The following is a 144179-nucleotide window of genomic DNA, read 5'->3' on the forward strand; positions in this document are numbered from 1 at the left end:
TGCACCTTTCATATTCATCGAGCCAATCTTCAACATCCTTCTTGTCTTCGCCGTTAAAAATAGGCGGATTTTGGTTAAAACCATGGGGGCAGCTGGAGTTTCCGTAGCGGGTGATACGTCCTGGGATGCCATGCTTACTGAGGTAGTCGGTGGGGTGAGCTCGGGGAGATGGCGTCCACTGCGCAAATCCAGGTTTCTGGTGTGGAAATAGGAGGAGCTGTGGCAAGGGGGATCGAAAGTACCTCCACCAAGGTGTTACGGGGTAGTTCAGCTTGGAGCAGAGGGTGGACACGGAAGACAAGGCTTGGAAACGACAGACGTTTTCTGCAGGCACCAGCCGACTCTTCTCGAACGTCGTCTTCCCTCCAACTCACGAGAGTCTTCTTTCCTTATGCGCATACTAGTGCATGCACCGCCTAATGGAACAATATTTTATATCGACATCCTGCATATGTGTACACTCGGTGTATGCATATGCACCAAAGTGCACGCCATGTGTTGCATTTTAAAACACTACTTATGGCCTCTTGCACAATGTGACAGCCGCAAAGGTCTAGCATTTGAGGAAATTTCATATACTTTGCTGGTATGGCTTGATAAATGGCAATAAGCAGGTTCCTGCTAAGGGTTGGAACTAAGACGCGCAGATATTTAGTCATCTAGATACATTCTGTGTACAGTTGTTGCTCATTGATATGGATGACTCGAATAATGGACAATTTTTCTGGAGAGTTGGGACCAAACTTTTCCATTATATTTATGCCTCGTTAGTATTGAAACCCGCTGTCCGAATGATGGACAAGGGGGAAATGCACAGAGCCTATCGGCTTCCGTGCATTTTGATCACGTTAATAAGGACAGTAATGAGAGCAAAATCTCCACCGTCACACTCGGGTGTTTCATTCCTGCACTTTGAGTGCTGGCTAGTTAAACAGTTTTTAAAAAAATTATGGATACGCTCAAGCTTTACCTTGAGTAGACGTGATAGCGCATTAACATCAGTTCATTCCGTGAATTTCCTTTCTAATGACACAGCTGTTCATTAGCATACAGTTGTAGCACAGTATGATTGCAGGCTTTCCTCTAGGTGTCAATTTTCACATCACAACAACAGAGAACAATGCCGACAACAGCTTTTCTGTGACATAGAGCCCTTACACTGTCTTATAAAAGTGTAAACGACTTAATTGGTGAAATTTTGTAGTTATGTGCTTTACAATGCAAAGTTTCTGAGCTGGTGGACCTGTTTTGCATAATGCTTGAATGGTTGTGAAGAAAACTTCCTGCTGCTTGTGCATACTAGAAAGCTAAATTCAGTTGCTTTGACTCAATTAAGTGCTGATGTCATGTATATGACAGTTGTTTTAACAGCTAACTCAACTATCTATAATATGCCATTAAGCTATAAGACCACTAGCTATGAGCTATAACAGCACTAGATGCATCAAGTTGCACCACATTATTTTAATCGTAATATTGTCCGGGGTAATAGACTTGCAGATCCAAAAATTGCCTAATTTCAACTCCACTGACCACCCTTATGTAAGGAAAGCAGACCTTAATCGCAGTGCTTCTTTTTAAATTTTTTCTTTGCGATTTATCATTACAGAAAAATCTCTTTATAGACAGTTTTGCTCGGGAATCAAAGTATCCATTTTAACGAGACATGGCTACTTCCTTAAGTTGGCCAATCTCACTTTTTCACATTTTTTTTTTTTTAAGGGAGGGGGGGGGGGGGGGGGGGTGATCAGTTCCTAGCCATCTTGCACCAACACCAACATTCATCGTTGTTTCGTAAGCTTGTTGGCGTTGAGGTCTGCATTGCTCTTTTAGCAGCCTGACCTGCTTTTTCTGCCTACCACTTACGTGAGCTGAACCCGAGATCTAGAGATTTGTGTACCATGCCGTCAGTTAACACATTCAACTTGGAAGCCTGCGAAAAATTTGCCTTGCAATAGCTCACAGTGTTTCTTCAATGACTAGTCTGTCCAAATTTTGTTTTACAGCATGAATACTGCAATGCGTCCAAACAGTGCATTCATTTTAAAATGCTTTATGCTGGTGCACTGTCTGTTTGCATTTTTCTGCTCTTGCAGAAATTAGCCATTACACAGTCAACCTCGCTTTCATATTAAAGGTCAGGTCAAGAAACTACATATTCTGCTTTACATAAAGAAAAGGTCATCGGCACTAAAGTCATACAATTCCCAAGTGGTTCAAGTGTGCACGTCAGTCTAAATTAGAAAAGTGGATCGACATTTGCTCATCTTGTGACACATGGTCTCACCAAATGTGGCCAGTCAAAGCGGCTAAGGGCCCCTGCAGAGCACAAGATGTTGTGTGATGACAGTTATACAAACTCTTATATCCCCTTCAGTTGCCAATTAAATTTTCTGAAAGGAGAAAATTTTTGTTGCACCATGCACGATCAGTAGGCCAGGCAGAATTCAAATATAAAAGATTATGCGAAAATGTTTATATTTTATTCTGAATTTTGTTTTAAAGGATGTTAAGTGTCCACATATGTGGATATGGCGCCTCAAAGCTGCTACATGAATGAAAACATTGCAACATTTTCTGCATTTTCTAACTAATCATTAAGCATAATAAATGTTTTTCTCTGAGAATACCTTCAAGATCGGGACACCTGCACACAATCAGCGTATTACGTACTGCTCTTGCACAAAATAACGAAGCGCCGCGGACAAAATGTGCCACTATAACAGTTTTGACATTAAGACGCCGTGTCCACATTTGTAGACGGGCAACTCTGAAAGTCCGCTGAAGCACGTTTTCTATGTCTAAGATGATGAAATCTAGCATGCAACATCATTCCCTTATTGATACATTCATTACAATGAATACTATTATTAGGCATCGGTTTAGAAAGAGGCATGCAAAAATAAGAGCTACTGATTCGTCCCGCCGTAAAACGCTACTTCCACCTTTACTTGCTTTTTACAAACACATTTCGCTGTAGAAACAAGAGATGGCACCATATACTCGACAGGGCAGGCCCAAATGTTATGGGTGCCAAATTCAAAGGCGGAAACTTCACTTCGTGCAAAGATATAAAGAAATTTGGGTTGTAGACGTGGACGCAGTGCCTGAAGGAGATATTGATAGCATATATGTATTACAGTATAGTATTGGTACGGAAAGCCAACTAATCACTATTGCAGCATTGCATAGAAACTCCTCTGGAGGCCAGCTTTTCCACAGTGTGTTCGTGCCTTGCATGGTCTCGTCAAATGTGGCCAGTCAATGCACAATTCTGGTCCCAGGATCTCAACTGTGTGCTTGGACTCTTGTGCAAGCGGTGATAAACGGGAGAGCAAAGTCGTAGCGACTGCTGCAGGAAGCCTTCTCACTTAGTGGATCACAGAATGACTGCTAGGATGTCTGTTGGCCACGGTTTTGCATGGGCTTGCACAATACAAATTCCTGTAAATGCACATGGTACACATTGCTGCAAACATGAAACACCAATTATGTGCAAGTAATCGGGTACACCACATCCCATGTGCGAGTTGTAGAAACATTGGCACTGCCAAGCAGTCTTCACTTCGAATTCATAATACAGTCAAGCCCGTTAAATGACCCCCGTTAATATGGACGACCCCAATTATGGACAGTTTTTCTGGGGACGAAACCTTTTCAATGTATTTATGCCTCGTTAATATGGAAACTCGCTGTCCGGACAATGGACAGGAGAAGAATACACGCGCCCCCTTGGGTCCATGTATTTTTGTCTCGTTAATATAGACAGTGCTTGAAAAAAAGCAGAGGAGTATGAACGCAAGTTAAAGAAGGGCGCGCCGCCCGCGAACCTACGTGACAGCCGATACGGCGGTATGCCTAAATGAGTCCTGTGGGGTTGGAAAGAACTAAAGTGGGGGTCGCCATTTCTTTTTTTTTTGGGGGGGGGGGGGGGTAGTGCAAGAGTGGAGAGGAAATAACACAGCAAACCGAGGGTCAGCGTAAGAAGACCCCGAAAGGGGGGAACCAGGAGATTCCTGGGTGCAGCGGAAGTGCCGCCGCAGTCAGGAAAAGAGCAACGTGGTAGCAATAAACTCTGCTGAACGTGAACAGAGCGGCCGGTAAAAGCGCAAGAAAGAAATGTCAGGAAGAAAGACAAGTGCCGACAGTGGCAGTGGGAACTGAAGTTTTCTTTCCCAGAGCGCAATGTGTGTTCCATGAAGCCGTTAACGCTTTTCGGTGAGAGTTAAGATACACTCACAAAGTAGAGCGATAAAAGAAAGGCGACGTACGAACACTCAACCGGGACCGGGCGTCCCGTCCTGGACGCGCTTCCCTCTCATGCTCCTGGTTTTCGTCCCTGTTGCACTTCCGAACTGCCAAACTTTGCACAGTAGGCAGTCCGCATGTCGGCTTCGCTTTGAGTCAACGATGCGGCTTTGACATGGTCTGAGCTCTTCGTAGTCGGCTAGCCGTCATTCTAAACTGTACTTCAGCTTGCAGTGTTTGTTTTATAGGAACACATAAAAACGGCGCCAAGATGATGGGATGTTCGATAGCCCTTTGCATAGCAACTTGCCAACTTGACTTCCTTGCTTCCTTACGGAAACAGTACAATGCAAAAAAAGAAAGAATCAGAAGAACGGAAAGGCAGAAAGGTTAACTAGGCAAAACAGTGCAAAGCATCAGGAGCCTGTAACCCTCAACTTGAGTCTGGCTTTTGGCATGGTGGGAGTTAAACGCAAAAGAGCAGAGCTTAACGTAGGCGCGAAGAAATCTGTGAATACAAGCGGCAAAAGCCATCTCAGTCAATCCAAGCTGCGAGGGACTAGTAATGACAGCTCAGCTGTTTCCTCGCCTCAGGAGAATCTCAAGCAGCTACTTAGCGGCTACTTTGCTCAGTGAAGAGGCTATTTTGGAAGTGGCGGTGAGTAGAGAATCAGACGCTGATTCATCGGCCAGTGAGGAGTTCGTGCTCGAAATTTCGACCTACACAAAGCCCAACATCACGGGTGTCATGGTAAGCGAGCCGCTTCAGACTGCACTACAATTTTTTGAAGACAACAATGACAAGGATAATGCACTCAAAATTGCCGGTGTTCTGTGAAATGTTGAGTCCAGTGCACACCGTTATGTACAAAAGCAGTCGTTAACTACAATTCTTTTTTCTCAATAAAATCCTTTTTGTTTTTATTCATGACTCGTTATTATGGATGACTCGCTTTGCAGACAGTTTTGGTCGGAAACCAAAATGTCCATATTAACGAGGCACGACTGTATACTCTGGCTGTCCTTCAAAATGCACTAAATTTGCAGGCCACGCACAAAGATGCATGGATCGGGTGGGGCTGGCGCAGAACTGCCCTTTTCATATAAATTTTGTTCAGAGATGTTATAATGTAGTCTCAACATTGCTTTGCCACCTTAAAGGGACAGAAAGGATGTTAACTGTCCATTTGTTTTTCCGGCACAATAGAAAACTTTATGTCTGAAGTGGTAGACTCCACAATGGTTTTGTTAGAAACGCTAGAGAAAAACTTTTACATACAATCTTTCGATCCATCCATGGACTCGTTTTTATGCAGGCCGATGCTGGAAACCACGAGCAGCAACTGCCGTAATGATATGACGTTGGCAAAATTGATGTACCAAAAATGTAAATCTGCACCCATTTCTGTTTCTGCACTCAAGGATGCCACGGGACAGAAATATAATGCCCCGTCGATGAAAGTTTCAGTGGGCCGTGGTCACTGCTTCAAGAAATTCAAAGCATTGTGTGCCATCTAGTGAAAAGTGCTAAAAGCACATCACAGGCGGTGCAGAAGGAGTTTGTTTTTTTGCTGAAGGACGCATTGATGAGAGGGTGTAAAATATAACATGACGAGCACTCATAAACAAGAAAATCGGTAATATCTTCTCGACATGTGGTCACATGGACTACTACACTGATAATGACATAGTTTCTCCCCAAGATGTTACTTGTTTTTTTTTTATGCAGTTTTCACTGCCGAATTGAAATTTAAATTGTTGGTTCCTGAGTATTGGAGTGCTTGCTCTATAGTCTAAAAGGCAAAACCTTTCATTACCATCATAAGCAAATGACAAATGGTCAGTGTTCTATCCCTTCAAAACAATTAACACACAGTGCAATGCAATCTTAAATATTTATAAGTTTCATGCATACTCTAAATCGATATACACACGAACATTTTCATTTTTATCAATGAATAAAATTGGCTACTGGTATTTTTGAAGCAGAATTGTAATAGGTGTTAGTGCCAGCAGAACAAATGCCTTAAATCAACTTGAAGCTATCAAGTTCTTACAACAAACTCAGACTAAGAGGCCATTTTATTAATTGTCAACTGTCAATGTATGCATCAAAATGTGTATATATTGTTATGGTACGCAATATCGAGATGACGACGACGCTCAGGCTAAGCTGGGTTCGTTCTGGTGGTGTGTGCTTCGGACAGTTAACTGGCGTTTACCGCTGTGTACCTTTCCCTTAACATTTGGTGGAGGTGCTGGGTGCGGGCCTTGATCTTCTTGAGCCTTTTCCGACGTCGATTTCTGGAAAAAAATGGATTGCTGTGGCGACTGATTATACTACCCGTTACGCTGTAACCAGGGCCATCCCTACCAGCTGCGCCTCCAATGTTGCCAACTTTCTTTTGCATGACGTAATCTTGATTCATAGCGCTCCCGACAGCTGCTCACAGACAGTGGCCGTTGTTTCCTTTCTAAAGTGGTGCATGACTTTCTCCGCTCATGCGCTACTCATGATCAATTCACCACGGCCTACCATCCGCAAACAGACGGTCTTACTGAGAGCCTTAATCGCACACTGACCGACATGCTATCTATGTATTTGTCCGATCACCATCGTGACTGGGACATTTCCTTACCTTTCGTCACGTTCGCCTATAACTCCTCATGCCATTATACCGCCGGATACTCTCCCTTTTATCTACTTTTCGGCAGCGACCCTTTACTACCCTTCAACACCTTGCTGCCTCTTGACGACTCTTCCTGTAGTTACGCTTCGGATGCCATCGCCCGCGCTGATGCCGCCCGCCGAGACCGGCTTGGCGCGTCTCAGTGCTCACAAAAGCGTCGTTATGATCTTCATCACCGAGACGTCCACTACCCTCCTGGTTCCCTCGTGCTTCTTTAATTTCCGGCCCGCCGTGTGGGGATGTGCGAGAAACTTCTGCCTCGTTATGTGGGTCCTTACCGCGTCCTGCGGCAAGTCACCGATGTGACCTATGAGATCGCTCCTCTACAGCCCAAGTATCCTTCCACAACCACTCATCCAGAAATCGTGCACGTCGCCCGTCTGAAACCATACCATCCAAGTTCTCCTGTGTAGGCAGCACCGGGACGGTGCTTCTCCCGCGCGGGGAATACTGTTACTGTGTGCAATATCGAGATGACGACAACGCGCTGGTGTAGTGTTGTGAAGAAGAGACGACGCTCAGGCTAAGCTGAATTCGTTATGGTGATATGTGCTTCGAACAGTTAACTGGCATTTACTGCTGTGTACGTTTCCCTTAACAATATATTTTTGATGGTGACATTGGCATCAGTATGCTGATCCACTGATGAGGTGCACACTCAGTCTTTCACCTGGTGCCATCTCTACAGGCATGCAGAAAATGGGAAGGAGACGTGTTTATTACATCAGACAAACCACACAACAAAGACGTGTAGGGTCACCGTAACCTGCATCAAAAGTTATTGCTGCAACAATGTGGCAGTGCACTAAGCTCTGGTCAAGAAAGGTGCTATATCCTTCCCAGTTTCAGACCATACCACCAGCTTTACAGAGACCCACATTAGCACCACAGCAACCACCACAGAGGCATTGGTCAAGATAACTGACAACAAGACACTACACCTTGCCACATATTCTTCTGCGACATCTGTGTGATTATGTTTAAGTACACGCTAGCTCTTCAAGATCACATCACATCCTTCTGAACGCTAACCATGCCACTATGCATGTGATTGACACAACAAGTGTAAAGAAAAAAAGTAAACCTAAGCCTTTGCTCCACAGAGCCCTGGTCAACTTTTAGCACAAGTCAAGCGAAATCTCCCAGGATAGAAAAAAAAAAAATGCATGGATCACATGGCAATACAAGGGCTACATAAAACAATAAATAAAATGAGTATGCTACACAACAGTGAATGGACTTCGTTCCATATCTCATCCCCATGCAAGTCCACAAACAATACTTCACAAGGTGCTGAAAGCCAGAAAGGTGGTGTCCATGACAAAAGCAAACTTCAAATGATAACAGCATGAGATGCTACTGAAAGCTGCACTAGGACTGCACTAAGATAAAATGTTTTTAAAGTCATCCGGATCAGGCTAAAAATGAGCTTTGTGCTTGCAATAAAGTTTCAGTCAAAAAACAAGCTCCAAAATGCCAAAGAGCATATACAGGGTGTGCCAGTTATAAGTAATCAAAGTTATAAAAAAATACAGTGAGCCCCAGGGAATCCAGCTAAGAGCTGTTCAGGGTTGCTTGGCCCAGTTTAAAGTATTTTTCTTTTTTCATTTTAAAAAGTTAAATAGTAAAAACTTACTCAGCTAACTTTTTAAAATCAGACTTGTGGAAAAAGTGTCGATGTAAAAATTGTACACTGTCTCTAAAAACGGCTAGCTACGTCGTTTCTATCAAGCTAGCGCTTGCGTAAAGCATTTCTTTAAATATCCGAAAATATCCTGTGCATTAAAACGGCTTGCTCATGACAGGGCGCCACTTCAATGTCCTAAAACACATCCCACATAACAAAATATGCATTTCTCTGTATTTGCACGGATACTGTGCTTCTCAAGCCAATAAATAAAAAGCTAGCGAAGCAAACCAAAAAGATACTGCAAGATTAGGATAGGCGACTCTGAACAGCTCTCAGTTGATTTTACCGAATTAGGGCAGAGCATAATATTTAAAACCACAGTTACATTTAGCTACCTCTACGACCAAAAGTTTATGGAACATGAATTTGGTAAACACACGATAACTTTGCTGGAAATCTGCACCAAGGTTTAATGACGCATCTTATAATTCATACATTCAGAAATGGGCTGCAATCACCTCTTCCAGGCCATATAAAGATGATATAACAACTGTCTTTAATAATCTTGTGTTACATAAATATTTTAAATATCTTATTGTGGTTGTAAAGGTGTGCCGTTAAATGCAAATGAAAGGTGGCTTTTGAAAAAATTTAGTTTCTTTGAATAATGCGTAATGGTTGAGATTAGTTTGTGCACTGTGTACTTTGCACAATCATACCATAAAAATTAGGTGGCATATCTGTTTTCAAGTATGAATAAAACAAGGGAGTTAAAAATAAAACTTTTCTTAACTATTACTTTCCGTTTACTTTTGATAGCACCTTGCACAACAATTGATTCCGTTACACCAGCAAAGAACAGAACACATATGTAGGATTGAAAACTCAGCACCATTACTTGAACCTGATTGCCGTAACCTTCAAGTAATTATCAAATCTCGTTCTATCTGCTTACCGTTCCCTTCTAATCACACCCGCATATTTTCTCTACATCACCAAACTGAATTTTTTAGCCTCAGGGGTTTCTGAAATTTGACAACAGTTGTGTGCGTTAGACTGGATCTGTCCACACAAAAAAAGGCAGAGGGGATACAACAGAATAATCTGAAGGCTATCGGTTTATAAAAGTTTATGGTGTAATTGTCACTCCGTCTAAAAGTAAAAATGACAGTGCAATTAGAGGAACAAAGTAACTAGCAAAACATGCATTTTGTTATGGCAAAGATAAATAGGATTAAAGCACTTGGTCCGAATAGGGGACAACAACTAGGGATGTCCAAGTAATTCCTCAAAACTAATTGAATATGAAGATCTTTGGTCTAGTGCTGAATTGAATATGAATAGCTTTACTACGAATCAGATAGAACAATCAAATCGAATACGAATATAAAACAAGTGGATAACTATCCATTAACTGTGCTCAAACTAAATGAATATTGTTGCTAAACAGTGAACAGCTAGTGGCAATGCTGCAATTCACGGGATTAAAGCTGTAACTGTTGAAAATCATGAGTGATCTAGAGGACAGAGCATGAAATTAGCGTACCAACTCCTGTGACTGTCGTTTCATACATCTCGGCTACTGGCAATAACAGAGAACAAAAAGGCAATGAGAGGGTCAAAAGTTATGATCCATAGCCTGTGATACGAGGCATGAAGTCAGGCTTTACTAAATCTGGTCGAACCTAGCTGCACTGCCCAGTACTTAAGGCCACACATTTGAACACCATGGACGCTGCCACTTAAACGGATTGCGTGACGGCAGAGTACTCAGCAACAATGGAATGGGTCCTCTTTTTGAAAGAGCCACTGAGGGAAGGAATAACGGGCACAATTCCAATTTTGTGCCTGTTATTCGAAAATTATCTAAACAATTGAGTCATTTTCAATTCAGTTGGAACATTTTTCAAATGCACTGTTTGATTCAATTAGCGAATTGGTTCGATAGGTTTGATTTGTAAGGTTCAACGTCCCAAAGCGTCTCTGGCTACGAGAGACACTGTAGTGAAGGGTTCCAGAAATTTGACCACCTGGGGTTCTTTAACGTAAAGCGACGTTGCACAGTACATGGGTGCCTTGCTTTTCACGTCCACCGAAAAGCAGCCGCCGTGGCCGGAATCAATCAGCAAATCGAATAGGAAGTTATTCGATATTCCAAATTTTCAAACGTCCGCATAGTCAAAGTGACCACCTTCAAGCTGCATCATCCATGCATGTGACTTAAAGGACACAGTGCAAAGAACTCCAAAATGAAAGGCAGGGGTGTACACGGTCGTATTCCGAGTTTGCGTTGTTATCTAAAGTGTCCCGATCCCCCCACCTCAAGTCATCTGACTGGTTGAAGCACCAGAAGTGGATATGTCACTACCACTTCTGGTCTTTCCACCAATCAGATGATCCTAGGTCGGGAAGACAGCGACACTTTGGATGATGCAAACTCGGAATACGGACTCTGGTTCCCACTTGTGCCAGATCTCAGCTTTGCTGCATAGAACCGCTAAGCAGCATATGCAGAAAGTGTTGTGCGGAATTTCCATGTCATCAAGTTGATTGCAGTTTTGGGAGTAGAAGCTTTCAGAGAAACTTAAGCAAATGCCAAGTTCCCTAATCTTGCTACATACGGGTGTCAAGCACAAGAGTATAGATGAATAATCTTTGGTTCTGATATTCATCATTGGCACCACTGAAAACACCCCGCTTACTGGAATCCTTATTGGGTCAGAAGGCCTCTCCGCCACAAATCCATACCCTAGGAAGTTCCACAGCTGTTGCCAAAGGAACAATGTATATAGGTGCGCTTTGCAACAAGCTTTCTCAGAATGCCCTGAGGCCGTTTTAGTTGCGTCTCGAGCACATATTATGAAAGTGAAAAGCCACTGGTTCGCAGGGCTCTTTAAATGCATGTTTAGAAACTGCCCTAACCTAAGGATCATTTTGTGTGAATAAGATCACTTAAATAACTATGAGCTCTGCATAGATGCCTTCAAATTTGCATCGGCAACAAATGCAACTATACAATAATGGTAGACAGCACATGACATAACCAACCATGTTTTGACAACACAATGTTCGATCTTAAAAGCATCGGTCACTAGACTAGGTTTACCAATAGTTGCTTCGGAATATCCACAATATTAGACGTTCACTTACAACGCCTTCTAATCTTTAAGCTCAATTGTGCATAGAAGATGTACCGCTGCTGCACGATTCAGCCCATTTCAACAATTCACAGCAAAAGTCGCCCGTTTTGCATACAAAGCAAAACCGTCGTTGCTCTGTACTCAAACAAGTGCAATGTTGACAAAACGCATCACTGCGCCTTTCCTGCTCTCAACATCGAAACTGTTCTTTGGCCACCCTTTTCAGGCCCTACCCTCTCCACGTGCCCCACTGAATGCATGCCTCAAAGTACAGATCACTTCTGCTGACTTCGTCCCTTGTTTCCCTTTTGCCATCCCTCAATCTTGCTCATGCATGTGTCCCTGCCATCACTTGCCTGCGAGGAGTTTTTTGAGCCAACTATAAATAAAGCCTTGGTCACCAGACAAGATTGAGCAGATACCGCTTTGAATATGATGCAATAAAGGGTGCAAAGTGCTCACGGTGTTGAAGCACCTGCTTATGCAATGCTCTGCTTGTAGCAGCAAATAGATAAGAGCAAGTTTACCTGGAGTGCCAGAAAACTGTGTCATGGAGTAAATTAAATCACAGAACAGCTGCTCTTGTTGGGGGCACGGCAACCATGCCTTTGTCGCTTGTTTGTTGCAGAGCCCTGCTCGAGCAATCGAACAAGCCAGCCCCATTTCTGATTTCTGAAAACGGCCTTTCCTTTTAACTCATTTAAGCCGATATTCGTTACAGCAGGGCAGCACGCCACTTTGAAGCTGACTCAATCCAACCGTAACTGTCAAGAGTCTGTGCCTAAATCCCTAAGTCTCTTGTTTAAAGTCGATTCATTTGATAGCACTCCATGATTACGAAGAGGGACAGTCTGCAAAGCTATCTGTCTACATACATGCAATGTCTTCAAAGCAAGGCTTGGCCCAGGTCTCAAAGACAAAGGCATGCTAACCTTTCACCAGTGGCAAAAAGAGGAACAGGTGATTCAGCCAAGCACACATTAATTAAAAACACTCAGCGCCGTTTCTCATGCTCAGCGTCCTTCATAAAGAGAAGACACTGGTCAATACCCCCGTCAGCCTCAGAGCTGCTTCCGCCATCAGAGTCATCGCTGTCAGAGTCACTGCTCGAGGTGGCAGACGCGTTCTCACCATCAGCAACCGCGCCGCTCCGCCGCTTTCCAACGCTAGCAGCGGCTCCGGGAGCGTCATCGTCATCAGAGTCCAGAGCTGAGTCGGAACTGGAGTCGTCACTCGTCGAGTCCACAGATGAGTCCGAAGCACTTTCATCGCCGCTCCACGAAGAGCTATCATCACTGCTTGTGCTGTCTTCATCACTAAGTGCATTAAGTGCATCTTCTGGCTTGACAACAGTGTTGCAAGGACTTGGTACATCGTCACCTTCATGGCTGGTGGCCGATGCCAACGGATTTGATATGCAAAGTGCCTGTAGAGCCACACTGACATTGTCGGACGTTGATGCCTCTTCTGCCGCAGCTTCCGCGATGGCAAGTTTGGCTCCCCGTTCAAGTTCGGGAATGTCCAGGTCTAGGTCTGCCTTTCGAACTTTCACCTGCAAGTACATTCAGCAAACCAAGCCATTTTTCTCATCAACACATGCAAGAGTTTCACACATCACTTACTCTTTACTTTTCTCATACTTCACTCACTATCATTCACTTACTTACTAGTTAGTTTAATATATGCTAAGGGCCTTTCCAAGCATTAAATAAGTGAGGGGGATTCATTAAATGAAAAACAAAGTGCACACTGGAAATAACAAAGAAATGTTACATTGAGATAGACAAGAAGGAATAAAAAATAAAGTGCTCCAGCCTGTGCCTGGCTGTACCGCAGACTTAAACTGAACGTAACCGCAAGGAAGGCAGGAAACATAACCGATAAGAAAATGGTATTTGTGCAAAACAGAAAATAAGCAGTCTAAATACACTGTATAATTTTAATGTCTACACCCATCATTCTCGCTTTAATTCTATCAAGGATGACTATGTAACACGTGCACAGTCAAAAGGCAGTTTCCCAATGAAGCCCACATCAGCTAACATGACCAAGAAAAGGAGAGCAGCCATTTCTAAAAAAAAAAGAAATGTTCGCGTCTCTTGGATAAGTTGCAATGAGCATTTATTTTTGTAACTACTACTAGGGGTGGCGCAGCGGTTATGGCTTTCGACTACTGTGCCCAAGGAAGCGAGATCAAATTCCGGCCTTGGCGGCTGAGTTTCGATAGAGGTGAAACGGAGTAGCGTCCGTGTGCTGTGTGATTTCAGTGCACAATAAAGAACCCCAGGTGGTCAAAATTTCTGGAGTCCTCCACTACGGCGTCTCTCATAGCCTGAGTCGCTTTGGGACGTTAAACCCTACAAACCAAACCAAACCATATGTTAGAATTTCACCTTTCACCACTCCATATTACTTAGGCAATAGTACCAAGGTATGGTACCAAAACTAAAAGTTCAATCACACAAAACTAAAAAGAAACACTTAAAGGAGTAAGGGTGCACCTGTGGAGTGATGCCATAATGCTCCACCTGTATTTAACTAGTAATGCTTAAGCAAAACAGAAGAGCTCATCAGTAAGTATACCTGTTTCAGAGCATCTGCCAGACGGTGTAGAGACTTTGGCCTGGAATATGGAAAGAACAAATACAGAAAACTACTCAATACATTTTTCGTACAGTGCAACTTATTCACTGCACTATTCACATCATCAGTTCTAAAGCAGTCTACTGCTACTGATAGTAATAGCCGCTTAATTGGAGCCAGACCTGCCGCTCCCATGTGTATGCAAAAGAAAAAGTTGAGGAAAAAAAAAAAAAGTCTATCCATATATATATATATATATATTACACATATGTACACCGTGGCAACTGCATCTGCCAAAACAATGACAAGAGGTGCTTCAGCAAAAGATACCTCAATTTACCCCAAGCCCCCCCTCCCTCCATGCGATCAAAACCTGAAAGACAAACCAAGGTTCATTATATGAAACAGAAATGTTTGCAAAGGGACCAGCTTCGAATATTAAAAAGCAAGCAACAGAGGTTTCCTGCTTGCAAAAAAAGAAAAAAAAAAACTATTAAAAAAATGGAGGAGAGACAAGGAGCCTAACTTTAACTCACTTGTAAACCTCTCTTAAAAATCATTTTTTTTTCCGCCAATAATCGTCCGAAAATACATAGAATGCGTCGCCTGTCACTAGTTCTTATGTGACCCTGCAAACGGCTTCAAGAAGAAGCTTGAAACAAGCGCATCAACCATTTTTTCTCAGCGTCTTCTCACGGTGTACAATTTATATCAATTCTGATGAAATTTCATAGCCAAAAGAGCCTTCTGGCCCAGAAAAGTGAGCAAAGTAAGCAGTGGCACGCATGCACACACGTATACAGAGAGAGAGAGACAGATAGACCAAATTTTTTGTTACCCTCGCACGCAGGCTGCTAGCACGCTCTTACTCTCTACACCAGGCACCATTTGTCAGGCGCGCACGGCCCGGGGACTGCAGGTCGCGCGAGCGCCTCGCGTATAACACACCTTGGTGAGCAAGCATTCTTAAATTCTGTCTTTAACGTGCTCTGCCATCTGTGCATGCAGATGCGTGCTGTACACCATTTCTCCTGTTTTGAGAGTATTGCAGCAATTTGAAACGCACTGCTCCTTTGTTGACGCGATATCTGTAGGTAGTCTACCATGCAGGTTACGCACTGGAAATCACCGTTTATATGCAGTAATGCGTTGGCATTTGTGTGTGTGTGTGTGTGCCTACCCTTCACATGAGATAAATGCACATTTTTTTTTTTTTTATATTTTCATTTTATGCATGAGACTGCATATTTTTTATCTTTCTTATTGTAACTGGATCGGCGAGCTTCGCGCTGAAGGTTGCTTAGGCAAAATGCATACTTGTTCGGTCACCAATGGTTCGTCTTTGGCTTTTTTTTATCATCCTTTTACGGGAATGTAAGCACGACCACCACCAATCCAAATTGGTATTTCCGTATTTCAGAGCGTATTATGTTTTTGCTGTTAGTCTCTGCCTGAGACGTGACAACTAAACACGATTTCATTACAGGCTATGACGCTGGACCAAACGGCTGTGCAGCGCTTTCATGTACACCAATAGCTTCAAAATAAAATATTCTCGTCTTCTGGCTGCAGAAGTCGCGAAATCTGGCTACTCTGCTAATATTTATTCAAGACTCAATACGAATAGCAAGACTGTGTTGTGCCCCACTGCAGTGGCTCAGTGGTTAAGACTCTTGATTGCTGAGCCCGAAGGTGTGGGTTCGACCGCGTTTTTATGATGGCGAAGCGGAAGACTCCCGGGTAGTGTGCGATATCACTGCAAGTTAAAGAAATCCAGGTGGTTGAAATTTACGGAGCACTCCCCTACAGCATGCATCGTAACCGACGCCATTTTGGGATGCTAAACTCCATATACCGTATGAAGATCTGCCAACCCCACAGTGCTAAATCTACTATAGAGGATGCCAAAAAATACCAAGTTTCGGTGAAAAATACTAAATTGTTTTATTACTCAAAATCTCTTTTGAATGATGGAAAACAGAGCAGTCTAAACTAGAGTTCCGAAAAGCCACGTAAACACAACTTCAGAAAGACGTATTTGAAGTGAAAGGTTAGGAAAGTACTGAGGAGGTTACTGCTTTTGCCTTCAGCAGGAAGTCCTTGAAGAACACCTGACTGTGACAAAATCCAGACTCCTTGCATTTGACAATTAACAGTTGTTCTAGGTCCTTTCTTGATTTGGAGGAGCAAAACCTGGTGCACGTCTTCTTGACTTTGCTAAACACTCTTTCACACTCTGCGTTACTTTGTTGGAGAGTCAGAATGCCTAAGATAACTTCCGAGAGCTTATGATACTTGAAACTATGCTCAATGTCCTGAAGACTGGCAACAGCGTGCCCTGCTCATCTATGCACTCCTGAATGGTTACTTCTACTCGATCAAAAAAGCCGTGAAGAGACACTCGGCTTGAATAGTGGCTTGGTCCACTTCAGAATTAAAATACCCACTGATCTTCTCATTGGCGTCAATGATACTCGCTGAATCCTTATTCTTCTTTGCACCGAGATGGAGCAGAATTTCCAGATGACTGGCATGTGCAATATTCACATCAAGCGGTAGTAGGCGCAGAAAGCGTACATTTCGCCTTTGCTATATTTTTGTATGCACAAAAAATCCATTGAATATATGGGCAAGAACACTTGAAAGTACTTCTTGTAAACACCTCACAATCGCACCCACAGCAACTGCACTGCCAACACAATAAGCCTAACAGCTTGACAGCCTCGGCTAGCTGAAAAGCCAACAATTGCGATGACGATGTAGCCCTACTTTACTGAACAGGCATGATCTGATTGGAGTAGAGGCGCCGAGAAGTGATGTGGCAAACAAATATGATGCGCCGCGAAGTACACAGCTCGCCATGAGACGGCGCACATGGCACAAAACCAGCCGGGTTCACGTTTTCGCATGTCTACTTGATCTAACCCTGCTACCTTTTTTTTAATCTACACACAAATCAAGAAATATCGTAAAATGAAAGTGGGCACTATGATACTCATAAGAAAGCACTGAAAATCGGGCTCGTAAATCTTGGCAGGTATGCGTATGCTACCTGGAGTTATGCTCCAGGTAGCATTTCTTTGCTGCTGTTTCTTCATTTTGCATGTACTACAATGTAGGTGCAGGATTCAAAAAGGCGTATCATGCGTGGTATTGAAGACGAAACAGTTTGATGGGTGCTATACAAGATTTTCCAGGCAAAAAAATGATCGTAATGCGGCGGTGCTTATAAATAATGTGAAACAAAACTTGTCTGCTGTTAGCTTGGCAACTCAGATGAGCACACAGAAATTGCTGATGTGACTGGCGTCCCACCTGCTGGCGACAACACAGCCAAATTGATGAGGTTCGCTATGGCTGGCAGAAAGCATGAAGAACACTTTGAAAGTGGCCAGAATTATACATGAACAGTACACGTACAAGTAATGCTTGCAATTATTCAAAAATGTTTTTGCGGCTGTAGGGGCAGCATTAGCACGGCTGTGTGATGAGTACGAACACAATAAACATGAGTGTGAAACTTAATCTCTTGAATAATGCGTCGATTTTAACTCTACGACAATGCAAATAAATTCTTCCTACACAACCAGGCAGTGAAAATATATTTGGCAATATTCTCTAATGCCCGAAGGGGAACTAATCCTGGCTACCATGCAGGTGCAGCCACAGAGATCTCCCGCCCCGCAGTCCCCAAAGAAACGCCCGCACGGTGGGCCGCGCCCAAAAATGGCTAAAAAATCTGGTCTATATATATATATATATAATATGTATAATGTATAAATTGCATTTTCTTCCTCCATAGATTTCTGGCAATACTTATATAATATATATACGGCAAAAAAAATATTGCAACACCTTTTGCGGTTGCAGTAACTATGTTTCAAGAAAAAATCCTCAGGCAAAACAGCAGAAAATTTGTGTAAGAGTGTTTTAGCACAGATAAAAATCCCTGACAGCGCAGGGCAAATTATTTCACATCAGCCCAAACTAACACATGTGCACGACACCACCAAGGGAGGGGGGCAAAGAAGATGTGATGCAAAATTGAAGCTGAATGTCATATAAGTGCTGGATAACGGGAATCGAGTAGTAGAATGGTCACTGTGAGTAAAAAAGACGTTATCTGTAACTGGCAAAAACAAGCAGTAGCATTCTGGTCAATGAAGAGAAAAAAGAAAATGAGTAGGCTGTGGCAAGAAGATACACTTGTCCAAGTGTCAAACTGTGTATTTTCGTTACTTTTCAAAGAAGAGATCCTCAGTGCATTTTTATAGTACTTAACAAATGAACAGGTGCATATACTATACACTGAGTTGACAAATTTTTGCTTCTTTTTCCCTAGAAAAATTGCCGTTTGCAGAAGGGTGTGACTTATAGGCCAGAAAATACAGCCCACATGCAAACACATAGACTGAGGAAAGCATATGAGCGCGCTTCTTTTGCCATATCACTGACCACTTGGATACAAACAGTTTATTATTTTTCATTGTGAAAGATAATTAAGAGGAAGTAGGAGAAACTACAACCACATGTCGGCAGAAAGATCTCAATCTGTTAGCATGTAACGTGCTCTACCTACTGACACTAACTGACATGTTCCACTACCACCATTCCATTCAAACTGGTCGCAAGCCACCCTTTGCAGTAAGAATGCAGCTAGCTTGAATCGACCGGCAAGAAGGGTTTAAAACCCAACTCTCCCGGTGATAACTGCATCTTCCATGGCCAGACGAATGTCAATACTATAGCCAGAAACAGTCACAGAATTAATTTTCACCGCAAACGATAATTGCATGGAGCTGTCCCTTTTAAGCTGGCTTTTCCACACTCTAGAATGCATGCCCCACACGACTCAACTGCTTTTTTTTTTCTTATAGTGCAATGAGTAAACCCTAAACCCGATGCTCACCGTGATTTCTACAGCAACGCGCCGTTTCCCCATTTTGCCTAAACAAGAATGTGCAAGTTGATACTGGCACCGTTGTAAATGTTTGTGCCACGTGCATTTCTGGTGTGCCCTCCACACCGTGGTATTGTTAGTCTAAATCCCTGCATGCTGCAGGTCTGTCTGGCTTCTCTGTTGTCATTATGCGCGCTGACAACGGGCCAGGACGACAGGCACCTACTTACCCATATGTTATTAAGAGCTGACAAAAGTATTAAATAAAGTTAATATTTTTTGCCAGTGCCACCCAGCTTAGTTGTAGAATTACATGTGGCAACTCCTAATTTTATCTTCAAGGAAATATAGGGACTTTTGGCTTAGGCTTGCTGCAGATTACTCGTATCGATGTAGACGCACATAGCAGACTTTACCTTTTGGTGCAGTTTTGCACAATTGGCACTATGGAGCCGACCCAAGAGCACATGTCGCATGCATACACCACCCAGGTGACAGTAGCAAGAAGACACCAGTAGCCGTGATGATATTTACTTCACACTTTTTGACAGCTGGCTAGAAAAATATACACAAGCCCAAAAGGCTCACCTGACTGACTGTATCCAGACTGCATAGTCAGTGATGTACAGGTCGTTGAGAATGTACCTGGAATCATGGCGGCTGAAAGTGTCATGGATTTCGAGGAGACACCGGAGGACGTACCGAGGACCTAAGTAGACAACAGCACAATGATCAAGAATGAGTCAGAGAAAATGGTCCCCGAAGAACAGAGACAACTCCTTTTCTACCAGAATGAATGAAGGTAAGACCAGTAAGAACCAATAGATGCGACAAGCCTTCATGTCCCCGCTACTGATCAAGCCACATCCCAAAAGCAACGCCTTACTAAAAATTATCAGCTGTTCAGCAGCGAGTGCTCTCAAATGAGAGGGAGTATAAATATAGAAAATACTCCCACCCGCAATGCTCCACTCTTACGAATGTGCTATGGAACCATTTGCAACATGACACGATTATTGGCGAGCTTTTGATGAAGGACCACCCCATGGCTCATGGTTAGAAATTGCGGTGTGGAAGTAGTGCCTGGAAAGGAGTGGAGTGTAAGGAAAACAGAAGAAACAAAGACAGAAAGGGTGAGAGAGAGCAAGGGTGCACATGTTCAGGAAGCACCAATGAGAGGGCACATGTCAAAGAGCCACAGAGTGGAGAAATAGGAGACGTGAGAGAAAGCAGCAACAGAAAGAGAAGCTATGATTGGTTTTGAGCATGTGTCATTGGGAGGGAGGGTGGGAGAAGCTATGATTGGTTTTGAGCATGTGTCATGGGGAGGGAGGGTGGGAGAGAGAGAGAACCAAAGAGCAGGGAAATAGCAAATGATCCATGCTCTCGCATTGCTTTTTGCACTGCTCTATTGATTAAAATTTTGCCTACCCACATCCAATCATGAAAGAAAAAAGGCATCAGTGACGGTAACTAATAGACATCGGTGATAACTATATATATATGAAAGGGAAATAACTAGGAGAGTAAGATTGGGATGGAGTGCATTTGGCAAGTACTTGCTGATTATGACTAGCAGCTTACCGGTAACGCTCAAGAGGAAAGTATACAACAGTAGCATCTTACCTGTACTCACCTATGGGTCTGAAACATGGAGGCTAATGAAAAGGGTTCTACTTAAGTTGAGGACAACACAAAGGGCTATGAAACGAAAAATGGTAGGTGTAACGTTAAGAGATAGGAAGCGTGCAGAGTAGGTCAGAGAAATAACTAGAGTTAATGACATTCTAGTGGAAATCAAGAAGAAATGGTCATGGGCAGAGCATGCAGTGAGATGAGAGGAGAACCTATGGTTGCTTAGGGTAACAAACTGGATTCCAAGGGAAGGAACAACCTACAGTGGGTGTAGTCTGGCTGATGATGCTGATGCAGATGATCATGATATACATGAATGAATGAATTATGTTATGCCAACTGCACACAAGCAATGAGAAAAATGCTGGTCCTCAAATATCAGCTGTCTGCCTAACAAACGTGGAGCCTTCTTACCCAGATGCAAGATCTGCATGACGTCCCGAAGCACCGCATAGCACAGGCCCCAGTGCCGGTGCAGCGGGAAGACGAGGCACCGGCGGAAGCAGCAGCGCACTGTCTGCTCCAGGGACCAGAACTCCTGGGTGGTGCAAACAGGACAAAGAATTATGGCTTCGTATAAAAGGGAAGGGATGAGGTGGTCTCATCAGCTGCTGTAAACAATCAACGTGATAAGTTCCATTTCTTTGCTTAACGTTCATGACAGCTTGGCTCAAAACCATCTTTCTAACTGAAATAACACAAAGTGATGCCAAAAACACCTAGTAACTATAATTAGTTGTTGCACAAGGAATGATGCCACAACTATAGTGCCTAGATTATACTGGCTAGTGTGGAGGGGTTTTTCAATGGGAGGAGGTGGCCGCGCCGGTGATGCCTTCTAACTCTGGCCACCAGGGTCGCAGTTCATCGTAAGGGTACCGTCGGCCACCGCCACGTCCTTGATTTGCTACAGTTGAGCTGGCCGTGCCTTTAGTGGTTCGAAGCGCTTTGGTCGCATCTACGCTATTCTTTCGTTTTAGTCGTGCTGTTCATTGCATTTATGTGAGGAAATTAAATTTGCAACGACTAATAATGCTAAAAATGAAGCATCAGGGCAGGGAAAACACGCTGTGTGCCACTCTGCCGGAGTGGCTACCGCTTGAATCCAGACAAGGTTGCTATCTTCGGTATCGAACCCTGTGCGGCTCATGGAGTGGGAGCAGCTGCAAGTTGACTCCAGCGCGTGTTGTCTGCGAAAACTGTTTTGAGCAGAGCTGCTCTATCCCAATTTCATTTTGTTCGATAACAAAGTTGTGGAGCAGTCAGATCTCTAGCAAACAACTACACATATTTTCTTTGTCACTTAAAGCATGCAGTACAGACACCTAGTTTTTATGTTTGTGTTTCATCATTTGTAATGATGCGTAAGACATTACTTTACACGGACTACCTCATGATATCTGCCTACGACCATTGAATAATTTATAATCTAATTTTTTTTTTCTTGCTTGTCTCGGTTTCATTTTCAACAGCCGAGCAATGGCTGTGACGTCAGTCAAGTCTAGGTGAAGGGAGGAATGAGAAAAATAGTGATATATTTGTTCTTCTGTCGTCTCAATTCGCTACAATGCTAAAGCCAGCCTGCTTCAAGAACAGGAATCACAATAAGTGATGAGTGAAAGGGATCACAGAGCTGTTTTTTTTTTAACCCCACACAGGACCTGATTGTGACGGCACAATAACCACTCGGCTGTTGAAACCGAAACCGAAACTGGTGAAGAAAGTAAAATCAATTGTATACTACATAGCGGTCATAGGCGAAAACCACATGGAGATCCTTATACAGGAATGTCTTGCGCATCATTAACAAGAAAAAAAATGCCACAAAAAATTTAGTTTCTATACTACTACTCTAAAATTATTTCTGTCTCATGTGCAGCCTTTGTTTAAAACATTTAGCAGCACATTTCTACATTTTTATTATTGCTGTGCCTTTCTGCTCAATTTTCACTGTAATGTGAACTTTGTAAAAAAGAATCGATAATGATACAATCACCACTCTTGTTTCTTGCCTTTCCTTCTGTTACAAAAGGAAGCACACCCCATATTAACTATTTATAAATGAAGCAACGAGTGACTTCCTAATAAAACAAATGAATAAAGAGTGCGAACACAAAAATGAAGTGTTTGATTCAGACTGCCTGTGTTTATCGTCGCATACGATCTTTGAAGACATGCGCATGCCGTGGTAGGTAAAAGCAAGATTGCCCTGCTTTTCTTTACCATATTATATCACCTTTGCAATAAGCATGACTGAACTGCAGCAACGTCGATGTAACCTATCCAGAAGTATGACTGATGTCCGTAGCGCTTGACTGCAGCATCTATATAGCTTGGACCATAAGAAAAGACCGAAGAGTAAATCAAATTTAAGGCTGGATTATTGAACAGTGTAAAAATATTACGGGTATTTCCTGATACCTGTGTCACCGGGCAACAACAGTCGTCGTCGGTCCGTTCCAGGTTAGATTGCAAATGAGAATGGTTACCACAACTCGGTCCAATTACCTGGAAAGAGCTGGCTGAGCACTCACTCAGAAAGAAGATGCATACGAAACCCCACATCCGCAATCGCAATGCGTGTATCGCAATCGACTGGCTCCAGATCAAACAAAATCGCCATCGGAAGTTTTCATAGCAGCAATAAGGAACCCGGCCCAGACTCAATCGTTTAATCAGAACAACATATTGCGACCAACATGTCAATTTTAGGTGGTTGTTTCAGATTTCGTGTTTCGCTGGATATTAGGCAGTCAACATGTGTTTTGCTCAAGACCGTCCGCAATTCAGCAGAATGAATAAAACAGTATAAAATAGCAGACTGGACCCGACAGCATTTGTTAAATGCCTCCTCGAGTGCTATTTCAGTGTGGGATTTTCTCCTCATGCTACTGGGCCGGTACGGTTGTTTTTCACCAAGAGTATTTTTAGACAAAAAGCATGCTCAAAGTGTCAAGAGACAGGTTTTGCAGTTAAAAGCACAGTGCCCGACTGCCCGGACCTATGCCGCCTAAGCTGACAAGGCCACGAACGCAGAGCGATGGCAACTTAGCTATTGGCAGCTATTGGAGAAGGCATCATTGCGGTGGCTACGCGAGCGCATGCCCTCGGCACACTAGCCAGTATATTCTAGGCACTATATCACAACTAACGCAGCACAACACAATGACAAGTTTCAAAATGCACTGCACTTTCTTTTTGTGCTTTGCAGTTTCTCCAATCAAGCCGCTGCAACATCAACCTTCTGAAGCCTTGCACACAGTACAGTGGTCAAAAAAACACCATTGTCATCCCTAGTGTTTTTCTAGACAGTCTCGCAAAAAGAATGATGCATTCTCTCACTGCACATGCCTGACTGCCCCCGCCAGTCTCGCATCGTTTACCCTTTCGTGCATCCAGATTGCCATGGTGACTAATCTCATGCACCTCACTGAATTTTGGCCCCTGTCTTCTAGCTTCGTTTTGGTTTGGTTTTATCAAGTTCAACGTCCCAAAGAGGCTCAGGCTATAACGGACGCTGTAGTGGAAGACTCTGGATAACTTCAACCACTTAGGGTTCTTTACCATGCACTGGCATTGCACAATACACAGGCACCTTTGCCTTTCGCCTCTGCCGAAAAGCGGCTACCACGGCCGGTACTGCACCCAGGCCACCCGGCTCAGTAATCAAGCGCTCTGTAACCGCTGAGCCACCATGGTGAGACTTCTATCTTACAGTACTGCACTGATGCAAACTACACCACGTTTGACAGGTTAAAAAATAACATAAAATTGCTAAGAGTTCTTCAATAAAATAAACTATAACACACTGGCCGATCCCACAGAGCGATATGTAATGCACTAGGCCAAGCCAGAAGCCACAAGCAAAAGTTTAGTGCATGTACGGTGCTTTCATTACTTGGGCCTCTTAATACCAAAACAAACAACATTACATACAATTGCACTGAGAAACTCTTGAGGCCAGACTGTTTCTGGAAATGCCAGTAACATGCACAAAGCGGCACATATCTCAAGCCAGGTTAGGGGAGCTTCTAAAGGGCCTTCAAACAAAGGAAATCAAATGAACTGCAACATTTTTACGCACATCTCAATTCTGCTCCTTTTGAGCAGCCAGAAAGAATTCAGTGAAGACTGCATGATAGTGCACACTGTAAGATGCACAATCGCTACACAGTCACGTTTGTTCCTTGGCTAGATGAAAATGTAAAGAATAAACAGGTAGCATAGCTTGCATACAACTAAGACAAGCCGTTTTCTGAAATGAGTCTCAAGCTTTTGCAGTACTTTCCAGCCTATTATTTCATTGCACAGACATTGAAATAATCAGACTGAAAAAAGACAAAGAAAGGTCACATCATCAAGCATTTAAAAAAAAAAGGTTCTCTTTGATAACTGTGTGGTCTTAGGGACAGTTTCTTAAAGCTGTATGAGTAATCGAGATGTCCAAACTTTTTGTCGCATGAAGAACAGATTGGCAACAATTGCCTGCACCTTCTTTCTGTTGGCCGACTTTGCCCCAAAAGCCGAAAGTACCCGTCACTAGTAGAAGTGATCAAAAGTTCAGCAGTGTGAAACGTGGGCACAAAAGCTTAACAATCCAAACGAAATCCTTTCTTCTACGAGAAATACTAAAAAAAGCAAAAGTTATAGTATGCTTACCTCAAACCACGACAGGGTGGCACTTAGCTTGCTGATATTCCAGCCAGATTCAACCTGACAGAGGAATATCAAGAAAAAATGCATTTTTCAGTTATGACAAAAAAAAAAAAAAATCAATGAGTCACATGCTTCATTCAGATGACTTTGAAGGCCTAACGGCATAGGCCTAATGACAATATGCTAGCATAGCCAGCTCATCAATGACACCCTTAGTATGGTCCACTGCCATAGACACCCCTGTACGCGTTTGGCTGACAGTTGGCATGTGTTGGCCGACAGTATATTATGAAACTTCACCAACTTCTTACTTGCACCAACGACTGGTGCAAGTTTCAACTACTACTAAATTAAAGGGCCAATAGTCTTTAGCCTATGAACAGCCGCCTCACTAAGCGTGACAGTGACGCAATGGCACCAGAACGTATCAGCCAGCTCCTCATGCTGTCGCATTGAAGGTAACGCATCTGACTCTCAAACAACAGCTCCGCAGCACTCCAGTCAGCAGACACAATATCCTTTAAATGCCAACACCTCTCTACAGAGACTATACTAGACACCCAACGAAGAGCCATAAAAAGTACGCAAAACAATTCCCTGCAAATGCCCAATGCTGTGTCAGACTTGCCTCTAACCGTTCTTCACTTTGCGCATCAATGCTCTTTGCCATTAACAGCTATCACTGCAAAGGCAAAGTGAGAAGAAGCCTGCCTCTTACCGTGTCCTCGCCTTCCGTGACCCGCTTGTTGTAGGCATAGGCAAACAGGATGTCCACCATTCCCAGGAGCAGAGACCGCTCCAGCTGCTTGTCCAGCAGATGTGCATGGCAGTGGGTTAAGGGGCCTTCCCACCACAGCCACAGATGGCACAACAAAGCGTCAACACAAACGGGAGGCACAAACAGAGACCAGTGATCCCAATGTAACAGAGAGAGAAAGCTCCTTTATGAGAAATCAAAGATTAATGCCTGTGTTTAAAACTGCCAACATGCTGTCTGAATAGCTTACAAGCAGTGTCAACTTTGGCTTAGTCCGTCACGTAAATTTGTCACTTTTTTATTCTTCCCAAATTAACTCCATGGCCTCATAACATCACACTTTGCAGGAAACTCATGCATGCAAATTTTCTGAACACGTGTTTTAATTTGACTGTATTTCAATTTCATTTGCACCTAGGTGTTATTCAAATGCAGCGCATTGTATCCAAAGCTGCTCCATAGTGCGATATGATTATAGAGGTTTAGTCAGGTAGCACCTGATGCTTGCTTTAGCCATGCTGTCATTACATTCAGGCAGTGCCAAGAAAACAAATGAAAAAGGTATGCAAAGCGCAAAAAATACAGAGGACATCTCAATATTTAGACATTCAAACTTCCATGCTTTAAGTAACTATGCTCTTTGCAAACAGTAACAAGCCAAATTTGAGTAAAAAATGATGTAATGTAGGAAGTACATCACAATCGCAGTGATCAAGCTCGATACAAATTTGTAAAATTCCCTGCCCAGGTGTGAGTGCATGTAATGGGCAGAAGTTTTAATGTACCAAATGCTCTCCCATGCCACTGTGGATTATACAAACATGTAAGCCGCGATCGCGCCCTCAAACATTAAGCTCTGCCTGCACATCACTGACAGCACAATTGCCAGTCATGCGGTACACCCACAAGCAGGATGCGGTACACGCCGTGAGTGGTGCTACGCAGCTACATATAAATACATTTTGTTAGAGATGAAAAGCTTGCATGCAATTTCCGCGCTTTTGAATAAAATTTTGTTGGCTTTTCAATGATATGAATTTCGGATAATACTATTACAGGACCTTGAAACACAAAAATCACAATGCACTGAGTTCACCAGCTACCTTAAAATGAACATATCCAGTCGATCCCGGATATACTCAACTCGAAGTGGATAGCAAAATAGTTTGATACATCGATAAATTGATACATGAAATATGGAAGCAGATGCGGTTAATTGCTACATAGAGGCATAGATACTGCGCACTTATTCTAGTGGCATGCTTTTTAGTAGAGCAGATTTCTGTGTTGTCCTCAGCAGCAGAGCAGTCCTTGAGAGAACCACAGGAAGCTTTCAGTCAGCTATGCTGGTATTCACTGCATGACAACCGGTGCACCAAATACCCACTTCCCCGCATGACAGCTGCCAGCATCGAGTTGAAAACAATACAACAAACTAAAAGCAACTTTCACGCAGACTCGAGATTCACTTCGTCATGCGTCTTTACAGCATTAGCATCGCTGCAGGTGACACTCAATCAATCTGGCTCCATGTGCACAAAGTGATCGTGGAAGCCCCATTAGGAGAAGATGTGTCGAATATTTTGCTGAACGGGAATTCGATAAACTCAAACAACACTGCTGTAGTTTTGCATGGGATTTTCAAGAGGATACTACCTTGACAGTTTAAAATCAGCAATAGATCAATATATCCGAGCTCTATATATCCAGGACCAACTGCACCTTAAATGCTAAGCGATTAAGATTGTGACAACGTGCAATAACTCAAGAATATCAATCTGGTTTGGTTTGATGTGATTTGTAGGGTTTAATGTCCCAAACCTACTCAGGCTATGCAAGGCACCACAGCAGAGCACGCTGGAAATTTTGACCACCTGGGGTTCTTTAACATGCACTGACATCGCACAGTACACGGAAGCCACTTCGTTTAGCCTCCATCAAAATGCAGCCACTGGGAGTCGGGTCTAAAATTAATAGCACTCTGACCGCAAACATTCATAGTATTACCATTACGAGTTATTAAAGTTGAGCTCACAGAGGACTTACAAGGAGTCTCAGTATCAAGCTGTCTGCTTAAATACTGACTTGTGTGCAGTACTGTAAGAGCTGCTAACAACAGCTGTTTGTCACATTCTTTTACTTTCTTTTTTCTTGAAGCTAAAAATTCAGCACAGCAGGATGACAGTAGCACGACAAAGACGTGCAACAATAACAGAGTATACAATGAAAAGGCATAAAAAAAATAACGATAATTGCTGTAACACAATCGAGACAATGATTTGCATCTAAATGCATAGTATATGTACTACGCATTTAAATGCAAATCGAGAATGAACAATGTGCAGGTCTCCTATATTTTGGAATTTATCCAGCATTGTTATTTGACTTCTGACACACAACACACCCTACATTCCACCTTGTGGCACAAAAAGCACCCGACTTTTAATAACCAAAGGATATATTCCCTGCGGGGAAGTTTACGCATCTTGGTCTTTTCTTCCTCTGTGAATCGAACTGGAAGGGAAAAAATTAACACACTTAGTTTTACGTCAATAAAGAGCCACGCCCAAGCAATCAAATGCACAACACTGAAAACAAGCAAAACTTTAAGAACAAACCTTTAGTTCCAGTCAATTCACACGTGAGCAATGAATGTTTGAAACAACCACATTCAGGCTACATTATCTGTTGGCTAAACTTAATTAGTGTAATAACACATATCACTCAATAAACCCAAGTTTTTATGAGTCTGACAGAGGCGGCAGCTTTTTTATGTTATTGAGCATCCCTGAAGCAATCATAAGATAAGAAATAGGCCGACAAATCTATGCATCTATACTGCAGTAGTCATGTATTCTACTTAATCGACTTCAACGTGAACAGTGTACTGCAGGGCATATTTTTAGCTGTTTACTAACCTATACTTTAAGCACTATTAGAGGTACTTTAGTGCAGTCTGTGCAGGTGGGTATTACAGCAAGGAGCACATAATTTATGTAGTAAAGCTTGATGATTAAATGACTGACTAAAATTGACTAATAAACTTTTTAATTTTTTATTTTAAAGGGTAGAGAAAATTCATGGCCGTCAACGGCAAAGGTGAGCCCCATTTCTTTTCTTCAACTTCCCCAATTAACAATGTGGTTTGGATTATCTGACATCAAAAATATACTTTTGAAAGCTGGTTGCGTTGGCTTTTTGGCATTGTACATTCATAAAACAGTCTATCCATTTCGTACACATCAAATGCTACTAATGCCACTTGTGTATCTGATAATGTTGAAGAAAAAATTGTTCTGGTAACATTACCAAATTTAATGTGGGGTGAGACTTTCTTTTGTCAAACAAATTGACAGGAACATTTTGCAACCTTCTGACAGAGCGTTTCTTTAGCTTCTAGGAAATATATTACACTTAGGCACTCGCAATCTCAAGAATGCATTTTAATTGTTCTTTTTTGGTGACATCTAGTGGAGACTACACAGAAGTGTTGCTCGATTTTTTAAAAATCAATTTTCAGATTTTGGATTTTGCTAATCGCGTCCAGTGCTGTGTTTTGATGGAGGCGAAACGAAGTGGCATCGTGTGCTGTGCGATGTCAGCGCACATTAAAGATCCCCAGCTAGTTGGAATACTCAGTAGCCCTCCACTGTGGCTCCCCTTTCTCTGTTTTCACTTTCACTCCCACCTCCCTCCCTCCCCTTACTGAGCGGTTCAGGTGTCCACAGAGCAAGTGTGACAGATACTGCGCCTTTCCCTTCCTGTGAACCAATAATTATTATTATCCTGCTAATACACCATTTCTTTGGCTGTCAGAAATTATATTGGATTTGGACCTCAGCAACCTAAAGGTACTTTTTCATCGTTTCTCGGGATCATGTAGAGTGGAAATATGAGTGCTCTCAGAGGCTTTAGCTCCACTTTTCTCAAAACAGCATTCTTAGAGGTTTCTATACCTTTTTTTTTTCTCAGAGCCCATAAAGGTGTAAGCAAACAAAATTTTCCACAGAGATCAATCATTGCCTTTCACTTAACTGGTACAAGAATCAATAGCATAAGTGTATTTGTACTTTTATTCCAGTAATATGCGTTGTGGGGCTAGTTGGTTCATACTCAGATAGGTTTTTATGCGCACAAAACGACGACACAAAAAGTCCTGTCTCCCTTGTCTTTTTGTGTCGTCGTTTTGTGCGCATAAAAACCTATCTTGTACTTTTATAATTAACGAAACCCAATTATGGGTGAAAGTTCTATCGCATCGAGATAAACAAAAAATATACTTATTTTCTATTCAATGTGGATAATTTCGTTAGCAGTTGTACAGCACAACAGTTGTTACTCTTATAAGAAATTTGAAGTCTGCATTCAGTAGATTTAAAGAGAAGGGTACATTCATAAAATAAATGAAAACAAAATTTATTCCATTGTTTAGCTCCAACACAAGCTGCATCCATTTAGTAGGTTGCTAACAAGTTTTATACCGCAGATTTTATTACAATCACTCTACAGCCAACTTTTGAAAACCATCTTCAAGGTCTCACCCTAACTTAACGACATCATTATATAATTATGCAATGCTGGAAAGCAAACTCAATGAGCTTTTAAGCGTGCACTTTTGACGTTCTATATATATAACAAACCACACAACCAATAAAGAAATTTAAAGAAACAGTGCCCACCGCTGGTGATGACGGTCTTCTATTTCACAATATTCTTTGCTTTCTGGGGAATACTGCGCTACTTGATAGACAGAGACAAGTGAAAAACGACACACGAATGAGGCGAATCAGTATGATCAACCAACTGGCCCCCGTGTTTGCATGGTTGGTTCTTTACTTTACCTTAAAACAGGAATTAAAAGTTGATCAGTGAATTCTAGTTGTATAATTATCAAGCTCTTTACACACATGATGTCCACCTTGATGTAAAGCCTATCTGCACAGAAGTGCCTGTCACAGTTTTGAAAACAAAAGACTGCAAACGGTAAAGAAATAAAATAAAAACAGTATAGGTTCATGATGCACCAAATCTATGTTTTCAGTAAGAAAATTTCAAACTGCCCCTAATATTAGCCCCCATACGCTTTATAGTAAAAGAATAAACAAAATACAGCTGAATTAATCTATGTTTTCAGTAAGAAAATTTCAAACTGCCCCTAATATTAGCCCCCATACGCTTTATAGTAAAAGAATAAACAAACAAGATACAGCTGAAATTCCTTTCGATTTGTGCAGTGTTAATTTCATTCAATGATTACGAAAAAGCATTTGACTCAGTTGAAACCTCGGCGGTGATGCAGGCACTGCGAAATCATGGGGTAGACGAGCCGTACGTGAAAGTGCAGGAAGATATATATACTGGCTGCACAGCAACCATAGTTCTGCATAAAGAAAGTAACAAAATTCCCATAAAGAAAGGTGTTAGGCAAGGAGACACGATCTCCCCAGTACTATTCACAGCTTGCTTAGAGGAAGTATTCAGAGACTTGGAATGGGAGCAGCTAGGGATAAGGGTAGATGGAGAATACCTCAGTAATCTGCGATTTGCTGATGACATTGCCTTGCTAAGTAACTCGGGGGATGAACTGCAAATAATGATTGATGACCTAGACAGGAAAAGTAGAAAGGTAGGCTTGAAAATCAATATGCAGAAGACTAAGGTAATGTTCAACAGCCTCGGGAAGAAACAGCAGTTTACGTTAGGTAGCGAAGCACTGGAAGTAGTAGGCGAATATGTCTACTTAGGACAGGTAGCAACCGCAGATCCCGACCATGAAAAGGAAATAACAAGAAGAATAAGATTGGAATGGAGCGCATTTGGCAAGCACTCGCAGATTATGACTAGCAGCTTACCGGTATCGCTCAAGAGGAAAGTATACAACAGTTGCATCTTACCTGTACTCACCTATGGGGCTGAAACATGGAGGCTAACCAAGAGAGTTCTACTTAAGTTGAGGACAACCCAGAGGGTTATGGAACGAAAAATGGTAGGGGTAACATTAAGAGATAGGAAGCGTGCAAAGTGGGTCAGAGAAATAACTTAAGTTACTGACATTCTAGTGGAAATCAAGAAGAAGAAATGGGCATGGGCAGGACATGTAGCACGAAGAGAGGATAACCGATGGTCGCTTAGGGTAACAAACTAGATTCCAAAGGAAGGAAAGCGTAGCAGGGGGTGGCAGAAAGTTAGGTGGGTGGATGAGGTTAAGAAGTTTGCAGGGGTCAAGTGGATGCAGCTAGCACAGAACCGGGTTAATTTGAGAGATATGGGAGAGGCCTTTGCCCTGCAGTGGGTATAGTCAGGCTGATGATGATGATGATGATGATGATGAATTTCAGATGGCTACCAAAACCAATATTTGCTGCAGACTAACGTAGGATGCCGTATCTGAGGTTTAAGTGTCACTGGTACATTATGCGTCATTTCTCTCCTACTTGCTACTGCCAACCACTTATTGCATACGACCAGGATACCAACTGTGGGTGTGACTTGGCGCTCCTCCTGCTGTCTGGTTCTTTGCTGATGGGTGGGACACGCGGACTTTGGACGCTGCCAAATGCCTTTCAAGGAATCTATTTTTGGTCGTTACTTGAGGATCTGTGCATTCTTAAGGTTTGGAATATTGTTTTTGGACAGCATACTTTCTATAAGTCTCTGCTTTCGTCCTTGTGCTTCACTGCACATAAATTACGCACCAAATTTTAGCAATGTTGACGTTAACATTGCACTGACTACTACTAACCACAGCATGAGCAAGTGTCCTTTGTGTAAGCTTCTATACACTTAATTTAATAGCAACTGCTTTATTGTCACGGAAGCTACGACACACCTATCCTTTCCCTTTTTTTAACTTGGAGTATTTAGGGCAATCGGTTGCTGCAGCAGTCACTTGGGTGGACGTGATTCCTGCGACACACCTGTTTCATTCAATCTTTTCTTTTGCATCTACAGTCGAACCCGGATATATCGAACTCGAAGGAGATCGCGAAATAGTCTGATATATCGATAATTCGATATATAAAAATCGGCTTGAGACGGCCCTTATAATGCGAAAAAACGATACTGTATTTGTTGCCTAATCAGCCCACTCCCATAATGAACCCACCTTCTACTTTTGCACCCGAGAATTTGAAAGAAAAAAAAAATGCGTTAAGGCCAGCTCGCTCACATGCAAGCGATTGAGCGATCTCAGCGACAGAGCGAAAAATTTTCAACTTGTTGTCCCTCTCGCCGTTCGAGCTACTGCGGCAGCTCAAAACAAGGTTTCTGTGTCGCTGCGGCAGAAATCGCGAGCGTTTTCGCTTGCGTGTTGATGGCGCGCGCCACTCGGTTTCGGTCGTCTCATCCACAGCTCATATCTTGGCAGCGTGCCAAGATGCTGCACAGCGATAACGTCATGGCATGTTTATCTTTTGATAGCTCCTGCGGTGGCGGGGAGCGAACTTGGCAGAGTGCCCGTGATGGCTTGATTGCACAAGTCTGGTTCGATTTATCATGCCACGCCTGGGGCGGGCCCACTGCTACAAAATCATTGGAAAGTGTGATAGCTAAATGCTGTTTGAAGCGAAAAATGCTAAAAGCCAGTCTTGATCGCAGCTGACCGCGTGCTTTCGTTGATTCATACATGCAAGAATAGACCTTATGCAAAATTGCTGCCATCTATCGGCCGCCGCGCACGTTTCCGCCATGTTCAAGGGTAGCTGCATTGAGGAGCAGCAAGTGGCATAGAGGGTTGCGCAGCCGGCTGCATTAATGTTTGTTGTTGCCGATAATATCGACATACTGTTGTGCCTCTTGTACGCAAAATTAAAATAAGGGTGTAGAAGAAGCAGCAAGTTACATCCCTTGAGGTTGTTTTTTTTTCTTGAGGCTTGTGTTAACCTCTCGCGTGGTTGTCGTGCTAGGCGCATTTTCGATCAACGGCACGCCTGAGTTGTAAAATATCTTATTTAGCGTGCATTGGAAGATTGCAAATCAGTACCCGGTGCTAAGGCAGATGAAATATATCGCCCACGGTGTGTTAAATTTGCCTGTAGACGGACTGCGCATTGCCTTTTCACATAAAAGATGTTCAAGAGTGTTGTTCCTGATTTCCTTGTTGCGCCAATTCATCTCAGCTTTTAACGTTTCATGCATATAAGCTGTCAACAAATTTCGCTCGTATGTATACGTCCAGGTATCCAGTTAGAAAAGGTTTCGGCACTTCAAAGGCGCCAGACTGCTCTCTTAAATTCCAGCGCGATATTGTAACGTCTTTACGCATTCGATTCATCGATGAATTGAATATAGTCGACTACGTCCAGGCTTCAGTTGCTGAGATGCGTCTCCAGAACACGACTTGCAAAAGAAATGACTCAGAGTGTATACGTGGCAGCAACTGCCCCTACTGTTTAGCTGCTCTCGTCTACCGCGAGTTCGCATGATTGTTGTTGCTATAGTGATGGCGATCACCGCGCGGTTTGGTTTTTTTTATTAGTGCAGATTTTTTTTCTGTGAGTTGTGTGAGGTGCATCGAAAAAGAGTTTGGACCATGCCAGTTTTCATTTCTCCCATCCACATCACTGAATAATGCCGTTTCTTCGTTTCACCTTCATGGCGCGCCATGAAAACAGTGTAATGAGGTAGGGATTGAAACAGTCAACCATTTGACACTATCCACAGAGCAATATCGTTTGTAGCGAGCCTTACCGCGCTTAGCAGTGACGTTTGCTACTGCGGCTATCGCAGTAGAAGCAAGAATGCGCGCACACATGTCTTCCAACTTTATTTTGTTTAAAAGTACCCAGCCCTATACATGTATGCATTACATTTTTTGTATGCCCATTGCTTGATACATTCTACTACTTCCCTGAATTGCTGCTGGAAAATAATGTTTGTTGTTTTGCAATATGGCAAAAAAAAAATCCCATGCATCACAGCTCCACACTGAAAACATTTGTGCTCTTTCAGGTGTAAACTGACTTGACGCCCCATAAATTCAGACTTTGCAAAATATGTTCGGCAGCTATAGACAGAAAACCATCATTTAACATTAGACAGCCAGTATACGTTCGCTACTTTTTCGCAAAACGATTTCGTGAAGAATGTCGCTAGTGTCGAATATTGTATGAGAATGCAGTGCGATTAGTTTTTTCATTCAATATCTTCACAAGCAAAGAAAGCCATTAAACCTCGTTCGCCCCCCCCCCCCCCCTTCCCCCCCTGTCTCACTACTGAGCTCATCCCCGACATGGACAACGAAAAACAATTGAAATATTTCTATTCCGTCAAGAACTATGGAAAAAAAAAAGAAAAAATGCGGTATTGGAGAGGAGAAAGACTTTGCTGCAAAAACTGCGCATTGCACAAAGCATCGCTTGAATACGCGTTAACGAAGAAGGTTGACATTGCGTCTGGGTATAAGGCAGACCTCTGCTATGTGACTTCGCAGGCAGCAGTATCTGCTATATATTGATTTTCACGAAATAGAACCCCGATGTGACGGCAACAGGAGCTACATATCTGAGGAGGATCAGCACGCACATAATCACGTCGTTGACCTGTCGCGTTTCGCCAGCAAATTCACGTGGTTGGGGGTTTTAGCCAGTAACATATAGAATATGGGATCTGCTCAATGGTTGATTACACTCTAACGAGATACATCAGCTGCTAAACGTTCAGACAGAGGATAGGAACAGTAGTGCGCGCGCTTCACTGGGAACTGTGAAGGTCCATCAGAGCACAGTGTTTATTAGGCATCAGTCCTATATTAAAAAAAAAAAGAAACAAACAACATTAAGCTCCTTCGTGTACGCGTAATGACATCGCACATGTTTTATACCCGGAAACAACATCAATATGTTTTGCACTTTCATGGACGCGTATTTGAGTAGCGTATCAAGGAATGCCCCGGAGCATTAACGAAGGTTTTGCCATTTGTAGCTACGCTGTTACCACCATTTTCAAGAAGTTATGGCAGTGCAGTATCGCTTCCCAAAGTAAAATTAGAATGTAGGCAGCGTGGACAAGTCAATCGTTTATTATTCCGTCATTTTTTGCTTTGAATGCGAACAAATACACAGAAATACAGCCCAAAGCAGACGCAGCTGACGCGACGGCAGCAGCCGTAAGCGCAGCCAAAGCACATAACCCTTGAACATGGCGTCGCGAAGCGCGGTTTGCTGAAGGTCCAACAGATGGCAGCAATTTTGCATAAGGTCTATAGACCGTTTACAGCGAGTAGTTCAACTCTTCCCTAAAAGGTGGCGCCACAAGGACGGCCGTCATTGCTGGCCTTCGGAACGCATCGGCGCGCAGTGCTAAACTGCTGCTGTGTATCTTGTGTAAGAATACCAGCTGACTTTTAAACAGCGCTGCTTTGATGCAGGTGTCATCTGTATTATCGAAGTATTCTGCGAGGAAGTAGAGCTAATGACCCTATTGTTTATTGGCGGAATAACAGAAGACGATAAGGTGCACATTATGGCCTAGGCAACCGTTTTTCTGGGAGATGTATCACGAGTTCATGTTCCTTTCTGGGACAAGAAAGCGCCTGTGAATTGAAGAGAATGGCTATACCTCACGCCCCAGCTCGTTCTAGCATCGGCAGTAGCCATGGCAATGCGAGAACGACCCTGACGTACGTTTTCTCAGGAATTGGATATTGAGTCTTTGCACTGCTGCCGAGTTTTTTTCGCAGGGCGAGGTACCTTGACGTTGCTTTTAATGTATATGCAGTTATACGAATTGATTGCGCAGAGAAGGAAAGTTAGTGTGGGCATGTAAGTGAATCTGTTTACTTTAATTAGGTACTATTCCCTAGGATATGCGGGATCGAATCTCGGCCTCGGCGGCTGCTTTTCGCTGGAGCCAAAAACCCAGGCGCCCGTGTTTTGTGCGATATCAGTGCACATTAAAGAACCCCAAGGGGATGGGAATTTCCGCAGTCCTCCACTCATAGCATGAGTCGCTTTGGGACGGAACACCGCACAAACAAAACCAAACTTTAATTAGACAAGTACTGCTGAAATACATGTAATAACTGCTGCTTTTATGAAACTAATGCACGGGCCAATGATGAAATTTACCATAAGATTTTTTTATATCCCCGCTTGCTTGGGCTGCGTACCGTGCGTTCTGAATTCCGGTGCAGTTTCCAGTCGCCTTCGCCCGAGCGCAGGTAAACGCCGCTGAGCGCCTGATGCGGCCTTCAAGCAGCGTAATAGTTTTTTGAAGCCAGGACGTTTACAGGAGATAAAATTATATCTTATCAATTGTCGGGGATTACACGCGCGTCCATATTGAGCAGTAAGTATTGTGCACAATGTTAAATGAACATTCATAATGCGTCTCAGCCAGCACAGTCTGAGCATGCGTTCGCCCTTTGCGCAAGAAAATTAAAAAAAAAATAAGTTTGAGGGAATAATCAGTTTGTAATCTATTCAGTTTTACAGAAAGTCACGTTTTCCACAAAGGGCACTAGAGAGGGAATTGATAAAAAAAGCAAAAAAAAAAAAAAAAAAAAAGTCGACGGCTGATGGGTTTGTCGAAACGTTCTAGCCAATGCAGACATTTAGGAGGACGCAATAAATGAACTACGTGGTTAAATTAAACATTTTTTAGCACCTACACATACTATAGCCATTCACATGAAGTTTATTGCCTGTCTACCAGCTCGTTGTCCCCAGCGATAGCGGGTACGCCGTACCGTGCAGCCGAGTACTAGCGCGCCGAAAGCCGTCAAACCAGAAGGCCCGAAGGCCAGCGATGGCGGAAGGGTCACATGATCAAATATGGCAGCGCCCATGCGCTCGCGCTGTAAAGGGTCTATAAACGACTCCCACAAAAAAAAGGAAAAAAAAAAAAAAAAACAACCCCACTGCCGTTTTTTAACGTTTGCAGCCGCCATATCTTACACTACGCCGCGCGTACAGCACAACGATAAGAATGGACAACTCTCGGAGCTGCCGCTTCTTAACGTCTGCAGGCACCATAGCCACGTCAACCGCCGCGCGCAGAGGGTTCGCAACACACGCTGAATAAAGCGTCCGACGTTCTGTCTGAAAATGGGCTGAGCTGGCTTGGCGCATGCGTAGCGCGTGCTACTACGAACGAAGGCCGGGAGAGAGGAAGGAGAGAGATAGCTCAGCAAAAGAATGGGCACACCCTTGTGCTTCGCTCTATCGCGTGTTTCCCCTCTCGTCCCCACCGGTTCTCTCTGGTTCATTCATGCACATGGCTTGCAAACGTCACGTGTTCGCGCGCGGGAAACGATAACCGCAGATGCGCACGCTTTTGGGGAATGGGCGTGGCGCTTCCCTATACCAGCCGTAGCCGAACTGTCCCCTCTCATTCCTTCCGCACGTGGCTTGAAAACGTCACGCGGCAAACGGTCAAGGGTGATGCGATCGTCTTTACGGAAGGCACACTTTCCAGTGCGTGGTGCGGAGTTCGATATATCGAACGACCGGTGAAATTGAGTTTGATATATGACGCGGCTTTCCTATACTTTTACATAGAATTATTAAGGGGATATTCCGTGAGTTTGATATAACCAAAATTCGATATATCCCGGTTCGACTGTATTTCAACTCACTTCTGGCCACACATGGCTGTGCATAGTGCTACTCTTTAAATGTGCCAAAATGCTTCAACACAAGCACCCTTCATTTTTCAAGCCATTGTCGCATTCCTTCCAGGCTACATGTGGCTCCTCTGTGCCACATGAAAAGTACTTGTGGTATCTATCAGTCACTCTGGCGAGCCCTTACAATGGCAACGTTGGCCTAAGTAACGATTTGTCTTCCTGCTGAAAAATTTCCAATTTACTCCAGTAAACGTCAAGCTCGTTTAGAGAACATGTACTAGCTGAAACCTTGAGGAGACAAGTGACTTGGGCATGCATTGCAGAAAAGCGGTTCCTATTGGACTGTCAGCCCAACAGAGTAAATTCCTAGAGGATGAAAGCATAGCAGCAGATGGCAGAGAATTTGATGGGGACACAAGAGCGGGAGGTTCGTAGGAACAGGGCTGCCACAGCTGGTGTCATGCAGGACTGATAGGAGAGCGTCGTGAGGAACCTTTGCCCTGGAATGGACACAGTTGTGCAGGTGACACTATTCTATTCCTGAAGGCACTTCACAGTCTGCTCTTTCTACTATGTAAAGTCCCCAATTGTGGTCTCGTTTCATGTTCTACCTTGGCAACTGGGCACGCCATTGTATGCCTGACCGAAATGTCCATGTATTTCTGAACAGGTAAAACTCTGCAGAGCATTTGAAAGAGCCCCAGAACACCCTCGAATCCACGAGGCACTCACAGAGGTCCTCGTTGGTTGCAGGGTCGCCACTGCCGTCGAGGTGGACAGCTAGGTCCCACCAATGCGCCTGGTAGCTCAAGACCTGCTCCACACCAGCTGGTTCATAGCGGTCAGCCCTGGGACAAGAGAGAGTTTTAGTACAGCGGGCTTTGCATGATTGCCTGCTTAGCGGAATAACGTAACGGAAGGACATTAACGAAGAAATAGCATTAACATATGAACACAATTTTCGGAAGTTAGTGCTACAAATTTTGCGTACTTACCACAGCGTGAAAACACGGTGATGTTCTTCCAAGTAAGAGCCAATCTCTTCAGCTGAATAAACCTTCACTGCGGTGCTGTTTTGCACGTTTATCGGTACCCACTGGTGTTGCTGCCCTTCGCTTTGACAAACCTTGAACTTGTTCAACAAAAGTTTGCTATATAAAATTTTGCAACTCAGCATTAGTAGCACTGATAAAGGACATTTCGCCTCCATGCAAAGTATACAGCATTTAATGGTTTCGGAATGCTGTACGAAAACTGTAATTGGGCATAAGTTGTCAGCGCCATGCTAACGTAACTTCCCTTATTTCTGCTATCATGCTAATGCTATACTAAAACTTTCTAATAGCTGCTTCCATAAGTATTGCAATTCATTCGAGTTCAAACAAAGCATGGCACTCACAGTGCACATAAATTAACAAGCCTTGTTGACAACAAGGTCACAGAAGATGCCACAGATCAATTTCATCTCCTTTTCCTAATGCAGCACGCCTGTACACTGTTATAGTACTGCACTCTGACACTGTGCAGTCACATCCTGGCGCCATGAGAGGTGGCTTACTTACATACACCCACTCACAATCACGTCCCCTCACGATCACAGCCACACACGTGCATTCACACCTATGACCACTAGAATTCACAACCACTCACTCACACCACACATTTCCACTTGCACTTACAGCCACTCAGTGTATTTGTGACCAGTCGCTCACATTCATGTACTCACACTAACATCCACTCAGCCACATTTATTCATGCAAGTGTTTGAGTTTCGTTTTTATGAGCTTCGCATCGTCTGCGCTAGCATGCGGCAACGGCGGCCATATGCCACGCGTCAGTCGGCTACCCGATCGCAGTTGCGCACCGTTTTGGACGGCGGTAGTGGGTTTTCTATGCGCTTTCATCACGGTCGGTTCTTTCGCTGCCCCCTCCCTTCCACCGCTATCCACCGTTACAAACGTCAAAAGATACATGCATCGCCATGTTAACACTGCATGGCATTTTGGAGTGCTGCCAAGAAATGTGCTGTGGGCTGCAACAGCATGAAATGCAGGGACACGATAACAACTAGCTCTCTCCCCCCCCCCCCCCCCTATCTTCAGCAGCAAAAGTGGTGGTTGGGCTCATTACAAGAAAATACGGCAAATGTACCATAATGCAAATGGTTCTTGTCAGTTTTCTGTAGGTTATTCGATAATTCAAACATCAGATAATTCGAAACTTTCCTTTCTGGTCTCGTGAAGTTCGAATTAACAAGGCTTTTACTGATACACCCATTTTTGTTCCATAAATAGAAGCCCTAATATATAGAGAATGTTCAAGAAAGTTCAAACTATTCTAGTTATTTTCAACGGTGATAATCATGATGCACATCTAAGTATGCATTGCTGTAAAACAATTTATGAAAGCATTAAATTATAGTCCCGTTTGTAGGCTGCTGCAAGGCCATTTTGTGCTCAAGAGTACTGTGGAAACAATTCTTTCACAAATACAGCACAAGACTGAAAGACATGGACAATGCATGTGAAAGCACAGCAAATCTGAAAGCAAGGTGTTTGCTCAGCATCATTGTTTCCTCAAGAGGTTAAAACAAAAAAAAACAAGGCACTTACAGGTAGTGCTCAGCACTAAAGCGGTCTTCCTCAGCTCTGAGCCTCTCTTGCCGGGCCTCCTGGACAGTCTTGTGCTCAGGGTCAACAATGTCGACCAGATCAGGAATTTCCTCCTGTACGGAAGAAAGGGGTTTTCAACAAATGTGCGAGTCACTTGCCACCACCATTACACCGTACATGTCCGGTAATCATGAAGTGATGTAAACTTTCACTCAAATATGATATCACATCGCTTGCCAAGCTTGGGCTTCAAGGTAGGCCACAGACCACAGAGTGAGTGGGCGGGAAAGTGACTAGTGCCTTGCATTACTGCAGTACCCTAAGCACAATTCCCTAAATTTTTAGATATTTTACCGTAGCCTTTAGCATGGGCTCTCTTCAGTCCTTTGATCCACTGCACTAAGTTTCACACCTAGGCGCATTTGTTCCAGTGCAAACTAATTTTACATTTCCCATTTAGTTGTCCCTACCAGGCCAATTCCTATCGACAGCTTTGGATATGAGATGTCATAAGTAAGGCCCCTAACTTTCTCCAGTGAAAAATTTTAGATTCCGAGGACTCAGACCAAAAAAATCCACAAAATTCCCAAGGTGACATCTAATGGTGCTTCAGAATGTCCCTTGCACTACATTCGGAATGAGTAGCGAAATTTCCTTCTTTTTTTATTCGAGCTTTTCGAGATTTGCCTCTGGGCTCAAGAGCCACTAGGAGAAGCCAGGGCCTGTATTCCGAATTTGTGGAGTTTCCGGAAGAGTCGTTTTCACCCTCACTTCGAATCACATGATTGGTGAACACACCTAAACCGGATGTCATTTCAATTACGACCACTTCCAGTTCCGGTACTTTTACCATTCAGATGAAGGCGAAAACGACACTTCTGATCTGAACAATGACGCAAACTAGGAATAAGAGCCCAGCTTTTCAGCCCAGCAATGTGGAAGTGCAAATGAGATGACTATGGGCATGGAAAAGAGAAAGGAAAAGCAAAGGAGGGCACAGCACTGGGCAGCTCGAAACATTGAGTAGCTTTCATACAACAGAGATGGTTGCTGTTGCGTGCATGGCTGGATGAATTAAACTGAGGTTTGGCTTCACTCGATTGTAGCGCGTGCACAGGAAACATTGCCTTTTAATCTTGGATAAAGTCCATATATCCGCTGTGTCAGTATATTAGTATGCCTTATGTGCATTCTTGGTGGGCCTGGTTAGCCTGAACAGTTTTGTTATCTAGATTTCTGACGAGTTCTTAATCTCCTCCTCGTGTATTTGTGCAAATAAGTTGAAGTATTTATTTTTTCATCACACTGTTGTTCCTACTGACCTCCGTAAGCAAAAAGAAGGATGCATCTGCCAACAAATAATTCTGCGCTAAATGCTTAAATCCATGATTTTTCATGAAATCACAGGAAAATAGCTGCCTTAGCCATGAGCTACCTGCTTAGTAACTATGGGCCAAAGTACCCAACTCTTAAAGGATTTAAGAGGTCAAGTTTAAGTTGTATGCCTTTTCTTTACAGTGATTTGCAAAACGTAAGTAAATAATAAACGCTATGTGAAAATTGGCTACACAGTATACCTAGTAAATAATTTATACAGTCATGCCTTGCTAATATAGACACTTTGGTTCCCAAGCAAAACTGTCTATAAAGTGAGTTGCCCATGATAGTGAATAGCAAAGAAAATATCAATAATAATAATAAAAAAAAAAACATGCTATTATGTAAGCCTGCTTCTTTGCATAGTGGTGACCAGGGAAATATAACAGTAGACACTTTCGAATCTGTAAGCAAAAAATTCCAGACACCATTATGATGAAAATAATGTGGTGTAACTTGATGCATCTAGCGGTCTATGATAGGTTAATGACATATATCTTAGATAAATGAGTTAACTTCTGCAGCTGTTCACACAGATGACATCAAAACACAGTCGGCTGAAATTAAGTGACTGAATTCTGCGTTTCCATTCATGCGATGCAAAAAATGATAAGGTGCACCAGCTCAAAAACTTCTCTGTAAATCATGAAATCAAAAAAGAAAAGGGTCACTGCTTAAGTCATTTACATTTTTTAAATGCATTCTTCAACTTACCTGCATCTAAGTGAAAAATGGAACATCTTCATTGGGCAGTACAGATTTTGCTGTCATCTCTGACCATATTAACAATACAAAAATGCACGGGCACCAATAGGTTCTGTGCCTTGTCCATTGTCCGGACAGAGTTTTCATATTAACAAGGCGTAAATACATTGAAAAACTTTGTTCCCTAGAAAAACTATCCACAGTTCAAGTCGTCCATATTAATGAGGGTCGCATTAATGAGGCACGACTATAATCTGGTTTTGCTTTCAACAGCAATGTAAACAGTGGTAGGTCATGCGAGTTATTGAAGAAAATGCAACACTTTAGCGGCTTCTTCACTCTTGGGGTGAGCTGGCTGGAGCAAATTAAAATGATGTTTGTGTAAAAGCCTCGCTTTAGCTGAAAGGTTCCCTTAAATGGCATAGCCACCATTTGGATGCTCAAGTTGAAACTAAAACATGAGAAGAAATTCAGCTATAAATCATTTATTAGATGCAGTCATATTCTATGCGGTTACCCATGTACATTAATTATTTGAAACCAATCCAGAGAAAAATAAATTGGCTATACTAGGCAACAACCTATTCAAACAGTTGGCATGAGCCAGTGGCCGAGCAGTGAGTGTTTGCTTCGCACTGATGCTAATTATGCCCTCACTCCAGCACGGCCCTTCCAGCACAGACTTCGTCAAAGACGGCAGTTCCGAAAGTTGAAGTCCTTCCCTCAACTCAATGCGTGATCACCACACCAACTACGTCACTGCTGCACTTCAGTCTTGCTATGTCGCCATTCAACTTTTCGCACGGCTATGAAAAACAACTCCATCTTGTCAACTCCAACATTGAGCCAAGCCTGATGCTTCGGATTCCTCCACATCATCCATAGCCCTGCAAGGCAGCAGCTGCTGCAGAAGCCATATGCACTGGTTTTATTGGTGTTACTTTGTTTCTCTGACCATTAAAATATTTAATGAGCTCTCTCTCGTAGAGCCTGGGTGATGAACCGATTAAGACCGCAAGCTAGGAGCAGGCTAGCAAGGCCCGAGAGCCACAAACGTCTCCCAGCCTTTGTGTTAACGATACCGCTTCTTGTGAGCAAGACACAGTGCTGAGAGCAATGGGTGACAGTGGTAGCGGAAAGCCGCTGTGGTCAGGATATTTTTTCCCCTTTTTTTTCTTCTCTGTGTCGGCGATAGCGTCCTTCCACTTGCTCCTTCTAATTCTTTTTTTTCTCCTATCAGCACCCATCTCCATTCTCGTGTCTTTAATTCTTGGCCACCTAGCTGGCTTTGGACGGACTTCATCCACACAACAAATAAAGTGTGCTTCGTATAACAGCTAAACCCATAAAGCATGCTACCAAAAATATGGTGCCCCTGCATTCCCCAATAGCTCAGCTGCACCTGAACAAGAGCCCAACATATGACGAAATGCAATGCCATAATAAGAAAAACACAGGCACAACCTTGATACGTGCAATGACGCCCGTCCTCTGGCGGTCGAAGCCGTACTTGCGCACGCTTGCTTCCAACAGGGAGGCCTCATCTTGGGGTGTCCAGGGTGTCTGCTCCACGAGCCAGTCCACATCATCCTCCACTTCGGGCAGCTCATCATCCCTCGCCGAGTGGTTTTCTGGGAGGGGAAGGAGGAATCACTCAACCAACAGTGGCCTAACAGCACAGTACCATAAATCTTTGTTTTTCATTTTGAAGCTGTGGCTTAAAGAGAACAATTTTACTGGGGACACAACAAAAAACCAACATTTCAATGGCAATAATGGCCCAAAGATGATGTGTTATAGAGTAGAGTTGCCCTCGCTGCACAGAAGTTGGAGGCCCATGAAGCATCTTCAATGACAGTTTTTTAGACAAGGGCCACTCATCCAAACATCAGCTGTGACTAATGAAAGGTAATATAATTATATGAATTTGCTATTATACAAACTGGCCTGAATTTCTAGTTGCCCAATGACAGTGAGATACTGCTTGCATAGGTTTGTAGAATGTGCATGTTTACTTTTCCCTAATGTTTCTGTCAAGAACAGAGCAAATTTGTGGCCCCTCTGATTGCACAAGGGAAAATGTGCCTAAGGACCCCCATTCTAAATCTAGGTTTGAAACACACTCCAAAAGCAAGCCACAGCATACTCATACTAGTATACAGCTTCAATTTTTAATTTCCACAAACATACAAAGTACCGCTATCTGAACGGTAATGTCCAATGTTCTTGCCACAGTGGCCCAATGGTTGTGGTTTCTGGTTGCCAAGCCCAAGGTCATGGAAATGAATACTGGCCGCAGAGGGCGCACCACAATGGAGGTAGAATGCAAAAACACCCTTGTGATATCGATGCACGAGAAAGAACCCAAGGCGGCAGAAATAAATCTGGAACCTTTCCCTATACCGCCCCTTATAACCCAAATGCCACTTTACATTAAACCTTAGGTACCATAACAAACCAAGCCAAGCATTCAATGCAAAAAGAGTACCCACGAAAGAAGGCCCAAGAGAACAGAAATTTACCGCATTTGCTTGATTCTAAGTACCCCTTTCTTTTTTCACGATGCCGATGCCCAAAGCGAAAGGAGGGGGGGGTGCTTATATTTAAAAAATCTGAAAAGAACACCCTTCCCCTTTTTTTTCGTGGAAACACCCTGAGAGACAGGTGCAAGAAATAATTTATTTGGCAAACATCAGTGGCAAATGCAATTAGAGTTTGATTAAACTTCAAACGGCAGGCAGCGCTCTACAAACTTGTTCAACTTTCGTTATGGCTTTCAAACAACCGACAACAAACCAAGCAATGAGCACCCGAGATGCCCATGAAACCTGCCGAGCGCCGCCAATACCAGGTCCACATGATGACATGGTGATCGAGTAAATGCGGCCACTTTCGACCGGTTTTTGACGTTCTGCACCACCATCTGTGATGTAGTGTCAGAACACAGCAACACACGAAGCCGGTGATCGTGCCACGGATGCCGTGCCACCTTGGGACTCCCTCTGACAGCTCCGGCTATATGACTGCGCTTGGTAGCATTATTACACACTCTTCCTTGGCAAAAAAAGGGGGGTACTTAGACTCGCATGCAAACCTTTTCTCAGAAAAGTTTTTTCCCAAAATAGAGGTTTGCAGAAATACAGTAATTACAAGCTTGCATTACCAGTCACTGGTTCCTTTGTTTTCTAATATCACATTTCCTTCCGATGAAAGCCAGCTGCATGCCATGGACATGACAGGTTACTAGACAAGGCAACAAGCTATGTGGCTTGTAAGCTGCGTCTTCGACGTTTTCATTGAATGTATGTTATGAGAGGTTACACGGTGATATGCACAGACCGAGAAAGGTTGTACTTGTTGAAGGTTAAAAAGAAGCTCCTCCCCTCAAACCTCGGCAAGGGTAGTTTCTTTGCTGAAACCCGAGAAACTTGGTAGAATCGTTTTTGCCCCAAAAGTGACAAGAACAGATAGAAAAGCAAGGAAAATGGTGCGAAACCATAGTTGTCTATTTCTGTATTTATCATCATCATCTACGCTGTTCCGTTTCTGCCTTGACATCAGCTAGTACATGCACTGACTGCAAATGTCAACCATTGTAGCAGTGAGTCTAAATACATTAAAGTTGCTGTAATGCTAGATTTTTTTTTCTACAAAGTGAGAACAGTGCTACATGCTCATACGCACCGAGAACTTCAATCAAGGGCCGTGCAGGTGCTGCCTTTGGGCTTGGAGCCAGCAGCTTGGTAAGGAGGTCTAGACCGGTGAATACCTCTCCTGGCGTTTGCTTGGGCATGTGGACAATGTATGTGCCTGAAAAACCAGGGCCTTAAAGGTCAGACGCTTGAGAATGAAAACACAGATGCTGCTACAATATGCCTATGTAGAACATTGTTTTTTTTTTTTCTCTTTTATCTTTAACAGGAGTGCACTAACAAGAAAAAAAATTCCGCGTCAGGCAATGAACAAGCCAAACCTTTTTTCTTTTCTTACTTACCATTATCAGACTCGTATTTCGCTGACTCAAGCCCATTCTCCACTACTTTTCCAGGCAAATTAAGTCTGTAAGAAAAAAAAAAGCACAGAAAAGAGAATAAATGTTGTAAAGTGATGGTAACAAATTCCCTGAAGCAAAAAAATTAAAAGATAACGGCAACATATACAACAAAGACAGATATTCTCTGAAGAGTATCTGCATGACACGTTTACATATTGCGCATACCAGTTCACAGACTCAACAAGCCAGTAAGAATACACAGACATTAATAATTAATGTAAGGTGGAGTAACATGGCAGCTTAGGCGTGCTGGTAATTGACGACATCAGAGTGTAAGCGCACATCAAGGCGAGCAAGGACACGCATAAGCGCTGTGTCCTGTCCTTCCTCGTCCTCGCCTTAATGTACGCTTATACTTTGATGTCAAGTAAGGTAGAGTCAGCACATATTACATGCCCATACTTGACATGCCAACACACTTTGAATGGAATGAACTTGCATTCCACATTCGGGCTGCATGCGGCTCACCAAGAAGAGGGTGCTGCAGTTAAACTGACTTGCGCTTGGCTACGGTGCATAACAAGACTCCTTCAGAAAGACAGTTTTATAGCATGCAGCACATGTTCCGTAGGATGTACAGTCCTTGCCAGAAGTAGCTGAACAACGTTTTAGCCACGTAGCAGAGCACTTATGGCATTAATTAAGATGTTAATCTGTGTAAGGTATAAAGGACCGGTGTCCTCCCTTTTTGAGAGATTTTGATTTTTAAGGGCACTACTATATGGATGCGAATCAAACCCCCTTGCCCATGGTTACTTTCGACGAAGACAACACATAAAAGATAAAGAAATGCGTAAAAATGGTTAAACTACTTTTTGTTGTGCCACACGCAGAAACCGACCTGTTAAATGAAGATTGTCGATCACGTGAAGCGTTTTTAGTTTTGACAATTTTTTTACACGCCACCTCTCCCTTATTCTTTTTTTTTCTTAGCCACCACCCCATATTTGCGGTCAAAATAACCTCGACGAATTCTCCCAAGCGAAAAGCCTGCACCAGTTTTCAAACGCAAAATATATGGATAATCACGAAACCCCACTTCGTATTCCCTCAAAACCAACAGTTGTTACTGTGGTTTAAATCAGCTCATTAGTATGTTTACCGTCACGGTGTTGACATATCCACTTTAATTCGGAAACCAATGTCACCTCAAGTAGTATGGCTTGGAATAAAACTTGAACTCCTCTTCGTGGAAGTAGATCTCCGCATCCGAAATCTTCAGAACAGGGACAAGGTACATGCGGAAAAGCATAAACACCATAGTTATAACTGATCGGAATCATCGACATTACCATGAGAAAAATGAGGTGAAGCATTCCACCAAGAATGACCACGGGAGAATACGACATTATCCACCTTTGAGTAAGGCGCCTTGATCTCAATCACCAAGAAGTCATCGTCTTGTCTTAGTTCGAACGCTGGTGTCAACATTGTTTGCCTTGTCCGTGGATTGCCTCTTCGCAGAACTCATTCAATCCCAAACCAGCTGAGGAGACGGCGAAGCTTCGTCAGGTTTCGGGACAGCGTCAAACGTGAAAATCAAAATTTGAAGAAATCGCCAAGAGCTCAAGCCGAATGCGCCCCTGAACCTTAACAATAGAAATAGCTTCTTCACGCTTCGAGTCGTGCCTCGGGACCACGCGAAAAGCTGCTTGAAACCACGAGAAAAGCAACCGCAACTTTCACGTTTGTTTTTTATTATTTTGTTGTCGTGCAAGTTTTTTTTCTTTTTTTTTTCCCCATGGTTGTTGCTTATTCCTTTGTTCTGTGCCTGGTTCTGCTAAACATAAATAACCTTAGCTACAAAAATCTACTACCCGCAAAACATTGTGGTTTAAAATAATAATGAATGATCAATTTTTAATGTTTTATCTGCTACTATTGTTTGTGTTGCAGGCATTGAAGGTGTTTTAGGGTTGATCGTAATTTCGCATTGGCATTTCGCCTTTCGCCGCCAGGTGTGCTAACTTCGCTCCTTTTCGTGTGTGAATCTCGCGAGCGGCAGCTAAAGGTATGGTGCCTTCCGTCATAATCCGAATTAATCTTTCTTTTCCTGAAGATTTTAGTCCATCATATGGTTACTGCCCGTTTGTGATGTTTGTAACGTTTGGACAGCGCACTATTGTTGAAATTTGATGTGTCCTTTAAATGATTTGTAGATGCAACCGTGGTCTGAGCTGACCCTTCATGCAAAACAAGTGGCTTTGCGCGTGCACAAATGTTATAATGTGTTATTTTTCAGTTAAAGGAACTAGCACTAAACGTTGTTGATATATTTCTCAGCGCCTTGTGTTTTTTTTTTTTTTTTTTTTCTTGAGTATTCTAAGCTCATCGCAAATGTGGTTCAGCGACGTGAAAAATGCACATTAAATCCTACTTATGCTTGCTTGCATGGCAAGTGTATTTATGCTTCCCGGGTGATAGCATTTAATAAATGGAGTCTCCGTGCAATCCTGTGAGTGCTTAGCCAAAACTGTCTTGATGCGTGTCTGTGATGCTGCACCTTAAAAGTGTCCTCGATCAGTCCAATATATCAAGGGCTGAGCGAATGAACTGGGTGCTAAAATGACGGTGGCGTGTTCAAAGGCGTTTCCAGCAGACGTCTTGTATGACGTTGCAGGGGTCATGACGTGCCTACACGCCTTCTGAGAGGATACTGGCTTATTGACTGCATTTGTATCGCGCAAGAACGTCAGCCAGTGCGGCACAGTCGCGCCATTAGATTAGGTTTTTAGACCCAATTTGTGATCAAACACCTGCCGTGCTACGCACAGACGTCTGAAACATCCCGTGTTCTTGTTTTCTTTGCAGCTGCCGGGCTAAGGGATACCACAATGGCAAAGACAAAGAACCACACCAATCACAACCAGAGTGAGTGACGCCCACTTGATAGAAACTGAGAAAAGCATAACAGATGTCTTGTTTATGTGCAACGAAGCTTATTGGCCTTGTTAGATGTTTTGTGTACTAAACTACCTCGTCATGGAGCCAATATTACTTGAGCTACAGACTCTTCTTTTTCAGGACATAGTTCCTGGGACTTTTGATGGGCCATTTAGTCTGCATCAAGAGCATGATCAGATTTTAACACTTGGGCTGGTGTGCTATACACAGGCATGAGCAAAAGAGGACAGACCATGGGATCAGTGGCAGAACTACATGTCAGCACTGTCTGACTGCACGCACAGTTGTCTGGTCAACGGCATATTTTAGAGCTGTCTAGTCAGTCTCTCGGCACATCCTTACACATAGGTGCTGCTCATTGTCTAAAGCAACACATGGCTTTCACATGCCATGATATTGCTTATTCCCGTGTGAACACATTAAAGAACGAAAGCTGTGCTGTTGTGCCATGCTGTCTACTGCGAAACCCACTCACTATGCCATTCAACAACACTGGCTGGTTTGCTCAACTTGCAACATGTTTGTGGGCGTTGCTGAATGGTTTGCACTAGAACAAGCCTATGAGCGTAGTAATTTTTTGCCGCGCACCCTGTGCCTTTGCTGCGAAGGAAGGAGAGCACACTTAATTTGTTTATTACGCAGTCAACTGCACTACAAAACACTGCACTAATCCCCAGACCTTATTGCTGCGGCACCACGTGCGCAGGGCAAAAGCTACACGTTTGCAGCGGAGCTAAGGTAGCTTGCAGACTGCACAGCCAACCATGGGGTTGAAGCGTGCGCGACACAGTGCGAAGGAGAGTGAGTGATGCACGGAGCACATCTTGATGACAAGATGCCCGTCGGTGGCTCATCATCACGCTTCGCCACTGGCACTGGCCAGTGATGCCGAAGAACCGTGCAAAATCACAACTCGAGTGTTGGCACCACACAGGTGGCTGCATGACTCCTTTTGGGCCTGGGCTCAAGCACACATACGAGGAGTGTGCATCAACAACCCGCGTTCGCAGACCCCTGGCAAGAGAGAACCCGGAGAGAAAGTTATACGCACCCTGCTGCTACTTGTATCAGTGGTGATTTCCCTGTTTGCTTCCCATGTGCAGCCTAGATCGAAACGACGTCCTAACGCATTGCCTTATGGGGACGTGAGACCTACACGAAAAAAATTGGAGGGGGTGACTGGCCGCAGTTTGCAGAGGAGCTCCCTTTAGAAGGTTCTGGCAGCAGGATTGCTGACCCCTCCCTCTCGCAGTGACCTCACAAGGTCTAACGAGCAAAGCAGCAGCAGTGGCCGTGTGCTCATGTCACTAAGGGAGCACAATCCTTATATGCTTTACAGCTTGAAATCGTTCTATGCACAAAATTTTGCCACAATATTGACCTGGGACAAAGGGGAGTGGTAAAAAAAAACCACACGCATGCTAACACGATTAGCCCTGGTTTTTCATATGTTATCTTGACTTTCCATGGTTTTGCTCGACTTGAACTGGTTTACCTCAGTCGACATGTCACATAATGTATGCTGCCCAATTTGACAGGAATGACACTGACACGCAAAAATCGATTTAACTAAGCTGTATGAATGTGCCTGACTTGGGGTCCCAAGGGTCCCCATGTGTTTCATGCTAGTCTCAAAGCAGCTGCCCAATCAGTGCAGGAATAGCATGTCTGACTTAGGGTTCCATGGGTTTTATTCCCATCTTAGAAGAGCTCCTGCCAATTCGACCATGGTTTCGGAGCTAAGACGAGAAATAACCAGCTTCGACGTTTTATTAGAGCAAGAGCCGCACAGAGCAGTGGCGAGCATGCGTAGTGGAAGTCATAAAAATGTCCCAAGACGAGGCCATGGCCGGGGATCCTGTGGTGTGGCTGTGAAGGGTTGGTATTCTGGCGGCCCGCCAAGGCCGAAGTGCAGTGGCCGACGTGGAGGCACCTGGTAGTACGGAGCAGAAGCCAGAAAACAGGTGCTCAAGCAGCCATAAAAGGAATGGTTGTAACAGTGAGGAAATGCTCCTCTTAGGACATTAGACTGAAGGTAGCAGGTTGATGTCAAAAGGATGTAGAGCGCAAGGTTCGGGGCATGTTGGGGCGTGTGATCATACGTGGATCTTGACACATGTGCTGTGGATGGTGATGTAGCGGTAGGCGCCAGTGGAGACATGCCAACTTGATGAAGCCGATATGAAGTTGAAAATGCTGCATGGCATTGAGCGTCTGAAGTGGAATCCGAGAATGGAACAAAGCACAGCTGCTGCTTGTCCCTGGTTTGGGAGCGCTATTATGTCAGCCACTGTTTTGTTGAGAAGGTTGCAAAGATTGAGGCCTGCATGTCTACAATAGGAAGGAGCAATACAGGTTTGTCAGCTCGTGTCTCCTGTGTCAAGAAAGCTTGTCTGTTAGCATGCCCAGCAGACTCAAAACGCCAGGAGCCTTAGGTGGTGAAGGGAGGTTGCAGGCTGGCATGGTTGGGGTGAAAACATGCTGAGACGGCGAGGTAGGCGACCCAGTGTAAACTTGCGGCGCAGGCACGGCTTGACAACTGGATGGCAGCAGTATCGCAGCCGCTTGCTGTTGTGATGACATGGCTAGATGAGACGATGTAGAGCACCGTGGGTTGAGTTTGAAAGGTTCAAGAAGCAGCAAGAAATGGGGTGCTTTCGATGGCCTGTCTTGATGCAGAGGTCACAAGGACGGAAGTTGGCTAGCCTAGAAAGAGTCGCTAGGAGCCTCGCTTGAAGTATGGAGGACCGTATATTAAGGTTCCAGTGCAAGTGGAGGTAAGCTTGTGTGTTCGGGCGACTGTGAGGAAGGGTGTGGAGAACTGGGAACGTTGGCGCAGATCGGCCTCGGTTGTAGAAAGTGGGTGATACCTGACTCTATAGTAGTCCAAGACAGCTGCCCGCAGGTCATGGTACGATGTCGAACTTGATGGGAGTATGGTGAGTTCTTGAAGTAACTCGAAGGGAAGGGCGCGAAATAGCATGTTGCTGTTGACAGTTTGCCTGGTTATACTGTGCAGAAACAAAGATATCTCGAACTGCCGCAACCAAGTACCAACACTGCTGCCATAGAAGGGGGGTAGCGGTGGTCAGAGGAGGCTCTGGTCATGTCATCGCTTCGTAGAGATGGGAGATAATAGGATGCTCACGGGCTGCAGCGTGGTCGTCAGCGTAGTATCGCTATCGGAGCTAAGATGGGGAAACCAGCTTCGTCAGTGTTAAGATTTGAACACGTTATATTTGCGCCGCTCGTGCTGCCACACCTCCTGCCAACTTCTTCCTTGTCTGGCGCCATGCGAGCGAGGGACACCACACTGGCATGGTCTTGCAATGTTACACAAGCAACCTACCAATCAAAGCCAGCTGTGTCACCTGCCAACTACTGCCTAAAGGCATGCTCGTGGAGAGGACTGGATGGGTCGACACAGACACGCAGGCAGTGGCTTTTTAACGGAGTGAAGGCCCTAGTACTAGTGCACTAAAAAGCTATATCAACAGATATGTGTATGCAAACAGGCCACCTATCAAGGAGTATGAACTATGCATATCTCAACAAAAGTGGCTTGCTTCCATAGTACTGGCAGGCCTTCCGTCGGCCTTGCAATCACCCCGCTAATGCTTATGTGTGTATATTTAGGGCCGTTGTGTTAGTGAAAAGGAGAGGACAGAAAGCAAATAAATAAAATAACAAACTGGCGTGCTACGTCTCAAGCAACTAGGTATGTTGCTTACCTGTGATGCTGCACCTTAAAAGTGTCCTCGATCAGTCCAATATCTTTAGGGCTGAGCGAATGAACTGGGTGCTAAATAGATGGTGGCATGCTCAAAGGCGTTCCCAGCAGATGTCTTGTATGACGTTGCTGGGGTCACGACGTGCCTACATGCGTTGTGTGCATTGAGACCACGCCTAATTATTGCAAGTGTGCAACTGTTAGCCAATTTATTGGCGCGAGAACTTGCATGGGAGTGTCGGCCAACATTGTGCCATTAGTTCCTGGGGCTAAATTTTTCACACCTTCCACGCAATGAGTGCCTGAAATATCCAGTGCTCTTGGTCATCACTCACAAGAGTATCCCTCTGTGTATGATGTTGACACAGTGAGTCGCTGACATGGTTGGACTAGTAGCGCTCACTGACACTAGGTTGCTTTCCATATCGTTGTGCACTCTCCTCTGGTGGAGTCGTTGGCAGTGTAACAATTTCACGCTGCTTACAAACTTCCCACTGATGCTTGTGTGTCTTGTTCCAGACCGCAAGGACCACAGGAATGGCATCAAGCGGCCAAAGAAGGGTAACAAGCCTTCCATGCGAGGGGTGAGTGAGAGTGACGCACTTTTGCACACATCTAAGGACAACTGTGGCTAGAAATTTCTCCTACTGTGAATGGCCGTAACCTGCATTGGTGACCACAGGGGCTACTTGCAGTTATCTCCACTTTGGGAATAGGTAACTCCCAGATAAGATCAGCTCGCTGTCGATTTCCTGTTCACACAGGACAAAATTGATGTTTTAGGTTCAGGGTCAGTGTAGTTGACAGCTCAGCACAGAGTTTTCATCTATTCAGTTTGGATGGATACCAGGTGTTCGCTTGCCGGACAGCGTGTTCAGGTAGTCTGTTTAGTCTGGCAACCATTCTCAACCGGTAAAGCATGTGCTCACAGCAGAGCAAACATCTGCTCAGCAGAAGGTCTTGCAGTTCAGTCCGCACAAGTCAGCGGCCCTGTGTTTCTTACCGGATGCCCCAGAACATTCCCTTCTGCCCCATGCATCTCTCGCTTCAGGGCCATGCGGATCACTGCTCCTACTTGGAAGTAGAGATAGCAACAGGGCCAAACTATAATAGGCTATGAAGAGAAGCTGCGAAAAAAAGCCGTTGCACATTGCGCATTCCTTTATGGTCATTCAGCCGGTTTGAGGTTGTATGAATGCTGTGGAAGGCAGTGGCGGTGCCGTGCTTGACGTTCGGGTATGTAGTGGTATGCATTTCGTCAGCAACCTAGCAAGTTCTGGAAACGGGACAGCGTGTGGCGGAGTGTTCCAAATGAGATTGTCCAGGACAACCTCGGCTGGTCTTCCTTTGAGGCAAGAGAGACAGTCTCAAAACTGACATATGGCTGACGTTTGAGTAGCATGCCAGACAGCTGGTGGGCATGGGAGACATTCAGGTACCTGTACCTTTGATGCCTGAACACCAAATGGGTAGCCCACACAAAACGCCTTACTGAGATGTACAGCATTGACGAAGTGTGTCTAACATCCGTACAATACCTTCACCAGCGACAGAAGCTTCAGGATATGGTCCAACTAGTTGACCCCACAAGAAGAGCACCCACAAGCCTGACATCGATAGAGAGCCCATTCACGATAACTCCAGGGGAAGCGGTATGCTGTGTGAGGCCGGCTACACAAACACGATGTCAGCGGTTCGGAACCACCGAGGAAACCGTCAAACATGTGCTGCAATGTCCGTCTCTCAGAGCGGCGATACAACACGATGTCACCGGTTCGGAACCGCCGAGGAAACTGTAGAACATGCTTTGCTGCAATGCCCATCTCTCCGAGGGGCAACACAAACACGATGTCACCGGTTCGGAACCACCGAGGAAACCGTCAAACATGTGCTGCAATGCCCGTCTCTCCAAGCGGCGATAAAACACGATGTCACCGGTTCGGAACTGCCGAGGAAACCGTAGAACATGCTTTGCTACAATGCCCATCTCTCCGAGCGGCGACACAAACACGATGTCAGCGGTTCGGAACCACCGAGGAAACCGTCAAACGTACTGCAATGCCCATCTCTCCGAGCGGCGACACAGCACGATGGCACCCACTCGGCGGGACTCCGACTGTCTCTGGAGAATGTCGCGGCCACAAGTGCGGCGCGATCAACAGCTGCTAACCCAGTATGCCCGAAAGACGCAACGGGCGGGCTAGCAAAGGCGCTGGGCTTTAAGGCAAATGGGCAGCCGTGCTGGGATGCTGTGGAAGCGACAAAGAGATGTTTGAAGCGCTGGTAGAGCACACTCAAGGGGGTGTTTTTTTCCCCCTTCTTTTTTGGTCAGATCCAGGAAACCCCATTGATCACCCGTTACAAACTGTATGGCCCATAACAATCATCATCACAATGGGCCAGAGAGGGGTTCAGGTGTGCACGTGTATCTTCACTGCCTGCACACAAGTGGATGAAACTTAGTCGACGGCTTGAAGAGATATTCGATATGCCTGGCACCGAAAGTTACATGACAAGGTCATAGAAGTTGTTGCGGCCGTGTGCAGATGGGAAGCAGCATAAAGTTTTCTCTAGCACTCTACAGCACCAACTAAACGGGTCAAAAAGAAGACCATCTATGATAGCACCACATGAAGCAGTCTTCTTTTCAAGGCTACGGCTGACATGCTGCAGACTAAAGGACTGAGTCAAGTTCCCGCCTGGGCTGGCCAGTGCATGCTCCCGGTGCCAAACTGCTGAGGAGACGATCCAGCATCTTGTGCAAAAGTGCCCACGCCTATCACCACCACCACCACATAGGCTGTAACGGGAACAGAAGCTGACGTGTTGGTGGCCGCACTTGGACTGCGCTGCAAAGTGTGTGACGCAAGCAACAAAAAAGGCAGTGATGCAGTTTAATGACGCCTTGAGCACTGGTGGCAGGTATGGCTCACATGAGCTTGTGTGAGCAACATACTGATGTTGTGTGGAACGCTTTTGTACTCCTGATGATCACCTGTTGAGCAGGGCCTGGGCCATACCATCATTATCAGATACTACAGAGCACTCACTCTCTCTGGTGTAAGCAGTGTGACGTCAAAGAGGTGTTGGCCGCTTTCACTTCTCATCCGGTTCTTCTAGTGGCAGGCGCACCCCAACGCTTTTGTTTATTTTTGCGAATATATGCGCCACACTTTGTATTTCACCTTTTGCCCATCCGTCCAAAAGCGCATGATCTGATGACGCAGGCCAGGAGATGTCTATTGCTAACAAGTGCTCACTGTTTGACAGCATTTGCCAAGGCTGGTTTTAGGAATAACTTACTTTGGCTGATCATGCCATGAGGAAGCAGTTTTGCGCTTGCGGTGGTCACTAATGGAACCAGGCCATTTTGAACTTTGCACCTTAAGGGGGGACACGGCTCTTTGGCACCGAAAATCGGCCTGAAAATCGGATTTTCAATTTTTTCATTTTCGTATTCCTCGCACTATTCCGCATCTGCACGCAAATTTTCATCCTTATACCCCGCGTATTTATGAAGTTATAGCGATTAAAAAATGCAGTACCACACCCACTGCCCTTTAAATTGTGGACAAACGACACCCAATTTCGATCGCCCGGCGCATGAGAACTACGCGCTCCACCGCGACGATTTTGGTCTCGTTCGAAAGCGCGCGTTTTCGGCTTATTTTTTCTTTCGGAAAGCAACCCTGTGCGCTCCGCCTTCCCCATAAAAAACAAACAAAAAGATAGCATGCAGCGCGCGCTACTATTGGCCGGTTAAGGCACGTGATCAAAATGGCGTCGTTTGGTTGGTTCCGGCAAGCTAGCCCTGAAATGCGGACTCCCAGTGACGCCATTTTGTCTTTCTGCCGACCACGCTAGTGCAACGCGAGAGTCATGCCAGGCGCGAAGAAGTACCGCTCTTTGCACAAGTTCGGGCGAAAGCAACCAAAGAAACGCGTTAAGAATGCGACTTCGTTGCATACTGTGCAAGAAGCAAGTGCCAGTGCTGCGGGATTGTGTGACGATCACGTTGCGGGCGGCGACGCTTCTCCGATTCCGCTGGACAACGGCGCCGTTCTTCGTGCCGACTGCAGTCGTGTACGTATTGATACCGCGCCTGTCACTAACAGTGACATAACTCAAGTGAGTGCCCGTGAGCAGGCTACGCTTGATAGACTGGTATCGACGCCGGCGACGGCACGAAAGACCGCGCTGTTCGCCGATGCAAGTGGTGCGTCCGCAGAGTCAGATGCGGACAGAACAGCCTCCTATGCGGTAATTGACCTCAGCATTGTGAATATCCTTCTGGATGCCGTGCGGTGCAAAACGTGTCGTGGATGCGTGCGTTTAATTACCAGCGACCGGAGCTATGGCCTCGCCGTAAAACTGATCGTGCTGTGCGACAACTGCGGTGAGATTGCGGCCGAGTGGAACTCGCGGAGGGTTGACGGCGAGAAAAGGTGCAATCCTTTTGAGCTGAATATTCTGGCTAGTCGAGCAATGCTGTCGACCGGTAACGGCCAGACAGCAATGAACGATATCTTTTCGGCGATGGGGTTGTCGCGGCGCGGGATGCACAACAAGACGTTTCAACGGCATCTGAAGAACACACTGCAACCCGCTGCTACCCGAGCCGCCACGACCGCTATGGCACAAGCCGCGCAGGCAGTGGCGAAGGTCTACGATGACTTGTGTTTTGGGCATAGGGGGAACATTGCCGTGTGCTACGACGGCACATGGATGACGCGCGGACACTCATCACATATAGGCGTCGGTGCCGTGGTGGAACTCTTCACTGGTTACGTGCTTGATTATGTGGTGTTGTCAAACTTTTGTCTGGGCTGCGAAATTGGTCCCAAGCCAAACACTGACGGCTACGAACTTTGGAAATCACGCCACCAGTGCCAAAAAAACACCAACTCCAAGGCTGGTCAAATGGAAGTAGAGGCTGGCAAAATTCTGTTTGAAAGATCTCTGCAGCGCCACAACATGCGCTACACAACCATGCTATGCGATGGGGACAGTCGCACGTTCAGTGCTCTTAAGGGGAGACACGGCTCTTTGGGACCGAAAATCGGTCAAAAAACCCGATTTTGTATCTTTTCATTTTTGGATTCCTGACATAATTCTTCACCTTCGAGCAAATTTTCATTTAAATCTGATGCGTAATTGCGCAGTAATGTCGATTTAAAAATGTGTAGTTTCCAAAAGCGCCCTTTAAATTGAGGACAGACAGCGCTAGTTTCGACAGCGTGCCGCGCAAAAACGAAAAGCCGCACCTATGCCATCTTGGTCTTGTTTGAAAGCTCGCGCGTCCGGCTTCCCATCCTCTCTCAGCCAGCCACCATGTGCCAGCAGCAATGAAATAAAACAAGCGCAAAATTTTCTTCAACGCGCGTTCTTATTGGTCGGTAAAAGCACGTGACCTGAATGGCATCATCTGATAGGCTTAGGCCCATTGACCTGGCATGAGAGCTGCACATGTCGCCATTTTGAGCGAGTCCTCGCTACGGTACGGAACGCAGCTATGCCCGGGGGTCCGAGGAAGCACCATTCGGTGTATGTTTTCGGCCGGAGACGAAGGAAAACGAAGAGGAAAGTACGGGAATTGTCTTCTTTTCCGTCTGAAGTCAGCGATCGACGAGGAGCAAGTGCGGACGAACAGCCGCCCGATAGCCGCGGAGAAGCAAACAATGCTTCGCTGGACGACGCATCACTGAACAGTGCACCCATCACTTCTGCGGATCGTCAGCTGCACGATAGCCGCGGAGAAACAGAAAATGCTTCGCTAGACAGTGCACCCAACGCCAACGCGCTTGCGGACGCCAGGCTCTCCGACCAATGCACGGACGGGCAGCGCACGGACGGGCAACCGCCCGGCTGCCGCGGAGAACCAGACAACGCCCCGCTGGAAGTTGCATCGCCGGACAGCGCACCCAACGCGTCTGCAGTCTCCGGCCGAGTGAGAGTTGACTCAAAAAATGTCACCGACAGCGACGTGAGGGAGGCAAGCGCACGTGAAAAGGCTTCGCTCGAGCGGCTTGGGACAATGGCAGCAACGACGCGTAAGATGGAGCCATTCACGGAACTGAGCGGCGCGACAGCATCGGTCACAGACGAACGTAAGGCAGCGTTTACCGCCGTCGACATGCGTTCGGTAAACTCCCTCCTTGGAGCTTTGCGCTGCCAGACTTGTCAAGGACGCGTGGAGATGGTGAGAGGAGATCGCGAATACGGCCTCGCGGTGAAACTGATGCTGATCTGCGAGCGGTGCGGCGAGATAGCGACTGAGTGGAGTTCGCAACGGGTACGAGGTGAAAAGAAATGCAACCCGTTTGAAATTAATATCCTTGCCGGGCGTGCGATGCTCGCAACAGGTAATGGCCAGACAGCCATGAACGACATTTTCTCAGCGATGGGCCTGTCTAGCCGAGGTCTCCACAACAAGACGTTTCAGCGGCATTTAAAAAGAACTTTGAACCCCGGTGCGACGCGTGCAGCTGAGACTGTTATGATGCGGTGCGCAGAAAAAGCGGTTGCAGTCTATGAGAACTTGTGCTTTGGACACAAAGGAAACATTGCTGTTTGCTTTGATGGCACCTGGATGACGCGGGGCCATTCTTCGCATATAGGAGTAGGTGCAGTGGCGGAGCTATTTACCGGCTACATCCTGGACTACGTCGTGCTGTAAAACTTTTGTTTGGGCTGTGAAGTTGGACCCAAACCTGACTCTGATGAGTATGCTGGGTGGAGGGACTCCCATCAGTGCCAGAAGAACACTGATTGTAAATCTGGCCAAATGGAAGTTGAGGCTGGATTGATCTTGTTCCAGCGGTCTTTAGAACGCAACAAAGTAAAATACACAACCATGCTGTGTGACGGTGACAGCCGCACATTTAATGCTATAAAGGATGCAAAGGTGTATGGCTTCGTGGATGTAGAGAAAGAAGACTGCATCAATCATGTGCAAAAACGTATGGGTGCAGCGCTTCGAAACCTGGTCCAGAAGCACAAAGGTGAAGGCGTGCGGGGCCTTGGCGGGAAGGGGAGGCTCACAGCAGACCTCATCAACAAGCTGAGTGCCTATTATGGTCGAGCACTCAAGTCTCACTGTGGTGATGTTGACGCCATGCAGAGAGCGGTAATGGCAACTTACCACCATGTCACGTCAACTGACAGCTGCTCTGACCACAGCCTGTGCCCAAGTGGCAAGGATTCTTGGTGCCGTCATAATGCGGCAACAGCAAAAGGTGAGCCACAACCAAGGCACAAGTATAACTTGCCAGCGGATGTGGCAAAGGCACTTTTGCCTGTGTACGAGCGCCTAGCAGATGGAAAGCTGCTGGAGAGGTGCAAGCGAGGAAGAACACAAAACTCCAATGAATCGTTTCACTCTGTCATCTGGAGTATGATTTCAAAAGAGCAGCATTTCTCCCTTTTTGCTGTGGAGGCAGCCGTTGCAGAAGCAGTGCTACGCTTCAACACTGGAACTGAATATGCAGCAATAGCCGTTCTTCAAGAAATGAATGTTAATATAACCGACTCTGGCTCAAAGAGAGCCAAAGAAAAAGACTTGCGTCGCACCACTGCTTCCAGGAAGAAACGGGAGTTATCACTGGGCCTCCAGATGATGGCAAAAAAGAAGCACCAGTCTGGGATGCACCCAGATTATTCTCCAGGTGCATTCTAGTGATTTGAGGAGGTTTTGCTTTCATAAAGGTGCTTGAAACCGTTTTTCTTCGTTTTCTCAAAACTACAATTTTGACACACTAGCAGTTTTGGAGTGAATATATTTTTGCTTGTAGTTGTGCTAGCGTAGTAATTTTTTTTTCCCTGAAGACAGGAACTCTTACTCTCCGTAGTAAGACTAATTTCACTGCACATATTGGTCAGTAACATTTTTAAAAAAGATACTTTGTATAAGGCAGGTGCGGGAACTTTTGTCGCAATGGGTTTGGCAGCCCCTAGCTTTAGACCTAATTGGCCTAGGAGGCTCATTCTTGTTTTACTGCATTCCTTAGATGTTAAGCTTTACTTTGGTATGCCAAATTTTATCATGGCATCAATTGTTTAGAAAATTATCCCACTCCCAATGAGAAACATAAAATTGCAAATAATTTGAAAACTATTGGTTATATTGAAATAATAAGTGTAGATTTAGAATCAGCGCATAAAACTTCATAAAACAGCAAAGTTCCATAGCAATCGATCCGCAAATAAAAAAAAATTGTCCAAAGAGGGGTGTCCCCCCTTAAAGGTGTCCTCGTTCAGTCCCGTGTTTCTTGGACTGAGCGAGTTTATTGAGTGCTAAATGGAATCAGGCATGCTCAAAGGCGTTCCCAGCAATAGTCTTGCATGACTTTAGTAGGGTCACAAGGTGCCATAATGCAATGTGTTCAAATAGAAAAGTTATAGCAAGAGGTTGTGCTCTTGAAAGTGCACAAGGGCGAACCAGAAAATGTCTGCAATTAGATTTCTAGCTGGCAGCCTATTTCACGGAAGTGGGTCCACTTAAACAGGTGGGCCATACACTGATAACTACAGCACATTTTTAATACACATCTGGATCCAGCAGAACATGTTAACTGGGTGCGATTTCTGTAGTGCCAGTTCTGGAGCATTCCATTACGAGCTGCCTTCGGACAGGGGAACACAGGTGTGATGCATGGGCCAGAAAATTAATGCTTTGCTGAATGCTGAAGCCACTGTTCTGTTCAGCATTATCGTATGGTAATTTTGTGCCAGTCACTTAGTTGTGCAGGAAAACATTTAAAACCAGAAGTGCCATGTTTAAGATGACACATTTCGTGGAATGCATAGGAACATGGTGCATATATAAGATTAGCAATGTAATTATGCAAAGACAAATTATCCACTGGTAAAAGCTTGGAACTTATATGCACCCCTTCATTATGAACACAGCAGTGCTAAAGCTTGTTTTGCTACTCTGATTAGAATGGCTAGTAGTTTCTTAGCGAGAGCAGCAAATTTACTCTGTAAGAGGTTGATTCTAGGGCCTAGTACTCAGTGAGCTTGTCTTGCTCGCTGTGTGTTTTTCATGACGCTGAGGCACCGTCGCTTAATTGTCTGGACCAAGAACCAAGCCAATTCAAGCTCTGTAGATTGTTTGAAGACACTGTCCTGCTTCCATCTAAGTGCACAGACACTCAATGGAAACACACCAGGTGGTCTAAGCTAGGAGTGAGCCACAACAGAGAAGCATGGGAAGTGACAGTGTGGCGTGAATCTTGGAATCGATGCCTAAACATCTGCACTATCAAAGTGGGAAACACAAAAGTGAAAACTCAATAACGCACAAGTGGCCCGTTTAGTTTGACGGCATGTAAAGGAGAGAACACTAACATTTGAAGTAAGCTCGGACGCTCTCGCTTGGGGAGGATGCAGGAAAGCAATGCCGCTGTGCACTGGAAGAGCCTATCACGCAATACCCGTATTCATGCTTTCACAAGAGTTCTGTGTACTCTGCAAGTAATGTGGATATGGCTGCTTCTAACTGGCACATCTGTGCAGTTAGCTCCACTATAAAATGGAACAGTCAATTTACACTTCAGGCAATCTGTTGTGCACTTGTGTTGATCTTTAGCTTTCTGAATTATGTAGTTGGTATGTATAGAGTAATCATTGGCTGAATCTGGATGGTGCGTTCCCTTCTGTTGGGGTCATCTGTACATTGAGAAATGGTGGAGTGAGCCACTCTCTCGCACTGAAGCACAATTATGGTGTGATGCTAAACTGCAAGTTTGTGAGCATTACGTTCAGTTTTTCTCGTTAAACAGGTGTGGCACTGGCACTTATTGTGCATGCACCTTGTTTTTCGTTCCTCAGGTGGATGCCAAGTTTGTGAAGAACATGCGCTTTGCCAAGCGGCATAACAAGAAGGGACTGAAGAAGATGCGCGCCAATGAGGCCCTGCAGAAGGAGGCTGCATTGGCTGCAAAGAAGGCAGCGGGACTGAGCGTGTAGTGAATAAAGAGCGGAGAAACACCTGTACAGAATTACACCATACTTTCTTTCTTCGCTCAAGCCTCAGTCACACTTTCTGCGTTTTTGGTGGAGGTGCAAAGCGAGGCACCCATATGCTGTGCGATGTCGGTACACTCCACTGTGGCGTCCCTCATAGCCTTAGTTGCTTTGAGGCGCTAAACCCTACAAACCAAATCAAATACTTACTGCATGCCTAGAGTGAACATCCAGAATATGAGCACACCTCCAAGCTTTGCTGCCATCTCAAAAATAGTTTGGTCTACAAATGTGCTTTTCACTGTTACACTGGTTTCTAGACTTTATCATTTCACCATGATGGACACCACCATAGCACATGGTAGCCAGAGTAAAATGCAGCAGGCCCTTTTTAATGAGTGTGCACTCTTTATGCCCACCTGAACCGCATTAGTGTCAACCATGCGAAGGTGGACATTATAGATATTGATTTTCAGTGCTGTCTACACTAGAGTGTGTCTTGTTTGAATCTCATCCAAAGCTGTAGACAGGTTGGCAAATAAAGGCTGTGCACGAAATAGTGATTCGGTCCTCAAGTACGCTGCACGTTAGCAGGCAGGAAATATGGCACATACATAACTGAAATAGGGAGTGCGATGCACTGAGAGACCATTTTCCAGAACATTTGTGCAACCATGTTGACTCGTATGAGACGACCTGATATTTCGCTTTGTGCACTGCTTTGAACTTAAATGAACTCGGCCAGCAATTTCCCAAACTGTGGCTGGGCAAACCACACTGCATTTGCAGGGTCAGTTCCAGCTGGAAATTTATTGCTATATCTTTGTCCTGTGTTGTGTACGCAATGTCATGAACCCTTGTTTCTAAGGTCGGTAAAATTTGGGAATTATGCGGTTTATCTCAAAATAAATGGTGACTTGGAGCTTTTGTCGGAGGGAACCAGTTAGAAGGTAGAGGAATGGCAAAACCTAAAGGAGCATAGACGCCTAATTTTTGGTCTCTTGCTTTATTCCTCATAATGATGTGCAAGATATTGCTGCCCATACTATTTGCCTCACTATTTGACTAGATAGATTCAAAGGTGGAGTCTACCACTTTGGTGAACTCCACATCAATGAGTCGGACATCAGTGGTCTCCACCTTTTGCATATGCTTTGCGACCCTACGCCTGCGGTAATAAATTTCTGGATACTGGTCTAGTGCGTTCAGGGGTGATGGACGGCGCTGAAGAGTGTCCTTTTCCTCGTTCAGATTCTGTACTTTCCAGGCCTTCTGCCAGTGGCTGCTTTCATTATCGCTTGATACACGATGGGGCTTCCTTAATTTCAACACACTGGCAATAGGCCCTGTATAGCTTTCCAACACTTGGTGCATTTAGCATTTGGCACCCAAGTGGTGTCACCAACGTAACAGTACAGGTACGCTTTCGTCTTTTAGGCCATAACAGCCTCGATTCATTGAAGCAATTCATGTTCTTTGCTGCCGTACAAGTTTTTTAACTGTTCGTGGTTAGTTTGTGATGTCAACTTTTCTCGCTGCTCTCACTTTATTGGCCACGATTCAAAAAGCTGGGTGAAAGTGCTATGTTACGTACACAAGATTTTTTTTTTGCAATGAATTTCCCCTCAAATGCTCGCGACTCCATTTAAATTTACTTGTGAACAAACGTTCATTATACACCATGCATTCTTGGTTTATGAAAGTTTTGTATTAGGCTCAGCGCGAGATGTGATGTAGACTTTTGCAACGAGAGCTCCCTGGGCGTCGCCGCATTGCTCACTGTGCTGTTTTGCGCACACGTTTCGCTACCACAGTTGAAACGGCAATGGAACCTGTTTGCAAGAGCCCAGAGAGGAGGTCTTTCCACATCCTGCTCACCCGATGCAAAGGTCTACCTCTGCCGCCAGTGTGCTGCAGTCATATTTTTTTCTTCTACAGCTGGCACACTGTGCCAAGTTGACAGCTTGAAAACCTAGCGCAGTGTAAGTGCAGCTTCATCTTCAGATCTCTCATGATTGCTTGCAGGAGGCGACGAAGCACATTCATCATTATCCGACTCTCGGAGGTCCACGTCCCTCTCTTATAGCATGGCTGCGATCTTCGTCGGGAATCTGTTGAGAACAAGCCAGAGGAAGCAGCGCCCGCATTCACAAATATGACACTTGTAAACACATGCGCTTGAAACTGCTGTTGTGTTTTTAGCCCAAGGAATAATTCAGTACACCTCCGGGAGTTATCAACTTCATTGGCAATTTGATAATTTCACATGAAGTAAGAAAAAGATGCAGTAATAAGTCGAAACTTCTCAGTCGCTGCCCGACTGCAGCTGGGTGCAGCCATTTCGACTTGACTGTGCTTTGACCGGACAGATGGCAGGGGCATAGCCGGGGGGGGGGGTGGGGTGGAGTGGGGCTTCAGCCCCGCCCCGCTTGAAATGTTTTCGTGCTGTCATGCACCGCCGTCCAAAACAACCACCGACGTTGGAAAGCATACTGGATTTTGTCTACGATATCATTTTCCGGTTTGAGAAGACATTTCGGCGCTAACATTAGAACTTTAGCTACATTTCGTAGCAACACTCATGCAGCTGGAGTCGCATAAAGCAAGGAGTACTTCCGAGCACAGTTTCAAAGGCGTTTGGATGGCGAGTGGACTCGTCACGTCAATTACGGTGGCCGCGGAGGGGGGGTGGATGAAACAAGACAGTGTCGAAGCCAGGTTTTCATCCCCATTCAGTGTTTCAAAGGTGGTATTTCCCTCGCCTTCGACGCCCCGCTTGCTCAAAATCCCCGTCTTTCTCCCACTGCCCTCAGCCCCCGTTGATTGCTGCACATTTCCTTTGGTGCTTTTTTTTTTTTCTCGTGCCTCCTGCGGACCCTCACCGTGCTGTAGCAACTCTTTATGGTACTCCCTCGCCCTTCTCCCCTTACACTACGTTCTCTTCGTGGTTGCGCTTTTTGTTTGTTTTTGTTTTTTCGTTTTCGCGCTTGTTCCTACGCGCAGAAAAGGAGCCCAACGCTAACCCAGGGGCGTTTTGGTTTTTTTATTGCATCGTTTTTTTTTCCTACTCCGCTGCGTAGGCAAGACGGGGTTATCTACGCGCAGCTCTGTTTCGGTTCCAGCCGAGGTTCGTGCAGATTCTCCAGCAGTTGAAAACAGAAATGGACCTAGCGGACGCCAGTGGGCGACCGCGACCAAAAGCATCGCAGCGGTGGAGGGACCCTTTGTCTCTTGCTGCGGCGCCCAAGCCTTTCAGGATGGAGATGAGCTTCTCTTTCAGACCTTAATCCCCCTTGGCGACAACGGGAACTTGACCTTTTGTTGAAAGGTTTGGAGACACGTGTCGCCAATCAGCACTGACCCTGCTCGCCGACTTCTTGAGGCAGGCGGTCGACCTTCTGAGAAGTAACGCCGGGGAAATGACCTCTGCCAGCGGATGACTTCTCCGGCTGCTTTGCCTTGGAGAAGGATTTCCACCGAAAGATGTGCGAGGAGCTCAAGCACCACCCTCAGCAGTGGGCGGCATCTCAAGTCCTTGCTTGTGCTCCGCTCACTGAACTGTACAAATTGTACTTTGTTTCCCAGCTAGGGAAGTGGGGATAACCGACCATATTTGAACGGCGGAAATTTTCTCCGCCGAGAGCTCCTTTTCGTCTTTCAACTTTTACATATTTCGTCATGTAAAGAGTTGTATAAAGCATTTCTTCGCCTCTACTCCCTGGCTGCACCTACTCCTTCGTCTCGGCTCCTCATGGTTCTACTGCGGTGAAGTCTAGGCCCCCGATCACATCATCTACTCCATCTCAAAGCCCATCTCTTCTCATTGTCACTTCGCAGCAGCAGCCTTCTGAGCCGGGAACCTCGGCCCGTCTAGAGACATCCCAGGCGAACCAACGGCGCCCCCCTTCAACAGCACGCTGCGAGATCGAATGAGACGAAGCGCCGTGGTCATTCACTTCTGTCATGTCACAGAAAAAAATATCAACATTATTTTCACCTGCACCAAAGCGTCCAAGTCACGACACTGAAGCCAGCAAAGGTATCTGCATTCTTATTTATTTTTTCTACTTGACTTGTATGCGAGAGGACACATTGTACCCGGGGGCTAGCAAGGCCAGCAAGAGCGCGTGCGTTTTTCATGTGTTGCCTGACCACCACGCGGCGCATTTTGGTGTGCGTTCGTTTTCTCTGGCCAAGTGGATTCTAGCCCTTTGAATGCTTTCTGGCTACGGCCGTTCGCGTTGCAGTGAGTGGCAGCACGAAGGTAGCTGCTGCCGAGTCCAATCTTGCTCACCTGTGCATTTCACAGCGACTGTCCGCTGTCGTGGAATGAGATGTGTTTATATTCGTGCGCGCATGCTGCCATGATTGTTGAGTTAGCTCTCCAATGTGTTGCTATCGCGTTCATTGCTTCGCCTTTCCTGTGAAATATTAAGTTTTTTCTAAACATGCCCCACTACTCTTGAAACCGCACCATTTGGCCATTAAGTAATTAATTTTAAAGGTAGGCAAATAATTTCGATTATTTTGGTTATCATAGAAAAAAAAAAAAGACTGACAGCTTCACAACTCGAAATGCCACTCGTGACTGACTGATAATTTGCTGTCTTTGTGTTTGAATAAGCGGTGTTTTTAAAACAACTAGGGGCACGAATGTTGTGAGTACATAAATATTTTGTAAAACTAGTGTTAAGATCCAGTAATAATTTGTCCTACAAATATTTATATACTTCACCATAACTTATCTGTTTAGTATTGTTATAAAATTGTTTTCTGATTATTTTTTTAAATTTGCGCTTATTGCTGAATTTTTTCTGTATAGTCCGAAAATGTTACCCCTTCCTTGCTTACAAACGCTCGTCAAACTGCATAAAGTTTACTATCTGTGATTGCGCAGCATATTTACTTGCCTTGTTTGTCGCATTATATACAGTGACTTTGCTTAGTTGCATAGATTTATTCGAGACTTATACGTATATTTAAATATCGTGTTGCGAGGTTTCGTGCATACATGTGTAGTGAAGTTTGTTTCCAGTGGTAATTTTTTGCCCTTATCAAGCTATATCTTCTCATTTGTAATATTCTATTGTATCTTCGCATTTCTATATATATGTTTCAGAACTGCTGCTTTTTACGTGCGCTCTCTGTTGCGACTAATTTCAGTGCAATTACTCACAATACAAGACCAGTGACAGCTGTTCCTGTGCAATAAATTGAAAGAAAGGACATCTTCATTGGCCGTTGCATATGTATAGAAAAAATAAACAGGAGCCTTGGATGCCAAAAATTCAATAAAGTATTTGCGGTCAGTGTTCATCTCATAGCCTTTACATTTTCATATCAGCGCCATGCACTGCTTTGCTGGTTTTGAAGTGATATATATTTCCAAAGTTCGTTTAATATTTGCTGTACTTATAAAATAGAGAGATTCATGGAAGCATTAATATCAGTTATTCCTGCCACAGGGAGCACCACTGACAGGTGGTGCTCCCTCCTAGGCATGGTGAAAGCTATAATAATTTGAAATCTGCCAAACTTACTCCATTGAAGTACAGCGCATAAATGAGGCTGTCCACGAACATGGACACTGGTAGCAAAAAGGTTGAACCACTGTTATAACAGGCACATGCAACCCTGATTGTTTTGGGGACTGTGAGGGCTTCGTAGAAGAATAGGGATACTCTGTTTTGAAGTAGAATGACAATTCTTTCTTTGTCTTTGTTTAATCAAAGGATCATGTGTCAAGATGTTTCAGGCTGAGGCTTGCGCCCAAAGACGAGTGCCGTCACAGATTTGCCTTGACTGCCGCCAAATGCAAAGGTCGGTGTTGGTATGACATCTAAAAGTGTCAGCTCTGCAAAATGAGAACAAAGCAGGTCAACCAACATTGTGAGCCCAGCTAAGGCTAAGGTTGTTGCAAGCTAGATCCATCCCTTAGCAGATGAGTTATACTGCCTTGCAATAACCAAGGTACCCTTCAAATTTATAGTAATCAATTCTCAACCCCATTGTTTGCCACCCTAGACACTTTGTTATGACCATTCTGTAGAGCTTATTCACGTGACGTCATTACAGCTTGTTGTGCGTCATTACACGCACAACGCAGCATCGGTGAGGGGGAAAGAGAGAGAGAGGGCCTACGGCGAATCATGAAACTGCGTCGGTGAAATCTGAGCTCTGGACAGCGTTCCAGTAGGAAGGACGCCAGTAGACCAGCGCCGACGCTTCGGAGACATTTTTTTGTGTGCTTTTAGCTTCGAACTGCCCAACGTTATGGCGCCTCCACAATACAGGGTTGCCACAACTGCTGAAACCTGATAGTGAATAGGGTCTATATATAGGCGTGCTCAGATGGGGGACAGCAGGTGCGGCCGCCCCTCCTAATCCTTAAAGGGACACTAAAGACACCCAAATATGCTATCAAAATCTAATAAACGGCATTTCGTGACACTGACGCTGCATAACCGGCAGCAAAAAATCGAATTACTGCTGAGATATTGTGATAAGTTGAGGTTTTGTTCCCGCCGGTCGAATTTAGACTGTTTTCTCCTACTACGTAGTGGGGTAAAATGACTCACACTATGACGCAAGAGGAGACTCCGTGATTGCTGGTGCGTGGAAGTTGAGTCGACGACCGGTCAGCATCCCTCAGGGGCCAACATGGCAACAGCGTACTCGCAATCGACCATCGGCTCACAATAAGTGACGGCCACAGCCAAAATAAATAAAATGATGAAGAGAGTAATTTACCGAGCAATGGGCCCATGAAAGAAAAAAAAAACAGCGCTTGTAATGCATAATACTTTATGTGTTTCTCAAGCTTTTGCGCTCCTTCTTGCACTGCGTATAAAAAAAATGAGCCCTCGGTCATTGCAACGCTTCCCGAAATGTTTACATGCAAATAAGATTTAGTTACCAGCAAAATAGTGTCCTCACTGCTGCGCTTGTCAGTTTTGAAGCTTCGCCGCACTTTTTTCCTTGAAGGTTTGTGCTACAGCGCAGTGTTCAGCGAAAATTATGTCCACGATAGCAGAGCATGACCGAAGAGCCGGCGCTCCTAAATTTGCCAGCGCTGTGAAATTCCACGTTAAAATGATTCCAGTGCACAACATAGTGCTCATAGGCATCCAGAACATTAGTTGCAAGTCGTGAGAGCAGACAGCATGCTTCGATGGTCAAAAATTTGTAATTTTTAGACCAGCAGCAATGGCCTGTACACCTCGAAACATGAAGTTTCATTATAAATTTGGCCGTGACATAATATGCAGAAATATTTCCCAGCTTCCTATGTCTCTGCGTGGCCGAGTAGTTAGCGCAGAACGGTACGGAGCAAGTAGTAGTGGGTTCGAATCGTGCTGTCGCTTTTTTTCCTTCTACAAATTGATATTTTTTACCTGGATGCAATAAGGGAACAGTGACATTTGGAATAAGATCGACGCTGTCCTTGGTATGAGAGGCAAGTATGCCCCTTTTGTTTACGATGCCTGCAAATAGTATGTTGAAGCTCTTGTTGCCACAGTATGTGGGTCAGATGTTCCATGATTTAGTGAATTGAATGATAATGCGTTTTTCCTTTGGCACTTGGCTCAGAAGTGTGAACGAGCCAGGCGCATCTGCTGCTCCGAGCTCGTATTTCAGGTGCCGCAGGTCCAAAACGAAACTATCCGAGCACGCACGAAGTGCCTGAGCCGGAGCATGACCGAAACTGAAGTGGCGCCTCCAAGTATATTTTTGTATTTGCCTTGCAACATTTACGTTGTTGTTTCGCCATCGTTTACGTATGATAAAAGCATGTAATCTCATTCAAGACAAAACCTACTACCGCATTCAAACGGGCAACGTAATTCGCATTTGTCAGCCTCCGGGATCCCTTGCGCGTCACGTGATTTGTAGTTGCGAGTCTCGGCCGTTTCGGCTGTGGTGGTGATACCTGTATTTTTTTCTTCTTCTTTACTACCTTATAACAGCTCTGTTTTCAGTAAGAGTGGATTCTATCGATGCAAGCCCACTTGACTTTTCTCTTTAGTGTCCCTTTAAGGGCGGGCGCCAAGTTCGCCAAAATACCTTCACTCTGTCGGACCTGTGTGTCATTTTTAAAACTGGATGGTTACAGCCATAGAGATTTTTTTACTACATTGGTGGCTGAGAACTCATTCTGTAGAGTTCCAAGCCACCTTTTCCTCTGGAAAGCAGGGGACTAAATAAGAAACCGTAGCGAGAAATGCGTAGAGTAAATTTTAATTCTGCAACCATGGCGAAGTTTTTGTTTCTTAAGCGCAGAATATTTTGTATGTGTTGCTATATTCCATCACATAAAAGTAAATGTTTTATGACGATTCCTCATCTTCGCGCTGTGTTTTGGCCGTAGGGCTGCTGTGAAACTTCACTCCCTGCGCACGCCTATGATGCTATAGCTCTGCAAGTCTGCTTTATCTGCGTTAAAAACTGCACGACTTGTTAGCATCTATTTCTTCCTCTTAATTTAACTTCTACTATCAACAATCTGCCATTTATCTCTCAAGATCACTGGCATCATTTTTCTGCTTGCCTGCTGTAACCAAGGTTTTTGGTAGGACCCCTAAATCCTGAGAGATATGTGTTTTGATATATGACCACCCAGGTGGTCGAAATTACTCCGTAGCCCTCCACTATGGCTCCTCTTCCTCTCTTTCCACTTTCACTCCCACCTTCCTCCCTTCCCTTACAGCGTGGTTCAGGTGTCCACAGAGCAAGTATGACAGATACTGCGCCTTTCCGTTCCTGTAAACCAATTATTATTAAAACCAAGTAAATGAAGAGTTGTTTTTTGCTGCACAACTTTCAAAGGTAAACTCTTCAAATGATCACAGATTTAGAACACAATGTCATTACAGAAGCTGTTGCTGTGAAATGGATTTTTCTTTTTTGTATGAAAAGATTGTCAGCAGGTTTTGATACCTTCGAACCACCCAGTGCCATCCTTGCATATTAAATCCGGTTACATGAAATGTTTTGAAAAGTTTTCACTCAAAATCGCATACTCACGTTCATAAGCTTAAGAAGACATAAATATTGTTTAAATCTAGAATTAACATAACTCTACAGGTTATGGCATTGTTTTTGCATGACAAGTCGGAAGGGTGCACATAACTCCACGAGTGCAGTAGTCGGACAGTAAAAATGCCACACTGAAAATGTCATAGACATGGCTCATCTACACATCAGTCATGAATTGCTTAATAATCTATACAAATGCTGTTTAAAACAAAGCATACTGGCACACAAGAAGTTAATGAATGAATCCTGAAATCTTTCACTTGTGAATGGCATTACAGCAAAACTTCATCAACTTAGTACGCAAGGCAGTGGTCATTGTTATCTTATGTGACTTAATATATACAATGGGTCCACGAAACAAACCTGGCTCAAAATGTGCAGTCAATTCCTGCTGTGTCCAGTTACATGACACAATCACAAATCGACCTCCAACTGCAAGGAGTTGAGAGATGGCATGAATGTAGCGCTCGCGTTGAGCCTTTGCATTGTTGGGACACAGGCTGATTGCATCGTATGTTCCTGAAAAAAAAAAAAAAAAAAGCCAACAATGAATAGATAGTTATGTGGTGCAACATCTTCCTTGCAGAAGAAAATGGGTGGAAGATGAGCATATCTGAAAATATGAGCCATTCAGCCATAGTGACACAACAAAGTTCCAACATTCTATTCTCAACCAAAAAAAAGAAGGTTAAGACACTATACTTCTAAATATGCTGCATCTCCTGTAAACTGAAATAAATTTGCAAGATGTGCATTTCTCATTATTTTTCATTTGATACTGGTAATAATGCCTAACTCCACATCAGAGCTTAGTACAATCTAGCTGAATAATTTGCAGTCCCCTTAAAGAAGTACAGACATTACAATTTAATTATTATGATGGCACCAAAAGGTTGTGAAAAGTTGATGCAAGCACACAAACAGCAGGAAAAGCAAACAAATAAAGGACACACGAAAGAACAGCCATACTCAACTGGAGGCCAGGTTCACAAAGATCTTGGTTCATGAGAACCTCTCGTTACCTGCCAGTACCCATATGGCGGCTAGACATGGCAGCCGACAACATGTTAGTTACACATGACTCTTACATGAAAACAGCTGTGACACAACTTGAGAGAGCTCGCAAAAAAACCAGATTGCTTAAAGAGATGAAACACACCTGTTTCACACAAGGGGGCATTTAATGAACTGACAATCTTGTGTCGTCCGTATCGTTTGTACCTTGGTGTTGCTCTGTCTTGCTGCGGTATGAAAGCTCATTTATAATGTGAAAATCTGTTTGGCGCCCAATAACCACAGTTGCTTACACGCCATAAAACTTCATGTCACTAACTAATTGATTGTGAAACCAGCCATAGATTAGTTGAAGCCATCAGCTGCTGGCACATATGTATGCTTTTATAGAGCAGGGGAAAGATGCATGCCTGTGTGCAAAATGTGAAGTTATGGTTAGTGTAAGGAAAGAGAGATAAAACACTAATGCCCAGCACAAAGTCAAGCCATCCAGAGATGATGAACAAGATGAGAATTAAAGGCTCAAAAGTAGTAAAATATAACTTTCAGCCCTATGAAACTGTGGTAACAATGTTGACTCTTGAAATTAGAATTCTAAATGAGCCAGAACTTGTGGTTAGCTCAAAATAAGAATAACCTATTTGATACCTTTGATGTTAATGAACACAAGGCATCAGTTTAGATAAGCTGAAGTTAAAAGTAAGCAACTATGAATAGAGAATCAAATGCCCAGGATGTTGAAGAAAATATTTACAGGCCACTTAAGCTCCGCAACACCGGCGCAACACCGTTAATGGCTTCCATCTATGACTTTCTTTGTTGATCCTTGTTTGCATACATGGACTTTGTAATCACTAGTCCATTGATTGATGCCTCTATCACTTCATGCACACTCATTAGCATACAGTCATAAGCTGTATGAATGTGTTTGCGTGACCTTAGGAGCAGAGTGTCTGGCTGCAGTCTAAGGGCCCCGGAGGGTTCGATTACCATATCACCCTTCCATCTAAATGAAGTCAGCAGCTCCTGCCAACTCGGCCACATCATGTGCTCACATTGTCACACAACCCACCAACCAACCAATCTGAGCCCGCTTATGCGACCAGCTAACTACCATCTGCTATAGGCATGCTCGTGACTTTCCACTAACAATGTCAATGCCAGATCTTCTGCAGAACGAGACCATTAACGCGACAGCATTATAATTTTTGAAGTGGGAGGCTCGCAAGGCATTGCCCTTTCATACCCAAAAGAATACCGATGACAATGCCGTAATGTTGCTTTTTTTTTTCTTCTCGGAAAAATGGAGCCTATGGCTCCTCATGATTATGCCAATGTTTGTTTCGGAATAAGACGCGTATAATAGTGAGAAAATTGGATTTAAACATTTGCCCGCCACTCAACTTGTAATGTCACGGTTGAAAATGACTCCAAGGTTGTTGATTTGAAGTAAACGCCAGCACAGCACAGCCTGTGGGATCCACGCCCAAAACGAGTCTCAGTGCAGCACAGTTTGCTTGTGAAATCAGCCACTGACGGCCACACCTATTTCAATTCTTGTTTTTTTCTAACATATAAAAACTCTAATTTTCAGTGAAACCAGCCTGTATCAACAAAGGCCAACTTCAGTTTGCCATCAATATCCCTCTTAATATAGCAAAGCAGAGCCACTTTATAAAAGAAACGAAAACTTCTCACCTTTATCCAAGACAAAGTCATACTTTTTCACCCGGCAGAATCTCGATGGAGCATCCTCAAGGATGTCGTTATGCTAGAATGATAACAGAGAGAAGCCGTTGAATGCACTTCAGGACCCCTTCCATACAGTGTTACTGATTAAGATGTTCCCAACAATGCCAAATCATGTTCAATATTTTTAGGTCACAGAGTGTAACATGACTTCAGTGGTGTAACTATTTTTTATCTTCATTATTTTGTTTGTGCATGAATGTTTGTGAACATGCATGCAGAGGAACAGCAAATGTACAATGACTACATCACTCAGGGGAGACACTTCAATCTCATTAGTTTGTAATAACTTTAGATACCTTCTCAAATTTCATTTCACTTTTTTCCTTTAATCACGCCTGTGGCTTTTATTATCTGTGTGCATAGTATGGGGGACACTGTGATGCCTGAACACCCAAGGCAATTGCTGTAATCGTAATGTTCAGCATTTTAAGCTCCAACAGAGATGCTTATTTAGAACTTACAGTGTTGGAACGCAGCAGGAATGAGGTGGCTGACATATTGGGCACTGGCTTTTTGGTTGGTTTGTTGGTTTGTTGTTCAATTTTGAACTTAATCCCATTATGAACCTAGAATATGATGTTTCTGGGTGATTTATGCTTTCCACATGGGACAAAAATTAAAAAGCAGTGAAAGCTAATGAGTATAATGCCAAAGGTGACACTTCACCCTTACTACTTTGTGGAGACGCACTGCTATTCAAACTGCACCAAGAAGGCAGCGAAAAATTAAAATGACGGATGGCTGAGCTTAGCCGGCCAAATGCAAAGTGTGCGCGCTAGCATGTGGAGTATCACTTTGCTTCAAGTTCAAGGCTAAGGTTTCAAGATTTCAGGCAAAGATCAGCAAAATAGGTGAATGGGGACCTTAATGACAGTGCACTATAAACTGCTCAGTGCACCTTAACAGGGCAATACGATAGCGATGTGTTCTGCATCCAATGCGCAGGAATGGAAGTTGAAGCCAACGGCATGCAATGCACAGCGTCGGAGAGTGGCAGTTGAACACATAGCCTGCTCAGCTGCGGCGATGGCAGAGCGCTCTCATGCAGTGGCCAGCAAAACTAATCTGTTCATGTTGAGGATTGAAACCCCAGTCGTGGCCTTATTTATTGTATTTCTTTCAAGATCACAGGGGTTGTACAGACAGGCATTGGCTCTTCAACTGAGTAAAAGCATTAGTACTGGGGCACTAAAAGAAAGCCCGGTAAACATGCTGTGGCCAAATGTGCAAACATTGTATGTTGGTCATTGTATGTTGGGAAGGGGGGGACCAGAGGCAGCCTTACGATCTTGCCAACAAAAAATTGTTGAAAAGATTCCCTGTCCTCTCTATGGCATATACATGGAAACACAATGCCATCAAAATGCTTGGCTCTGGGTTGCCCTAGTGGGGAAAAAACTGCATGCAAGTGTCCACTGTGCATGTGCAGAGCATGCACAATGCTCTAAGTGGTAGTGCCAAATCTCGGCACTCGGCGACTAAAATGCAAGTGAAATATTCTTTCATCTGATCTTGCATCGTTTTTAAAATATATGAAGAATTCTTTTAACCACTAACATTAGCAGTAAACAAATGTCAGTGACTCTTCAATGACTCGAAGGCAATATATACTTAAGGGTTGTATTGGGTACATATTGGTTTATGACGGCACACTACATTCAAAATATTGCACCACATTTTGGGGAAACTCTTACCTCAGTTCATCTGTTTGCCGCTAGTAAAAATATGCTGTACTTTTGTAAGACAGAGCTTGGTATGAACAGATCTTAACAAGACTTTTGAAAAATTCTTCAAGGGTGTAAAAATTGAAGAAAAAAAAAGATTTTAACAAAAATAATCGGCGCCGTGTATATGCTGACAGGACCCTATATAATTTTGTATTACTGTTTTTTAGACATAAAGTTGGTTTCCTGTAGGACAGCTCCTAGAGTTATATGCTGATGTCATTAAGAAAGCATAGCTTGTGAATCAACCAAGAAAATAATAGTTCAGTTCATACATACTTGGATGAAAAGAAAATGCATACAATAACTGAGGAACTCACCTCGAATGTTACAGAGACTGCCTCCTTGGCTGCCAGTTCTTTAGCAAGGGTCACAGCGCTCTTGGCATAATCAGTTCCAGTCAAGCCGGTGAAGCCTTCCTTGGCCTGGGGGGGGGAGCACAGATACAATTACAAAGAGCATGGTAGAAGTTCTACAACAATCCAGTTAGCAGCCAGTCAGGTCCATGAGAACAACAGCATGGGGGAAAAAAAAAAGGGAAGGCAGGGATGATTTTGGAGCAGTCCACTTTCCTTTCTTGGTGCCGCGCACTATCATGCACCTTTGTAAAATCAAGAGACATTAGTTATCTGGGTACAACTTCCAATTTGTGCATGACTTTTAAAAAGAGTATTAAGCACTATTACTATAATCGTCATCATCAGCCATATTGCATCCATCTATGACAAATGCCTCCCTCAAGCACCACTATGCATTATGCCAATTCTTAGCAATGCATTTCCTCCATGCAATTTCTTGTAGGTCAAATATTTAGGGGAATCCCCCAAGGTGGGGTAGATTTGTAACAAAGGAGCAATTAATTACTCATTGAAATCCACCCAAGCGTAGCCATATACAGCTACAAAGGAAAGCTATGCAGCTTTCTCAGAAACTACTCCCTCGGAGAGGCAGTGGTCCCGGGTTCGATCCCCAAACCAGGACAAGTTTTTCTTTAACTAAAAAGTTTGGGTGGATTTCAATAAGTAAATACCTCCTTATTGCAATTTCTTGTACTTTGATAACTGAGGCGCAGAACTAGAGGTTGCTCTTTTCGGTTTAAACCAAAATCACAGAAAGAAGTAGGACGAAAACAGTTTTCATAATCAGTTTACAGTAAAAAGGCTATTATTTCTCACATGCATGTGGCAACCACCAGTTATAGTTGGCCACAGCAGTAGTTTTGGAACCATGAGAGCTGTGAAACAATGGTATCATTAGAATTAGGTGAAGCAGTGAGTTCTGAGGTACTGGTCCACCAATCCGGACACACTGGTGCCATCGAGAGACTCCCCTCCACACCAAGCAAAGCCTGCTCAAACTCATTTCCTGCACATGGCTGTCACTTGGTTAAGTGTGACGTAGGCTTCTCCACTTCATGTAAGTGCACTGACAACTTTTTGCAACAGTAACGAGTAATCGTCAACGTGAAACCATAATGCACAGCCCTCTCATATAATACAGAACACAAGCAGAACGTTTTAGAGCTAAACTTCCTCTTTCATTTTTGTTTCATGTAAAGGTCATTTAGCTGAAGTGTTTTTACTTTTACACCACTACTGTCTCCTTCTGTAATGATAGCTCTCAATACAACTATTTATGCGTTTACTGGTATATTAGCTGCTTGTACAAAAAAAAAAAAAAAAAAAAAAAACAAGTAAACTCTACTTTACCTTTTACCTCACAGGGTCATGACATATTTCACCGAGGAAAAGTTAAAAACGCAGGAAGGAAAATTCTGTTCTAAAAATACCGAGGAAAGTCCGCTGAGACAAAACCTAGGGACAGGTGACACTATATTTAAGCTTTAGCATTAAACTACATGTTGTTTGGCAGCTAAAGCAAACAATTGCTTTGCTCAGAGATAAAATTTTACTCTAAATTGTATGTTACACATGGCAACCTACAAGATCAAAGCCAACAGTATTTCCATCACTTCAAAACAGACTTACTTGCACAATCAAAGCAATGCAACTTACCTATCTACACCTCAAAATCAACGCATGCAAGAAATAATAAAAAGGGGCTTTAGCCTTGTCTTCTTAGCACTGGCTGCTTATTAGGTGTCACTGCAACTTGTCCAGAAGATTTCCTGCTCTTATCTACAGGATGCGAGCTTGAGTGTTTGAAGAGCTTAGCTTGTGGAATTACCAATAAACCAGCAATGACAAACCAGTTGAATGAGAAGGTGTCCATTTCCACAACCAATGTCCAAAACATGGCTTGCTTTTTCAGCATTTTGCAGCATCCATTTGACAACACGACACTCATTTTGGCTGCCGAACCTGAAGCAAAAATGGCACACTTTTTGATTAGATAAACGACAATAACAGAATGTGTATGCAACACAGAATATTCCAAAACTTCAATTGGTTTGAACCAGGAAAGCTAAATGTCAGTGTGACCATTCAGAGACCTACAAATTCTAAAATCTATGCGGTTCCTGCATTTCCTGGCAGACTAACAGGAAAACATTACATTCCTGCAATCACCCCTGCTTTATGTACAGCTAACTGTAGAGCCTACGCTGTGAAGCCGAGTGGCAGCACAAGCAAGGCGAATATAATACAGCAAGATCTCCATGTGGCTCCCAGTTTGAGACACCCAAATGACGCTTTAGGAAAATAGTAGAGCTAAACGTAGGAAAAAAAAAAAAAAAAAAGTTTTACAGTTCAGCTTTTGCAGCAAATAAGATATATATATATATATATATATATATATTTTTTTTTTCTGTACGGTGCAAGCAGAAACCAATTGTTTTTCAGGTTCAGTTTAAGGCTGCTAACATGTGGAATTTGTGTGCAAATATCAGAGGCATACTGCCTTTTGTTAATGAGAAAAGGTAAATTTAATTATCTAACTTCACCTAATTTTTGGCACTGAGTACAAAAACAGAAAACACCGCTGCAGCAAACAAATTGCATGCCTTTAAGGTCACAAGAATCACTAATAAACATATTGCTTGAATTAAAATATGTAGCAGTCTTTGACATACAAAGCTGAAACCAACAATTCTAATTTAACCCACCATACCCACTTAAGTTAGATAGCACTTACCACACTTCACCTACATCGCCATGGTCTGTGAAGTTGTTCAGCTCGTTTTGGTAGGCTTCTTCCCAGCTGAAAACAAAGCGAAATCGTTTCTAGTCCTACTACCATATAAAGCTTGTTACTTGCAGAAAGCTTGACAGAAAAATAAGAAAAAGAGGGACGCAGATAACAATTAACGTCTGATAAGATATTTGTATGAATTTTGTCGTTCCCGCCAGACATTCCTTTTATTTATTCACTTTCGGCAAGGCCGATAACACAGCATGATGCAATATCATCAAGGCCTTAATGCGTGGTTCATTAATAGCCATGCAGTGTAAATTATCATGACCAACAAAAGCAGCGGAATGGTCGCAAACACACAGAACACAGTACTAGGTTCATCCTTCAACGTTCAACCACCTCTCGATGCTTCGAAGTGCAAACATGTGCAAATGTCACACCAAGCTTAACAGCATCAAGCTAAGCGAAAGCCATTATAGTAATGGGGTCTGCTACAGTAGAGTAAACGGCGGATAGAAGTCATTACTATGTTTTTGTTCCGAGTTCTGAAGAATTGAGTTCGTCGCATGCTTCCTGTGTGGACGCCGCCATGTTTCAAATGAGACTGCAATGATGATGATGAACCTTTTTTTCTTCAGTTTTACAGTTATACTTTTAATTTGTTTATGTTTCAAACATTCTTAGTAGTAGTAAAAATAAATAAATAACGTATTTTAAAACTTGGCTTAAAGGTTTACAAATACATCACATTTATTTGCTGTTTTAGTCCATCCTGGCACGTTTCTCACCCTTATGTCTGCAACGTTGCGCATTTTATGTTCCCAATTTCGCTGATTTCGTCAGCTCTGTCAGATGTTTTGTTATTTGGGAACAGGTGGTGCGTAAAGCGTAAACGTGCGGTCAACTGAACGCAACGCGGGGAAATCATGACAAAGTGTGTGCGACCAGCGGTGCGACAAACAGCAAAGACTGGGTGAGATGCACAAGCTCGTGTTCGCCGCGCCGAAAGAAAGTGACGCTGTCGGGACGCTCGGATGAACGAGTTTAGAGTAGCAACAAGCTGAGTGGCGAGCTTCCGGGTTATCAAAACGAGGCCGCGTTATCTTTGACCCCTGCTCAGACGACTGCAGCGTAGCGCTGCTGAAGTCAGTAACAACGGCATGGGTTAAAGCTCTCGTTCGCGGTCTAAAGACCGAAGAGTTCTGCGCTGTCGTTGCCTTGCGTGCTGCGACGCGCCTCCTTCAGCCATGGCGTTCGTGCACGAGATCAGGCACATTGTCCTTCGGCTGTCTAGGCGTTACGCATTGTTACGCTTTTACAGGCAAAATCCAGGAGCCTTCCTGGTCGGTCTGTTTCTCGCGGTGCTTTGGTTGAGTGCGCTGCGATGCCCTACGTGGCGAACAGGCGATCAAGTCGTGCTTTCGGAAGCCGACATCGACCGCGCCTCCAGTGAGTGTCCGTGGACACCCCGCGAAGGGTATCAGTTGTCGTGGCAAAACGTTGATTTGCGCATAAGTTGTGCCATGCGATCGTCTATGATGCCTCCCAAAACCCTGCCCGTGATGAGGACCGCCAACCGGACGTTTCTGAAAGAACTGGAGACTAAGTGGGGCCTCCTGCCAGGCGGTCGCTGGGCGCCGCCTTCTTGCAACTCGAAGCACTTTGTGGCAATCGTCATACCGTACCGAGACCGGAAAGAGCACCTCGATCTGTTCCTGCAACACATGCACCCGTTCCTTCAGCGGCAGATGCTTCAGTACGCCGTCTTCGTCGTCGAACAAAGTGACCGGCATGCGTTCAATCGGGCCAAGCTGTTCAACATCGGCTTTACCGAGGCGCTGGCTCGGGACAGCTACTGCTGCTTCGTCTTCCACGACGTCGACCTTCTGCCCATCGACGCGCGGAACCTGTACCGGTGCGAGCGCTTCCCTCGCCACCTTAGCTCGGCAATCGATGTCTTCCGGTTCGTGCTTCCGTATCCGGACCTCTTTGGCGGCGCCGTCGCCGTCAGGGCGGACCAGTTCCGCGAGCTCAATGGTTTCTCGAACGAGTTCTTTGGATGGGGCGGTGAGGACGACGACTTGCAGCGGCGCATCCGAGCGCGGGGGATGTCAATCATGCGATGGCCGTCGTCAGTGTCGCGTTACACAATGCTGGCCCATGCCAAAGCGGAGCCCAGTGCCCAGAGGCAGGAGCTTCTCAGGAATGCCGAGTCGAGGCACGATATGGACGGTCTCAACAACCTCCGGTATCAGGTCCTAGCCCTCGAAGAGCGGCCACTGTACACGAGGATACTGGTGGATGTTGATCCACCGCCAGTACCAAATGGCAAGAATGTTCCAGGGCTTGTGGATGTGCTAAGTATGAAAGGAAGGCACACGGTTAATGACCTGGTTCGGCCTGACGTAGTGCGCTGAGTGATGATGCAGTTTTTCAAGTTATAGTGCGAGCTGAAGGGCTTCGTTCTGTTGAGTTATGAACCAGGAGTTATCAAGTATGTGAGCAGAGTGCCGAGTTGTGTGACAAATAACTGCACATAGCTTACAGTGTAGCCTCTAGTGTGTAGAAATCTTCAGGCAGGGCCACAAGTGCTTTGCTTTCTACAACAACGCCAGCACAGGAAAGCGGAAAAGAGGTAATGGTTTGTTATGTCAAAGGTGTTCATTACAGATGTACAAAGGCCATTGTTGGGTTAGTGCACATGCAGTCATTTTTGGAAAACTTTGTTGGTCAGGGTCAGCAGATCTGAATGCAGTCATAGGTAGTCATTGGCTTTGGCTGGTTGTGTGTGGTTTCACATCCCGTAGCACGTTGTGGTTGTCACTAGGTGTCGAGGCGCATTTCATGTTGGGTGCAGCCTTGTCTTTGGTATAATGTAAACTGCAGCAACAGGAACCTCATTGTCATGGGGGCTGAAGTATGCAGTTTGTTATGTAGATTGCTGTTTTTATTCTAAAGTTAAATGAAACAATCTGGAAAGGAGTAGTGTCAAGAAGCACACACTGAAAAAGACAGGAGCTTGGAAAAAAAAAAAAGCGGGGAAGTGGCATTTCAGCGCCCATGTAAATCCCTGGTTTATACCTTTGTTCAAGCCAGCAAAAGGTGCCTCTATTTATGAGTGAAGTGGATGATGAAGCACTTGCCTGTCTCTTTGTCACTTGGCCATATAGCTGATAGAAGCACATCAGGAAAGCACTGTTTGCATCAACGTAGGTTGTCATTTGGCTATTATCGAAGGCACCGAAAAATTACTAGTCTGCTTGGAGACACCCTCAACATTCAGACACTGTGTTTGTACCCTCTATACCATAACTACAGTATGTTTCGCAAGCTGTCGTCAGCAATATGAAAGGGGGAGGCTGTCTGGGCCAATAAGGATGATGCGCACAACGTGATTGTGCTGCTTTCCCTCCTATGCCAGCAGTGCCATAGGAGGGTAGCTGTGCAGTCATGTGCACATCATACTTATTGGCCTAGACTGCCCCACCTTTCATAGTTCTGCAAACAGCTGTCAAACGAGAGTTATAAGTTGTGCCACCTTATCTTTGCTTTCATTGCTAACAAGGGTCCTGAACATCTTTAAGTGCCTTCGTAGTTATTAGTTTGCTTCCCTAGGCAAATGAGCGTTTACATTTATGAGAACTGTCATTCTATACAGGCATTTTCTTGTGTCATTCATTGTTGCAGATTCTGACGTACCTTTGCCTGAGTGTTAAGGTAAAGATGCTTTGTCTCAGTTGCGATAATGTAGCACCGGAAGATATCAGAGCATGCAACGTAAGCCTCTGTGCTTTGCCCTAGAACATTGCCAAGTTCATCTTATGCATTGTGTAAAATATTTGTAGAGATAACAGAATGATTAGCCTCTAAGCATATTTAATTTCAAGAAATGTGTGCCACCTAGTGCCAGTAATGCAGTGTGCCAAAGTGACAGCCTAAAGAATTAGTACTTCAACTGCAGCTCTCATACATTTAACAAATGTTGACATCAGCTTCAGCATTGGAGAGGTCTGATGTATGTACACACAAGGTTAGCAACAAGACTAATACAGAACCTGGAAGCGCTGTCCTGAATATCTGATAGCTGCGTCCACAGTTCACAGGGTGGCCGAGCAAACAGCAAAAATCAGTGCTTCAACTGAGAGTTGGCCTGAAATGATTGGCTGACTGCTGTGCTCATGCATACCTGCCCATTGTTTATATTGAAGTGAACAGTGGCGCAAACTTCACTGTATTGCTAATCATAGTCACTGGCTTTTTCTGCAGCTGTGGAAACCCATGCCCATATTCTGAAGCCATTACCTGTAAGAACTGATCTCTCGAAAGTGTATTACGCTTGTGCTGGAAAAAGTCTTTTTGTTTAGTTGCGACTCAAACCATTGCTGGGCGTGACTTGAATCAGTTACGTGCATGCCACTACTGTAGCGTGTTTAATTCATCAACATAAGTATGCTGACAAGTTATTTTTGTGTGTATGGACTGTGGTACAGTAGGCTGAGTAAGAGCTGGGCTTGTAGTCCGGGTGTCAAGCCGTTTTTTTAATTGAGTGGTCATTAACCTGAACACGTGAAGGAGTGCTTAGGGCAACAGGGGAGGGCATGTCTCCCAGGTGAGAGGTTTTACATGGGGAAAATCATGCTGAACCTAGTTTTATTGACAAAATAAATCCTAGAAATCTGTAGTTCAAATGGAATCCTCCCCCAACCGCTCCCCTCCAGAAGTGACGCATGAATCCACCCCTGTAGAGTACAAGGACGTAGTTGGAGTGGTATATGAGCTAAGGCCTGAATCAGTGACCACGAAGATATTTGTAGTGAACTAACACTAAAATCCCGAGTCTCAAATTTCGCCGGTATTCGTCCATCCGAAACCTCTCTTCTTGACTTTGATAAGGCTGGCCATGGTGGCTGAGTAGCCACAGTGTTAAACTACCGATCCCAAGGATGCTGGATCAAACCCCGGCCACGGCGGCAGCTTTTTGATGGAGTTAAAAAGCAAAGCACCTGTGTATTGTGCCATATCGGTGCACGTTAAACCCCAAGTGGTCGAAATTTCCTGAGCCTTCCACTATGGCGTCCCTCATAGCTTGCATTGCTTTGAGCTGTTAAACCCTATAAACCAAACCAAACTGTGGTCTTGCAATAAAAAACAGATGTTATATTTGCGACTGGGTTTTGATCCCACGGTGGCATAAACTGATCAACTACGCTAGTCACTCGTCACCCCTGCCGATCATTGTGTGTGTTCAACTGCAAGTCTTTTGCACTATGTTGTTTTCTTCATTTTTCATTCATGCAGAATGCATCCGGAATACACCATTGTCGCATTGCCTGCTTCAGGTGCATTAAGCAGCTCCAAAATTTTGTACGGTGCTACCAATAAGGCCCCAGTCGCTGATTTCGCCAATATATTTCTAAGCCTGCTTGACCCTGAAAGCTGAGCTTCGAACGAAAACCAAATTGGTGCTAGACTAGCTTGCGTGCCTAATTTGCTCTTGATTAGCCACGATGAACTGTCTGCAAGATTTTACTGACAGTCATGAATTTGTATGCTTATGCATTTTATCAGAACATGTCCTTTGGCTAGCAAAAATGTGCGTTCAATTCAGAAAGGCAACTGGGTCGAAGTCCAGGCCAAGGGAAATGAGCGCAGATGATGTGGCTACACGTGTCATTGCAACCAAGAGCTAACGACGAATTCTGCACATTTAGCAGTGCAGTGTGGACTTTTGGGAAATACTTCTCATGGGAATCAGTCAGAGTACAGGCCCTGATTAGGACATGTTGAATACAAGGAAAGGTACTGCAGCCTGCATTCTAGATGTGGAGAGACAGGCTTCTGCTCTCTCTGAGCAGATTGCATTCTTGCCAAGTATGTGCTAATTCTCTAGGACAGAGTCAGCTGAGGACACTACCCACATGCTATAGTTTTGCCATTGCTTTGGGTTGTGTTTGTATGAGTGCTTAATTAAGTCACTAACCTCATTGTAGTGCAAGTATTTCTTGGACATTTTTATTTATGATTTGGCAATGCAAATAGCAAGTTAGTTTCAAGTTTGTGACAGTTTACGAGTGCATGGGTTAATCTGATTTTGGTGCAAATGTAAGAGCTTTGAGTTTGATCACAGCATTTCAAGAATCTCTGTACTATACCGATGTGATCACATAGGAATGGTGTTTTCTGTATATGCTACACATACTGCTCAAACGCATATGTACAGAATTTGTAATCTAGCTTTTGCCGCATGCAAATGAAAATCCAGGAGGTCTCAGAGAAAGCCTGATTTCAAAGATGTTAATGTTTGAAGAACTGACAGAGTTTCTCTTGTGATGTGTGTGGACTAGTTACTAAAGCTCCTGAATTTGGACTCGCATCTCCTGATGCGGTTACTTGCCTTGGCAAGACTACATAGTTGTATAGAGTTTGTATTCAACTTTGACTACTTCCTGTGATGCACTCTGCCAAGAAGTTTTCATGTGCGCAATACATAAAACCACACACTGGCTACCCAAGAGTGCAAAGATGTCTCACATAAAACATTCGTAGCGTGAGCTTCTGTCTGTAGAATGCCAGAGCCTTTGTATAAAATACGCAGGAAATGCCTCTTTAAAGAGGTTGCTGTTTAATTTGTTCTGTGCCATGAAATGTAACCTTCGTTTAGCATTAGTTCTGCATCACCTGTTGGTTTTGAAGAGCAAGATGCCGTATTTGCGGATTGCTTTTGTATAGTGCGAGTTATATACAGCAAATGCATTTCACTGTCCGATACCTCAGGAATGCTTGTTCTCTGCCAGGCTTTGTGTACAGCACTGCAAGACCAATATGAGTTGTGCTCTTAGATTCTAGGTTCATGGGATGACATTCACAACTGGATGTTATTTGAGGTAGATTTCATTAGTTTTGCATCAGGTCATGATATTCACAGCCAGATGTTATTTGAAGTATCACGTAGGTTTTTTTTTTATTTAGTGCCCGATTTTGACAGCATGTGCATAGTCTGTATCATGACAAGTTATTTGTGAAGTAATGAAGTGTCACTCCTGGGTGGCCCAGCATGAGAGTAGCTCAAAACTAGTCAGGGTATTAGTTTTAACATGGAGCCGTGAACAAGTCTAAAACAGAGCTTTCAAACAAAGTAGGATATTATGCTAGCCAGTCAAGTAATCTTAGTGAAAAGCATCATGCCCTTCATGTTTAGCCTATTAATGATGCCTTATCTAGTGCACAATCATCAGTTACCTTTATGGTGCATTTGTGTTAAGACTGTCTGGTAACTAACAGTCATTTGCATAATATTTCAGCTTCTCTCTTTTTCTTGGTTAATGAAAGCATTCTTCATTGTTCTTGTACACCAGGGGAACTAACTCACTAGCTGCAGCGAGTAAAAATGTAAATGTGCTATCACAGCCCTATCTCTGACACCGAATAGTTGTGTTTCCATAGCTTTTTGGCATATGATACCAGTTGTAAGAAGTTTATATGATTTTATTGCTCAGTGATGCAGAAGGGCAGCAGCCATTGGTGAAGACATAAATGTTGTTAAGGAACAGGTGACTCAGTGTGTCAGTCTTGTATCCTGCATTAATAGATAAAAACATGAAACATGTCTCTGTGTTGAACATACAGCTCGTTCTGAGCAATAGCGGCATCAGTTTTAAGAATACAAAAACAAACTAGATTTTTGCTTCAATAAAACGGCGACTTGATTGATTTTTGCTTGGCATTTGCTTTGGAAACCACCGTTTTTTTTACTGGTTTATTGTGAAAACTTACTGTCATTTCGCAGTTTTTAACTTGCAGCATCTTGGGTAGTCTGGTGACTTGCTGTTTTTCTTATGTGAAGTGTGCTTTTTTTTTCTTTGTGTGTTAGCTGACTGGCTTGAATCAATTATTCTGGTTTAATTTTTTAATAGTCCTTTCTATGGAACGATTAGTTAACAGTCATGATTGCAGAAATTATTCATCTAGGTGCCTGCACATGTTGCACTGAGGTGCAGACCTTCAGCACATGGCTCCAGCATATTCGATTTTGTGTATGAGCACTATTCTGCTGCCTTAGACATGCATTTCCTGTGCTTTTATGTGCAGCTGCATTTTTTCTTCCAGGGTCACCAGTTCCCACCACTAGTCACCTGGGTGCACTGGCTTCCTGCTTGCACCTTTCAAAAATAGGAATGTATGTGAGATGCAGATGGCCTATTTTTGGGAATACAGAAACTGAAAAGAAATCCTCAGACTTCTCTGCCTTGTTTTGGTGATAAGCTCACGACATAGCATTCACTCATTGCCTGCATACATTAATAAAGCATGCAAGATTAGCCAAACATTAGGTGGCTACACATGGGTAGCACAAACTTCAGGAGAGAGAGAGAGAGAGCTATTTTAATGGCAACAGGAGATGTCTGAAACTACAGGAGAGTGTTCCAATGCAAACATGCTGATTCAGATTGACATATTTAATTGCAAAATTGCATCATGTGAGGCTTCATATTAGTCCCCCTCCACACCACCACTGCTAGGACAGTGTGAAAAGGCCCCATTCTCCAGAGAATTTGGCATCAGCTTTGTTGCCATTGTGAGCGAAAAGATTAAGGAACACTTAAGCTCTGGCTTTAAGGGTGTGATGCATCAGCATTAATGGCTGCTGTTCATGGCTCCCTTTGCAGATTTTTGTTCACGTACATGTGCCATTTGTGCCTCTGTTACACATACTCCATAGCAATTACTGGACTAGCAGCTTACTGGTATTGCTCAAGACATAGCCTCCTTTATACACTCTGTGCCTGGCAACTCCGCGGCCGTCGCCGCCGCTCCCCCTTACGCCGCTGGCTGCCGAGAGACTGCGACAGTGACGTAGGGTCACCCTCGCCAGGCGAGTGCCGGGTGCGCCGTGTTGAAAAGCGGTCCGGATAGCCACGCGCTGCCGCTTTCTCGCTGTTTTGTGGACTGTTTTGCGGTGTGCAAGGCCATGCTTCTACTTTTCTCTGCCTTCGGGTGCTGCAGGAATACAGCATTGCACCAACTGGTAAGTGCCAGCTTTGCTTTGTCCTTCCGGCGATCGCTGCGCAGTGTTCATCTGTTTTGAGGCTTGTAAAAAAAAGTGATAGCACCAAACACTGTGCTTATTAAGCGTCAATACTGCAATAGTAATGCTAGATGTATACCTGTGCTTTCGGGACTGCAATGCTAATTGCTTCCCTGCCTAGCCCATCCGCGTAGTGTGTTAGATACGCTCCTGCGAAGTTTTTTGTTTTTGGGCATACGCTAATTACGAAATTTTGTGATAAAATAGAAACACAGATTAACCTATTGTGAAGATGACTACTTTAAAGTGAGTTAAACCGAATCATGCAAAGCCTATATTAGTTTTCCTTGTGAACTAAATCGCTGTCCCTCTCTAGCATCGGAAGCCGCAAAACTCGTACTCAACCGCATTAAGGCCTGTGAAAAATAATGACAGCATCAGAAGTGTGTTTATTACGTGTCAGTAAAATAATATTAAATGTGCACGTGTATTTTCTGGACTGCGGGGCTAATTTCCTCCCTGGTTAGCTCTTCTGTGTGGTATGTTACATGTGCTCCAGCGCAGTATTTCTTTGTTTCGCTAACTGCGCAATTCTATGAAAAAAAAAATAAAAAACCCTAACTTTGCCTATTGTGACGACTATTTTGGAGTGATCGAAACAGAAAGGCAACACCTATATTTGTCTTTCCTTGTTTTTCAAGTAAAAAAAATAACGTTTGTACGACGCGCTGCATCATTGAAAGTAACAGCTGATACCAAAATTGTTCTTACAGATCTCAATGGCATACTGCGATGCAGTTGTTCCAGTCATCTGTAAATCAAGCTGGCTTCTGAAGGGCTATCAGTGACAGCAGTCACAGTGAACATTTTCCCCTACTTGGGGCAACTATTCATCACACCACTTATACATGGTACTCTACAGTTGCTGTTGTGGAATGTGTAAATAAATGCTGGCGCCCTTCTTCTTAAACTTTGTTTTATTGCAGCGTAGACTAGCATTGTAATTTTTCTATTACCATTGGCGCTAGCGGAGCAGTCATGCAGTTTTTCGAGTCATGCGCAATTTCTTGAAACTGCCTGGCATAAAATGTTATATAGCGTTGATGTTATTGCCTAACAAGTATCATGATCACTTGTTATGCTTAGTGGATGTCGTTCTTACAAGTAAATTAAAGCCCCTTGATACTTTGAAAGTTACGCCAACGATTGAACTTTGCCGCTGCCGCGCTACCTCCTCGCCTCCTCCTCGCCCCTTGCGCGCCCCTTCGCTGAAGGCCGGCTCTCCGCCCGATTTCCTGAGCGACGATTGGTCTCCCTGCCGTTGCCCTTGGAAACCAACGCGCGTCCGGCGTTTTCCTTGTGTTTTCTTTTTCCTTCGCGCCATTTTTCTCCTAGTCTCGGCGAGCGGATATTGCGCGCTGTGCTTTTATTGCAGCGTGCAAGCTCTATGCCGTGCTGTTGCGCGTACAACTGCAGCAAGCGGCCTGAAGATGGTTATGCGGTACTCATGATACCTCAAGGCAAGCGTGACGGCTTGCGCACGAGTCAATGGATTCACGAGATTAGTCGAAAGAAGTTTATTCCTAGAAAAAACAGGTTTGTTTGCGACGTAATGCGCCTTTCTCACTCCCCGTAATAATGCGTCACCTGACGCTGCGTTTTCTATTCTTGCTTGCTCCTCAATATTTTTGCGGCGGCAACATGTTCATTGTATAAAAATAGGGTTGTCCTCTGCAGCATGCTGAATATTCTGCGAGGCTCCATCATTTCACACGCTGTCGACTTCTGTAGTCAGAAATACGGCACTATAATCTGCTTTTTGCTGTCAGTGATAACTGGAAAAGTACAGTCTCTCGATTGCATTTGTCGCGATTATGCTAGGATCCCTGGCCTCCTTCACTAAAAATCAAAGAGGCTTGTAGAGGAGCTAGTCTTTACAGCTTGTACTTGTAGTCTGCGTCGGTTACTCAGGAGTAATGAATGCTGGCCCTGAAAAACTCTTTGGCAAGTAAACCCGAGGTATTGCGGGTAATCTGCACTAGTTAGGTCGTACGGCATTTTTTTTTCAATTCTTGAATGTGTCTTGCCGTGCTTCGACGCACGCGTGGGTTAAAAAGTATGCGTTCGTTTTATCAGGGATACGGCCAATGTGCGCAGGGGGTGTTCACATGATCACACACGCTTCACTTTGACCATGATTACTAGGCGTTGGCAGGTTACCTTCGCTTTGAAAGCCGGAGCTCTGAAACCGCGATTCCGCGTATTCATTTACTGCGAGAAACGTTTTCCCATTGAAGTCAAATCAGCCGTAATCATTGCATCAATTTTCTGTATTTACGAAACTTAATCAATAATGAATATAGTTATGTAAAAATAGGGGAACATTTTGCGAGCAACAATTCTTAGCACTAACATATTACTCATTTCAATTGTATGCAAGAAATTTTTTTTTCACCTAGCCTGAGTGATTAACTCATCGCTCTATGTTCTAGCTACATTTTACTGAAGACCGGTTTGAGCCGCCAATATTACACGAACTCGAAAAAAAAAAACAGGCCCAACGCAGTTCCATCAATTTTCTCTCACCGACCTGTCCTGAAGCAAAGGAAGCCTCCTCGACAGAGACATGAACCTCACGCTGATAGTAGTCAGTTATTTCTGTGGCTTGCTCTTTTCCCACCTCCATTTATGAGAAAATAAGAAAGTATAAGAATTAAAAGTCAATGTATAGTTGTCTCGTCAGATATTATGAGGTAATAGAGATATGACTGACAATGTAAGTATATCGATGGGTCATGGGACGGCATCAGATTAAATAGTGATGGTTATGAATAGTGATAGCTAATGATGGTGACTGTTACGGATATTAATAGTAAATGATAGTAATAGGCCCGGATAGTGAGGTGATAGTGTTCGTTGCGAATAGTGACAGTTATGATAGGTCACTTGACGGCATTAGTAGATATAATGATAGATAGGATAGCGACAGTTAATTAATTGGCAGTTATATGCTTTCTCATTTCCGCACGTTGAAGACTTATGTGCCCCCTGTTTTTTTTTATTTGATTGTTGCGTTCAATGAAATTACGCTCTTTTACATAGCGCATGAGGCCACAGCATGCTTGCCCCAGAACTTCAGTGTGTCGGCAATAGGACCCACCACTTCTCCCAGTGTACCCTGCTGTCTTTTAACCACACGCGAAGTCAGTGAGTGGCCGCGTACTCATAAAATTATTTAATTCCTCCATCAGCATCATATGAAGACAGCCGTGGCAAACCTGTTCCTTGGCTCAAAGTTTGGTTTTATACAAAATTAACTAATTAATGCAGAAATTGTGGATCGCTAACTAGCACAGTGCCATTACACTTGGCCTAAACTTTTCAACGGTATACGGTTCGATGTTGCAGCTAAAATTTAGATTTTAATTGCAATTTACTAAATATCAATTAATTTGGCCCAGTAATTGATCAAAATACATGTACAATCAACCAATAATCCAATCTTATGGTTGATCACGTGACATATACTATGCTTAGACAGATAGCTTGACAGTAGCGAAATAGACTAAGTCCTGCTTTGACCTCTGATCTGGAAGTTCAAAGCACCAGCCTGGATCGTTTTCCGAAGTTTTACCGCGGTGACAGATTTCACACTCTAAAAAGACAAACACAAAGTCAGATGCAGTACTGGATTAGGTGCACAAAGTAAAGCACCTTATCATGTGACTTAAAAAGTGTTTGCAGCACAGAACTCGCCTGAAAGCTTTGTTTATCAGTATTCCCCATTCAAACACTTCTAAGAAGAAACCAATCAATTCATGAACGTTACTTTCGGCATTCTCAATGCTTTTCTCGCAATTTTTCTAAAATTTTGTGCACTCCTGGAGCGCAGACCTGGCCCAAAAGCTCGCGCTTCACTCACTGCTGCGGCCGGCCGGCGGGCGTCAAGGAGAAAAAGAGTGTCGGGCGCAGCGCTCGCCGCCGCCGCGCGAGGAGAATCGAGGAGGAAAGCGCGGCGCGGAGGAGAGTGTCGCTACTTTCAAATTATCAAGGGACTTTAAAGTAAATATGCTGAATATGCACGATTCATGTTTAGGGACAGTTATCCCGCTAGCGAATAACAGCGCTCCAGCCCCGCGCCGACGTTCGTACCCGTGCGCCTCGACCCCTACGTCAGTGGCGCCCTCAGCGAGAGGAGCGGCAGCGCCGCGCAACTTTACTCGATGGCGCCGCTCTATTGCTCGCGCGGCGCGTTGACAGGTACAGAGAGTATAAAGGAGTCTATGCTCAAGACGAACGATAACAGTTGTATCTTACTGGTACTCAAGTATGGGGCTGAAACGTGGAGGCTAACGAAAAGGGTTCTACTTAAGTTGAAGGCAACTCAGAGCTAGGGAACGCAAAATGGTAGGTGCAATGTTAAAAGATGGGAAGCGTGCATAGTGGGTCAGAAAAATAACTCGAATTAATTACATTCTAGTTGAAATTAAGAAGAAATGGGCAGGGCATGTAGTGCGAAGAGAGGATAACCGATGGTCGAAAAAGGTGAATTGGATATCAAGGGAAGGAAAGTGTAGCAGGAGGTGGCAGAAAGTGAGGTGGGCGGATGAGGTTAAGAAGCTTGCACGGTGAAGTGGATGCAGCTAGCACACAGGGCTGGAAGCACTGCTCCAATTGCTCCATTCTGCCCCAAACTGCTTTCCCTGCTCCAAAACACAATATTGCTCAAAACTGGTTGCCGCAGGGTTTTACTATCAAATTTGCTAAACACAGGAACGATAGGAGTGCACCGGTGGCAGAGGTATAAAACTTCTTGCACTGGGCAAACAAAATGTTTGCAAGCTAGGGAAGTGTGAAGAATAATTTAAATTTGTTTTCGCAAGTAGATTCAATATGACCCACAAGCGATTGGAGGTGATTGTGAAAAAATGCACTGTGCTTGAGACATAGTACATCCTTCCAGGCTTTTGAATCACCGGTGGAGAGAGAAGTGAGAGCAGTCAGTGAAGCAGGTAGCGCTGACTACCATGTTAACGTGGTAAGAACCGTTAGGAAACTTGTTCGGCGGTAAAAAGTACACAAGTTCTGTTGTTTTAAAAACAAGGAGGTACTTCACCACGGAGCCTCTTTGCCAGGCCTATGTCAGACAAAAGCATGCTTGGAGCATTGTAGGGTGCCAATCACTAGAAAATAGAAAGCCGTCTCAAGGGTGTTGGAAGGCCACACAGAGCCTACCGCCAACTTGTAAAATTGAAACCCTAGCATAGCTTAAGCAAAAAACTGCCCACGATTACGTTACTTCCTAATGCGAAATTTGAGCGCAGCTCATCAGCTGTTTCACCTTTTCGATAGATTGAGGCAAAGTTTTCGAGCAAGACACGTATGTACAATTACAGACTTTAATTTTTCACACGTATTCCTTCAAGAAACACTCCACTAACAGTTCTTGGCTGTCATGAAAGAAGCTTTGTGGTCGGAGAAATAAAGAGAGCAATTAAGTTATCGGGAGGTTGCGGGAGGCAGCGCGTGGGCACATAGGAACGTTGCGCGACGAACAGATAGCAGCGACTGACTGATGCCACTAGCGAGTGAGAACGGGATGCACGCACCGTGATCCGCTGATAGCGAGCCGGCGTTTCGGCAACCGGAGAGCACCGGCCCTCACCGCCGCGCAGGAAGAGGGGGGACCCCTTCCTCTTCTTTTTGCATGGCGGCGACGGTGTTCTACGCAGTCACGTTGTCTTGACTCGCTAGCGGCGTCAACGGCATCAGTCAGTCGCTGCCTCCGGCGACCGCCCCCCCCTCTTTTTTTTCCTCGTGTTCTCCGGTTGCTGCGCGCGCTCCTGCACCCATCGTTCGCCGCTGAGTGTACCCCCCCCCCCTCTTCCTGCGAGGCTCCGGTTGCCGAAGCGCCGGTTCGAACTGGGGGGATGAAGGGGGGCGGAGCTGGTTACAACGACGCGAAACCCAGGAACGGGCGCCAGAGCTGCGCTCTAAAACATTACGCGCTACGGGCAGGAGGTAATAAGTAAAGAAGCTGAAGGAGAGAAAAGCTACCATTTAGTTCCATCTATCCTCCCTGAAGGCACTACTGCAGCCAGTGGTTTGGTTTGAAGTGTAACCAACATGTAGACTCCCTACTACTCCCTAATAAAGTCCCGTCCTCCCGTCTGAACGCACCGGACCGGTCCCGCGGAAGGGTCGCTGACTCCCCTCGGCAGTGACGACGTACGGTTGGGGCGCACATATTTTCCTTTCTTTTCGTGTACGGGGTGGTGCAGTGGTAAGACGCCCGACTACTGTGCCGGAGTTCCCGGGTTCGAACCCGACCGCGGCGGCTGCGTTTCGATGGAGGCGAAACGAAGAGGCGTCGTGTGCTGTGCGATGTCAGCGCACGTTAAAGATCCCCAGGTGGTCGAAATTACTCCGTAGCCCTCCACTACGGCTCCTCTTTCTCTCTTTCCACTTTCATTCCCACCCTCCTCCCTTCCCTTACGGCGCGGTTCGGGTGTCCACAGAGCAAGTGTGACAGTTACTGCGCCTTTCCCTTCCTGTGAACCAATTTATTATTATTATTTCCCCTCGTTGGCAAGCTGGCGAAGCCGCTGCTCCCCCATCACCTCTTCTCCTTTGTCACGACGTCTCTTGGTCGATGATTCGACATCCATGGCCGTCCGGGCACGAAGACAAGGGCGGTGCCGTCAATAAGCTGGAAAAGGTCCGGTACGTTATCCGGCGTCACTCCTTCCTTAAGGACGATTCGGGCTACGCGAGTCGTCGACTCCGCCATCTCAAATCCTCTCGCGTTTCATTCTTCGAGACGATCGAATGTCCACCACCTTCTCTAAACTCACTCAAAACTTTCCGAAGGGCCTCGTCCGCCACGTAGAAAGGAATCCACTGGATTTTCGCGGTGATTTCTCTACGTTCCGGATCAATTACGGCACAGTAGCGTCCCTTCACCTGCACACCACCAGCTCGGACCAGCGTCTCCTTATATTCACGGGTGCGCGGCTTCAGCAGCCACACGAGTCCCATCTGGTACGGGCCAATTCCTGCCACAGTCTTCAAAATTCCAATTTCTTCAAGCGGTGCTTGAAAATCTTCAATTCTGCATGGCCTTCCTTCTACATCGCAGTGCAGAAAAACACATTTCTTCAGTCTCGTGCGACGGCAGTGAAGGAATAGAACGCCGGTGAACTTTGATGTGTTCAATGGAATGCCGGTTGTGTTCGACAAGGTGCGCGGCGCGATGTACCGTCACGACTGGTCATGAAGTCACCAGGCGATTCATGCTTCTGATCGCGGAGGTCCCGGCTCCCGTCCCTTAGGCCTGCGTGTCGGGGGCGGAGACTAGGGGCCCTCCTTATCTGATGGAATAATAAAGTTGTTATGACATCACATGCATCGCCGAAGCTGACCCCGCCAGGCGTCCGTGCGGCGCCTTTCATTTGGTACTTCCTCGAACGCCGCACCACAGATCAAACAGAAGCAGGCCCATATTGATTGATTGAATGTCCTTTATTGAATGGGAAGGCTCATGGCCATGGATGGGGATAAGGGGGAGTAGACAGAATCTTCATTGTTTAGGTCGTCACTAAAATCACATTGCTCTAACCAGGCCACTAAGCGAGCCATACTTGGCAAATATCATCTGTGTGTTAGCATCTGTTTCTAGAAGTGAACGGTAGTTCAGGCGGTAGGGTTTGATCTCGGAGCGTCTAGTAGAAAAAGCAGGGCAATCCCAGAGTAGATGAGATATGCCGCCAGAGTCGTACAGTGGGGGCACGTAATCATTTTCTCTGTATACTGACGCCAGCGGCCCGGGCCATAATACGTGGCGTGTAAGCCGCATGGACAATGAGCTTATTCAAAAATACTTCGGGTGAGGTGGGTTTTTCTCGTAAAAGGTGGGTCTGGTGTGGCCGCCTGCATGCGATGCTGACTGAGGCTACGAAGACTGGTTCGAGTATAGTGCATAAGGGCAAGAGAAGGGGTGAGTTACCCGCCCAAGGTCGAGTAAGGACGAAGCAAGGGGGGTGGGGAAGTAAATGTGGACATCCCACCTGCCAAGGCAGCCGCGGCGTGTGCCGCCGCATTGCCCCCTGATTCGTCCGAGTGACCTGGGTCCAGTGAATAGCGACAGTTCTGGTCTCGAGTTGGTGGCGTTTAAGGAGGCGACGTATGGCCGTAGCTGTTGCATCTTATGAACCTGGAGTAGCGATTTCCTTCATAGGAATCAGTAAGAATACTTATTGAACCAGTTCCGGTGCAAGGCACTCCTGACAAGGCTCCCCAAATCGCGAGGAGTTCAGCATGAATAGGGGTACGTTGAGGTAGGTGGCAGGCATAAGCGCCTGAAAGGGAAGGGTTGTCATCGCACACCTAGCCCATAGATGCAAATTCGCTTGTAATCGATGCGTCGGTATATATGTCAGTCGTATCAGGGATTCGCTCTTGTCGGTGATGGGCAGCGAGGAGCTCTCGGGGAATGACAAAATCGCGGTTTATAGGTAGAGATGGAGGCGTGTCACTACTGGCATCTCCTGTCGTTACGCTATTCATCCCAGGCCAGCAGGCGACACCCTTGGACAGTGTTCTCTAGACGTATTCGATAACGCGTCTGTGACTCGGTAACGATGGTATACTGAACGGTGGAAGAGCGGCCAAACGCTCAAGTTCTGCTATAGGAGTGTACTTAGGTAGACCGGTAATAGTGCGTAGTATGGCGCGATGAAAGCGTTCGACCTTAGCGAAGTCAATCTTCGACAAAAAAGGACGAAGCGCTAACGACACATTCACATGAAAGAAGACACGGACAAGCGCTTGTCCGTGTCTTCTTTCATGTGAATGTGTCGTTAGCGCTTCGTCCTTTTTTTTTTTTTTTTTTTTGAAAAATGCTGCACCAACTAGCCCAACAAAAAGTCCTTCTTGAATACAGTCTTCGACAGTTGAATGACGGGTGTGTCATAGAGGATTTTTCCGACCGCCGCTGCTCGGGCCATCGCACGGCAGGCATGTTGCCGCGCACCGCCGTGCCGGTTGGACAGGCCACGAATAGTGTGTAGCAATGCTGGCCAAATGCGTTGTAGCTGATGAACCCATTTCTGGGGACTGTTGCAGCTTGAGATGGGCAGGCCGAGAATGCGGATTTGCCCATTTGAGGAAGTGATGGTGTTGCCTCCGATGTGAAGATGGATCTGCATACTGGGGTTGGTTTTATGTTTTCCGTCGATACTAATCAATTCTGTTTTATGTGGTGTGAGTTCGAGGCCAATTTTGGTTAGTGCATCTTCAAGACAAAGAAGGGCCGCCTGAAGTTCAGTCTGCATAGAATATTTGTCTACGTAATCCGCTGCCTCAGTCCAGACGGTAATATCATCGGTCGGCATATATAACGAATCTTGCACTTGTGCTGATTTCCAGATTCTCGGCGACGCGTGTCATGGCCAAGTTGAACAATATGGGTCCGAGAATGGAGCCCTGAGGTACACCGCTATCCAAGTAATAGGTTTTGGGCACCCATCCCGGAGCTTTGCCATGCAGCTGAATGGGTCTAGATATAAAAGCAATTGCGGATCCAGATTTGGGCACGAGTACTAGGAAAGCGTTTGGCGAGTTCCTCCAGGATAACCTCATGGCGAACATTGTCAAAGGCTTTGTGTATATCGACAGCCAGGAGATAGTCAGGTAGCGCTTTACGATGAGCTCAGATGCCTTGGAGGCATTAGTACAGCAGGCACCAGTGGCGTTTCAAATTTGTTTACAGGAAAGAAAAGGCGCGATATCTCTCACAGTCTTGCGCGGATACATGTATCGCGTCGTAAAGGAAGGGAGGAAGATGGGAGTGAAAGAAGAGAGGGAGATAGGTGTGCCGTAGTGGAGGGCTACAGTCCATCGCGCTATAATGGATTTCGCCTCAAATTGCGATGAGGTAAGAACCTAAAGCAGGTAAGGCCGTGAATACGGACAACCTGAGGTCCATATCACTCACCTCGTGTGTGGACAAACTTACGGAGACGCTGGCACGGGATCGCCTCTCTCCATACCTGGAGGCCAAGGGCTTCTTTGCAGCCACCATGTTCGAGTTCCTGCATATGTCCGCGCAAGACGTCCTCCAAGCCAATCGGCCCGGGTGGAAGGCATTCAACATGCGTTATGTGACATTGGTATCTGGGCCACCGAGGGGAGCCCTGGTGAAATGGAGGACCGCCTTCAGTGGGCCGCTTCCACAGTCGATGCGTATGCTATCGACTGTGGGCTGCGATGCGCTCCAGCCGAATCGGAGCCTCTGCATGTCAGAGCGAACCCAAAGGATAACACAGCAATACACATCTCTTTGTCGGGAGGTCCTTCAGGGAGGTGGAAGAGCTCCGGATTCTGAGCCTGTTCATTCACCACTGACGCAGACCGAACTCCACTATTGCAAAACTCGAAAAAGTAAGCGAACAGATAGGTCGCATGATTCATCGCGTTTCCAGAAAGTGGAGCGGTCTGCGGGGCAGGGATGCGCTTCGGTTCGCCCATGCTTTCGTGACTAGCCGGATTATCTACACCGCGCCATACCATTCGCACTACTAAACAACATGACGAGCGAATAGATGCCATCATTCGCAAGGCAACTAAGCGAGCCCTGGATCTCCCGGTGACTACCTTTAACGCTACCTCAAGGCGTTGAGGGTGCTCAACTCCTACCAGGAGCTGCGGGAGGCCCACCTCGTGAACCAGCACACACGGTTCATGCAGACGGCACCCGGGCGCTGCCTACTTAACCGCTTACGCACCCAACGTGATTGCACTCCAGAGGAGGCGAAGCGTATCTCAGACCTGTGGCGCCATATGCTCTGGGTCTCCCCGCTACCTCGCAAACATGGACACGCATGAAAGCAGACAACAAGCGTGGGCTCGGGCGCTTGAGGGGCAGTACGGCTCCCGACCCGGTGTATATTACGTAGATGAAGCGGGGCGTCGCCAACGGGATTTTACACGGCCGCTGTTGTTCACCAGGAAAGGGATGGACTCTTATTCCGAGCACAGAATTCAGCAATAGCACTTGCTGTCGTGGATCCATATTCAAGGATAATCATAACGGACTCCCGAAAGGCGTGTGATAATTATTTGGAGGGGAAATCTCCCCCTTCAGTTCAGTTCAGTCGTGTCCGACTCTTCGTGACCCTATGGACAATATCAGGCCACGCTTTGCGGTCTCTCACTATCTTCCTAACATCACATAACTTCATCTGCAGCGCCTCGAGGATGCCATCTAACCACCGCGTTCGCGGCCTACCCCTTCTCCGGTGACCCTCAACCTTTCCCAATTCATCAAATCTTTCTCCAGCGACTCCTCTCTTCTCATTAGATGACCAAAGTAGCTGAGCTTTAACTTTAGAATTTGACCCTCCAATGAGCAATCAGGGTTTATGGTCGACAATATCGACTGATTTGATCTTCTGGCAGTCCAAGGAACTCTCAACAGTCTCCACCAGCACCACAATTCAAACGCGTAAATTCTTCGGCGGTCAGCCTTCTTCGCAGTCCAACTCTCGCATCCATAGATCACAACTGGAAAGACAATAGCACGAGTTATACGGATCTTGGTTGGCAGTCTAATGTCTCTGCTCTTTACTAGGCGGTCAAGGCTAGCCATGGCTCTCTTTCCCAGAAGCAGGCGTCTCCTAATTTCATGGTTGCAGTCTCCTTCAAATCTTGGAGCCCAAGAAGAGAAAATCTGTCACAGCTCCCACATCTTGTCCCTTGATGCTCCAGGACTTGATAGGGCAAGACGCCATGATCTTTGTCTTTTTAATGTTCAGTTTAAGCCCAAACTTCTTACTCTCTTCTTGTACGCGCATCAGAAGTCTCTTGAGTTTCACTTCACTTTCTGCCATTAAAGTGGTATCATCCGCATATCTAAGGTTGTTGATACGTTTTCTAGCAATCTTCACTCCAGCTGAAGACTCGTCCAGACCGGCCTTCCTCATGAAGCACTCAGCATACAGGTTAAATAGGCAGGGCGACAGTATGCAGCCTTGTCTCACTCATTTCTCAATCGGAAACTAATCAGTAAGACCATGCCCAGTTCTGATTGTGGCTTCTTGCCCTTCATACAGGTTCCTGAGGAGACAGATGAGGTGAATTGGAACTCCCATCTCTTGGAGAGCTTGCCACAATCTGCTGTGATATACGCAGTCAAACGCTTCCGCATAATAATAAAGCAGAAGTAGATGGGTTTCTGGAACTTTCTTGCTTTTTCCATGACCAAGCGAAGGTTGGCAATCTGGTCTCTAGTTCCCCTGCCCTTGCGAAACCCAGCTTGCACATCCGGAAGCTCTCAATCCACATACTGCTGCAGCCTACCTTGGAGGATTTTCAACATCACCTTGCTAGCATGCGAAATAAGCGCGATCGTGCGGTTGTTGGAACAATCTTTGGCGCTGCATTTCTTTGGAATGGGGATGTAAACTGACCTCCTCCAATCCTGTGGCCACTGCAGGGTTGTCCAAATTTGCTGACATAATGTATACAGAACGTTAACAGCGTCATGGTCGAGGTTTTGAAGCAACTCAGCTGGAATGCTATCAATTCCGCTAGCTAGCAAGGCTGGCTAAGGCCCATTCAACTTCACTCTTCAGGATGCCCGGCTCGATATCAGCAATCACAGCCGTCTTATGTTGGGTTTGCACATCCGGGTCCTTCTTGTGCAGTTCTTCTGTGTATTCCTGCCACCTCTTCTTTATCTCTTGTGCTTCAGTGAGGTCGCTGCCTCGTTTGTCCTTTGTCACGCCCAGCTTAGCACAGAAGCTTCCTTTGATATCTTTGATTGTCTTATACAGAGCTCTTGTGTTCCTAAATTGGCTGTTGTCCTCAACTGCTTGGCAATGTATGTTCAGGAAGGCATTCTTATCTCTCCTTGCTATTTTCTGAAAATCCGCATTGAGAACCTTGTATATTTGTCTTTCCCCCATAAATTTTGCCATCCTCCTTTCCTTAGCTATTTTCAAAGCCTCTTCAGATAACCAGTTTGCTTTCTTACATCTCTTTTGCTTTGAAACTACCTTAGTAGCAACTTCTTGTATTATATCACGAACATCGGTCCACATCTCTTCAGGCTCTCTTTCTTCTAGATCTAATTCTTGAAATCGATTCCTCACTTCCACAGCATATTCTGATGGAATTTGATCCAGATCATACCTGAAAGGCCTTCTAGTTTTCTGCGTTTTCTTCAATCGAAGCTTAATTTTGGCAACAAGAAGCTGATGATCGGTGCCACAATCGGCCCCAGCCCTTGTTTTTACTGCTTGTATAGCGCTTCTCCATCTCTGCCGGCAAAGAATATAATCGATCTGATTCGTGTACAGACCATCCGGTGAAGCCCATGTGTACAGGCGCCTCTTGTGCTGTTGAAAATGCGTATTCGCTATGGTCAGGTTGTTTTCTTGACAAAGCCTCTGCCCAGCTTCATTTGGCTCATCAAGACCGAACTTGCCTGTAATTCCGGATATTTCTTCATCCCGACCTAAGCATTCCAGTCTCCTATGAGAAAAACTACGTCTTACGATGGAGTGGGGTCTAAAAGGCATTGCAGGTCCGCATAAAATCTCTCAACGTCAGCTTCTTCAGCAGTAGTGGTTGGTGCATAGACTTGAATTACTGTTATGATGAAAGGGTGACCTTGGATCCGAAGTGAAATCATTCGGTCGTTTTTGGGGTTGTACCCTAGCACTGCTTTGCCCATTCTTCTGTTTACTATGAGAGCGACCCCATTCCTTCTCCTGGATTCGTGCACACAATAAAAGACATAATGGTCGCCGGAATTAAATTCTTCCATTCCGGTCCACTTGGGCTCGCTGATGCCCAAGATATCAATGTTCAATCTGTCCGTTTCTCGCTTGACGACATCCAGTTTATCTTGCGTCATAGATCTTACAGTCCATGTTGCTATGTGATATATCTCCTTGCAACATCGGAATTCCCGGTCGCTTCCCGACGCATCCACAACTGAGCGTCCTTTTGGCTTTATCCCAGCCGCTTCATTCGTCCTGGAGCTACTAGGAATCGCCTTTTGTTCATCCCCAGTAACATGTGGGACGCATTTCAACCTTGGGGGCTCATCTTCCGGCGCCCTATCATTAATGCTGTTGTAACTGGCCATAGGGTTTTCTTGGCAGGAAATACTGGAGTGGGTTGCCATTACCTTCTCCAGTGAATCACATTTTGTCAGAACTCTCTGCCGTGACCTGTCTATCTTGGGTGGCCCTACACAGCAGAGCTCACGACTTCATCGAGTTTCGCAAGCCCCTCCGCCACGACAAGGCAGTGATCCATGATCTCCCCCTTAGCCAGTCGAATTCTAAGACGGACTGCCACAGCTCCAACGTCGAAGAAACTCATTTGGGCCACCAGGGCTTACGAGGTAACGAAACTGCTGACGCCTCTGTCCGAGCGCTTACTCACTGTGCTCGTCATTAAAGTTACTTTGGCTCGGAGACAAATCAGCCGCTTCTGCAGTTCAAAGGAATAGTAAAGCATTATAGCGACGACCACAACCTTTTCCTGGCTCCTGCAAAGTGGCTGAGTAAGGCGGAGGAACGAACTTTAAGGTGCCCTCAAACAGGCACTCTACTCTGTCCTGCAATCATAAAACATTACGATACAAACACGGATGGGCGATGCCCGCAGTCTGGGGTGACCTGTGATATATCCCACATGGTGTGGGCATGTACTCGAAGTCGTCACATCCCCCCTTCCCTTACCTCTTCTCGAGAGGCATGGGGACTGACCTCCTCAACTGCTCTTCGCTGAAGTCTCAACGAGCTCTGGTGAATGGGGCGCGAGACGGGGCCTCGTAATGCGGTGTCTCGGACTAGGGACGCGGACCATGTAGCGGGGCCACTCTATGGTTCCCAAACTCAAATTAATCAATAAACGTTTCCACCACCGCTACCAATCACGAAACTGAGCACGAGAGCTGTGGGCCATACTCCTACGGCACTACAGCAGTTAGTTTTTGACTTCCCAGCTGGAAAGTCCAATTGGTTACGAGTGAGGAACCCAAACCAATGGGGAATCAAGAAACCAAATCCAATAAAACCAATGGGTCCAGATGGATTCGTTTCGTAGTTTGTACAGTTCGTATCGCTGGTGTCATATTCCCTCGCATTTCCTTGTTTTCTAGATAAGGTGCCGTTTTCGCACTGGCTAGCGCAGCTTTTCGGAGCTAAACCTCTGCGGTGAGACCCTTTATTTGGCTAAAAAAAAAGGAAATTATGACATTTCGTGAAAGTAAAACTGAACCGTGTCCCAAACCGGCTCCTAACTGTTCCGCACGTTCCGGTTTGGTTTCGTTTCTGGCTACGTGCGGAAGATGTAGCGGCGCTTTTAACGTTCCGTCTTCGGCATGCTGTAGCGGCGCTGTCAACGTTCCGTCTTCGGCACTGCATGATGAGGGGCAGAACCTACCAAAAGCGTGAAACCGCTCGCTTGCAAACTAAGAAATTAAGAGGTCACGTATATAAGAATGTCATAGCATTCGAAGCCATGTTGCTGCTGCAGATTTCGTTCACGGTAGCCCGACGAGCTCGCTGTCGTTTTTTATTTTAGCATTTAAAGGGTTGACGACCCGGCTTACCGGCACCGCTCTCGACCATATCGCGTGGTCTCTGAAATCAAGCGTTCCGGCGACCAATGAACGTGCAGCAGTGACACCTGCCCATTGAGTATCCCATCTACTGGCACCGTTCTCGGCCATGACGCGTAACCAGCGCACCTACCAACTGCCTGCGTATTCACAAACATGGCCGTGTAATGCCGTCTCAACGCTTTTCCATGCTATCTGCTGAACTCCTGTCCATTCTGCTGTCACGTAACTCTCGTGATGTCGGATGCGAAGCTCGGAAAAAGGCCGAAAAAATTCGGAGAAAACTTTTTTTTTTTTTTTTTACAGCTCAGTTGTAAAGATTGGTCAAAATTTGCACGGAAAAAATGTACATAAATAAAGCTTAGTCAACACGCAGTGCAGAACGTGAAATCTGTCGTATTCGCGTCGCCGTTCATGCAGCGCCGGTCCTGCGACGCCACTCAACGCCATGCATCCGGTTTCTCATGTTTGGCGCTCGTTATTGTTGTGTTTTAACTTTCCGTCGTACGCCTGTGTACAACTGTTGCGAAAGTGAATGAATATCCTGGACAGGAAGTGATTGCAGCTCTTTTCGCTACCTGGTCATTCACCACCTGGTCAATATGTTCCCATAGTCGAAGCAGTGGCGAAACTACGCCTGCTATAGAATCTTGTAGAGAGGACATGGGTAAAAGAGGTTTTAAATTGATTGTTTTTATGCAGCGAGATCTCGTGTTCCTTTAAAATTGCAGTCATAGAAGGATATTTCAATACCTTGTACTCTAACTGCCGTAACAATTCTAGAAAGCCGTGTTTATGTACAGAGAACCGCTTACTGTACACTTTCGTGGCGATCTAGAATGCTTCCGGTAAACCGATCTCTAAAACCCTTCATATGTTCATGAAATAATAGAAAGCATTTTGCGCCTGTTATTTACATTATGAATTTGTTCCTTTCTATCTCCAAAATTTCAGGAAAACAAGCAGGACAAAAAAACGTTTTTTTTTTTCGGCTGTTCAAATTTTTCGGAAATTTTAAGGCGGCGGTGGCACAACCCGCCGACCAATCACTGCTCGGCCATGTCACGTAGTCTTGTGACGACACACCACTGACCAATGGGAGCTGAGCCATGTCACCTGCCGGGCTGCGCCTATCAACTCGGCCCCGAAATTCACTGATTGCGAACAGGTTGTCGTCATGGGGTCTTAAATTTAACGTCTGGCGGCTCGCAGACCAGATGCCACGTGATATTGTGACCGATCGCTAAACACTAATTACTTGACGTCATCACAAGACCACGTGACCTATCAAGAAAACATTTCGAATCTTGCAAAAACCAGCGGGAACACTCATTTTTCTCCGAGTGCGAAATCTAATGCTGTCGTGCTATCGTATTAAAAAGTTGCTCAAGACGGCAGCTGCTTAAAACTCGACTGAGGATATAAGCCATCCTAGAATCTGTGCAATCAGTGATTGTCCAATGGGTATTGGCTAGCCCAGTTGGTTTCTTCACTCCCAATTGGGGAAGACCGGTTAGCTTCTGACCTCCCAGTTGGGAAGTTCGAAAGGTTTCTTAATTCCAGTTGGGAGTGAATTAACCAAGCCGATGGGCCTCTCCCTGCATCTCGAGACGAGATATTGCCGACTGGTAAACTTCACAGAATTTTCCTACGATCCCGTCGTCGTAACTGCATGTCAGTGCAAAGGCCTGAATTTTTTTTCATTTGCATACGGGGCACGCGAGCCACGAAAATGTAGAATTTTTCCCCAGCCTCACAAGCCACTTGGAAAGGCAAGGACACATCCCCATTACAATGTAGGGCTTCAGAGCTTCAGACCAAGATATCCTACTACAACTCAAAGAGGATCTTACATCTCGACAAATACAGCAAGAGCATCATGTATGTATGTATGTATGTATGTATGTATGTATGTATGTATGTATGTATGTATGTATGTATGTATGTATGTATGTATGTATGTATGTATGTATGTACGTACGTACGTACGTACGTGTGTGTGTGTATGTATGTATGTATGTATGTATGCATGCATGCATGTATGTATGTATGTATGTATGTATGTATGTATGTATGTATGTGTGTGTGTATGTGTGTGTATGTGTGCGTGTGTGTGTGTTGATAAAGTAGGTTGCGTCAAAACTTAATGAAGTTTATTAACTTTTCCACTCGTCACCAGTCTTCATCAGAATGTTGAAAATATCTTGTAACATTCTGATGAAGAAACGTTAATAAAATAAGGCGTAACATCCAAGCGATAGCAGCGAGGTAGCAGCATATCGCATGGTCGATTCGGAGGCCAGATAACCCCCCTGCGGCTGTTTTCTTCAATCGGACATACCCCGCTGTCATGCACTTAGTAATTACACAAGAGCATCACCGAGACACGACAAACCGAGACATACCCGACGTCGCCGGTAAGCAGACGTAGCGATGAAACGAAGGCGTGTTGACTTGTAAAAACAACAAAGAATGTCTACGGATTCAAAAAGAGGGATACGCCGCTTGCACGCGGAAAGCAACATTAACATACTAAATTGGGACAACAGCACTACGAGTAAAGAACACTCTAATTTACGTTACACAGATAATCAAATAGGCGTTTAAAGATGCAAGCAATAGTCCAATTACAACAATAGAAAGTAAGTTCAGAACAGGAGTACGCATACTCCGGGGAGCGCGGCGGCAGTCCATCACCGAACGACGCCCTCGAAGGACCTTCCGAGGCTGCTGGAGGTACGGGATGCGCGGCGGCGGCTCGGGAACCCGGGAATACGCGGAAACTCGGCTTTCCCTCCGAGGGGCGGACTGAAGTTTGTGGTCTGCTCGACTCCTTTTTAAGCCTTCGGTAAATGCGCACGGACACCCACACCAGAAGTGCACAAAGCACTTCACTAACGAGGGGAGGGCCACAGACGCACCACACTTTGACACTGCATGGCCGCCATGTTGGGTTTGAAAAAGTAACACGCGACCAAAACAACCAGCACGTACGTCACAACCTCGGTTCTGCTGGGGGTCTCCTTGCCAGGGAAGAAAAGTAACTTTAGACATAGGGGGGGGGGGGGGGGGGGGGGGGTGACTGAGGGGAGAAAAAGTAACGATGGGCAAAACAAGCAGCACGTTCACCCCGGATCTCGTGACGAGAGGGTTGCTGTACGGAGGCAGCGTGCACGTACTCATTTCGGCATGCCCGGCCGTTTAACATATATGCAGATTCTGCGGACATGTTTACGAAAACGAGAATAACTCAGTTTTATATACACTCAAACAAAGATAAATTGAGGGATGCCGCCAGTCCTGTGACACATGTAAAAACAACTTTCCGTCGGCGTATGGTGCGTCGACCGTTCCAAACCTCGCAGCCTTGAAAATTCGCGATTCATGCCTCTGGCAGGTGGTAGTTGGCAGGTGTAAAACATCCGGACCCTTGCACCTCCCTGTTTGGGACCTAGCTTGCAGTCTCGAAAATTTACGAGCATGCCTCTCGCAGGTGGTATACAGTTGCCAGTTTGGCCGGGTGCGTCGGCGCTCATTTCTATCTCGTTCGTGGTAGTCGCAGGATTGGTCGTGCGGGTTCTGTGGCTCACGAGACCAGATGGCATGGTCGATTTGGGAGGAGAGCAGCTCCTTTCTATGGAAGGGTGAGATATGGGAATGGAAAACGAGACACTCCTCCCCCAGCTTTAAGCCTCGCCGGCCACCTCGAAAAATCACGAGCACGCCTCTGGCGGCGTCATGAGAGTGTCCACTTTTCTGACCTTAAAACGGTGATACCAAGGGCTCGAAACCTTAACCTTAAAGGAACTTAGACACCAAATTTTGGCGGCATTTTTCTTCTTGTAAATGATGCGTAAGTCATTCCTATAGTATTTCGATCAGCATGCAGTTTTCGCTTACCACCGCTAAATAATTTATAATGAATTTTATTTTCTCACCAGTTTCGGTTTCGACATCCGAGAGATGGCTGTGACGTCACAGTTATGTCTTGATGCATGACATGAAAAACCAGCGGTCAATCGCTCATTCTTCACTTGTAGTGATTTCTGTTCTTGAGGCAGGCTGGCTTTATCAATGTAGTGAATTCAAATGACACAGCAATGATTATATCGCTGCATTTTCATCCCTCACGCGGCTTAGAGTTGACTGTGACGTCACAGCCATCGCTCGGCTGTTTAAATCGAAACCGAAACAAGGTGAAGAAAAGAAATTCGATTATAAATTATTCAGCAGTCGTAGCGGACGTGGTGATCCGTGTGTAGTAGTGTCCTAGGCATAATTACAAATGATAAAGCACGAACCCAAAAGTTTGGTGTCTATATAGTCCTTTAAAAATTCTCAAAAGTTACATGATATCCCATGTCACCTAAAATATAGACATAGCGCAATAAAGTAATCAGAAATTAGCATTTTATTTTTCTTATTTTCTTTCCTTACATAGGCGATAACATGATCATGCTGCATAATGTGGAAAAGCTACGCTCTTGCGTATATGCCGCATAAATCTCATTAATCGGTTGTGATTTTTTTAGTGTGCCAACCTTCACCTAAGCCTTTTCCTGCAAACCGGTTCTCGACAATCTGTTGCCGCTTGTGTCTTGGATAATCCCCCGCAATGAATATGTTGTTATCGTGGGGGCGCCATATACCATGAGGACAAGAAGGACCTTCTTTCAGCGTGAGCGCGCAGGCACGATGCCACGAGACTCGTGCAACGTTCGGATTGCTCAGAAGAGAATAACCAATTGTGGCAACATGAGCAGCTCCGTTTCTAAACGCAACAGCAGAAAAAGCTACCCGAGAGGTCAGCATTCCCGAGCGCCATCCGCAGCCCGCAGTTCCTCTATGGCTACGCGACCTCTCGACACCGTTGCGCTAGGATATCGCCACGCTTCGGCGCAGCGCAGTTCCGACTCTTCCAGAGCTTCAAGGGCGACCTCCCCTCATTCCGGAGGCTCCCGATTCCACAGAGGCGAGGTTTCATCTAGGAATTCGCCCCTGTCAAGGAATGGCTCGTCGCCGAAAGCCTCAGCTGGTTCCACTTCACCGATTGAGGCTATGCCAACGGCCACTGCAAGGGGCCCCTCGTCATCAAAGAGCTCCATGTGCCTTGGCGACGAGCTGTCAGGACGTGTACCCGCACAAGGTTCTTCATCCTCAACAGTTCACTCTGAAGACAGGAACAGTCCGTCACTGGCAAGTAGCCGCGATGCGAAAAAATCGTCGCCACATAATGGCTTTTTCTCGGGGGGCCGCGACGCCTCTCCCAGCAGTGTCCCCTCGCAGAAGGACTGCGCGTTATCCGAAGGCCCAATATCATCTGCCAGGAGATCGCATACGAAGATGTCCTCATCGCCTAGACAGTTTACGGCAACTGGCAGTCCTGACCCTAAGCAGTCATCACAACGGACAGACTGCACGGCAGATCCTCGTACGCCAGACGCATCGGCGCGCCCATCGTCTTCGGGCTTACTACGCGGGAAGGGACTTCGCTCGGGGGACAAACATTCGCCCTCGAAGGAAACCTCCGTTTTTGGGTTTCCGAGTGCCTGTAGCTCGACCGCCTGCTCCCAACTGCAGAGACGTTCCTCCCCAACGCAGCGCCCCTCGAGCCCTCCGGTATACCGAAGCCGTCGCTCCGCAGACACTTCGGGGGGCTCGCACGGTTACACAAGATTTCTTTCGAGGATTCCTTCCAGACCGCAGAAGTTCCTATCTCTCAGAGGTACCGTGCCCAGCGATGACAGACGCCTGTTTCGAGCAGACGTGCCGAATGCGCCTGACAGTCGCCTGTCCTGGAAAGGAGGAGAATTCAGGTTGGCTGGCGGCGGCTCGGGAAACAGGAGGAGATCGTTCCGTGACGCATGGTGGCCCTACCGCAGTCGAACCACTGCGTCGCTAAGGTAGGCTACAGAAGAGAAAAAAGGGAAGCGTGGGGAAAACTGAACATCAGCATAGAAACAGGACTATGTCCGTGTACACCGGGTACCAGCAAATGACGCGCTCTGTAGAGAACACCCACAAAGAAAACTTCATTACATCGTACCGGGCACTGGTGCTTGTTCCACCTTCTAAGCATGACTGCTGTCCTGACCAGATGTGTCCACACTGACTGGCAATGCGGCGACAGCCACGGCTAGGCCTCTTTCACTCAAATATCACACGCCTTCCCGTTTAGCCTGAATACTTCACGAGCGCTTTCTCATTGGTCTTGCACAAGATAACATGCTATCGAAAGCAAGCCTGCATATCTGGAAATGTTAGATATATTTTGAGGAAATGTTTTTGAAAGGAATTTTTTCCCGCTGCGCCACGACAATCAATGTCCGCAAAAATACCCCTGGCAGGTTTTTAGTTTTTGCTGCTTATTTTCAAAAGCGCGTTTCCTTGGCTTTCTTAAGATTCGCGAGAATGATTAATAAAAATACGTTTTGTGCCCTTTCTTAACGGAGCTGGCGGCAACTGTGAAGCGCTTTTTAAAGGTAGCAAGCCGCGTTTTCAGTCATCACCCACAAAAACAATCGTCCGTTCGTTCCATATCACTTTTATGCCATGGAGTTCTAAAGGCCTTGAAAGGTCGCAATGCAATCTAAGATCTGTACTGGTTTTTAATCTCGCTGAAAGCGGGCTCGAAACTTTTGGAAAGCAGCGTATCTTAAAGCAAGGTCCAGGCATGCGCACTACAGCGCGTCGCAAGTACCAGGAATGTCAACCACATGCTCCAATTGTCGCGAGAATTTAACAGCATTTCTGCTGTATGGCTAAAATATATTGTTTGTTTGTGGGGTTTAACGTCCCAAAGCAACTCAGGCTATGAGAGACGCGCTAAAATATATTATAGCACAAGCGAAAAACTACCTCCAACGGGAAGTGCATGAACATATTGTAACTGCATGCACCGCGCTCCCCGTACATTTATGATACGCATTTGTGGTCGAAAGCCGTTATGTGGGCCGACATCTAAATATATAACTGTACGAAATTGTGCGTGCACGTGGCGCATAGACCTTGGCTTCTGTACCAGGAACGCACTCCTGATCTTGACGCAAGCTCTTTATTTTATCATCGTCATCTTAAGTGACTTGCGTGCTGTTTGTACACGAACATAGACGACCCACACGGCGCAGTTACATCCTGCACGACCTCTTTTGTCTGCTATTTTTATTGCCCAACCACATCTATTCACGGTCCTCGCGCACGCAGGGACATAAAAAGGCTCAACGTGAACTGCTTTATGCAGTTATTGACCGTTCTCCTTTGTCTCCACAATAGCCATTTGCGTGACCGTTGGTATGCGCATGTGCCGCACAGACGCCGTCGCCCGAAACGACACCTCGCTAGTCGATAAATGCATGACGTCGCGGACAGTGGATACTTACAGGTTCATCCAACCTCTGTCGAAGGCCGGGATTTTGTAAAACGATTCGCTACAGCGAGATATTCGGTCTAGAAAACGTTCGGTTCACTAGCAGTCTGAACGTATCTATGAAAGAGGAGCACAAGTTTCTGGATATACCCCGTTTTAGACTGACGAGGTGTTTTCAACTGAAAGGCAGGTCTAAACGTGGTCCAATGTTTAAGTGAAGCCCTCAAGATGGAGTAGGTATATTTTTAATAATGTCCTACTATTAGTTTTTACTGAAGTGTACCCATACAGCCACAGAAACTTAGTCTTTTAACAATTCTTGTTTCGGAGCTCAAAGCTGGAACCAACATCCAACCGGAGCAGTCGTTTTAGGAAAACCTTCACCCCATGAGAAACCCTTGGGGAACGTTTCTCCTAAACTTTCCACCGACACATTGCCCATTTAGAGTAGTTTGCATTCTGATCTGTTAGCCGTACTGGTTAGCTCATGCAGTAGGCACTCTCCCAGACAGGCGGTGGTCCTGAGTTCGAACACCATGCCAGAACAATTTTTTTTGTTTATGTGCAAGCTCTATACCGCGTTCTTCTGCAACCGTATATAGCGCACATCTGTGAATGTAAAAGTTAGAGGTCACTGCAGAAAGGGATAATGTGAAAGCGTTAGCGCTACCGCGACGCTGTGACTCCTAATTGACGACTTTCTGTACCTACTTACCCATTCTGTTAAGATCCGACCGCCACTTATCGACCTCCGATGCAACCACTCGACGATGTGCATAATTTTTTGAAGTACGTCATACTTCGGGTGTCTCGCGGCATTCAAGGTACAGTTTGACGCATCCTTCAGAGTGGCTGGTTGTGTGACGTCATCAAACCGCTAACGTCACTGGTAGTGATGCCACATGCATAACGGCACATGATTTATGACAATGTATCAGTGACGTCATCAAACCAATGACCGATACTCGCGTTAGCAGCTTTATCATTTTTTCTTCATTTTAATCTTTTTTTTTTCTCCTACTGCGCTGTTGTTTTCCTCAGCGCTCCGTCCTTACGCTAGACAAGGAGAATTACTAAACCGTGCTCACAAGCCCGGCGTCGAATAGTGGTGTGGGATTCGGGCTTGCCGCGGCTGCCCTTTGCTCGGCCGCCGCCCGCTTCCCTGTTGTTCTCCTCTTTCCCTTTCTCCCGCCGTCCGGACGACTTGTCACTGTCGTTCGGCCACAGCTCCGCCCATGCGTCCCGATGGCTTATCTCATTGGCGCATTTTGGCGGGAACACGGCACCGTTTTATCGGCCGCGCTCGCGCCACCGTCCGAGCGGAGCCGAGAGAGAGACCCCTCCGAGACATCGCAAGGTGCGTACGCTATATACATGCTCTTGTCTGCCGGCCTTTGTCCGCGCAGACCAGTGTGTACTCGAGTTCGCCCGCTCCGGGTCGTACCTGAGAGCGCAGCTCGAGCCTGTCAATCGGGATCCAACGATCCGCGACAGGCGTACCTTGCGGTGGTTGTCCACTCTCTCTCAAGGAAACCCTTTGGTCACCGCGAGAGAGAGATCACAGCACGCCCTTGCGTGCTTGCAGAGTGCAGGGGAGCCTTGCTCCTCGCGCGCTCCCGGTACACGGTGACTGTGTGTGTGTGTGTGTGTGTGTGTGTGTGTGTGTGTGTGTGTGTGTGTGTGTGTGTGTGTGTGTGTGTGTGTGTGTGTGTGTGTGTGTGTGTGTGTGTGTGTGTGTGTGTGTGTGTGTGTGTGTGTGTGTGTGTGTGTGTGTGTGTGTGTGTGTGTGTGTGTGTGTGTGTGTGTGTGTGTGTGTGTGTGTGTACAGCCTAAGGATGGCGTTTCAATAAACGTCTCCTTTGTGAACTTGGAGGCTTGTGTCCTTGTAGCGAAGTGCTCTCCTCCCTGTGGAGGTTGAGTGCGCGCTGCGGTGTTTCAGTGTGCGCTTGGTGAAGGCTGATCGGGGCTTCGGCTCGCGCGACGCTCGAACCCGCAGTGGTTGGTGGCCTGTGCCCATGTAGAAACCTCAGCGGTTAGCGCGCTCGGCTGGGAGTCGCAGAGATGGCGACTCGACTCCTGGCGGTGACACGAATTTTTCTCCAACATGAAGGACGTTTTCTGGTCACACGAATCATGTGGCAGGAAGACTCCACGAGGAACCAAGTTCCGGCGACAAATTTGGCTGACGCTTAATTCGCCAACATCGGCTAGTAAAGTTTTCACCTTAATGAGTAATTACCCTACCATATCAAACGTGAATCCCAAGTTGACAGTTCCTGACAACTATAAAGCTCTTTTGCCAAAGCCGTAAGAACGTTCTTGTGTGGCTAATCCTCAGCATCCAGGCGTCCTGAAAGCTGGATTCTGACCTCCCATCGCAAAGACAGAGCCAGAGTTGGCAGCGCCTGTCAGCTCGCCCATGTAATGTTGTATTGTGACGTCAACAACCCGACGACCAATCAGTATACGCCCATGTCACCTCCCGCTAGCCAGATGCTATAGAGTTGGCTGTAATCTTTCGCTTACAACGCTGATGCCGATTATCTTAACGGGGTCTTAACACTATCGCGTTAACAGAGAGCTTTAGCATACCGGAGACATACTAACGTAGACGTATACAGCTTTACCAGACCCCTGTATACGCACGCGCAGGTTAAAATGCGACAGCGTTGAGGCTCCCGAAAAACCATCCGTCGGCGTTGTAAGTGAAAAATCACTATATAGCAGGCCTATATGGTATTTATTAGGTGATATGGCCGGGCACAGACTGGTCGGCGGGTTGTGAGACGCATGACATGGCAGATTTGGCCGAAGCCGTTAGGCATGCCACGCAAGCACGATGGTGTAGCTTGGCTAAAGCGACCTAAGCTTTATATCCACGCCTGGTGGTCATGCACAAAATGTGGTAGCTTACGACTACGTGAGACACGAGATTCATGTACGCGAACAAGGACGCTTATGCGGAGACGCAAAGCTAAATCGGTCGCGTCATATCCTTAAAGGTGGAGCCCCTCAATTTTATTTTTGCTTGAACTAGACGTATGCGCAAAAACCCTCATGTTATCGTTGAGGGAAAATATGTCAAACGGCACAAACAAGAGAAAGTACATGCGTTTTTCGTTCGTATAGCGTACGCAACATGCTTTCTATCAACGACAGCTAATTTAGAGAAAGCCCCTTTGACCTCTCTTCCCGAGAGGGCGCACATGCGGCAACAATTCTCAAGATCTTATTTATGTGTGTACCGTCATGTTCGCAAGTGGTATCCGTGGAGGAGTCCTACTGTTTGGTATATGAATCCCTTGATCCCCCTTCTTTTCTATTTGGTGCAATTATCAGTGTGATTGTTTGGCGCAGTGCATGTAGCAAGTGAGAGCCAAGAGAAAGGAAAAATACATAGGAGTGCCTACATGAGCATGAGTCCAGCGCCACGCACCATTATTCTTATTCCGGTTCTGGCTTTTGCACCCGGGGATAACCTACACCATGCAGTTATCCTAACCAAACCAGCGATATAGCGAGTGCCTTCCCTAAATTTACGGATTTAAAAGTTGGTCGTGAGCATGTGAGGTGCAGTGTGCTATGTATTTTGCATCTCCCAACACCTGCATTATACGCTCGATTCCCAGAGAGTGCTGTCGTTGCCGTTATGTTTGGCACGGCTGTTCTTTCACAGGACTCATCTTGCGACGTGTGCAGGCTCCCGTCCCAGAAGCCATCGCCCAGCTCTTGTTGTCAACAGGGCACCTCGCTTTCGGCTGTGACCGGATTGGGCAGCGACGCTGTCCGCGGTCCGAGGTCCTCTTCCTCACCGCCCGAGGCATCGTCCGAAGCAATGCAGGCGGTGAGGCATTTGGGCTGGACATGAGCACCTGGAAAAAGCGAAGGCACATTTTACGGAAGTCTCCTAAGCGAGAGCAGCTGGAAGGCCAGTGTGTAGCATTGCAAGCGTCCTGTAATGGGCTTCATTTCATCGTTGGTTTCGCGGTCTGTCAGAGCAAGCAAGGAGACATTGTAAGGATGTCATGAGCCTTGTGTTGCCACAATTGTAGAGCGCGTGAAATCCCATGTCGCTCCGCCGAAGCCCAGTGGTGCACGAGGCAGCGCTGCACATCACCGGCCGTTCAGTGAAGCACGAAAAAACTGTTTAGCGCGATGTTGGTGGCTCCTAGTCGACACCTTTGTACGTCTGCTTACCCACACGGCATGAGTCAGCATTTTTGTCTTATTACTCACTAACAATAAGGCTCATGACTTGTGACTCATGAATTCATGACTCGCACTTTCTTGTCACATGACTAACGACTCATGACTCCATGATGATTCAGCACTTCTTTATACCATGACTTGCAGCTCTCATCAGGTTATTGACTGATAATGTCACTTGGTGATGATGGGGACCTACTTCCGGCGACACATTTTGCTGACACTTCAGGCGCGAACCTAGCTTACTAATGCTTTCGCATTAATAAGGGCTCCCAGAAAGCTGAGGCATAATCGGTTTTATGGATGTACTTGCTTACCACTTAGCATAACAAAAGAAGCGCGAACTTAGCAAACAAAAGAAGCGCCGTCTTCACTAACGGTTGGTATGCTTTATTGTGTTGTCTTGCAGAAAAGTGTTTGGCTGCCTAGGCTAGATATCTACGACGCCTCCAGGCTGTCTAGGCTGGGCAGGCCAGAAGAACGCGCTTACCGTAGAGGGGAAAAAATAGTAAGAAGGGAGCTTTACATCGTGTTGCCGACCATTTCAGCTAAGCTATCTGCTGTTCCCTTTCCTCTGCCTTTATATACGGAGCTTAATTAGCTCCCCCCCCCCCTTTTTTTTTTTCGCAATGTTTTTCATCCCAGTGCTTCTCGCGCGAGGGGTGTCGCAGATGTTCAGTAATATTTGCCCAATTTTGTATTTATCCGTCTCTGTCGCTCCGATTCTTGTTTTTCTGGGAAGTCAATGGTAATAATTTGTGCCGTTAACAGGTTTTAGCGCAATCTTCCCGGAAATCAGTTCACTTAAAATTTTCAATTTCTCATCGAGATCACATTGCACTGTTTTCAGGGGTCGTCCACAACCGCTTCACCCCAAAACAGCGCCTCGAAGCCCCGTGCGGTCGTCGCCAAGTGGTGGTTCGCGTGCGTGCTATCCTGGACCATGATCGCCCTTCTGACCGCAGCTTCGTGGAATGTAATCAATCGCCACCGACCATCTCGCCTTCTGACGGAGGCGTCCTGCCGGACAAACTCGTGTCGCTACTACTTCAACTTGATGAGCTTATCGACGAACTACGAAGTCGAGCCGTGCGACGACTTCTACAACCATGTCTGCGGAAACTGGCCCAGGGCCGGAAGATTCACCGTGGCCAAGGTGATATGGCACCAGTTCCTCAGCAAGTCCATGCTTCGCGTCATTGGTCGCGCCGAGCGTAACTCTGGAACGGTCACCGACATGGCCGCCCGATATATCAGGGCTTGCATGGTGCCTCTCGAACGCAGCAACATTGCCGAGGTGAAAGAGGTGCTCGAAGCGGGTGGAATGTCCTGGCCATCACAGCCGAGGCAAGCCGACTTCCTGTTCGCCGTGTTCTATATGGCGCTACGCGTCCACTCCCCGGTGTTCTTCGATGTCCGCGCAGTAGAACATAGCGCACTGCCTTTGATGAACGTCGCGCGAGACAAGCAGTTCGAAATGACGAACGCCAAGCTGACCGAGTTCGTGAACAGCAAGTACGCCGAAGAGCACTACCGCGCCTGCTGCGAAGCATTCGCCACCACGTCCGACAGCGCCCATCGGTGCCCTGGACTCTACAGGGATTTCGTCCAGATGAAGGGCTTCCTCGACGATCGCGCTACTAACGTATCGAGGACACAAGTCGAGATAAATGCGACTCACTTGATGCGGTACACGCCTTCTGTTCCCAGAGATCGCTGGGTGGCTGTGGTCCAACACTACTTCGGCGCCAACCTTAACTACCTCAGAGTCCTGATGAATGCCAGCCTCACTCAGTTCACGTCCACTTTCCTTCTGCACGAACATTTCGGTGAAGGGAAAGCGCTGGACCTGCTCGGATTTCTCGCCGTTCAAGTCCTCGTCCACTATACGAACTTCTCATTGATCGAGAGCTTCTACCGTGATCCCGATGTTGCGATAGAAGAACATCACGAGCATTGTTTCAGCGCAGCGTACGTACAATACGGCTACGCTGTGAATAGCCTCTTCCTTCAAGACTCGGCCGTTGCCGTCCAAAATGTCAAAAATTTGGCAAAAATGATTCGTACAACGTTTAGGAACGTGTTGCGGCAAGGCAATCTGCTTCGGGGCACGTCTGTTCCTGAACCTTGGATGGATCAGCTAAGGTTTGCGTTTGAAATCTTAAAAAGATCAGCCCCTGGCGCCAACGTCAGCATTGAGCAGGTTGGCGACGGCCCTCTACAGAACAATATGCGACTAGGAAAACGCGGCAAACCTCTCATCCTGGCCAGCGCCTCCTCTATCCTAGCTTACGGTGCCTCCGACCCGACGGTGTTCTACGGCTTCCAGATGAACCCGCAACACCTAAACGCCCCGTGGAACGATGCCGATGCGCCGCCAGGTGTCTTGCTCGGCGGTCTTGGCATGAGGCTCGCCGGTTCGCTCTTCGTGGACTACATCAAGCGCTCGCAAGATTTTGAAGCTACGTACAAAGAGAACGAGAAGTGTCTCGATCCCGATGGGGTGAGTGACAGTTTCGGTCTAGATCTCCAGGCAGCCACAGCGTCTGTGAACGTCGTGCTAAGCCTTCGCAACAAGTCGGGCGAGAACAGCGCAACATATAACGGGCCTATCTACGATGACGAAGGTATTGCACTCTGGTTTGCTTGCTGGCTGCTTTGCGGCGACGAGGAACGAGGAAGCATCATGTGCAACACGCCCATGAAGCATAGCCCGCTCTTCGCCCGCATTTTCGGCTGCGCTAAAGGGTCACGCATGAACCCCACCGTCCAGTGTGTGATGAAGGTGTAGATTGTAATTGTCACGCACTTTCTGTGTTATCTTATCAATGGGTTATAGAAAGTCTCTCCTGGAAACAACAATTTATAAGTTCGTCAATATTGCTCTCTCTAAAAGTAATATGTGTAAGCTATTTCTTATTTCATCTTAATTTGTGCACGTTGCACATGAGGCATTCTCATCACTTTCTACAGTGTGGTCTCGCCAGTGGCTTATACCTATCGTCCCTATCTTAGACTGCCTGATGGCTCGCTATGAGACATCGAACGCATATAAAGCAAGACCCGTCTGGCCTAAGAAGGACTACGTCGAAACTACTGCGGAAATGACAATAGCAATTAAGTTTAGCTCTTTCTGTACTAGATCCCACGGTTAACACAAGCCAAATGAGTGCTCGATATCTGCACCGTTGCTTGTCAGCGAGTATGCAATGAATGATGCCATATCGCTGTGCTCATTCGGGTATTGGTACGTATGGTGTTAAAGCTTGTGCACATTAGGAAAAACGAGATTACTTATTAAATATTTGAAAGCTTCAATATTCGTCCTTTACTAAAGCATATCACACTTTTGGGCGCGGAGTTAACGGTGTGTGTGCGTACTGCATATTGCATATTACTCAACTTTGGCAGAATACTGTAGATATTTTGAACTAGTATATATATACACAGTCCTGAAGAAAACGAAGCTGACAGCACAAGTGAAGGAGAAAGACGTTGGGAAAGATTCTTGTGCCGGACGCGTTGCCTTTGACCAGCGAGCTCCCTGCCCTATCGTCCTGTCGTTCAGCGCTCCGACGTCAAACCCCCGTCGTAACAAATTGGTGGAGGTGCTAGGTGCGACTACCCTCAAGACTCATCAACCACTGGAGCTTCGTCGGAGCCGTCGCCTCTCTGGTCTCCCACCCTTTTCAGCAAGAATGCAGCAGAATACCGAGCAGCTCCGAACATCAACATGGAACCGTCTACCCCCGTCTGGCGATGTGCCGCCGACCACTACGAAATCGACGCTACCGTTTCGCGAGCCTCGTTCCTTTGCCGGCCAAGCAGGGAAGATGTTGATGACTGGCTCACCCATTATGAACGTGTGAGCCACTATGACCGCTGGGATTCGGTGTCTAAACTAGCGAATGTTGTCTTCTTGACGCAAACCGCCTTGATGTGGTATGAGAACCACGAGGACTCCCTGACTTGGGACAGTTGTGTCGAAGCAATCAAGGAATGTTTCGGTGACCTAGCTGCAAAGAAGAAACAGGCCGAGCAGACACTTGCTCAGAGGGCCCAGGCAGCAGGAGAAACTTGCACCACCTACATCGAGGCCATACTCAAGTTGTGCAAGACCGTCAACAGCAGGATGACTGAGGACGATAAAGTAGGCCATCTGCTCAAGGGCATTGCGGAAGACGTCTACCACTTCCTCATTGCCAAGGACAACTTGAGTTCGGTCTTTGACGTTATCCGACACTGCCGAACATTCGAGACCCTAAAGACTCGCCGCATTACACCAAAATTTGAACGGCTTGCAAATATCACTACAGTGGCTAGTATTGAAGAACCGCGATCTCAAAGCCTCCTGTGCGCCATCCGTGAATTGTTCGCTATGAGATATGTCACGACGTGAGCAGCTTGCCTAGCCCAATGGCTTCGCAGGTGACGTATATGCTCTTCCAACCTATGGGGGTGCGTGCCCGCCGATGTCCGCGAATGTCACCGACTTCGCCTGACGCGAAGATCTGTACACCCCGCGGCCAAGACCCGAAGAGAGTTACCAACAATTCTCTTACCATCAGCGGAGAAATCCTCGCCCTTGCTCTAGTCGTACATCGCGCTGATCGCCGGACAGCTACATCGTCCCGGAACCATCTAAATATTCGTCGCGGCCTACCATGCAGGAACCAGCTGACACGCCACTTTTTGATCGACCTCTTCTGGTGTGCTACCGGTGTGGTGTCACCGGCCACATTTCCCGCTGCTGCAATCGGCGCGCATCGTTCACGAATTCCCCGACAGCATCGAACTGACGCATCTTCCAGCCCTACATCGACACTTATCGGCTAGAACATCCTCCCCGGAGGGGCCGTTTGCAAAACGAAGGGTTCCTCAGTCATTCTCCAGCGTATGACCGTAGTGTGACATCGCCTTCGTCATTTCTTGTACGCCGTTCCCCGTCACCACGGCGCCGATCTCCGCCACCCTTGCAAGGAAAACTAGCCAGCGCGGCCGATGGAGGTGAGGTCGCTGGACAATGTGCTCTGCTACCTATAGTATTCCTCCGTCTGTGCACATGTTAAAGAACAAGGTTAATGTAGTTGTTGACGGTTTGTCTACAATGGCGTTGGTAGACACTGGTGATATTGTTTCGGTCATGAGTTTAGAACTTAAGAACCTTTTGAAGAAGAAAGTCATGTTTATTTGGGACAAAACTGCTCATTTTTATGGAGTGAGTGAAGAGTTAGTTATTGTATCCGGTTGAGGTGTGCAGCATTAAAGTTTCTTTGGGAGGCACAGTATTTCCGGTGGAGTTTGCAGTGTTGCCCCTATCTACACACGACGTAATCTTGGGAATTGACTTTCTGCGTATGTGCGGCGCTACAGTTGATTTCCGGACGGGAGCGCTAAGTGCTAGTGGTTCTCTTCCTCGTGAACTTTTGGAAGATCGTCAAATTATGAAGACGTGTTGTGTGTGTGTGATGAAGTCGTCGTACCGCCACATTCTGCAGTGTGCGTCCAGGCGTCCAGCTCCCGTGCCATTAACGATTCATTTGAGGCTTCTGTGGCACCTTTTCATTCACAGTGCGTAAAGAAAATGTGTTAGTGCCGCATAGTTTGGTTTGTGTGAAAGAAGGCCGTACCGGACTGTGGACTATAAATTGCTCACTGGAACCGGTTGTTTTTCTAGCGGACTTGAAACTACCTTCATGTAGCGCAGCTATACCGAATTACGTAGCTCTCGTTATACTCCTTCCTCCAACAACCCCGCTTCTCACTCGCCCGTTGTCCAGAAGCTTGTTCTGATGATCTTACGCCAGACTGCTTATTTGAATTTAATGTGATGCCCTTCGGCCTATGTAATGTGCCGGCCACATTTGAAAGATTTATGGACACAATACTTCGTGGCCACAACTGGGAAACCTGCATGTGCTATTTAGACGATTGTTAATTTTGGCCGGACTTTTACTGAACATAACACGCGACTCGCTACTGTTTTAGATGGCCTGCAGAAGGCTGGCCTTGTCCTGAATTCTAAAAGGTGCCGTTTTGGCGACCGTCAAGCGCTGGTAATCTGGCATCTCGTCGACCGCGATGGAGTTAGGCCAAATCCACAGAAGACTGCAGCAGTTGCAGCATTCCAACGACCCCAGACTCAAAAGGAGCTCCGCAGTTTTCTGGGGCTGTGTTCTTACTTTCGACGATTCATCCCAAGGTTTCCCGACGTCGCCTACCCTCAGATGTCCCTTCTACAAAAGGACGTCCCTTTCGACTGGACTTCAGATTGTGACGCGTCTTTCCGCCAGCTAAAGTTTCTGTTTACGTCCCATCCCATATACTACGGCACTTCAACCCCTCCGCTCCGACGGAAGTCCGCACTGATGCAAGTGGAATTGGTGTTGGCGCTGTGCTTGTGCAACGCTTGGCAACCGGCGAGCATGCCGTTCCTGCAGTAAACCTGAGCGTAACTACACTTATGGAGCAGGAGTGTTCCATAAAATTTAAATGAAACGTTTGAGGTAGGCCACAGAAACCACTTGCATACCGCTGCCAGCCATTTGGCGCTGTCGTGACCCAGGTTGCGAGGTGCAGGCCCGGTTGGTTGTCGGAGCCGGAACAAGGACGAGGCGCTGGAAACCGGACTTTGAAGTTAGATGGGAAAACTTTATGTACAAAATTTAATGGTAGCGTTTTTAGTGGGAGACAGAATAGACAAACAGTCTCCGTTTTACCGATCCACCACACACTTGTCGACCGTTTTTATAGGGTGGAATCCCTATGTTCCCTAGATGAAAGGCAGGCCATTTTATAAGGGAATGTCTCTGTCACCTCACTTTCCCGCACTCTCGCACACACGCACCAACACTGCTTGCAATGTATAGTTGACACGCCCCTCTGACAGGTTCTGGCTTGAGGGTGAGGCGGTGGCCGTCGTCGTAGATTGCGTCAGCTGCTTGTCTCCGTGCAGGATTGCACCTGGGCTGAGTCATCGGTCCCGTCGTCACCGGCGGCTGCATTCAGCGAGACCACTTAGCCGAAAGCTGTCCCCGTGGCTCACCACGGGAAGAGAGGAAAGAATGCACGCCCGCTCTTAGTAGCCAGGCGGAATTTGGTCGTTTCCGCTCCTTTGTTCCAGTCGGCGACTTGTTGGCTGCACCCCTGATAATTGGCGCCGCGTGACGAACAATACCTTTCGGCCGGCCGCTTCCCTCACCGGTGCCGATGTTGAGAGCTCATAGCCAGACGATCATCCCCCCGCTCTGGCTTGGGAGGGGTCATTGGCACCGCCGCTCGTCCGATCACAATAGCGCACCAGAGGAATTACTTTTTTTGTTTTCCAGTTAACTAAGTAGTAATTAAGATAAATTTTATACTTTACTCATGATTGTCTTTAGACAATAAATGGATCTGCGAAATTGGAGAGTACCTTCTAGAACCCCCATTCCATTTATTTCCGATAAAGAAAGCTTCACGTGTATCGTTTTTTCAAGCTCTAAAGAAAGCCCGTGAAATACAAAAATATCACGTGACTGGCACATTGTGCGCCGCGATTGTGCTGCTCTCAAACTGGGTTTCAGCGAACGAAACCTGCTGTGGCCTTGGCTCCACGTCCCCATTGCAGCGGCAGGCCGACATGTCTGGTGGATTCTTCGTCCGCTTCAGGCAGTCGGCGCACATGACGGTCGCAGCGAGCTCACAGCGCTGAATGCAATGGTCGCCGACATAATCAGCCTACCTCTTGGACAGAGCTGTCGAGTCACGAGCGCAGCTAATTTCCTTTGCTCAAACTACGATTGAGAGCACCACAATCGCGGCGCACTAATTCGCTGTCCAAGTGATTTTTTTTTTTTTTGTGTGTATTTCACGGGATTTCTTTAGAGCTTAGAACAACGACACGCGTGGGGTTTTCTTTATCGGAAATAAATATAATGGGGGTTTCAGTAGGTGGTCTTTAACTTTGCAAATCACATTTGTTGTCTAAAAGCAATACTTAATAAATTAGAAAAATTTTTCTAATTACTTAATTGCAAAATAAAAATGCCTGTGGTGCGCTGGATGACTGGCAGCTATATACAAGTGGTTTTTCTGGCCTATCTGAATTTTTCCATTTTTTAACCCTTGGCTAAAGTTAGCTTGGACTCCCGGTATATATACTACCTGCAGTTACTCGGTCTTCCTCGGTAACGACTGTTCACTTATGCGTGGCTCACTGTGAGTGCGCCATGCTGATAGCACCACCAAGTGTGAAATATGTACTTTCCGGGACCATGTGTGGATTTCGAGTGCGTTCTCTACAATGTGAAAAACGCTGCGCCAGTAAAGTTCACACGCGGAAAGGGGAATCAGATTTAATGGTCTAAACTGTCTGCTTTGGAAGAGGAATAAGAAATCTTAAATAAAGTAAAGCGTAACACAATGGCGACCAGTGAAGGGTGGAAGTCGTAATGCTGAAGCTAACGTACCGCTGATTGTGCCTTACTTCTACCGTTACCCACCCACGTTGTGAACTATTCGCCCTATACGACGACTTCTCGCTTTTGTCCCTGACCACATAGAGAGGTACGCAGCTTGAGCTCGTTCTCCTTTTGAACGGAAGTGGTGACTGTCGGAGAAAAGAAGATCGGTGACGATTGTGGCGGCATGGGACCACAGGAAGAGTGAAACCATGCCTGAAAAAAAAAAATTACTGCCGATTTGCATTGTTAATCAAATGCGAAGTAGGTGCATAGCACTGCTTAGGCGCGGTCACCAGGGGTAAGCACAAGCTGCTTCACGACGCAGCGAGCGGCTCGGAGCCGAGATCCAGGGAGCACCGCGCGTGCACGTCTGCTGTCCGTGAAGGCTGAAGAGTGACTGGTGCGAGGAGAGAGATGCCGAAGTTGAGGACGCGCGAGCGACACACGACTGCTCACTCCGGAGTAACACACGCTTGTGCAACGCTGCCCAGTGACGGCCGCCACGTCCGCAACTGACACGCTCCTCTCTCTGTCTTACTCTCTCACTGGGTGCATCTATGGGGTCGCTTTGCCCCCTCAGTGTTAAGTCGCGCGATGCGGGCGTCGCCACTTCCCCTTCAAGTTCAAGCAGACACGGATGGACAGAGAGAGAGAGCGGCTTGTGCTGCAGCTGTGCGGCCGCTCCGCCTCCTCAATGCTGAGCCGCGCGAAGCGCGCGTTGCCACCTTCTCTTTCTCCACTTCAAGTTCACGAAGAGAGAGAGAGAGAGTGAGCGGCTTCGGACAGACATCGGCGAAATCCGTGATTGCGGCTAGTAGTGCTACGCACTAAAAAAAGGATCTATGCAAGGGGCCACTAAACTCAATGCTAATTAAGTGCCAGTTCTGCAGTCTGTTTTCTTCATGCTTTAATAGAACTATAGTGATTTAATAACATTTTGGTCGCCTAAGGGTATCACACGGAGGCTTTCATGTCTCCAGTCTGTAGATCCTCGTTGGCGTACATACACTGTGGGACTCGCTCGATCACTGTACCTTTAATTAGTGCCCGACTTATCTCGCACTTCTCAACTGTATGCAGTCGTAAGCTTTACCGCATTATGTGAAGGACCACCCGACATAGATGTAAATCACCGCTTTAACCAAGCTGTGCGAATGTGCCTGCGTGGCCTCTTAGACTCCTATATTATCTATGTCATGTCATACGCGCCGAGATTACGGAGTTCAAAGGAAGCCGACCGTCGCGTTCAAATAAGGCGAGATAGCAGCCACTCGTGTGCTCTTCTAGTTGCAGCAGCGCGTAGTTCAGGGGGCTATATATTCCGTCACTTCTGCTGGCGTTCCTACATAGCAACGGCACGCGCGCTGAAATCGCGCGACCTGTGTTGCCTCTTTCAGTTAGTAAAACGTGTAATTATAAGAAAGTAAGGTATTACTGTCCAAATCACAATTTCCTAACACAGAGACATGCGTCCTCTGTTCAAACAGCGAGGCAGCTAGACGGCACGGAAACTCCAGTGGTATAGTTTGCCTAGTTAGTAACTAGTAACTTTATGTCGTGAAGAAGAAGCCCTGGTTTCATAATCAGCAACACAGCTGACAGGGTTATAGAGATGTGCAAGACCGATTCGCGCATTCTCTGCAACTGCAGATCAGTGTCTTGATGTGGTTTTTAATATTTTGCACATTTGGCTACAAGAAGAGCATAATTATGCGCTCACTGAGAAGTGATTCCTAGCTGCTGCAGTCGGGGCTACGCGCCCTGCAAGGAGAAAGTACCTTTTTTCAGCACTCCTGAAGACCTCATTCGAACTGCAGGGCTATAAATGGACTTGCATCCAGCCTAACAAAAGGTTGTTCAGAATACTCGGACATGATATATGCATCAAAATTAGGGGCTTCTGCCAAGCGCCACCGAAGAAATTAACCTTTTAGTAGGGCTGCTGTCCCTTGCGGCCGCGCCATGCTAACTGAATGCGCTTCGTGGCGCTTTCGAATCGTATCTTCTACCGAGTTTTAGGTAGCCCAAGTGGGTGGGTGAGTGGCCGGGTTGCAAGCGTCACCTCGCTTCTCGCAGCGAAATTAGGTGCTCGCCGCGATTAATGAATGAGTTAATGAATGAGGCCCTTTGAGCAATGAGGCGCACGCAACGTACGCATGCAAGCGCAGGTCGTCATGCAGGTAGAAATGCATGCGTATAAAATGGGCGTCTTGTTCGCATGTAAGGGATTAAGCGATATCAGCAGCGAGCTGCAGCGACAGATCGAGAAAATTGAACTGCGTCGCCTTCGCCGCCACGATAACTCAAAACGACTTTTGGGTTGCCGTGGCAAATCGCTAGCGTGTTCGCTTATATGTGAAACAGGCCTTAGCGGAAAATCACTTCATCGCGGCGAACACCTAGTTTTTTTTGGCGCACCTCGCGAAGCGGCGTATGCAAAACGGATGTTTAGATAACAATCTTGAATGGCCGCGCTGGAACAGTATTGGCGGCTAAGGATAGCGTGTCTGTCTCTAGATCCAAGGGTCCCGGTGGATTTGATTCCCACCTCAATCGAGCAACCTGGGTTGGCAGCTCCTACCAAGTTATGCAATGCCTTTTTGTCACTCAACTCGTCGGGCCAGTCAGTGACCCGCCATGTTGTTGAAAGCCGAACTACGATATTATTACACAAGCGCGAGAACTAAGTTTTGCAATGCTGCGAGCACTTCTGCAGTGCACTAAGTTGAACACAGTCAACGAATCTTTGAATAGCCTGGAAAACTGGCGGCCACTTCTTCACAAGCGCAGGAAAAAAGAAAGGTCAATGCGCAGAATGAGCACAGTGGAAACAGAGTATTGTGTTAGATTGTTGTGTTGTGTCAAATTATGAGATGCGTCAGTGTTGAGATGAACAAGATCAATAACGATTCTGCTTCAGTGACGTGAAACGAAGCCACAAAGCCAACGGGCCAGGGAGCAGGCTGCAACAAGCAGGTGCCATCCAAGTAGCTCGTAGTGAACCTTTTTCTCCCAAAGTACCGCGTTTCCTGGAAGCATAGCAGGTGGCGTCACAGCCGATACTTTGAGAGGTGGTGCTCTGGTCGTCGCCCATAAGAACCGGAGCCCCTAGACATCGTGCACTGATGGAAACGATGAGGCTCAAGCATATCAGCAATTACATCTTGAGCAGTTACAACCATCAGGTGGACCACGGCGCGAAACTGAAGCAGATGATGGACGAGCGCAATCAGCGATGTATTGCGGTCACTCAGCGCCGACGAATGAGCGAATTGGACAGAGTGTGGGCTAAAGTGCGCGACTCGAATCTGTGCTGCCACGCCCATACGGATTCATCCTGTTCTGCGCTGTTGGTGTCCAGTTGCGGATGTTGGAAGCCGGACTTCGTAGAGTAATAGTGTCATGACGAGCTTCAGGAGCGAAATGTCCGCACTGACTTCATCATAGTGGACATCAGAGACCATTGATATACTATTGATGCGATACTGTTCCAGTTTCGCGCTACGTCTCATGTGAGGGCGCGGAGCACGTTGTATATTCATGCGGGAATCTGCAAGAACGATGAGGAGGAAGACGAGAGAGAGAGAGAGAGAAACAACATTTATTGCCAAAAGAGTAATCATTAAGTCATGTCGGCCTGGCATGGTCCCCAGGTAGGGGCGACGCTCTGGAGGAGACGAGGTTTTGGAAGCGGGAGCGCGCGGTTGAGATTGGGCGCCATGTTGGCATATTGACAACCGGAAACAGCTAAGGAATTAAACGCATTCAGAGGCGTCCTGATGCCATTTGGAGTAAATCTACGGATTAGAAGAAAGTGGCACGTTTCAAAGCCTGAGTCGCTTTGGGACGTTAAACCCCACAAACCAGAAGAAAGTGTCCGTTTTAGGGCTGCAGTCATCTTTCTTCTGTTTTACATAGAGATCTATGGGGCTCTGGGAAGAATCATCTATCTTACTCTGATTGGGCTGTAACATTTTTTGCGGGATGTTATTCTTTCTTTGGCCGACCTTACCTCGGTGTAGCGCACTCCTCGGACAAATTGGGCAACATTGCTGCTTTTTCAGGTTTCAAAGCTCGCGCCTAAATAGCATGATGATGATGATAGTGTTAGCTAGAGTCTGTAACGAGTGAACACCAGATTGGTGTCCCAGCTAATTAAACACACACACACACACACACACACACACACACACACACACACACACACACACACACACACACACACACACACACACACACACACACACACACACACACACACACACACACACACACACACACACACACACACACACACACACACACACACACACACACACACACACACACACACACACACACATTGTCGAAAGAGACATCAGCTAAGAAGGTCACACCCAGCACTTCACCTGGACACACCCCACGACCGCGCCTACCCACACCACACACACACACCCCCACACCCGGCCCAAACTTCACAGTTGGCGAACTGCACTCCACCATTCGGCGAGCCTTCTCGTCGTCGCCGCAGTCACGGTGTTAGAGCCGCAGTTGCTTTAAGCAAGAGGTTACATTGGTGGCGCCATCTCTTGGCCCTGTTCAAAAAGAAGCGCGCTTTACACAGCAGTGCTAGATGGCAGCACATGCTCAAGAAACTCGCTGTGCTTTTTTGTGGAGGAAAAGGCGCGAAATTTCACCCTGTTCTTGCGCAAATTGTTACTTGTTCACTACAGTAAGCTGTGGTGCTTAGACTCTACCGGTCTTGCACACACTCGAGTCTGACACGATGTGGCTTTGCCATCTCATCAGTAAGAATACCAATCGGACGGACCCGGTACATTATTATTATTATTATTTTGTTCAGGTACACCGGACGGATCAGATGGATCTGTTTTGATGCTGTGGCTAAATATACGTTCCTTGCATACTCTGCCCGGAATTGGGCGACTAGATGCTACAGAGGCTAACGATGGGAGAAAAGTTATAGGATAGAAATGGTACGTTTTCAGAGACCCTCTAATTTTGTTGGTGTTGTGGCTGTAGGAAGAAGGAAAAGAAAATGCACGGGCCTGCTACTTGCTCTGTCGCTGAGCCACCTCCGCTGCCGCGTGCAGACAGAAGAGAAAATAGAGAAGAAAGAAAAGGAAGAGGGAGAGAAAGAGGCGCGCCGTAACAACAGCCGTCGTCCACCACCGAAGCGGTGGCGGGTGCAATGACGGCCTATAACAGATAAAAAATTCGGTGGCAGCTAGGCAAGCCCCCGCCGCAAGCGGCGTTGAGCTACCTGTCCCAGCCCCATCATCTTCCCTGATGGGGCTGGTACAGGTAGGTTACCGCCGCTTGCGGCGGGGGCTAGCCTTCCACCGAATTTTTATCTATTGGAGGCCGTCATTGCACCCGCCACCGCTTCGGTGGTAGACGACGGCTGTTGTTGCGGCGTGCGTCTTTCTTTCCCTCTTTCTGACACGCATGAATTATTTGGGATGGTTACTGCAGATTTAAGTCATATCCAACTATAGTTCTAGTGACACCGAAGATGTCGACAATCAGAAATAATGCTCCTCCTCTCCCCCTTGAACTCATGCGCACCTGGCGCGCAAGTACCTATTCTAGCCACTGTAGCGCAAGAAAACTAAAGAAAACAGGTCATGGCGGCACCCCCTCCCAGGACCAAAAAAAGAGGGCGCACACGGAAGCCACGTTGACGTCAGTGAGAAGGAGTCGGCTACGAACGCGCGGTGAGGTGTCGCTCCAATCGGTTGCGGGCGGTCGCTAGCTGTACTTTTTAAAAATATAGATACAAGCACAGCTTTTAAATGTCACTCGAATACTCTCAAAGGCCACCTCTACAAATATGTAGCATTAGAATATTATCATAATTATCGTTTCAAAATCCCTTTAAAAGCACACAGAGAGCACCCCTAGTGCTCTAAATGAAAACTGATTTTGTGGCTTTTTCTCACTATCATTGAATTCAACGGGCGCAAAAATCCTATTTATAGCCGATAAATTTTCAATTTAAGAATCTTTCCGCCAGCAGATGCTAATAGCGGCCGTACTCGCGACGCCCTTACGGAATTCAAGTACGGGTTTCCGCCGCTTGGCAGAAATGACAGTGTAGCGCGGCCCCTGGTATCGGCGGTGAAAATCCACGGAAGCGTGCATTTCTTTCCCGAAATGAATCGATGACGGTTGCCCCGTTGTTTGGTCTGATTTTTAGCTTTGGTGGTCTTTTCGCGATTAGATCCCGGTACCCTACCGACGCAGGCCAACTTACCCTCAGTGCCGTTTAAGAACTCCCAGTTACCAGAAATTAATATGTAACCCTCCATTACAACGCTGCTCTGTCTGTCTTATTTTGCTACTTCTTCCCACACGGTGCGATTCGGATGTTCACCTTGTGTGAAACAATCACCGCACATTTTCTTTTCCGCGTTATAATCTGCTGGGACACTTGGATTCCTTTTCTATGTCATCACAACCGCGTTGTGGCGTAGATGATGTTTAGCGTCTCGAATCGGGACACCATGGTGGAAGTATCCGGACTAATTTTAGGCCACCTGGGGACCTTTAACGTGCACTGACGAAGCAGATGCGCCATTTTCCCACCACACGGTACAGCACACGGGCTTCTTTACGTCTCGCCTCGACAGAAGCGCTGCCGTCGCGGTCGAAATCGGGTGCACCGGCTCGGTATCCGAGCACCTAACCGCTGGGCCACCGAGGCGGCCGCGTTTTCATGGAGGCGAAATGCAAAATATTGATTGTGTTGTGCGGTATATCTGCGCACGTTAATGAACCCCAGCTGGTCGAAGTTATCCCCTATTCCGATTCTACGTTGTCTATTTCCAAACCCTTTCGTTCTACCTTTTTATACTCCCTCCTTTGTTCTCTCTGGCGGCGCGTTTGTGGTGTCCACCTAGAGTGAGACTGTTACAGCGCTTCTCCCTCTAGCCAAATTCCTTTATTGCGTGCACTGATATCGCAAAGAACATGGACATTCTTACATTTCTCCTCCGTCGAAATGCCGCCACGTACCGCGGTTGGAATTACCGCATGACCTCGTTCTCAGCATCCGAACGCGCTAACCACTAAGCCTCGCGAAGAAAAGGATATAACTGCGCGTCTTTTCAGCGTTTGTCGCATTTCGACCTCCTTCATGTCCGGGACGTGAGCAACAAGAAATGCCCAAGTCGCATACCTTCCCTCGCATTCCGGCAACGTGCGCGCGTGCGGTGGCGAAGGCGGCCTCGAGCACGCGACGCCGAGCGGCCGGACATTCCAGCGTAATCGCCATTGCGTCCGGCGAGCGGGCACAGTCGGGCTCCGTCGGCGTCTTCCGCCGTTGTCCTTCTCACTCCGGCCTGGTGTCCTTGCAAGGCCGGCGACGGGCCTACGCGGTGAATCAGCCGCCGGCGACTAGCGGCGATCCATTGTCGTTTCGCGGGTTTCTCAACATCGCGTCGGTCTTTTGATAGTTCCGCCGGGTTTGCATTGAGCGCGCTCTTGTCAAGGCTGTTGTACTATTTAGGCCACCTTTTGACTTTCCACGCGCTTTTTTGGCACGCGGCCCCGCGTGGTACGTGAGTTTTGTACCGGTCACACCCTGCACCTGTTTCTTGTTCGTTGGCTGCGCCCGAAACAGCAAGAACCGCGTCGTTCCCACGGTTTCCCGCGGGACGGCCTTCGATGTGGTGAAAGAGTTTAACTCGCCTGTAACTAAGCCATGCGAATACTGATTTGATAGTAGTAGATCAGCTCGATACATCTAAATGTGTCAGACTGCGCATGCGTGTTTGAAAGCCAGCGAAAAGCTTGAATGCACAGCTTGCGTATCGGCCCTTAAATTGCCTATATATATATATATATATATATATATATATATATATATATATATATATATATATATATATATATATATATATATATATATATTTGGTTTGGGGGTTTAACGTCCCAAAGCTACTCAGGCTATGAGAGACGCCGTAGTGAAGGACTCCGGAAATTTCGACCACCTTGGGTTCTTTAACGTGCACTGACATCGCACAGCACACGGGCGCCTAGCTTTTCGCCTTCATAGAAAAGAGGCCGCCGAGGACGGGATTCGATCCCGCGTCCTTGGGTACAGTAGTCGAGCGCCCTCACTGTGCCACCCCGGCGGGATATATATATATATATATATATATATATATATATATATATATATATATATATGGGGGGGGGGGGTTATACGGGTGATGAAACTTGGAGTGAAAATCTTTTATGAGAAAGATCGTGCGACAGAAAACACTGCGGTAAGACTGGAAGTCGAGACAGTGTAGTCCCCACCTCTAGTGTCTCTCACAGAGCAGATGTTCCAATTTCTCACCACACGCCATTTACCACAGGCAGGGCTATCGGCGATACTAGTTATGAAGGACCTTGTAAGGCCAAGATATTGGAGAACATCCATTCAGCAATGGAGCATGAATTCAGTGACGGACCCCTTCGCTACACCTGCGTAACCAAGGGGGCAGATGGCATCGGTGCTCTCTTTTTTCTGGCGTTCCTCGCTCTTCGACGGCCAGTTGCTCGACGGTCTCCTTTCTGTCACGTTGGTAAGTCTCGTTATGCGCGATCTAGACTTTCACCGGTGCCAGTTTCGTTCCAACTCCCGTCCGAGACAGGCAAAAAAAAAAAAAAAGAAAAAGAAAAAGAAATGCGCCGTTCCTCCGTGCGTTGAAAAGACCTTGCAAGGCCGCCTAGCTAGCCGGTCGAGCATGGAAGGGAGAAGGAGGAGGTTATTCTCTCTCCCATCGTCGTCGCTACGCGCCTACGACAAAGCACGCCGCCCGGCGGCACACTTCCCTCTCTACGCAGTCGCCGTTGCGGCGCCGCATGTGTGCATGGTCCGAAGGACACGCGCTCGCAAACGCAATCTAACGTGCTCAGGGACGTTCGCTTGTGCGCTGAGCGTGAGAACCTGACTTCGCGTGGTAACATACTGGCGCGCTGATTAACCAGGCAGGCGGCCAGCGCAGCTCCTTCGCGTGCCAGTTGCGGTGCTCGTGTAAGCATTTGGCGAGGTTAACGATCAGATGCATGCGGAAAGATCGCTTGTACCGAAGAGCGTCGCATAATCGCATTCAAAGGCACTATGAGGTCTGCTGTGTGTCCTGAGCTGCAGCGAAATGGAAAACAAGGTTGTTAAGACTCCCCACTTTATAGTCTTTCTTTATTCATTCTTTTTTGTAAGCGGGGAAAAGTTTTAGTCTTGCTTTGTTTATTCCGTATATATTTTTACTAAAATGGCAAGGGATACTTAGGTTACACGAAAGATATTACATTAAAACGTAACCTTGGAAATACTCTTTTCCACCTAGCTCAGAGGCTAAGACGCTCAGGTGCTTAGCCCAAGTACTCGGGTTCGAACCCGGCGCCACAGCAGCTGCGTTTAGATTTAGGCGGAACGCAAGGCACTCGCGCATTGTGCAGTGGCAGCGTGCATGAATGAGCACGTGGTTGTCGAAATTAATCCTAACTTAGGATTAATTTCGACAACCACGTGCACCGCTATGAGGCTCTTCGCGCCCTGCCTATAAGGCCATTTATCGCCTTGGAAAGTGGACCGCTTAATACCATAGGTAGCAGACCTCTTTTCTATAGGACCATTTCCGCTACCGATGAACTAGGTTGGAGTTGAAGAAGTCACTCAGATGGCGGTGCATTGCTGAAGAGCTCGCACATCGTGTCAGACGATGCAAAACGTCCAATACGCCGCCTGTGCCATTTGACGGCAGACCCCAAATTTCGCTGATGCGGCACCGAACTTGTGCACCAATAGCAGAGACGCTTATTTCCTCAAGTGGCGAATACATGCTGATATACTTTGTCCTTGGATACTACCGGAAATTGTATTGCTTCACTAGTACATTTAGGTTACGTAATAATAGGAGTCAAGTCATAAAGCTAGCGAAGTGGGACCATTGAGCCATAACTAATGTGCGCTAGAATGTGCCCCAAAGCTGTTATATACTCCAGTGCGCCATGCCTTGAACCTGGTACACATATTGTGGAAGAAGGCTAGGTCAAGACGGCGAGGTCGTGGCGGCAAGGACAGCGAAGCCTTGTCCAGCGTTTTAATCCGGTCACCAACCCAGGCACGCGCCACAGCCGGCGCCGCGGGACGATGATGATGGTATGTACAAATGAAAGAAGATGATGATGGCATGTACAAATGAAAGAAGGTCCACAGAAGGCTCACACAATCTGCCCGGGGGGTCGGAAGCGGCCAGCCTGGCCGCTCCTAACTAACTGTACCGCGGCGCACAAACGGTTTCAAGCGAGAGACATGAACAATTTCAGTTCCACGGTGGCGTCGATCGGCTGGGGGATCAACAGGCGCGACTTTGTAGTTAACTGGAGAAGTTTGGCTGATGATCTTGTAGGGACCAAGGTAGCGGTGGTGGAATTTGTCACTAAGGCCAGGGGTGCGCAGTGGAGTATAAAGCAGTACTTCGTCACCGGGACGATAAGAGACCACGCGATGCGTAGAATCGTAGCGGCTCTTGCGGTCTTCCTGGCACGCTGCTGTGTTGAGGCGGGCAAGATGACGGCATCTGGCCACACGAGATAAGAACTGGGTAGGTACCGATGTGGAGTAGTCGGGCGTAGAGAAGAAGGAAGCGTCGAGAATTGTAGTGGGAGGACGGCCATAAACGAGGAAAAATGGAGAATAACCGGTAGTCCGTTGTACTGCTGTGTTATAGGCGAAAGTGACGAATGGTAGAATAGTGTCCCAATTTCGATGATCCGGTGTGATATACATGGAGATCATATCCGATAAGGTGCGGTGAAATCGCTCAGTCAGCCCGTTAGTCTGGGGATGGTAGCTCGAGGTTGTCTTATGAAGGGTGGATGACGCGTAAAGAACTTCGGCAACGACTGTCGATAAGAAGGCCGTCCCGCGGTCACTTAGGAGCACCCGAGGAGCGCCATGACGCAATACAATTGATTGCAAAAAGAAATTTGCTACTTCTTGAGCGGAACCGGTCGGTACAGGTGCTGTCTCAGCATAGCGTGTAAGGTGGTCGACAGCTGTTATAATCTAATGGTTACCCCCCTCGGAGAGAGGTAGGGGACCATATAAATCGATGCCGACTACGTCGAATGGCGTGGCGGGACAGGGAACAGGTTGTAGAAGGCCAGCGGGTGAAGAAGTCGGCCGTTTGCGACGTTGGCATATAGGGCAGGATGCGACGTATTTAGCAACGCTGGAAGATAGGCCAGGCCAAAAGAATCGTTTTTTCACGCGGTCGTAGGTTTTGTCAATACCAAGGTGACCTGCAGTAGCGTCATCGTGGAGAGCCGCCAGTATTCGTTGACGAAGCACACGCGGCACGACTGATATCCAGCGAGTTCCGTCAGGGCAATACACGAAGCGGAGTAGGATGCCATCTTCGAGCTTGAAATTGCGAAGTTGTCGGCGAAGCCGAGCATTGGGCGGGTCCGAAGCGCCAATAAGGCGATCGATGATGGGACGGCAGTAGGCATCGGCTAATTGCTGTGAGCGGAGAGTGTGTTTGTTCTCTGCGTCGTCAAATGAAACTGTTGTGATATACGTCGGGGAAAGAGATGGTCGGCTGTGGTCATAGGTGGAAATGCATCGGGAAGAAAAACAGCAAGCCGATTCCGAAAGTGGACAGCGAGAAAGAGCGTCGGCGTCTTGGTGTTGGCGACCCGATTTATAAATGACGTCAAAATCGTATTCTTGCAGGCGTAGAATCCAACGGCCAAGTCGGCCTGTCAAATTTTTGAGCGATGACAACCAGCAAAGAGCATGGTGATCGGTCACAACTGTGAAGTGCCGACCGTATAGGTAAGGGCGAAACTTTTGGACAGCCCAGACGACGGCAAGGCACTCCTGTTCTGTAATAGTGTAGTTTTTCTCAGCTGGAGTCATAGTCCGACTGGCGAAGGCAATCACTTTCTCACGCGAAGTTGCATCGCGCTGCAGAAGTACAGCGCCAAGACCGATACCACTGGCATCAGTGTGCAGGATGGTTGGAGCGCTGTCACTGAAGTGGCCAAGAACAGGGTCTGATGTGAGGGCGTGCTTCAGGTTATTAAAAGCAGCTTCGCACTGTTCAGTCCACACGAAAGGGCTGCGTGCTTTAAGTAGTTGATGGAGGGGAGCAGCAATACTTGCAAAATGCTTTATAAAACGCCGGAAATAAGACGTCAGGCCGAGAAAACTGCGCAACTCTGTAGTCCGTTGTGGACGAGCAAATTTCAAGACCGCAATAATTTTTTCAGGGTCTGGACGAATGCCATCATGGCTGACTAGATGTCCCAATATTTTAATTTCCTTCTGTGCAAAGTGGCACTTCTTGGTGTTGAGCTGAAGGCCCGCTGAAGCGAGACACGTTAGGACCTCACTCAGGCGCGTGAGATGGTCGTTAAAAGTTGACGAAAAGATGACAATGTCATCCAAGTAGCATAAACAGGTTCTCCATTTTAGGCCACGAAGCACAGTATCGATCATCCTTTCAAATGTCGCTGGTGCGTTACAAAGTCCGAAAGGCATAACATTAAATTCGTAAAGGCCATCGGGAGTTGCGAAAGCGGTTTTTTCTTTATCGTCCTCGTGCATAGGTATTTGCCAATAACCTGAGCGGAGGTCCAAAGTCGAGAAATATTCGGCGCCTTGGAGAGAGTCAAGGGCGTCATCAATTCTTGGCATTGGGTATACATCTTTGCGGGTAATTTTGTTGAGTGCGCGGTAATCAACACAAAAGCGTACCGAGCCGTCCTTTTTTTTAACTAACACTACTGGGGAGGACCATGGACTTGTCGAGGGACGAATAATATTGCGATGGAGCATGTCATTTACATTTTCTTCAATTACCTTTCGTTCAGAGAGGGAAACCCGATAAGGCCGTCGGCGAACGATAGAGTTACCTTCAGTAATGATGCGATGGTGCGCAACACTAGTCCGTCCCAGTGGTGGGGATGTGGCATCAAAAATGGCTTGGTGTTGTCGAAGCAATGTCAGCAGTTCTTGGCGTTGGTTCGGCGTGAGGTTAGGATTAATAGTCTTTGTGAGAACAGAAAGAGAGACGTCTGTCGAAACACGGTGCTGAGACTGAGGGGCGGTGAGCACCATCAAGGACAAAGGTTGAACATCCACCTTGCAGGGGAGAGAAGTTCCTTTTCGGAGCACGAGGGATTCACGTGAAGTGTTAGTGGCCGCTACTGTCGCTGAGCCGTTGCAGAACCTCACAAGACTAGACGGGAAGGCGATACCGCGTTCAAGATGACGATAAGATGGTGCGATGAGTACGTCCCCGTCAGCGATGTGGTCAGAGACAACGGTAAGCAGTTTTTCGCACTGAGGAGGCAGAACAGTATCAGCGGCGGCAACGAGGGGATGATGTCGTTCAGAAACTTCAGATGAAAAATCGCTATCTGTCATATGGATAACACGGTCGCCACAAGAAATTAATGCCGAAGCGGTTGACAAAAAATCCCATCCAAAAATTATCAGATGCGCACATGGAAAGAGCACAGCAAACAGCACATGATGGCGGACGCCGTCAATAACAACTCGTACGGTGCACTTTGCTAAAGGGCGCAAAGGGACGTCATTGGCTCCACGGAGTTCAGGCCCATCATATGGTGTTGTAACTTTTCGCAAACGGTAGCACAAATCAGCGTGAATGACAGAAATTGCAGCCCCTGTATCAATCAATGCTTCTACCGGTAATCCTTCAGCGAAAACAGAAATCACATTATACGGGCGATCTGGAGGACTTTTGGTAAGTTCGCAGACTGCAGTTTGACCTCCGGAAACTGCAACGCTTAGTTTTCCGGATGGTGGACAGGGAGAGTTGTTGCGGGTCGGAGAGGGGAAACTGAGCGGCGGTATGGGGATAGGGACCGACGTCGGGACGCATGGGTTCCACGAGGCTCAGACGAGGATTCTGGAGGTGGGGATGATCTTCGAGGTGGGCTGGACATAGGAGGTCGTCGCTGATAATATGAGGGTACGTCACTTTCGAATGCGTCATAACCACGCCGCTCGTTCTGAATACGGCGACGGCAGAAGCGGGATATATGTCCTCGTATTCCACAGTAGTAGCACACTGGGCGAGAGGGGCGCCAGGGTGCGTAATAGGGTGGCGTAGGCTGAGCCGTCGTCACGGCGTTGATGTGGTTGTAGGGCGATGCCAGTTGGGGCGGCGGAACAAAAGGAGGGGGTGATGCTGCGACGTGCGCGTAAGTCGATGCTTGGCGGGGTGCAGGAGGGTCGGACGGCATAGGTCGCGTGATTGTTGCCAGCTCATCTTTAATGATGTTGCGTAGATCGGCGTCATTAGAAGGTACGGAAGAATGATCGCACCCGTGTCGACAGACAGGCTTGAGGGCTTGGAGCTCCTCCCGGATGATGGCTCGAATCAGTGCCCGTAGATCCAGGTCAGCATAGGTCGGGCCTGTAGCAATGCTGGGCTGCAATCGGGAGGACTGCAGCTGGTCGATGCGTTGGCAGGTCGCAATAATGGCGTCAACAGTAGAAGGATTCTGGGCAATCAGGGTATTATAAGCCACAGAATTAATTCCTTTTAAGATGTGGTGTACGCGTTCAGGTTCCGGCATGGTGGGACTAACACGCCGGCAGAGTGCAAGTATGGCCTCTATATAAGACGCGTACGACTCATCGGGACCTTGGAGGCGAGAGGCGAGCTTGTTCTTCGCGACCTCAGTGCGAACTGCTGGGTCGGCGAAATATTGGCGGAACTGCTGCTTGAATGTTGTCCAGTTAGTAATGTGGGGTTCGCGGTTAATAAACCAGGTTCTGGCGACCTCAATGAGGTAGAAAGAAACGTTCAGAAATTTTAGAGCGTCGTTCCACCGGTTGTAGTTACTGCAGCGTTCATAGGTGTCCAGCCAGTCATCGACGTCTTCGTCGCGACGACCAGCGAACAGCGGCGGGTCGCGTTGTCGTGCGGGCATAGTCGGAGGGGGTGGTGCAGCCGAGGTAGAGGGTCCTGCCGAATCGTGGGTGCTCTCGGTAGACATAACGATGGTGGCAGGCGGTAAACAGCGACCTGAACGTAGCTCCAGCGAGAGGCAGGGCACAAAACAGCAAGGGGATCAATTCTCACCTCCACCACTTGTGGAAGAAGGCTAGGTCAAGACGGCGAGGTCGTGGCGGCAAGGACAGCGAAGCCTTGTCCAGCGTTTTAATCCGGTCACCAACCCAGGCACGCGCCACAGCCGGCGCCGCGGGACGATGATGATGGTATTGTCGTGACGCTGGGGCTACGTCGACCCGGCCTTCACTTGGTAGCGTGCAGAGACTCGGGGTTGAAGTAGGATTGAATCTTCGAAGTTGGTGAAATATGTACAAGCAGGTTTAATGGCACTTTGAGAAAACTTATTTACAATATTTACACGAAAAAGAAGGGTACATCAGCAAAATGGCAAGCGTTAAGAGTTCATAGCGAGAAGCGACTGGATGAGCCGTTTACCCAGGGCCCAGAGCGACATTTCGTGCTCTGCAGCGTCCTTAAAACCCCCCCTATGTCCAGCCCCTCTCTGAAGATGCTGACCAACCAAATCCAGGGCACGCCCCTCAGATATCGGCATCCAATCGAACACATCACTGCACTGATGGTCTGAAGCACTGACTGGTCCGGCATTCATTCGTTGGGCGTGATCACTTGTTGGCGGGAAAAGCTTGGGAACGGCGAGGAGAGGAGGTACATTTCTATTCTTCAGCAAAGAAACCACAGGCTGGTTCTGACAAGGGGTTTTACTTCTCAGAAACCCGAGTGCACGTGGCGCCGCATAGGGCTCCCAACATTGTCCCTTTTCGACAATTGCAAATCTTTCCTGCATTCCCGGGAAATCACTTAATGGCCGTATGAGTCATGCTCCTTTCTTGTCCTGCCCGTCAGCGGACATGTCACTCTGTCCTCTCCTTTGGATAGGAGGCATTCATCACTGGAGGATAGCACTTCTCGACTGGAAGGGTGAACAAAAGAAAGAAAGCACTTCCTGCTATTTCCCGCAGGGGGACGTTTCTTTGTGTTTTTCCAGACGTTCTCTTGACAGGGTCAATTTGGCATTTGCAGGTTGTCCACAAAGCAAAACATGCTTACAAAACAGGATTCCTGGAAACAGGCTCACTTAGAGCCATTGGACCATCACCACATATTCACAAAACTTATCCATGCCCACAGGCGAACAATAGAGCGCGCAATTGCGGATGCTTGGTCGTAACAGCCTCCTCCCCCGCCAGAAGAGTCTCGGAGGGCAGCAGTCCCAGCTGCTGCATGAAGAGACGACTTAATGGCCTGCACGTGAACGCTTGAAGCTCGCTGTTGCTTGTCGCGTTGTCTTGATTGTTGTAGGCCAAATTGCTCGAGCTGTCTGAAACTCAACCACATGTCGAAGCAAGCACTCGGCTCCCGTCTGAAGAGACCAGGTCAAAAGAAAACTGCCATTGTTGTTCGAGAAAAGCCCACACTCAAGACGTTAGGACCTACGTATTCCTAGAAAACCAAACGTGCTGCTTTACATAGTCACACATATACAAGCGCACGAAAAAAAAAAAAAAAACCTGATTATCAATTTGGATACATGGTGAGGAACATCTCGGACCGCTTAGAAAGAGCGGCTAAGCGCGTCCGCATTCCCATTTAACTTCCCTTTTTTGTATCTTATTTCAAAATTGTACTGCTGTAAAATCAAGCTCCACCTAAGAAGGCGACTGTTCTTCGATGTCGCAGTTTGCAGCCAAGCTAGGGGACAATGGTCCGTCTCTACGGTGAATTTGGCCCCTCCAAGATAGCACTGCAATTTTTGAATGGCCCATACAATGCAAGCGCATTCTTTCTCTGACGCGCAATAAGCCCTCTCTCTAGAACTCAGTTTTCTGCTCAAGTAGAGCACGGGGTGCTCATTACCGTCGTCATCTCTCTGGCAGAGAACAGCACCTAGCCCTCGATCACTGGCATCACACTGGACCGTGAATTCTCGGTCATAGTCTGGAGCTCGCAATACCGGACGGCTAATCAGCACAGCCTTCAGGTTTACGAAGGAGGCTTCCTTTTGTTCGTCCCAGACTACATTTGTCGGTTCTGTCTTGCGGAGAGCGTCGGTCAGAGGGCTAGCCAAAGCTGAATAGTTAGGGATGTAGTGATTGTAGTACCCAGTCAGACCCAGGAATGCTCGAATTTCCGTCTTCGTGCTCGGCCGCGGGTAGTCTGCTACCGCAGAAATCTTAATCTCGCTGGGTTTCCTGAAACCTTGACCTACATTGTGACCCAAGTAGTCCACGGTCGCCCTTGCCAGGCAACATTTCTCGGCCTTTACGGTTAGTCCAGCTTGACGCAAAAGGCTCAGTACAGCTCTTAGATGTACCATATGGTCCGCCCATGAGTCGGAAAAAACCGCAATGTCGTCTAAATAAGGCACCGCGAATGTTTCACACCCCTTTAAAACCCTATCCATGAGTCGGGAAAAACAAAATGGAGCATTTTTGAGCCCGAAACTCATCATTGTTGGCTGGTAGCTGCCCGTCGGAGTGACGAAAGCCGCGTATCTGCTGGCGCGTTCAGTGAGCGGTACTTGCCAGTATCCTCGAGTAAGGTCCAGCGTAGTCACATATGCCGCTCTACTGACCTGTTCTACTCTCTCCTCAATATTCGGAATAGGATACACTTGATCCCTGGTGAGAGAATTTAGCTTTCGGTAGTCTACCACAGGCCTAGGGTCTTTACCTGGAGCTTCTACTAGGATCATAGGCGAAGCATAATCGCTTTCCGAGGGTTTTATTACTCCCAATTCCAGCATGCGAGTTACTTCCCTATCCAGAATTTCTCTTTGCCTTGGAGAGAATCGGTAGCACCTTGATCGCACTGGCACGTCTGAAGTCAGCTCAATATCGTGCTCAGTCAAATCAGTCCTGCCTGGCCTGTCCACGAAGCAGGCCTCAAACTCTGTTATTATTTCGCCCAGATCGGACAGCTGGGATTTCTTTAGTTCTCCTCTCTGCTCCGTCTTTTTGAGAAGCTCCTGAGCGTTGCTTCCTTTTCCGCTGAGGCAAATCAAGTTGTCCCCCATCTCCTCGGGAAGGTTTAAAGTTAGATTTACCACGGCTTCCCTCTGCACATAAGGCTTCATAAGATTGCAATGATAAATGCGCACTTCTTTACGCCTACCGGGAATTTTCACTGCGTAGTTAGTGTTAGAAAGCTTTGCAACGACTTCAGCCGGTCCTTCCCACTGTACTTCGAGCTTATTCTGCCTTGAACTTCTCAGCAACATCACCTGGTCCCCGATACAAAACGTCCTTTGACGGGCTGTCTTATCATAGTACACCTTGGAACGAGCCTGGGCTGACTTCATGCTGGCCTCAACGAGTTCCTTAGTGTTATGTAAGCGATTCAAGAGGTTCAGAATGAATTCTACTACTGTTGGGTCTTCTCCGCGCCCCTCCCAGGCTTCGCGCACCATTCGCAAAGGTGAGCGCAGTGACCTTCCGTACACCAACTCGGCTGGGCTAAATCCAGTGGATTCGTGCGGCACTGACCGCAAAGCGAAAAGCGCTGCAGGCAGGCAGGTATCCCATTCGCGCTTGTTTTCATAGCACAGTCCCCTCAGGACTCGTTTGAGAACAGAGTGCCATCTTTCTACGCTGTTGCTCTGCGGATGATGGATCGAGCTATGCACTACCTTAATGCCGCATCGCTCGAGAAATGAGGTG

General features: G+C 46.2%; 6 protein-coding genes and 1 pseudogene across 7 annotated transcripts; 5 read left to right on the forward strand and 2 right to left on the reverse strand.

Moving 5' to 3' along the window:
* Nucleotides 1-7638: 7638 nt before the first annotated feature.
* Nucleotides 7639-49263, reverse strand: LOC146178165 (protein SHQ1 homolog). The gene is made up of 14 exons (XM_084577988.1): nt 48909-49263; nt 48701-48768; nt 47493-47557; nt 47183-47308; nt 44963-45129; nt 41417-41529; nt 39537-39652; nt 28698-28753; nt 26201-26299; nt 25486-25539; nt 21241-21364; nt 19780-19900; nt 14292-14331; nt 7639-13260 (listed from the first exon to the last, which is right to left on the reverse strand). Exons 1-14 carry the CDS (start codon nt 48981-48983, stop codon nt 12703-12705), a joined length of 1782 nt encoding a protein of 593 aa, XP_084434114.1. The 5' UTR covers nt 48984-49263; the 3' UTR covers nt 7639-12702.
* Nucleotides 49264-49428: 165 nt separating this feature from the next.
* RpL29 (ribosomal protein L29) lies at nt 49429-64192 on the forward strand. The gene is made up of 4 exons (XM_084577992.1): nt 49429-49563; nt 50364-50423; nt 54706-54770; nt 64018-64192. Exons 2-4 carry the CDS (start codon nt 50387-50389, stop codon nt 64153-64155), a joined length of 240 nt encoding a protein of 79 aa, XP_084434118.1. The 5' UTR covers nt 49429-49563; nt 50364-50386; the 3' UTR covers nt 64156-64192.
* On the forward strand, nt 57823-59305 carry LOC146178167 (uncharacterized). The gene has a single exon (XM_084577989.1). It carries the CDS (start codon nt 58066-58068, stop codon nt 59290-59292), a length of 1227 nt encoding a protein of 408 aa, XP_084434115.1. The 5' UTR covers nt 57823-58065; the 3' UTR covers nt 59293-59305.
* LOC146178168 (uncharacterized) lies at nt 60969-63959 on the forward strand. Its single transcript, XM_084577991.1, has one exon. It carries the CDS (start codon nt 60971-60973, stop codon nt 61859-61861), a length of 891 nt encoding a protein of 296 aa, XP_084434117.1. The 5' UTR covers nt 60969-60970; the 3' UTR covers nt 61862-63959.
* A 5576-nt stretch (nt 64193-69768) lies between the features above and the next one.
* On the reverse strand, nt 69769-81376 carry LOC146178169 (EEF1A lysine methyltransferase 2). The gene is made up of 7 exons (XM_084577993.1): nt 81298-81376; nt 80772-80837; nt 79888-79999; nt 77999-78103; nt 75901-75973; nt 73552-73707; nt 69769-70006 (listed from the first exon to the last, which is right to left on the reverse strand). The coding sequence occupies exons 1-7, from the start codon at nt 81360-81362 to the stop codon at nt 69894-69896; spliced, it is 690 nt and encodes a 229-aa protein (XP_084434119.1). The 5' UTR covers nt 81363-81376; the 3' UTR covers nt 69769-69893.
* Nucleotides 81377-81555: 179 nt separating this feature from the next.
* LOC146178170 (beta1,4-N-acetylgalactosaminyltransferase B-like) lies at nt 81556-89488 on the forward strand. 2 transcript variants are annotated; one of them, XR_014700567.1, is made up of 2 exons: nt 81556-83406; nt 88878-89488. XR_014700567.1 is itself a non-coding variant. In XM_084577994.1 (1 exon), the coding sequence occupies exon 1, from the start codon at nt 82019-82021 to the stop codon at nt 83186-83188; it is 1170 nt and encodes a 389-aa protein (XP_084434120.1). In that variant the 5' UTR covers nt 81556-82018; the 3' UTR covers nt 83189-88481. The 2 variants fall into 2 exon arrangements, 1 of the variants encoding a protein (XP_084434120.1); XM_084577994.1 differs by lacking the exon at nt 88878-89488 and having other exon boundaries at nt 81556-88481.
* A 10237-nt stretch (nt 89489-99725) lies between these two features.
* Nucleotides 99726-104645, forward strand: LOC146178171 (uncharacterized; annotated as a pseudogene).
* The last annotated feature ends 39534 nt before the right edge of the window (nt 104646-144179 follow it).

This window comes from Amblyomma maculatum, chromosome 9 (genome assembly GCF_055883805.1).
Source record: "Amblyomma maculatum isolate TAMU_Amacu chromosome 9, ASM5588380v1, whole genome shotgun sequence".
In the NCBI taxonomy this organism is placed as follows: domain Eukaryota; kingdom Metazoa; phylum Arthropoda; class Arachnida; order Ixodida; family Ixodidae; genus Amblyomma; species Amblyomma maculatum.

Bases quoted from the DNA above. Each gene is read 5' to 3' on its own strand.
- LOC146178165 (XM_084577988.1), bottom strand. From the start codon at position 48,983: ATGTTGACACCAGCGTTCGAACTAAGACAAGACGATGACTTCTTGGTG. The intron at 45,130-47,182 runs GTGCGTATGAGC...TTCCCCTCCCAG, and splicing joins GCCCTTGATTGAAGTTCTCG to AAAACCACTCGGCGAGGGAT. The intron at 13,261-14,291 runs GTATACTTACTG...ATGTACTTGCAG, and splicing joins TGGCAGATGCTCTGAAACAG to GTGAAAGTTCGAAAGGCAGA.
- RpL29 (XM_084577992.1), top strand. From the start codon at position 50,387: ATGGCAAAGACAAAGAACCACACCAATCACAACCAGA. The intron at 50,424-54,705 runs GTGAGTGACGCC...GTCTTGTTCCAG, and splicing joins CCACACCAATCACAACCAGA to ACCGCAAGGACCACAGGAAT. The intron at 54,771-64,017 runs GTGAGTGAGAGT...TTCGTTCCTCAG, and splicing joins ACAAGCCTTCCATGCGAGGG to GTGGATGCCAAGTTTGTGAA.
- LOC146178167 (XM_084577989.1), top strand. From the start codon at position 58,066: ATGCCAGGCGCGAAGAAGTACCGCTCTTTGCACAAGTTCGGGCGAAAG.
- LOC146178168 (XM_084577991.1), top strand. From the start codon at position 60,971: ATGGAAGTTGAGGCTGGATTGATCTTGTTCCAGCGGTCTTTAGAACGC.
- LOC146178169 (XM_084577993.1), bottom strand. From the start codon at position 81,362: ATGGCGGCGTCCACACAGGAAGCATGCGACGAACTCAATTCTTCAGAA. The intron at 80,838-81,297 runs GTAATGACTTCT...CTTTGTTTTCAG, and splicing joins GAACTCGGAACAAAAACATA to CTGGGAAGAAGCCTACCAAA. The intron at 75,974-77,998 runs GTGAGTTCCTCA...TTATCATTCTAG, and splicing joins CAGTCTCTGTAACATTCGAG to CATAACGACATCCTTGAGGA.
- LOC146178170 (XM_084577994.1), top strand. From the start codon at position 82,019: ATGGCGTTCGTGCACGAGATCAGGCACATTGTCCTTCGGCTGTCTAGG.